The sequence below is a fragment of the Alosa alosa genome, chromosome 6 (genome assembly GCF_017589495.1).
Source record: "Alosa alosa isolate M-15738 ecotype Scorff River chromosome 6, AALO_Geno_1.1, whole genome shotgun sequence".
NCBI lineage: Eukaryota > Metazoa > Chordata > Actinopteri > Clupeiformes > Clupeidae > Alosa > Alosa alosa.
In genome coordinates, this window is record NC_063194.1 from 561,326 (window position 1) to 689,882 (window position 128,557).

At 41.3% G+C, this 128,557-nt stretch overlaps 1 protein-coding gene across 2 annotated transcripts; it reads left to right on the forward strand.

The window, feature by feature from the left end:
* Nucleotides 1–24,613: 24,613 nt before the first annotated feature.
* Nucleotides 24,614–72,634, forward strand: gpr146 (G protein-coupled receptor 146). Of its 2 annotated transcripts, none has more exons than XM_048245620.1 (3): nucleotides 24,614–24,718; nucleotides 69,465–69,571; nucleotides 70,751–72,634. In XM_048245620.1, exon 3 carries the CDS (start codon nucleotides 70,796–70,798, stop codon nucleotides 71,792–71,794), a length of 999 nt encoding a protein of 332 aa, XP_048101577.1. In that variant the 5' UTR covers nucleotides 24,614–24,718; nucleotides 69,465–69,571; nucleotides 70,751–70,795; the 3' UTR covers nucleotides 71,795–72,634. The 2 variants fall into 2 exon arrangements, with proteins under 2 accessions (XP_048101577.1, XP_048101576.1); XM_048245619.1 differs by lacking the exon at nucleotides 24,614–24,718 and adding an exon at nucleotides 32,087–32,287.
* Nucleotides 72,635–128,557: the final 55,923 nt, after the last annotated feature.

Below are 128,557 nucleotides of genomic sequence, written 5' to 3' on the forward strand. Positions count from 1 at the left end.
TAGCATGTTAGTTAGCATAACTGCTAAAAATAATTAGCTAAGTTAGCTAAGTCACATGGTTAGCATACTTAGCATTTTAATATTGTTAGCATGCTAGTTAGCATAGTAACTTGGTTAACATTATTATCTTTGTTAATATAGTTAGCATAACTGCTAGCAAACATTAGAGCCATTCCAAGTGTCAGTTATCGTCAACTATCTACCTAAATAATTTAACCATTTAAACTATCCACTTATTTAACCGTTCAATCATTCCAACTATATTAAACCTTATCTACCAAGTAAATTATTTACCTATATAAACTATCCACCTATTTAACTGTTGAGTCATTCCAACTATATTAAACCTCATCTACCTAGCAACCAATATAGTTTGTTTTTACTCTGTATGATATTTGACATCATATTTTTTGCATTTTCATGCACTGTATTTCCTTCAGGAAATGCTTTTCTAGTTCTTATTCTTCTTCTAACGCATTTAATGCAGCTTCAACCGTTTAACGTAGAAACTTCATTCACACTATGTTACGTAGGTCTTACTTAGGACATTTGGGCTATGTATTTTTCAACTTTGTAACTTTTATACTTTTTAAACTATTAATTAAAAACTATCAAAATTTTCCCATTGACTTAACATTATGATTATGACATCACAATACGGCCGTTAAGCAATTAGAATCCTATGGCAGGTGTTCGGGCCACCTGGATCAACTGCCAGTCTCAGGCTTTAAGCATACAAACTGGCCCTATTAAGACTACACATCCTGTTCAACTGCTTCCTCTGCCAAAAACTGTTTCAAAATAAAAGTCCTCACTACAATATTTCACTGTTAAACAATTTAACCCTTTAAACTACTGAACTTTTTAACTGTTCAGCCATTGTAACTGTTACTTGTCATCAACTATGACTCCTACCCACTGTAGCTAGTTAGCTAAGTTAGCTAAGTCACATGGTTAGCATACTTAACATTTTAACATTGTTAGTATGCTAGTTAGCATAGTAACTTGGTTAACATTATTATCTTTGTTAACATAGTTAGCATAACTGCTAGCAAACATTAGAGCCATTCCAAGTGTCAGTTATCGTCAACTATCTACCTAAATAATTTAACCATTTAAACTATCCACTTATTTAACCGTTCAATCATTCTAACTATATTAAACCTTATCTGCCAAGTAAATCATTTACCTATATAAACTATCCACCTATTTAACTGTTCAGTCATGCCAACTATATTAAACCTCATCTACCTAGCAACCAATATGGTTTGTTTTACTCTGTATGATATTTTGCATCATATTTTGCATTTTCATGCACTGTATTTCCTTCAGGAAATGCTTTTCTAGTTCTTTCTTCTTCTTCTTCTTCCTAGCATTTAATGCAGCTTCAACCGTTTAACGAAACTTCATTCAAACTATGTGACGTAGGTCTTACTTGGGACATGGGTGCTATGTATTTTTCAGCTTTGTAACTTTTTTATACTTTTAAACTATTAATTAAAACTAATCAAAATTTCCCCATTGACTTAACATTATGATTATGACATCACAATCACGGCGTTAAGCAATTAGAATCCTATGGCAGGTGTTCAGGCCACCTGTCCCAACTGCCATTCTCAGGCTTTAAGCATACAAACTGGCCCTATTAAGACTACACATCCTGTTCAACTTTCCTTCCTCTGCAAAAACTGTTTCAAAATAAAAGTCCTCACTACAATGTTTCACTGTTAAAACAATTTTAACCCTAAACTACTGAACTTTTTAACTGTTCAGCCATTGTAACTGTTACTTGTCATCAACTATGACTCCTACCCACTGTAGCATAGTTAGCATCTTAGCATTGCTAACATTGTTAACATGGCATTTTTAACAAAACTGCTAAAATGATTAGCTAAGTTAAAAGCTAAGTCACATGGTTAGCATAGTTAGCATGCTAGCATTTTCATGCTAGTTAGCATTTTAACAAAACTGCTAAAATGATTAGCTATGTTAGCTAAGTCACATGGTTAGCATAGTTAGCATGCTAGCATGTTAGCATGTGGTATTTTTAATAAAACTGTTAAAATGATTAGCTAAGTTAGCTAAGTCATGGTTAGCATAGTTAGCATGTTAACATGTTAGCATGCTAGTTAGCATAACTGTTAAAATGATTATCTTTGTTAACAGTTAAGATAACTGCTAGCAAACATTAGAGCCAATGCACTGTACTTCCTTCAGGAAATGTTTTTTAGTTATAGTGCATGAAAATGCACTGTACTTCTCTTTCAGGCTTTTTTACAGTGCATGAAAATGCACTGTACTGTTATTCTCTTCTTCTTCTTCTTCTTCTTCTTCTTCTTCTTCTTCTTTTCTTCTTCTTCAAACGTTAACCGCGGTAGAAACTTCATTCAAACTATGTTCGCGTAGGTCTTACTTGGACATGTGGGGCTTTGTATTTTTCAGCACTTTGTAACTTTTTTATACTTTTTTTAAACTATTAATTAAAAAAACTAGTCAAAATTTCCCCATAGACTTAACATGGGCTGATGACATCACAATAGAGCCGTTAAGCAATTAGAATCCCTATGGCAGGTGTTCAGGGCCACCTGGACCAACTGCCAGTCTCAGGCTTTAAGCATACAAACTGGCCCTATTAAGACTACACATCCTGTTCAACTGCTTCCTCTGCCAAAAACTGTTTCAAAATAAAAGTCCTCACTACAATATTTCACTGTTAAACAATTTAACCCTTTAAACTACTGAACTTTTTTAACTGTTCAGCCATTGTAACTGTTACTTGTCATCAACTATGACTCCTACCCACTTCTAGCTAGTTAGCTAAAATGATTAGCTAAGTCACATGGTTAGCATAGTTAGCATGCTAACATGCTAACATGTTAGCATGCTAGTTAGCATTTTTAGCAAAACTGCTTAAAATGATTAGTTAAGTCAGCTAAGTAACATGGTTAGCATAGTTAGCATGTTAGTTAGCATAACTGCTAAAAATAATTAGCTAAGTTAGCTAAGTCACATGGTTAGCATACTTAGCATTTTAATATTGTTAGCATGCTTTAGTTAGCATAGTAACTTGGTTAACATTATTATCTTTGTTAATATAGTTAGCATAACTGCTAGCAAACATTAGAGCCATTCCAAGTGTCAGTTATCGTCAACTATCTACCTAAATAATTTAACCATTTAAACTATCCACTTATTTAACCGTTCAATCATTCCAACTATATTAAACCTTATCTACCAAGTAAATTATTTACCTATATAAACTATCCACCTATTTAACTGTTGAGTCATTCCAACTATATTAAACCTCATCTACCTAGCAACCAATATAGTTTGTTTTTTTTGCTCTGTATGATATTTGACATCATATTTTTTTGCATTTTTTTTCATGCACTGTGAATTTCCTTCAGGAAATGCTTTTCTAGTTCTTATTCTTCTTCTAACGCATTTAATGCAGCTTCAACCGTTTAACGTGAAACTTCATTCACACTATGTTACGTAGGTCTTACTTAGGACATTTGGGCTATGTATTTTTCAACTTTGTAACTTTTATACTTTTTTAAACTATTAATTAAAACTATCAAAATTTTCCCATTGACTTAACATTATGATTATGACATCACAATACGGCCGTTAAGCAATTAGAATCCTATGGCAGGTGTTCGGGCCACCTGGATCAACTGCCAGTCTCGAGGCTTTAAGCATACAAACTGGCCCTATTAAGACTACACATCCTGTTCAACTGCTTCCTCTGCCAAAACTGTTTCAAAATAAAAGTCCTCACTACAATATTTCACTGTTAAACAATTTAACCCTTTAAACTACTGAACTTTTTAACTGTTCAGCCATTGTAACTGTTACTTGTCATCAACTATGACTCCTACCCACTGTAGCTAGTTAGCTAAGGATTAGCTAAGTCACATGGTTAGCATACTTAACATTTTAACATTGTTAGTATGCTGGTTAAGCTATAGTAACTTGGTTAACATTATTATCTTTGTTAACATAGTTAGCATAACTTGCTAGCAAACATTAGAGCCATTCAAGTGTCAGTTATCGTCAACTATCTACCTAAATAATTTAACCATTTAAACTATCCACTTATTTAACCGTTCAATCATTCTAACTATATTAAACCTTATCTGCCAAGTAAAATCATTTACCTATATAAACTATCCACCTATTTAACTGTTCAGTCATGCCAACTATATTAAACCTCATCTACCTAGCAACCAATATAGTTTGTTTTTACTCTGTATGATATTTTGCATCATATTTTTGCATTTTCATGCACTGTATTTCCTTCAGGAAATGCTTTTCTAGTTCTTTTCTTCTTCTTCTTCTAACCACAATGCAGCTTCAACCGTTTAGCGAGAAACTTCATTCAAACTATGTTACGTAGGTCTTACTTGGGACATGGGTGCTATGTATTTTTCAGCTTTGTAACTTTTATACTTTTTAAACTATTAACTAAAAACTAATCAAAATTTCCCCATTGACTTAACATTATGATTATGACATCCTGTCACTGACCCCGTTAAGCAGATTAGAATCCTATGGCAGGTGTTCAGGCCACCTGTCCCAACTGCCATTCTCAGGCTTTAAGCATACAAACTGGCCCTATTAAGACTACACATCCTGTTCAACTGCTTCCTCTGCAAAAAACTGTTTCAAAATAAAAGTCCTCACTACAATATTTCACTGTTAAACAATTTAACCCTAAACTACTGAACTTTTTAACTGTTCAGCCATTGTGACTGTTACTTGTCATCAACTATGACTCCTACCCACTGTAGCTAGTTAGCATAGTTAGCATCTTAGCATTGCTAACATTGTTAACATTGTTAGCATTTTTAACAAAACTGCTAAAAATGATTAGCTAAGTTAGCTAAGTCACATGGTTAGCATAGTTAGCATGCTAGCATTTTAACATGCTAGTTAGCATTTTTAGCAAAACTGCTAAAAATGATTAGCTAAGTTAGCTAAGTCACATGGTTAGCATAGTTAGCATGCTAGCATGTTAGCATGTGAGTTAGCATTTTTAGCAAAACTGTTAAAAATGATTAGCTAAGTTAGCTAAGTCACATGGTTAGCATAGTTAGCATGTTAACATGTTAGCATGCTAGTTAGCATAACTGTTAAAAATGATTAGCTAAGTTAGCTAAGTAACATGGTTAGCATAGTTAGCATGCTTATTAGCATAACTTTTAAAAATGATTAGCTAGGTTAGTTAAGTAACATGGTTAACATACTTAACATGTTAACATGCTAGTTAGCATAGTTAGCATACCTACTAAAAATGATTAGCTAGGTTAGCTAAGTCACATGGTTAACATAGTGCTAGTTAGCATAACTACTAAAAATGAAAACATTAGCTAAGTTAAGTAACTTGGTTAACATTATTATCTTTGATAACATAGTTAGCATAACTTATTTTTGTCAATTATCTACATAAATAATTTAACCATTTAAATTATCCACCTATTTCACCGTTCAATCATTCCAACTATATTAAACCACATCTACCTAGCAATCAATATAGTTTGTTTTTACTCTGTATGATATTTTACATCACATTTTTTGCATTTTCATGCACTGTATTTCCTTCAGGAAATGCTTTTCTAGTTAGGGCCCGAGCACCGAAGGGCGCAAGGCCCTATTGTTTTTGTAAGGATTATTATTATCGAGTATTATTATTGTTATTCTACTTTTTTGCTATCCTGTTTTTGAGGTAGTTAACATGGCCGAAAACTCTTGAAATTTGGCACACACGTCAGGTGTCACGCATCACAGTTAGGTGCAAGAGCTTGACCCTGGGCGTGGCCCAGAGACTCGCTAGCGCCCCCTTACGCCCCCTTAGATGAATGATCTTTCAGCTACACACACCAAATTTGGTAGGTGTCTGTATCTCTCCAAGATGAACGACTTTCGTATGTACAATGCATTAGCCACGCCCAACAGGAAGTGAGGTATTTGGGATTTTGTGCAGACTAATATGTGATGAAATATGTGATGAATCATGATACCAAAAGAGGTGCTTCCCATGGGTGAAAACGCATGAAATTTGGCACACACATCAAGTGATACAGTGAATAGACAGGGATAAAAGCTTGGCACCGGACGTTGCCCAGGAACTCCATAGCGCCCCCTTATGTCACTGTGACTTGTGGTTGGCATATAGGTTTTAGATACACACACCAAATTTGGTGGGTCTTGGTGGGTCCAGGTGGTCTGGGGCTGCAGGCAGTTGTGGATAGCCTCAATTTTGTCCTTCTGGGGTCTGATTACCCCACAACCTAGGATATGTCCCAGGTATCGCACCTCCTGCTGGGCCAAAGTGCATTTCTTGGGCTGTGCAGTCAGCCCTGCCTGTTGTATGTGCCCTAGCACCTCGGCAAGATGCCCAATGTGCTCGTTCCACGTGGCACTTTAGACGACAATGTCGTCCAGGTATGCACCTGCGAAGGCACTAGTCCCATCAAGCACACGGTCCATCAATCGCTGGAACATGGCTGGTGCTCCTTGCAGGCCAAATGGCAACCAAGATTAACCTAGCAACCACAACAATTAACCTAGCAACAGCCTAGTAACCACCTCAAGTACCCTAACAACAACCAATCAACCACTTCCACAATGACAACCTAGCAACCAACATAGCAACAAAAATGATAACCCTATCAACCACTTGAATTACTATTGCAACAACCACAACTACCCTAGCAACCATCTTAATTACCCTAGCAACCACATAGCAACCACCAAAATAATGTCAACATAGCAACCACAATAGCAACCAACATGATTACCCTAGCAACCGCTTCATTTTGCATAGGAACCACCATATGTACCCTAGCAACACTCTAGCAAACATATGATTTACCTTAGCAACAACCTAGCAACCACCATTACAGTCTCAACCTAGCAACCACCATAGCAACCAACATGATTACCCTAGCAACCAGCATAGCAACCACTTTTAATCGCATAATTATGGAAGTTTACATTTTAAACGAAAAGCTTTGACATTTCAAAAATCTCTTAAATTGCAATCTAATTAAACCTAAATCTAAATTCGATTCCCCATATTAATTCAAACATTCAGAACAATGGGGTTTCATTACTTGTATTAAATATTGAAAAGTTCTTGTGCAAGATCATGCCAGATTATTTTAGAAGGGATTTTGGAGAGAATTTTACATTTTTTTCAGCAAGTGTAATTATTTGCTTCATGTTTTTGTGGTTACACCGTGTTGACAACTTTACCCAAATTCAGTTAATACTCTTTCAAAATTAAATAAATCCAAAACTTTAAGATTAGGGTTTGATGAACATGATATTTGAAAATAATTTGTCAAATTATTTTCAAATTTTAACAATTTTAAATGTATGTAACCCATATGTACACAAAAAAATGAGCGTCACGTCATTGACCCTTTTACTCTTTATGATAATTTACATCATATGTTTTGCATTTTCATGCACTGGTTATTCCCTGGAATTACATTTTCTAGTTATAGTGCATGGAAATGCACTGTACTGTTCTTCCTACAGTGCATGAAAATGCACTGTACTGTTCTTCCAAAGTATTCTTATTACAGTGCATGCAAAAATTCTTTTGGCTTCTTCCGACTTATTATTACAGTGCATGATAAGGTGTCCTTATTTTTATTATTATTATTATTATTATTATTATGACCGCCGCTAGCGAAGCGGTCATAGGGATTGTCAAAGTTTTTTTTGCCACGGTTCAGGTAGTTATTTAGGAAAAACTGCATTTTTTTTTAGTCCCAGGGGCCCCCCTACAAGACTGTAGTTTACCGCAGAGAACGTCTAATAAGGGTAGGATGATTTATGCATGACATGTAATTCCCATTTCTTTTTGAAGCCGAAATAAATCTGAGTGTTTATCGGACATGCTTGGTTTTTACTGCAGGTAGGCTACGTTAATCTTAAGTTATATCAATAGCCTAGGACTTACAGTAGGTAAAATAATTTTACCGTTAGCATTGGTTGAGTGATGGAGGCCAATTTGATTATTGATGTATTTGTAGAAAACCATAAATGCGGTTAAAGGCTACCAAGCAAATTGATAACAGCACTAATTGTATCTTTCGACTGTCATCTCATTTGCTTATGACCATAACCTAGGCTACTAAGTATATAGTATAAGTATATATACTCTTTTGATCCCGTGAGGGAAATTTGGTCTCTGCATTTAACCCAATCCGTGAATTAGTGAAACACAGCACACAGTGAGGTGAAGCACACACTAATCCCGGCGCAGTGAGCTGCCTGCAACCACAGCGGCCCTTCGGGGAGCAGTGAGGGGTTGCCAAGGGGGCCTCAGCAAGTTGGAAGGAAAAATAAAAGGAACAAATAAATACATTTGAAATTGTTTAAATATACCTATTACTATGAGGGTTGTTATACAATGCCATTATAATAATGTCTCGCATATCTGAACATTATATTTTCCATGATATTGACTGAGAATAATAGTAGAGTGAGCTCTCATATAGCAGAGCTCTCATATAGCAGAAAGACCCAAATGCGTTTTTTTCACACTATGCTCCATTGCGAAGTGCTTGTGGCTAAAATAATTATTAGGATTAGCTAAATGTGTTTTTGCCATAGTGTTGTTGATGGGTTGATTTTATTTGGGTCGCCAGCATAGCCTAGTGACAATTTATGTTGTGTAATAGGCCTAGCATAGGGCCTACCCTATATAGCTTATAGTTTGTTAACAGTCATGGTTTTGTCATAACTCCCTCTATGCATTTTTGCATTTAGAATAGCTCTGAAACCAGGGGGCGAACACGTCGCGGGGGGGCGCCAGTGTGTGGATATCTCAATCGCAAAATTAAACAATATTTCTATTGGGCGCCTACCATGGACTAGGCTGGGTGAACTCAGCCTGATCTGCCGGCGATTCCTTTTCGATTTCTTAAAAGATTGAGCTTGGTCTGGCGAAACCATGGACCTCATAGTTGCAAAATGCAAGGGAACATGAATCAGCATATTATTTGCACAAACAATAACGGACAGTAGCTCTTCAACTTGGCCCGTTAAAATGTGTATGAACAGTCTAGCAACGCATTTCATGAAGGCCCTTTTGGACATGTCCGTTATTTGCACCACTGGGTAAAATGGCAATTTGTTTTAGACTACTGGTATTTAAATTGTGCATTGACAATAAAGCTGAATATCATATGAACTAGATGACTAATCTTATGCATATGTAGAAGAAAAAACATTCACAAAAATCCATGACATGACCTCTCTTCTTGATAGCTGTTGAAAACTGCATGGAACTGACAGGGATTGTTTTGTTTAATAATAAATAAATAAATAAATACATTATGCTGCTACCTTCTGCTTTTCCCAAATACAATGTAGCCTACAGGTGTACCTTTCATCTGTCCAGTTGCAATGGATGGACTGTGATGAACTGCCCTACTTGTGATTGTTTAAAGGTTTTATAGGTTTTATAACAATGCTACAAATTTTTTGGCAAGTGCTACAAATCTATTCACCTTTGCAGCGCCAGTAGGCTACTTTGTGTCCGGCCCGCAAACACACATTCCAAACAAGCATACACAAAAGTTTCAAGAGTGGGGGATGGAGTAGAAGATGGAGACAAATTCATTTATGTGATTTATTTTCGCGGAATGGATGTACAGGACTGAGCGGTGGTCATATTTTGTACCGCTATGCGGTACATCTAGTTAATATTACAGCGCATAAAAATGCACTGTACTGTTCTTCCTAGGCTTTTTCCTTTTACAGTACATGAAAATGCACTGTACTATTCTCCCTAGGCTTCTTCTTCTTCTTCTTCTTCTTCTTCTTCTTCTTCTTCTTCTTCTTCTTCTTCTTCCTCGTGTGAAGTATATACTACTTTGCATATAACATGTTGAGGGTCGGTCAGAAGGCAGCTTGCCGTAACTTAGCACGGTAACTTCATTCGAGTGTTCAGTAGCAGCGTGAAAGGAAGGCATAAAGTGGTATCTGACGTTACAGGCTTCTAACACAGTTTCCCCTTGGCTTTTTGAAGTTACGGCAAAAACATAATCTTATTTTCCCCAAAATCAACCGAATTTAAACTTGATGTTTGTCTACATGATATAACTTATGTTTATTATCCTAATAATGACAAAAAACTCATTTTCGCCTAAATCTAAGTTACGACCTTTTGCCTTAGTGCGGCAGTACTGCTCTCATGCGTCCTCTGCATGGTAGCCTGGCCCCTGCCTGCCTATGTACTTCCGCTCGATTTCTTTTCCCTACAGTACTCCGTCTGGAATAGGTTGATTCGCCCTCGTTTACTTCGGAGGTTTGGCAGCCGAACCAACCAGCGAACAGAGGGCGTCCCTGAGAGCGATTTCGTTACCCAGGCATGGTGTTTCAATTACTACGTCCCCACCCCCGAAGCAGACCGCTTGGAATACATCAACGTAGGGAGCGAAAAGGGCTTATACTGAAATCTTTGAGCAAATGTGAATAAAAGGCGCAAATAAGGTTGGTGTGTTATTTTAGCTCTTTCTAGTTTAGCCTATTAACAGGAGTGTCACCAACGAAGTCACAGTCGAGTAGGATGCTTTATATTGTCAGCTAAACTTTAGTCATAGATTTTGTAATAGGCTACGAACGTACCCGAGTCAAACTTTAGTTTAGTAGGCTACATGGTCGCGTCAAAATCGCTATTTTTAGAAGGCTCGCCATAACATGAAACTTTGATCGAAGCATCATCAGTGTCTCTACATATGAACTCGAGCATTGAGAACATTGTTCGTGTACACATAGTTTACTAAAAAGAAAGATTTTGGACAACTCACTCCTTGCAAGATGGCAGCGAGCAGAAAAAACAAGTGAGTTGTTCAAAACCTTTCTTTTAGTAAACTCTGTGTACACCAACAATGTTCTTCGATCAAAGTTTCATGTTGTGTCGAGCCTTCGTAGTGTTTGAAAAATAGCGATTTTGACGCGATTGTATCAAAAAAGTAGTGGCCCTATAGGATTCTCATTCAAAAGGTAATTTCAGCCCGAAAACGACAACGCATACAAGCCTAAAAGCGGCGCTTTGGACGTACTTATGCATTTATATGAAAGTTTGACTTGGGTACGTTCACAAAACACTATATGATGTATTTTGGCGAGAGTTACGCAGATGAAACGTGTGACTGCTGATAAGATGCATGCTTGCTTGTTATGGGCGTGATGCAGAGAAACTTCTCTGTATGATGAAAGTCCGATTGTTAGTGATTGGTTCAAAGCTGTTCAAAGGAACTCCAATGATTTTAAACCTCAAAACAAATTTCAAATTCATTCATAAACTCTACCTTACTCCTATGAAAATGTATTAAATCTCTAAAGAAAACTCACCAAACTGTCCAAGATGCAAAATCAAAGAAGGTACATTTTTGCACATGTTCTGGCACTGTGACAAATTGAACAATTTTTGGAAAATGATTCATTCATTCACAAAAGCTGTTTTGGAACTAGAATTTGAGATGTCCCCATGCGTCTATTTACTCAATGATATAAGCAGCCGCCATTTGGACCAAATGAAATGCAGATTGTTGATTTCCATCACACACTTTGCAAAGAAATGTATTCTTCTTTGGTGGAAAAACGAGCTCGCACCAACATTCAATATGTTTATAGAACAGATCTCTCAATTTCTACCCCTAGAAAAGATAACACTTGAAAGTCACAATAAGGGTGACCTATTTCACGACCTTTGGAATCCACTACTTTCCCACCTGGAAAAGCAGGTCATATGAGAAATATCTATTCCACTCACTCCAGTGTGATTTATAATGGGGTGAAGTTTTTTTTTTTGTGCCTGAATGGGTAACTAGCTGCCGGCCAAGGGCGTAGGTTTGGTCTCAGCTTTGGTGGGGACATCCAATCCCCAACCATCCCCCCCCCGGCTGAAAAGTTAACTTTTACTGACAAGAGTCAGACTGTCAATAGACAATAGCCTCTTTCATTATTTATAGTACTCTAAAGTTAAACTAGCATCTCCGACTGGAGAGAAATATGTGCAGACGAAAACAATTGTTTAAACGTAAATAAATGTTTGACCACTAGATGCCAATTTTGTTTCTCAGATAACAGAAGCTAAGCATATCTTAAATTTTAAATTTGCCCAGATTATATAGTCATAATATAATAGTGTGTGTGTGTATGTATGTATGTATATATATATATATATATATATATATATATATATATATATATATATATATATATATATATATATATATATATATATATATATAAATAAATATATAAATAAATAAATTTATTATATATATATATATATATATATATATATATATATATATATATATATATATATATATATATATATATATATGTTACTCAGTATGAACCATAGTTTAGGATTGAATAAGTCTATGAATTTATGCGACTCTAAATTATATTTGCTTAACTGTAATTGGAATTCTTTTGCTGTAAGATACCAGTGCCTTAATGGTGATTTCCTTTGTTATTTCAGACTGTTGGCAATACAGAATATCACAATACAGAAGTGAATCTACTCCATCTCATTATATTGTACAGCAATGCTGCTGACTCCAACTGAATTGACAATTTGACATAAGCTAATAATTAGAACCTCACCTGAAGCCCTGATGCTGTTTCCTCAACCTGCCATCCATCTGTAGTGGTTTGATGCTGTCTTTCCTGCATACAAAGTGGTTAATTCATTTTGTAGCCTATCCTTTGGCTAGCGAGTTTAACCCTCCTACCATATTGTATATGATGGTGTTATTTGGATATTATTTATCAAATAATGATTCATTATATTTGAATAACCAACAGTGTTAACTTATTCACATTGCCAACACGTTTTTACAGCATGTGTCATAACAATGCAATTAGTCCTTGAAACGAATTTGGGTCTCCCTTTTATTTCTCTGCATTGTGTAGGCTACACTCAGAAATACATAACATAAACAGAATAGAAACGAAAAATGTCCAGATCCAATGTTTATTGTGACTTCCAAGATTCTAACTTAAGGTAGGCTAATTAACATTCAGTGACTTGGTAATAACATCTATTGTGATAACGCGACTTCTATGATACCGTGCTGCACACCCCTAATCAATACTCCTGACCTTGGTTGAAAGATTACAGAAGCTAGATTTATCTTTAACAATATCCTGGGTAACATATGCTATCACCAGTTAATACTATTTTTCCACATAATAGAATCTGCATAATTTGAAAGCCTGGTCACTACCACTGCTAGCTTGTGTGGCTAGTTATTTTGCTTAGTTACACTCTGCTTTATGAAAAAGCTTTGTATGTCCCCTTTCTTCTTCTTGGGTGGCATAGATCTACACACCACAAAAAGGGGTTTGTATGTATGCTGAAGGGAAAAGGGAATATTAAAATGTTTCACTCTGGCCTTTTATGGGGTAGGCCTATGTATTGACAGACAGCCCTGGTAACTTACCGTTGTCGTTGACACACCCGCTCGCTTGACTACCAGTGCAAGAATAAAGCAATGTGTGTGCAGCATGCGTGTCAGATAACCCTTCCCCCTCCCCCTCGGGTTTTCAGCCAATCAAATGACGACGTTTCTTGTACTGTCGTGCTGGCTGTCGGAATGATCAGCAGCACAAATGAGTTCGCTAAAATATTGGTGGGGACAATTTTGTCATCTTAAAATATTGGTTAGGACTAGTCATGAGCGTCCCACCCTAAATCTACGCCCATGCTGCCGGCGTGCGGTTTCCAACCATCACTCCGCAGGGAAGAGCCCAGGAAGGAGCTGGACACGCAGCGACCGAGACCTCTGTCTGTTGGAATGGGTGCGCTTGGGGGACTAGATGGCTTAACTTGTCTATGATGTGTCGGTAATGTAAAATAAATTAGAACTAGCTTGTTACTGTGATTTGTCATGTACTGGTTATCTAAGTATTGGTAATGTTTTTTTTTTTTTTACATTATTATTTTTTTTCTCCTTTTTTTTTTTATTGCTGTTGTCCTTTTTTATTAATATTATTTCCCCTTCTTATGTATTAGTGAGAGTGGCATAGGTGTGTGTGTGTGTGTGTGTGTGTGTGTGTGTGTGTGTGTGTATAGAGATGACTCAATAAGGATGTGTGTGTGTGCGTGCGTGGAGAGGATGAGGGTGTGATATGGATGTAGAGCACTTGTTTATAAAAATTGTTCATGAGATCCATTGAAATTTTTAATGTACATTTGTAAATGAACTCTTCTGTGATCGATTGAAAATAAAAAGATGTAAAAGAAACCTCAAACTGTGCCCTCCCACCCAGAAATAAACGTACGCCTATGGATCTAGGCCAGACTCTCTGCGAAGTCAGGGATGCACGGGGCCTTGAAGAGGAAAGCACCAAACACCTGGTGGATTGGTCCTTGGAGAGATAGACACAGCGTTCACAGATGCTGAGATTGCTTTGGCCAACGCAACAATGCTTGCACACCCATCACCCGATGCGCCAATCGCCATTACCACAGACACTTCGGACTTTGCTGTTGCTGCTGTGCACAAGCAGTGGGTGGATGGTGCCTGACAACCGCTCACTTTCTTTAGCCGGCAGTTGTGCCCCAGTGAACACAAGTACAGTACTTTTGACCGTGAGTTGCTTGCACTTTACCTTGCCATTAGACACTTCCGTTCGCTGCTGGAGGGCCGACAGTTTACAGCCTTTGTTGATCACAAGCCCCTAACGTTCGCCATGGCTAAGGTGTGAGTCGTGGTCTGCCCACCAACAGCGACATCTCTCTTACATCTCAGAGTTCACCATGGACATACAACACGTTGCAGGTAAAATCTTGTCTTGCGCCATTGTGGGGGTGCCCACCTGGGGCTTGACTACACCCACATGGCAGCCGATCTGTCCACCAACCCGGAGGTACAGTCACTCACTACTGACACTGGACTGCAGTTAATGGAGATCGCTTTCGGTGATGGCACCATGCTGCTTTGTGATGTATCCACCGGACAGCCACGGCCCATCGTTCCCACTGCATGGAAATTATGTGTTTTGATGCTGTGCATGGCCTCTCTCGCCCGGGTAGAAAACCATCTCAAAGGTTGGTGGCAGCCAAGTTTGTCTGGCAATGGGCTCAAGAAAGATGTGAGGGACTGGGCAGACTCTTGTGTGGAGTGTCAATGTTCCAAAATGTAATGCCACACCAAAGTGCCCCTGGTGAATTTCCCTGTGCCAGAGTGGAGATTCGATCCAGAAACGTGGGTCTGGTGGGCCCTCTTCCCTCCTCCCTTGGTTTCACTTACATCCTCACCATGGTGGATAGGACAATTCCATGGCCGGAGGCCATACCACTGAGGTGGCTCGGGCGTTCATCGGGTCCTGGTTGCCCGATTTGGCACCCCATCTGACCTTTCTTCAGACCAGGGTTCGCAGTTTACTGTACCTCAGAGCTCTGGAATGCAATTGCGAACAGCCTGGGTGTTACCATTGGGTGGACAGGCTCCCTTGGGTCAAGCTGGGCCTTAGGACTGCCCCTAAGGAGGACCTCCAGTCCTCATCAACAGAGCTGATGTATGGCCAGTAGGGTGCATCAAATTTGAATGGGAAATTTGAATTTCAAAATATCAATTTGGCTGGCATTGCATTTTGTTCCAATTAACATAAAAATGACTTTTGCACAGTTTTGAATAATTCCATTGAGATTTAGGGGTGCCACCTAACACATGAACTTGGCGAAATTTCGAAAAATGTGCAATTTTTAGTCTAATTGCCAAAAGTTGACCTGGAAATGTTGAGTACAGTGAACTTTTATACAGTAACATGTTCTATAGGGTTATCAAAGTAAAAGTTGTTTGTTTGCCCTTTGGGCAACTTGGGCATTTCTCAGAATTCAACTTTCAAGATTCTCCATTCACTGTCCTATAGACAAAATGAATGGAGGTCAATGGGACATGTTCACGTGGCCTTACCCTGAATTCTTTGCAGCAGTGATGGATGTCGGACACACATATACAATTTAATTGACTTTATTGTTAAACACAAAGGGCGATACTGACAAACTTAAAAAAACAAACCCTCTCTAGTGGCTAACTCACTGACTAACAGGGCCTAATGGTAAGAGCTGACACTAACTAAACTCTGAACTTAACTGCTCAGTCTGTGCCAGAGTCTCTGTTCCACTGAGCAACATCACCAGGGAGAAAGAGAGAGGGAATGGAACCTGAACTCTGAACCTAGCCAGTGTGTCTCCCCCTAGATATGTCTCCCCCACCCGCCACCCAAGAGTAACTGTCCTATTCAGGGATTAGCTTGGGTTTGCAGCGGCAAAGGTTTGGCTGTTGGTTGCGGTCATGTTCAACTCACACACACACACACACACACAGACACACACAGAGAGAGACATACACACAGAGAGAGACATACACACAAAGACACAGACACACACACACACACACACAGACACACACAAAGACACAGACCCACACAAACACCTACAGACAGACACAGACAGACACACACAGAGAGGGAGACATACACACAAAGACACAGACACAAACACAGACACACACACAGACACACAAAGAGACAGACACACACAGAGACACACACACAGAGAGAGACATACTCACAAAGACACAGACACAGACACACACAAAGACACGCACACACACACAGAAACACCACACACAGACACACACACACACACACACACAGACATACACACACACACACATGTTCTTCACAGCCAAAGAGATAAATAGAGAGAGAGAGAGAGAGAGAGAGAGAGAGAGAGAGAGAGAATAAGGGATACAAAGGAGAGAAGAAAGACACCCAGAGAAAGTGGATGAAAAAAGAAGAGACAGGGCCAGATGTATGTTTTTGTGCCCACGTCAAGCATTTTTCTTTCGCAAAGTGCATGTAAAAGCATGGCGAGGTATGTACAAACAGGCCGCACTGAGGAAAAAGCGACAAGTGCTAATAGCATTGATTAGGTATTTCGCCATATGTATGAAAACGGCGCATGTCTGTTTTGCGGTGAAAAACTTGCGCCTGTTAAAAGCAGGTGTAATCAAAATCGCGGTTGAATGCGTCAATTAGAGAAACTTTTAGAGACAGATGAATAAGTATTCAGAGCATCAGTTTTCTTCATTGTGCAATAAATAGTTCTAGTATTTTTAAGTAGATTAGTAGAACTACTAGGCCTACTCTGTATGTCGCTGCTCGTTGACATCTTATCATGTATGATTGCTAAAGTTTGTTTCTTTTTAATGTCACAATTGGTTAACTATTCAACTGTGCTTGTGGTTCAGCTGTGGGCACGCAATTAGCTTTGCAGAGGGGCCGGGGAAACAACTACAGACAGATCAAGATCACCTCAAACAGAAAGATCACCACAGCAATATGAGAAACATACTATGATTTGAAGACATTAACATTAATATCACTATCCAGTTATTCTAAAATGCACAGAATCAGCATAGCATAACATCGCATAGCATAGAAGTCACACAATCATGGTAGAATTTCTGCTACCCTATGGTAAGTTAAGTTAGAATCTTGCAGTCGCATTACACAGTGAATCTGAGACATTTTCCTGTTTCTTTGTCCTGTGCATGTAAAGTTTTTGTGAGTGTAGCCTACACAGTACCAAGAAATAAACAAGAAATAAAAGGGAGACCACCGAATTCAGAGTAACATTAATGAAGCATTGCATTGCTAGACTCGTTGCTAAGCACACTGGAAGACCAGATGCACCCTCAAAATAACATTTGAAAAAATGTGAATAACCGAATAATTCTGTAGGTAATATTATACATTATTGATATGCACACCCCTCGTTCATACTTGGTAAAATCTGTACTAGTTAACCCACCTGTGCCTTACCTCCATACTGCTGGTCCATGTCATGTAGTGTCTTGGTGGTCTGTGGGAAGCGCCACTGGCTGGTTGGTTGGCTAGACAGTAAGCAGTGTGCTGATTGGCTCTTCAGGAAGGCCATAAAAATACTGTAGGGCCAAAAATCCGTACTCGTAACTTGAGTCTTGTAATTTTTTGACAAACTTGTAATTTTAGTTTTGCGCAGGAAAGAGTCATGCAGCATCCTGCAGGAGACTCAAACATGTGGGTCATTCTATGTCTATTTTCTGTATTATGTGAGATTAAAGTTTAAAAAATATATAATTTTTGTCCATCTCAAAGTTCTTGTCAACTCTATTAACTCTGACAGGAAACTTCGGAAAGGCAGTGAGATGTTAAGCTGCTTCTCTCATTAATTTGAACAAAATGTTGAGGACACACAACAGTAGATTAATTATTTCTCAACTATGTTATTGTGTTATTGGAGTGAAACTCTCGCTCAATTTTTAAAAAACAATAATATGATTAAAATCCATGAAATTCTGGTTTTATACATATCATGCGGTAACTAGTTTGAGGTTAGGGTGTGGAGCTAAGCCACAAAATTATGGGAAATGTCAACTCTTATCATCAATTCTGTTAATTCTGTGCTAATTCTGTGTTCATTTTGCATAGATTAATGATAACAGATGTGTTCAAATCAGCTCTGTTTGTTTAAGATTTTGCTCTTAAAATTAAATTCTTTATTTATCACAGACACTAGTACAATGTCCATAGCAGAGAATAAAAATCAGACAGAATAAATATATTTAAAAACAAGAAGACAAAAGACAAGAAAACAAGACAAAACAACCCATCAAGACAACAAAACAAAACATCAAGACTGTAGCTGCAGTAGAGGGCAGCTGAATAAATAAATAGGCTAAGAAATATAAATACAAATAAATTAGTTCATGAATACATACATCAATAAATAGTTAAGAAGTAAGACTAATTTAATGTTAAAATATATACATATTATTTGTGTGTTTATTTCATTGGAGTTTTAAGTCTAAGCCAAGAGTGCGTCCTGACTCATGCCGGAACCAAAGTTCTGAAGCTAGAGACGGTGTCAGGGCTTTTGTTTTTGAAGGGATTAGTACCGTTTGGACCACGCAGTTTGAGAGCGTCTACAGTATGTTGGTTTATTTCATACAGTACATGGACATTACTATTTGTGTTTAATGAAGATGTGAAGACCCGTTGGTTTATTTCTCTCAAGTAAAAGCGGACAATGAGGTACAGTTGCTTTCTTGCTGTTATTTTTGTGTTAATAGATGTTAATGCTAGCTTGACAAGGTTGTGTTTGTCTGTGTAATCGTAAGGTTATTTACACTATGTATGTGGTCTCTATGAGAATGTAATTTATGTTTTCATGTATTTCTGTTTCTGTATGTCTAGTTCTCACGGCACGCCTTTGCACATACGTGTGAATAAATGCCAGTAAATAGTAAAGAACGACTTGGTTTCGTGATTTCGACTTGAGAGGAGTAACAAAGACAACAACACAAAACCAACCATCAAACATATAGGCATTCTCTCCTATGCCTCCCAAGCTTAGAGGAGTACCTCAAGGAGCTCTTGGCTGGGTTCACTAGAGCTTCAATAATACTGTTGTGTGAGAGATCCAGGCGGCACATGAATTTGTACATTAAATTTCCAAGGACTGCCTCACAGGTTGGCACATTGGAGAAGACAAACAAGTAGCTGGCACTAAACCATCTAGGTAGCTGCATCAGCAATCTCATAGTGTCATTGTAGGCAACTTTAAGCTTCTGCAAGCTGCTTTTCTTATATCTACACCAAAGATGAGCAGTATACATACTGTAGGTGTACAAAAGGCTTTAAACAAAGCGCATTTGACATTAGAAGAGCACATACTGAACTTGCGTAGTAACATGTTAGCCTGGGCATATAATTTGGAAACTTGGAAACTTGCCAGTGGAATGTGTTGTTTTTTTTATTCCAGGTCAAAAAGTAGCAATCTTATCAAGTTGCTTCAGTGACTAGAGACAAAAGTTGTCTTAGGGAAGGTATAATTAAAAAATGTGTCTCGCTAAATATATATAATTTACCAAGTTTGTCTCTAACAGAGTTGACAGATTTTTCTGTTATTTTTTTAAATAAATACTTGAAGTCTTGCTGGTTTAAGCTCAGCAAATACTTGTCATGTTAACTTTGAAGTGTGTTCTATGACTATAAAAAAGTTTAATGATAAAAACACATTCATTTTTTTTTTGTTTCTCTCTACACTTGAAATGTACCCCTGAATTATAGAATGACAGGTGTGAAATGTCTTTGCACATGCACAAATGATTTTACAGTTACAATACATTGTTACACATGAACATTCACAGGCTAACAATATTAATGGCCCTATATTGACTCCATATTAGAGTCTGTCAGAGACGAGAGACGAACAGAGGCTGTTCCTCAAAGTCGAGGATCCTCAAGGAGGCCCTGCCGAGTCAAATCAAGATGAGGCAAGGCTTCTTCTTAGCATTTGGAAAACACACAATGTAACAGATTAGCGAGTGTGCAGGAAGCTGCTGGTGTGCGTTATTGAAAACCATGCCTCCTGCCATGCCCTATTCAAACAATTCTAGTTACACCTTTCATCTCCAAGGACCCAATAATGTTGAAAAAATGAACTAATCAATCAATCAAACGCTGCTGTAGATGTCACTGCCAAACTTTGACAAGCGCAACGGGGCAATACTGGGTTTAGGACCCTCAATGGTATATCATATTACACATAAGCCTAACATGTGAAGTAAGCTAAAACTTTTCTATGGTGATTGCTGGCAGTTTTATTTACTGACTGTTGTTACTGCTAGGCTGTATCGTATGGGACAGGGACTTGTTTAAGAGGGAGGGAGAAAGAAAGGCTTACTTTAGGTTACATTGCCAACATTTTTGCTAGCATTTCAAGATTAAACTTAGACATGAACATGTTTCATTTTGCCATTTCACACATTTAAACCTAATATCTTGTTAACTAAAAATCATAATCAATTCACAGCCAACTCTTAACATGCCTCAAATTTGACATTAGGTTGCTATGGCCACCTTACACCAAACAACTTTGACAAGATTTGGGAAAGATTCTTGAAAGATTGTAGTCTTTTAACTAATGCCTCCCATTCAAGCTTTATTCAAAAGACTCCAATCTTTTAATAATCTTTCCCAAATCTTGTCAAAGTTGTTTGGTGTAAGGAGGCCATAGCACAACCTACTTCTGATGGATGAAAATCAACGTGGTGGTTATGTTGCTAATTTGTGCACTGCAGACCTTGCAGACTGCTGTTCATTTCTACTTTGAGTTGTCAGATACGTCATCTGTGTAGCCATTACATTAATACACAGGATTAGATGTTAAAATCCCTTGTGCCAAAATCCAAGGTAAAAACACATTCAGAAGCCTCTGCTCAAGTTTATGAGCACCATGCTGCCACCATATTACCACATTGAAATATCCAATACCCAAAATACTCTTAACCAGCCCAGACATGGTCAAGGTTGGCTAGGTTGGTCCGTCCCGTTGATGTGGACTGAACGATAGCCATAAAAACCCTGGCCAACCAACCATCAACCTAGGCACAGCCCATCACAAACACGAAACAAATTAGCCAGTTAGCTTAGCCAGTTAGCTTAGGCCCCATCACAAACACAAAACAAATTAGCCAGTTAGCTTACGCACCATGCTGCCACCATATTACCACAACAAACATCCAAATACCCTTAACCAACCTAGGCATGGTCTAAGTTGGCTAGGTTGGTCCGTCCCGTTGATGCGGACTGAACCATAAACCATATAAAACCTTAGCCAAGTACCATGAACCTAGGCACAGTCCATCACAAACACAAAACAAATGAGCCAGTTAGCTTACCTTAGCTTGCGCCCCAGGAAGGGTAACTTCTCCTTACCCACAACCATTCACTTGCCCGTTCTGCTGCTAAAGATATGTTACTAACCATCTGCCTTAGACTTCGACCACAAATGCCCAATTCAGACAGCAAGCCAATAGCAGATCTGGCCACAAACCCACGTGCACCGATTTCAATAGGCCTTAATCGTGCACTCCAACCTCGCTTAGCTGCCTCCTCTGCTATTTCAGTGTATTTAGTAGTGATGTTACCTGTGAACCCCCTGCTTCGAAGCGTGTATCAAAGACATGAACCAATTTGGAGTGGAGCTTTGTATCGGAGCTTGATTCGTTTTGTGATAATCACGCGTGATCAGTGGCGTCCGGGCTTCGTTTCCCACACACCCCACTGCTTGAAATTTAATTCAAAGCATTAAAGTTGCGCGACACGGGGCGCCCCGTTGTGGGTTGTTGAAAAAGGAGAGCCAACAGAGTCAATAGTGCTGCTGACACGAAAGCTTATAGCGTGGGCTTTTAGCTCCATTGTTAGCATGCTCGACTCCCGTTCTAAGGTGCGTCTGTTTCGCGGGTTCGAGTCCAGGCGTGTGCAGTACTGAATCGCAGTTTTAACACAACCCAGATTACAATTGGTCTAGGCTACGTACTCAATATAATCACAGAAATGTGTGTGCAATGTGCATGCCCATTCTTTATTCATCTCCTTCCTAAATTGATGTATTTGTTTACAAATACAAGAAATGTTCACAGCCAAAATACTATCTTTATTGTTTTTGTAGAGAAGGCAATTACATTTGTATTTATACAGGGTACAAAATAGGCTTAGTTAGGCCTATTTATGACATTATTTATTTATTTATCCATTAATTCATGCTCAACATTTATTCATCTTCGACTCAAAGACATTCATGGCTAATGTCTGAAACACTTCGTGACACAATGCTATCCTTAACTTTCACCAGCAGAAGTCCTCATAGAGTTCTGAAGCTTCGAGTACTGAACCTTTTTTCGATACAATTGGATTAAAAGCTTCACTGGTTCAGAAAGCTTCAGTTCGCCATCACTAGTATTTAGCTCTCTTCAGCTCATTGGCCACTTCCACTCTGTCTTCCCAAGGAACAGTGAGTTCAATGAAGTAAACTATCTTCTCTGAATCCGACCATAGAATTATGTCGGGTCGTAGCTTAGTACTCACTATATGTGGAGGTACCGCCATCTGCTGGCCAAGATCAACCTTCATTTCCCAGCCCGCCCCATTTTTCAACTGGCCGGTTTTACACCTGGCCTTCGCGGAACAAGGTTTATCCCCCTGACGTACAAAGTTAATTTGCCTTACCCCTTTACTAGCTGCTAATGAATTGACTTCTCTCCTTTTATCCTCTATTGCCGCTGCCACACATTTCAATACCTGGTTATGACGCCATACATTATACCGCCCCTGGGTGAGACTTACCTTGCACCCTGATAGGATATGGTGGAGACTGCCCACACACGAGCAAAGTATGCATTTATCATCCTCACCAAACCATTGACTTCAATTCTTGGGAGATGGGAGCACATCATATGTAGCACCTAACATAAATCTGATCTTACCAGCTTCCATGCCCCATAGATCTTTCCATTTAATCCATCTTTTTTCCACCCCTTCCCAGTTCACCCACTACCCTTGTTTTGCCTGCGACACTGCCTTAGCACATCTTACAGCCTCCTCCTGTCTATGCATTTCCTCCACTACCATTTTCCTCTTTTCTCCTGCAGAAGCCTTACTCCACAAGGGTTTACTTACACCCACCCCTAGACCCCCGCCCATGGCCCATTATATCCCTATGCTTCAATGCTGATTGAGCTTGCTTAACTGCCTGCTCTGGGTTCCACTTCCTCCCTGCATTAACTGTGGGTGCAACTTTCCTCACTACTGGGTCCTTGGACTGAGTAAGAGTCATTTCCAATCTAGCCTTAGCACACTTAAATTCCTCTATCAGACTAGATATTGGCAACATTATTATGTTTTGGTATATAAGTAGAACCTTCCATATTTGCAAATTACCTCCGTCTGTCTCATTTGATCTGGCACTTGCTGCTAGTCTGTCATGTCACTTGGTAGCAATGGCCGGTTCGCTCGCGTGACACATGCAACAGCACCTAAGCAGATTTTCTAAAATCATAAAGTTAACTCTAAAGTTAATATCTATGAAAAAATGAATAAAAAGTTAAGTCATTTGACTCAAGTCTAAGTCTGACTCAAGTCCTAAAAATTGTGACTCGAGTCTGACTCGAGTCAAGTCATGTGACTCGAGTCCCCCATGTCTACAAAACAGACATCAAAGCAAGAAGGTGTTCAGCAGCAGAATTCCATTGGTTATTCCACTGTGAAACAGGATAAAAGAAATGTTCCCCGGGTCCTATGTTCCCCGCTTTGTATGTGACCGGGGAACATAGGACCCTATTTTAAAAAAAATGTTCCCCAGGTCTCCTCTGGTTTTTACATCCCTAGCTCTGCTAAATTAATTTCATTCTCGGGGGGACTACCCCGTCAATGATTAACCAATTGAAATAACAGGCAGGTTGTGACAGTTTTCTTACATGTAGGCCTATAGGCTACCCTGGAAATCCAGAGTTCTCGCAAGAGCACAATGGAATTGTCTCTGCGAGACACTCTGGCAATGACCAATGATGCACTGTCATGACTCGAAGCCGCAATGCACCTCCAGGCCAACAGGTAGAGTCGGCGAGCCCTGCTGGCTCGTGCTCTCACATCAGGTCAACGAGGCAATCAACACTTCCGGGTCAAGCTCGTCAGCACAATAAGAGGCCGAGGCGCAGTTGCAACAGCGCTCAGTCATGAATGCACATGCTCTCAAGGATCACTGTGACTTGGAGTTGAAACTCTGGACTTACTTTGCGAGAAGGACTGTCTTGACTTACCCTGGACTCTTGGATCTCTGGTTTGTGAACTTTGGCTTGCTTACTCTTGACTCTGTTAATGTATTTCCTTTGACACACCTGGCTTCCCCTCATGAACTTTTGCTTGCCTGACTATGAATAAGAATTGCCCTAAGAACTTGTTTGCCTTGTGACTTTTTGTAAAAGACTGCTGTGACCGCCTCTTTTGGATCTTCTGAGTGTTTAGTTTTCACTAAGTTATTTATTTCAACGAGATGTGACCTACTCCTGCATTTGCCCTTTTGTGTTTGGAGTCACCTTCTGTTCAATAAAACTTCCTGATTGTTTCTGGAAACTGCGTTTTACTAGTTCTCCCAGTCCTGATATGCACGTTACTTTTACCCCTTGCATCCTGTGGAACCAATCAAATCGTATGTGATCTAAGGGGGCCAGAGGCGAGCTAAACTGATGACGACAGCCCTGCAATGTTGGAAACATTGATCGTAGAGTTATCCAATTGCGTCGAAGTCCGGAATCATTCAGAGTAAACATTGGTCTAGTGTTGTCCAATTGCCTGCAGTGAGATTTTCAAATGCATGCTTGGTGCCGCCCCTCGAGTTGGGCCATTACATTGTTCATGGCCAGACCCTTAATCTTTCTAGATTACCAGGGTCTGGATTTTCCAGGCTACCTATAGGCTACATTGGCACAAACTTTCACCTGATCATAACTGTCGGCAATCTCCAAACGCACATGCACATACATTTCTGGCTGAGTAGGCTACAGTAGCCTAATGCAATTTGGGAGGGCAGCAGCCAACCCAAAATTCAGCAGTCAAAAAATTAGGCAGGCAAAATACTTTTCTTAGTTGACTGTCTTTGTGACTTTAAAACATCTGTTGAAAACATTTCTCGAACGCTGCTGCGCTCCTGGTCAAATTACCGATCTGTGCCTGCCGAGAGATCCATGCAAGCGAATGAGTTTAGCCTATTTCAGACGGTAGCCTAAAGCCAATAATTTGTGATTTGCAATAGGCCTATTTGTTCTAATGCAAATGGTTTTGCATTAGGCCTATAGCGGGTAATACGGCTACCAAATTAAAACTAGGCTACATGTGTTTCTTTCCTTCAATTGGAATTAATGAAATACTGTGCAGAGGGGAAGTGGAAAGGGGAAATAAGGGGGCAAATTGAACTATTGGGCTGCTTGAGCTAAGGAGGAAATAGGCCTAGCCTATAGCTTAGTGCAAAAGAAACATGCGACGGTAGGTCTGCTGGCCATGCTGAGAGCCTACTGTATTGATAGGTAAAATACAAGATACAATTCACAACCTAATCTCTCCTCATAATATTTGAATATGCGCGTCACATGGCCTGTAGTCTACCATAACAAAATGCTGAACCCTCTATGGTACGCATTATGATCTGAATGGGTAAAAAAATGTTTAATGTTTTTCCTGCTTAAAAATAGTCACTTAAACAAAATTAGTCAAAATTTAAAAATATATATTTTTTTTATTTTTATAAAACCGTTGCCTGGAGGCAAGATTGTAACATAATGGAAAACATTAAACTATGTATGTTTTCTTATACAAAATAATAAAGCATATTTGTTTAGAACATATTTTTATCTAACCAAAGACATTGAAAACAGAATTACATAGTTATTAGCCCATAATATTATTTATTTTTTGCAAAAAATCGTATCATATTCACCCCTTGCCCACAGGCAACATTGTACCATTGTGGAACACTATCATAACCAAATCATAATGTCTTCAAATCATCATGTAGATTATTTTAAATGACTGATTAAAATTAGTAGTAAAAAGCATAAGTAAAAAAACAATAAGTAAAAAAAACCCTCCATTCCCTCAATTATATGAAGTAATGCCTATTGTGATTCCATTACTGTACAGTGTTGCCTGTGGGCAACATGCAGATTTTTGCTATTTTTTAAAATATACATTATTTTATATACATAAAAATGATTGAAAATACATCTTTACTTATCAATGAAGGTTGTCAATTTTTGAAGAATGTAAACTTGAGGGAAATGAAATTCACACTTTTCTAGGGAGAAAATATGAAGGGTCAAAATAGCCACCTGTGGGGCATGTGACCACTATTTTGCATTTTCATTGGTTAGAGTTGTCCAGTTCCTGAAGAGGTATTTACTTAAGGGATGTCTCAGCCTATTTTGCCTTGTTGAAATAAAATATGTTGCCTACAGTAAAGGCAACACCGTACCATAGAGGGTGAATTAAATCTGCGAAGACATACTGTAGGCTTTTGTCAAGCAATTCGGCAATTATGGTGGAAAAAAAATAAGCCCTTTCTATATATTGTAGCGAGGCTATTTGCCCCCTTGTTGGACTGTCCCTGTGTTGTCCTGTGTCCCTGTGCCCGGTGTGTGTGTGTGTGTGAACATGGGGCCCTTTTTCTGAAAAAGGACGGAACATAGGACCTGGGGAACATGGGGATGACCCCTACTAGCCTACGTTTGTTGGCAGTTGTAGATGTCCAAGAACCAAAGAGAAAGGCTACCAGACTTTGGGATTTCTATCTCGGGACACAAGAAGAGTCTAGAGCAGCAGTTCCCAAACTTTTTTTCCCCGCGGACCATCTTCTACATCCTGACTCGGCTCGCGTACCCCCACCATTCGACACATAAAAACGTAAGACATTCTATTGACGCATTCCAGGCATCATGTTTAATTAGCCGCTCTAGATGATAACAAATAATGGCTTTGGGCAGTCTGTCTCCCAATCCACGTGAAGCCTAGGCATATGTCTCATCATACTTTCACTTTTTTCGCGCAGTCTTTTCTGTCACATCCTTTCTTTTATCCCCTGCGCTCCACCTCCGCCTTCATCATTCTGCCCCCCCATCTCATCGTTACCTGTCTCCTGCTCTGTTTCTCTCGCTTCTCCTCTTCGATCGCTTTAATTAGGCCTTTGCAGGCAGGACTTGTAGTATATGCACATGTACTGGGTGTTTCATGAAAATACCGCCGACAACAGACTAGCAACCAAAATGATGGCATTTAGTTTGCCTTTGTATCCATCTCTGGCTAATATGCATTGCCTTCATTTCGTCTGCCTGCAAATGTTGCCTAGGTTTAACAAGCTTCAAATTCACATTGGGTGCAGCAAAAATCCCAGCTATCCACAAGTTTCTTACGTCCCATGTCTACTTAATTATAGTAATTTTCGTTGGATAGCCTATTGCGCAATTAGTATACAGCCTGTCCAAATATACTGTAGCATTTAGGGATCATTATTTGTGTAGCCTAAAGTGACTCAATATTGATTCGCATTGTTTATTATATATGAACATCACATTAAATAACCTAGGACCTTCAGAGACAGGGCAAACTTCTACCACCATTCCCAAAATGTTATCTCAACCAATGAAACAAATTTGCGCCTATAATGAAGTGAAGCGCATTCCCAAACAACTTCTTTTCCTCTGAGGGAATGTCCAATCTTCATCAACGACATACCATTGTACCTTACATTGTTTCCGTCTGTAACGTGGAATCTCATAGGCTAATTCTAGCTGGTGCCGGAAACGAACACCCATGAAACGCCATTTTCATAAAGATGGGTGCGGTCAATTTCAAACTTTTTTGCCTGAAGTAGCTAGCCTAGCATGGGCCATAGACCTCCTAAAGTTGCCTACAAAAAAGAACCAAAACTGCCATCTTTGCCCATATAAGGAGATTTGGCTGTTAATTGAATTAAAATCTAAGTTTGCCATCTTAACGTACCGAAGATCACAGTACCCACTCGAAGGCAGAGGACAAAAGTGTGTTGACCAAAACGTCTGCATTTCAGACTTCTTCGTCACCGCGAGAGTTTAACAGGTGCGATTATTCAAAACCACCATGGTATTTTCCCATAGGAAAAATTGCAAGACACCGGGGGCCTCATTTATAAAGCGTTCTTACGCACAGATTTGATCTTAGACCGTGCGTACGCTCAAATCCAGGCCAACGCTCAGATTTATAAAAAACGTCTTTGACGTGGAAAAGTGCTTATCTCCACGTCAGGTTCAAACTTGACGTCTCGACCATTTCCTTGTGGTAATGCCGGGTACTGCAAGTAATCTGAGGTCTAAGTGCGATGCATTTTCAAAATTCCAAGACCAACGATCTCATGTCTGTCTTTGCCATATGCATGATCAATATCAGAAGATTTTTAAAGACGTTTTTGGACGCAGCTTAATGTTTCATGGTTTGGCATAAAACTGCTAATGAGAACTATAGCCCACTTAAGAAAGTGAAAAAACGTATAGCTTACTTATTTCATAATATCTAAAAAAAAAAACACCAAGACCTACGATAGAATGATTAAAAACATTCTTACAGGTGATCTAGTATATTTGGTGTTCTCACCAATCTTAATATTGACCATAACATGTCCAATTGCCCTCGTTTAGGAGAGGAAAAGTACATTTGTGCCAGGGATGTAGTGGTAAAATAAGAGGTGGGTGAACTATGAATTCTGCAATCTCGGTGAGGCGGACTGCGCCATGCGGTATTGGCTTTTTTAAAAAGGTATTCAGAACATGTTTGATAATGGTGGAGGTTTATATACAGTATTATAATATATATTATTGGATAATACAGTTTTGAATGTTAAAAGTGAATAAACTCTTTTGAGAGGTGGATAAACTCTAATAAGAGGTGGGTAGGCCTAAACTCTATTTCTGAAATTTCAGAGATAGATAAACTATGCTTTACTGCCTTAGCCTCCACTACATCCTAATTTAGCTCATAGGCCTTCCCAGCTTCGTAACAGAAAGGTAATATTTGAATGTAAGCTATACAATGTAGGCTATATATGATATAAAATATCTATAGCCTACTTTATAGCACAACAAAGAAACAGAAGTTATCCTCTGAAAGCAGGGCATCTTCATATTTAGTGTTGCGTCGGAGTTGGGTAAAGAGGTGCAGAGCGCGCACCTGTTTGCTTTTTTTGACTGGCAGTGCCCAAGATCAGATGACAATACGTGAGTTGGATAATGTAGGCTAAAATATAAAGGTAGGCTTAAAGCAAACAATAAAGGACAATGTTTAAGCCATTGGACATTATTGAAAGAAAACGATAGCAAAGATATGCAGAATGAATGAATAATGACCGGCGAACTAGGCTACTTTTACAGCAAAAACAGCCTATCCTAATAGAAACGTTAAGCCTACATGACATATCACGCTTAATTTAGTCCTCTGTTTTGTAGACTAAATCAGCATATTACCCTGGGTGATATTGGAAATGTACAGTAGCCTACTGTACCATAACGTACAGGATTATGCTGTAGGCCTAGGTCTTTCCTTCATAAGGTAGGCCTACCTATTTTTTTTTTTTTTTCAACAAAGTAGGCCTAAACATAGGGTACTAAATGTTGATTATTCACATTACTGCAAGCAAAAGGAATGAAATCGAGCAGAGGAAAATGGACATGGATGCATACGATCTCTTTCCAGAAATCTTTGCTGGAAAAAACATAATTAGTTAAGCTATTTGAACTGACGCATATAGGCTAGTTAACATCAGATGGCATAGGCTAGGCCTATACAATGTTTTCAATATATAATTTTACATAGGCTACAGCTTTTAGGCCATTGATTTCATTAAAACATATGCTAATGATATTGATGAGGGGGTGTTTACAAGGCGGAGACCTATAACCATCCGGCTGCGCACAAGTTGACGTTAATTTGTGATTTATAATGGGCACATCTGGAAGGGTGGCGTGCGACGTTTTTTAGTCGCACGCGTTAAATTCTCTGAATCACACGTACGATCATTTCAGAAATGATAAGATCAAATGAAGGATGGTTTCTACGCAACACTTTTATAAATGAGGTCCCGGATCTCAAAGATGGCAGCTTTTTTGTAGGCGAACTTCAGCGGTCTATTGAAATGAATGGGGGCGGGACTTAGTCACTCTCTCCAGTTATATATAAAACCTCCATGGGTTTGATAGACAAGGCTTTTGCCAAACCCCATTGGCAAGCAGACTAATACATCCGGTCCTTTGCTTAGGCCAGTGGTCCCCAAACTACGGCCCGCTACCTCATTTTTGGTGGCCCAGCAAAACATGTCCGTGATATAGCATCTGGCCCGCACTGGAGTACGACATCGTTTTTGCCAGCACTTAAAGGAACCATATGTAAGATTGTGGCCAAAACTGGTACTGCAATCACTTTCAAATTACTGTAGAGCGATGTATCCCCTCCCCCTCCCCCCTGACTCGAGGTTGCCAACCCAGATGCCGAAACACTACCGACTTTGTGATTAGTAGATAGGTGGAGGGTGGCGCATCAGGCCAAAACACAACATCAACATCAGTTGAGGGCTGCAACTTCACTTTTTAAATGACAATATCCTGGCCGGACTACTGTTGTCAGTGATATAAGTATTTGAAATGAACATGATTACTTAATGTCTAGTGACATATCAGGGCCATTTTATGATTAATTGAAATACATTTCTTACATACGGTTCCTTTAATAAAACTCTCATATTTTGAAAACTTTAAATTAGTTGTAGGATATTGCTTGTTCACAACTTGAGCTGTGTATGCAAAGACACAGAGTTCAGAGTTCACACATTTTGAATAAAATACTTTTGGGACTCCCTGCTAATACTTTTGGGAATGCTAAAGTCTTTTTTATTAGTAGCCTATTATTTCATTTGAGCTACATTTTACACTGATATGGCATGATGGCAACATAAACACAGCTAACAATGGTATTAAATTGCAGTAGCCTATGATTAAATGTAATGGAATATTCAACCAAGGTAGACTGCTGTTCACAGCACTAAGCTATTTATGGTTACTGATATACTCTCTATAGAGCCTGGCATAGTGAGCTGGCCCTCGGATGAAAAAGTTTGGGGACCACTGGCTTAGGCAAATGAGACATAACTTCTGCAGAGGTTTAAAGCAAAGTTACTAACTTCAACTAAAAATCGACTCTAAACATGGTTCAATTATGTTTGTATCCGCAGCTATTTTGCACTGGTTTCAGTAGGAACTTACGTTTCCCCATGAACACAGCGGTGGTGAGATCAGTGGGCGTCTCTGAAAGTAGGATTCCTATTATGAAGGTTTTGGCCCAGAAGTTCGTTCTGCATGCGAGCTTCTGGTACCCAGATTACAAGATTTACGCACAAGTCTACGAGCAGAGGGTCGGAGGGCGGGATTTCCGAGTTTCCAACGTATCATGAACGCAGCATATTACCGTTTCTCCCGTGCAGGGACCTGTGTGAGCAGGCTTGAGACTGGATGGCAGCCTTCCTGTCCATTTGTTTTTGTCCAATGCCTGCCCGGAGGTCTAGTCAAGGCCCACCTATCGCATGAAGGGGGAGGGTCACGTGACACTGTTGTTCTACACTAGTAAAACCAGACAATTCTCTAACGATAATGTTAGTTGTGTGAGAGGGCCAGAAGTTAAAACACAATTGGGACATAGGGTAATCAGTAATTTTCTTCCAAACGTGTTTCTCCTTTGGTCTATGCATAGGGATATTTACTTTCACCCGAAATAAAGAAGAAATGTTTGTAACTTTTCAACGACAGAAATGCCGTGATCTGTGCCAAGACATGCATACCTGGTGAGTACTTTGTGTCTCCATAGTCTGCCTTTAACGTTAGCTGTAAATGTCACTGGTAAACAATTGCTGAAAAAGGTCAGTTATAATTTAGCAGCGTCGGACGTGGGGTTTTGAGTGTTATCAGCACGCCAGTTGTTTTCTCTTACATTAGCTAACTTAACAAACTTGACAGCCATCATCAGGGAACGGACTTTGGTGATGGGGGCGTGTGAGGGTAAGTTAACGTAAACTTATGATACGGGATATCCTTGGACAGAGATAGACATTGCATCAGAGAAGGCTTTATAAGACTACAGGTTAACGTGCTTTACCAAAAAAAAAAACAATCTTACAACAATCACATTTTTTGTCGTTTGGAACAAAAATGCAGTCACTAACACCAGCTGTTGATTGAAATCAATTCTTTGAGTGTAAAACGGGGCCACCCTCACCCGCGATGAAACAGTTGAATCAGACTGCTTCACCAACTTGCTTCACTACCATAGAAATCTTTTTCCATTGACTTCCATGTAAATTGAGTGAAACCCTGGGCGACTTATGGATTTGTAGTGGATTTTTAATGGATGGATCTGTCAGTGCCCAATCCGTTCTGAGCATGTGCAGAAGCTTATGTGTTTTGCGACACTACTTGCACGACATATTGTTGGCACTTTGTTTGAATCTGTGCACACTACAAAAACTACACGACAGATGGCATTCATGGAGGAATTTTATTCAAGTCATAAAGAAAGGAGACCTTAATATTGATAATAAAACGGACTGCACAGGGCTCCAAACTAACTTTTTGCATTGCACTGGTGCGCCTAACTTTTTAAATGTAAATGCACCAGCACAAAATTTAGGTGCACCCAAATTTTTCATTGCGTCTCTTTTAACACCACAATTTCAAGGTCACCTTTTTATCGCTTTCCATGCTCTGAGCTGTTGTCAATATTGATTTGATTTGGGGCCCCCACCACCTTGACGCTATCAGTAATATTGAATAGTGTGGGACAATTCACATCAGTGGCAATCCTAGTCTCTGCTCGACCCTCCACACACACACTGAAAATTATGACTTATGTCATATGTTTTTATTTCATATTTTGGAATTAATTTGTAGTATTTTATGATCTGCATGATTATATACAGTGTTTCCGATACGTTGACTAATCTGTGGCGGGCCGCCACAAAATCAAAACAGGCCGCTACACAATAATGCTCTGTCATTGCATGAAAAAAACAGGCAGAGTTCAGAAGATGGGGGTAGGCCTAATTGGCTCATATTTTTAGGCTGCAGCCAGTTAAAATATACACATTAACCTACCGAAATCGAACTCTGCTCTGAAATCACCTATGTGGAAGTATTTCTTCGTTCATTCAGGTCAGTTAACACTAACTTAGCCTACTCAACTTAGCAAGTGAAAAGATGATAGTTACAGTCCAAAATTACTTAGGCTTAAAATGCACATTGATAAGTACATATTCCATGAACACCAACCTTGGGTCTCTTCGGAGTGTGCTGAAACAATCAAATTATCATTCTGTGTTTCATTTCACCATGTTCACGTCTCTGTTTAGCCTAATGTTTGTTCTGTTTACATTACAACCTCACGGTTGGAACGGTTTCAAAATAAAAATCTGTTTCAAAATAAAAGCCCCCCGAAACAGAAAAGGAAAAGGCCAAAACAATTACATAACATAAGGAATGCATTAATAGTAATATTTTAAAAAAGATCGAAAATCGAATTGTGACTTTGTATGTGTTATAGGTATGTGGAGCTATGAACAGCCATATGACTATAACCCTCCAGCTATTTTCCGTTACTTAGTTCTGGGCCCCCCATGGAGACCCTCGAAAATCAGGCGGTTCATTCCACGTCAATTCAACCAGGGCCCACGCACTTGGGTCTCAAAAAATTCTGAAAAAATTACCAGGTGTACCTATGTTACCCAGGAGACGCATTGTAAAATTACTCTTATGTAAGATCAATACTTTCCAAGATACAGCCAGTTTTACAGGGGGAGGGGGGCGTCGATTTTGTTCGGCCTCATTTTTTTGTCAAAGTTCACAAGCCCACAGCGCAAGAACTAAACCATGTAGAAGGCTGAAATTTTGCATGCTGGTACATAAATAGGAATAGTATGTAGCAAAATAGTCACATTTGGTCTGGATAATCCTGCATGGTCATAGCTGTCCCTCAAATTTGATACAAATTTTATTGGAGTTTTTGGCTGGGCTCTGTTTAAGCCTTCAGAAGACATATTTGTACTTAACATAGGCTCTTGGTTTATTTTCCTTACTGAGAGAAGTAGAAACACCCTCACAAAAAACAATGAACAGAAAATAAATTCCTTCAGGGTCTGAACAGCAGACTTTACAAGTCTAAAAAATAATTTTGGTTCTCATTTTCAGAGCACCCAAACACCTTGTGGGAATATACAAAGATTTTTAAAATATTTTTTTCTTTATTCTCTTATTCTATTATTCTTTATGACCTTTTCTTTTCAAAAACACCAATTTGAATATACAAAATCTTTGTATATTCCCACAAGGTGTTTGGGTGCTCTGAAAATGAGAACCAAAATGATTTCCCCTGTAAAACTGGCTGTATCTTGGAAAGTATTATCTTACATAATTTTACAGTGTGTCTCCTGGGTAACATAGGTACACCTGGTAATTTTTTCAGAATTTTTTGAGACCTAAGTGCGTGGGCCCTGGTTGAACTGACGTGGAATGACCCAGGCAATTTTAGGCTGAAAATGACTGAAATTGCAATGGCTACCCTGATAATTCTGATGAGGATATGAACATAACTTTTATATTTCCACCCCTCACCTGTTTCAGCTCCAGTCTCCGAGGGGGGTCCCAGATCTCCATAACGAAAAATATTCGATTTGGCTGACCCCCATCTTCTGACTTTTGCCTGGTTTTCTCGAGCAATGACTCTTAAATTGGATAAAATCCTTTCATTGAGCTGCGCTTTTTACACACGCAGCCTTTTCTTGCCCCGCTTTTGAACCCACCACCCCTCCTCTATATGTAGCCTACATTTAACAAAACATTAACAATTGTTGAAGGATTGCTGTTGGCACATAGCATTACATAGAAGACGACGGGCTAAATTGCTATTAAATCCGCTTAGCATCGTGTCCATGCTGCGCAAATTTGGGCTAAATTGCTATTAAATCTGCTTAGCATCGTGTCCATGCTGCGCAAATTTGTTGCAAAGTTAACTCTGCTAAGGTCTTATCACAAGATAGCTTAGTCTCCCCAGTCCCCAATGTTAACTTATGCAATCAAGCCGTATCTCTAAGCTAACGTTAGAATAATGTTTGAAGTACGACCCTTGATTTTATAAGTATAAGTAAGTGAGGTGAAGCACACACTAATCCCGGCGCAGTGAGCTGCCTGCTACAACAGCGGCACTCAGGGAGCAGCGAGGGGTTGGGTGCCTTGCTCAAGGGCACTTCAGCCGCTTCCTACTGGTCGGGGTTCGAACCGGCAACCCTCCGGTTACAAGTCCGAAGTGCTAACCAGTAGGCTACGGCTGCCCCTCAACTTAACTAACTAACTAACTACATAGAAAACATTATGAATGTTGCATCAATTAGACCTACAGAAGGTACTACATTAAATTTTCCGGCTTCACGCGTGATTCTCACGTGTCCTCACGCTTGAATCACACGTCTTTTTTTTTTTTTATATTTCCCCAGTGAAGCTGCAATGATCCAAACAACCACCAGGTGGCACTTGTGAGCAGGGTTAGGAACGTTAGCTTTTGCCGCTTTGAGTCTAAACGCGCCAGTATGCTACAGTATGGACATTAAATTTAGCCTACCCAACGTTTGTTTCCACAATATTACCCCCTGATGAGCTTTCATTTCGATGGCTGATAGGCCTACACTACGTCTCCTGCGACAGTCAGCACTATAATCAAACAATCCAAAAGTGAATGACCCGTAGGCCTATATCCCGAAGCAAACCGAAAATCTTCTGTTAATATAGGCCTACCGATACGCTTCTCCAAACGACATGCAGTCTCACGATAGAACTTGTTATTGTTTTCTCTTAAAGTTACAAAATAGAGTTTTTAGGCCATGGTCAGGCAAGCTTAGGTTACATGTCAAATGGTACGACCTCCTGAAAACATTGATAAATCATAATAATCATTGTCAAGTCAAACTACAGTTTAGTAAACTTTGGGTTTCACAGAAGTAAAAAATGCACACAAAAAACAATGCATAAAGAGGTGTTAAAAGTTCACTAGACAAACAGGATATCGGATAACTGAAGAAATGCAGCTGATTGCCGCCCTGTGTGTTTAAATCGCGTGACGTAATTCACGCAACACAACCCAGAAACTCGCAGGTGCCTAATCAAACTCCACACAGGGAAAGACGCTAAAAAGACCACGGTGAAAGTTTGCTGTGAGACTTACCACCGCGGACATCCGTGGAAATATCGTGCAGAGCTGATTACATCTACAAAGACTGGAGAGGCAGCCGGTAAGAAACTGAACCTGTTTCATTGGAGTATGCTGCTCCTGCTACCGGAATAGTTTAGGCATGTGTGTGAAATGCAAGTAGTGTAGAGTTCCGTGTCATGTGTATGGCTATGTAACTGTTGACAAATGTTATCTAGTGAAAACACAGGTTTAAATTGGTTATTGTTAATTTACATGCCGTGTTTAAAATGCATGGTGAGAATATGATGGGTGACTAGACTTGTAGGTATTGGGTTATCAGTTAACTTGCTACTGCTAATGGGCTTGTGCAATATGCGTTGGTGAACCATCAGGTGTATTTTAATTTCAGATGTATATTTTTCTATCGAATGTAATATTTTGCTACTGTGTAATTCATACTGGAAGGTAGATATTTAAATATTTGCACACGTGTGGTTTCTACTAGTGATGTGTGCTGTACTGCAAAAGCTTATATGGTTCTTTTCTTCTCTGTTTATGTTTGAAGGTTTTTTACCTAGTGAAAACCTAGTGACAAACTAGTAACAACCAATTCCTCATGGAAATTAATCCTTGCCATCAATTTACTGCTGTCCATTGAAAATAAGCTGCTGAAATCTGAATAAAAGGGAAAAAAAGAGGAAAAGGACACAACTGAGTAGAATCCAGTTTTTTCTTCATGTAGATGAGTCAAGCTCCTTTTCAAGTTGGGGAAAACTGCACAAACCCTGCACAACTTGACAATCATAAAATATTGAATTTAATGTAAAAACTGTGTTTGAATATTCACATTAAGGTCAAGTGTGTACCAGTGGCGACTGGTGGTTAAAAAAATAACGGAGGAAGGAAGGTGCACTTGATTGGTGATAGTGGCAAATGTGAGGTTGTGATGGTAGGCCCTTACACACTGCCAAAATCCCTGCAAAATGATGTACCAGATTTGCGGAACGCCTGTCCTTTTCACATAGACCGAGGCGGAATGGTGAGACGAAGTGTCTCGCCAAATTTACTACCAACAGGCTTGTGCAAAATTCCAGAATTGAATTGAAACTGGCTCTGAAATTCCAATTAAATTCTTGAATTTCACTTGCATTTCAATTGAGGTAGCAAACAGGAAGCAGAATTGCAATTCGAATTGTGCACAACCCTAACTACCAAGCACCCTAGACATTTTGCCGAATCGATAAGTTCCGGCACTAGTGTGAATACGTTAAGGCGGAAAGGGGGGACGTGGGCGGGCGTTTTGATGACTCTACATTATGTCCAACCCACCACAGGAGATTTAAAATCTGACCGATCAAAAGCAAAATGACTAAGTCCAACAGTGCAAGAATAAATAAATTCTAGAGACTAGCTTAAAATAAATATGGACATATCAGCGAGTAGTAAAGAAAATAAAAAAAACTGTATATATGGTATAAGTGTGGTTAAAATTCAGCTGTGGCATGGAGGGAGGGGTTATGCATATGTGCTAATATAGCACGCAAACAGTGAGGCAATTTTATTTTTTTTAGTTGTCAAAAGTTATGGGGGTAAAATTAGTGATAATCCCCAGTTCAGAAAATCGTACTTACAGTGGGCAGTGCTTCGACTTGGCCAGCTTCACTCGCGGTCCGCGCGTGGGATCACGTGGTATCACGCGACTTTAATTTGTATTTTTCCAGTGAGACGCTGCAACAACCAAAACAACCGGTAGATGGCTCAAGTGAGCAGGGTGTCTCGTAAAAAGAAATGGAGACTGGAAAACCCTACACAGACTTCACTACAGACTTTAGCAGACTGGTTTAGAAATAATGTAATAGCCAGAAATATGCCTGCCCTGCCCTAATAAAGAAATATTTGGTTAACTGCGAGTGAATCCCGTTTTAGCCGTGAGAGACGCAGGGACAAATTAAACATTCTGGTTTTCTCCGAAAAGCAACGATGATAGACAGACATCATTTGGACAAAATATAGAGCATTAACCTCCGTTGCTCAGCCAAATGCCTTCCTGTTACGTCCTGTTATCACGGAGTTACAGGCGATAAACGATTTTGATGGTCACAAGTTTACTTCATTAGGGGACTGACTGTTCGTTATTTATTTAAGGGGCTACCGAGGAGTTTTGGGAGCATTAGTCCAAAAGACGTGACCCTCCCTCGCCAGCAATACATTTTTCTATGACCCTCCAAAGTGATTATGAAAAAATCACTGTCAACAACTTTTCCGGTTTATAAGCCTACTGTATTTTAACGTTTTCACATATTTGGCCATAAGCCGCTTATCATAGGCTATCACGAAAACCAAACTACAAAGGCTAACACTTTAACAGGGGGGAATTAATTGGGCATGAATCATGCTGAACGCTATTTCGCTACCTTAGAATAATAAGGTTCTATCTGGCGCTTTTGAGTAGGTACAACCGGACGATTGAAACGGGATCGAATGAAACATTCGGTTTTCTCCGAAAGTGCAACGATGATAGACAGTCATCATTTGGACAAAACATGGAGCATTATAACCTCCGTTGCTCAGCCATGGTCACAAGTTTACTTCATTAGCGGTTTATTTTTTTGGATTATTAAAGAGTGTTTTTCATTTAAAGGTTTGACTTCGTGCTTATTCAGTAGAGCATTTAGTGCTCTCCCCAATCCCAGACGCTCACATTGCATGTTTGTTTTGTAATGGATGCAACCGCTGAGATAGGCTATGCGTTTGACAATGAGTTGTTAACAGAACCAAGACATATAGCCCAGCAGCAATCTAGGGACTGATCGTTATTTATTGAAGGGGCCACCGGAGGAATTTTGAGTGCTTCAGTTGGAAGTTGCATGACCCTCTCTTGCCTGCTAGAAATTGTTCAATGACCCTCCGACAGAATTGTTAAAAAAGACATGACCCTCCCCTGCCAATTGTCTTCCGCCCGCGCCACAGCCACACACTTTGTGATAACATTCTTAAATCAATCTTTCCCGTGAGCTTGCATGCTACCAGTCCTTGCTTTTCAAATGTGTTGATTAATAGTATGACAAATAATCCCTGTGCACGGGGACCGAAACAATGCATGCCAACTTTTTCCGTGTTTATCACGTATTTTAACTTTCCCCGTTGTCTTGCAGTTTTAATGTTTTCCCGTAGAATATCCCATATTTTAATACACTCATAACAGCCCTGCCATCGGGCCTGTCTCTGTGTTGCCCTGTTGCTACCCCTTGCCCTTCCAACGAAACAGATGTCTTCAAATCATCGTTTTCCTTGCTTGAAGGCGAACTTGGAGTGATGTTAACCTATTTAAGTTTAACGGCGCGATTGTCGTGAGAGCACGATTCATTGGCTTGCATGTTTGGCCTTATGTCTACGTGCGCACCTGAGGCTACTCAGCTGCAAGAGAAATAATTTCCCCTCTTTGTATGTTCACTGCAAGTTGGCCTACCATAACTTTACAACTCTGCACTGTAGACTGGCTATTTATATTTTTCTGTGAAATAAGCAAATGTATTTGTTCAACTTTATGAAGCAGAATTACGCATAGGGTACTTGGAACATAATACATTTGACAAAGGACAGATGAATGTTGCTAGTGACAAAATATTAACTTTCAGTGTTTTACGATGTCTTTGTCATGGGGAAGTGTTTTTCCCCATGCATTTATTCTAGGTTACTGTCAGTGACTGCCATGAGAGAAGCGGGTTCTGTGTTTCGCTCATGTCAGTGACTGACGCCAGAGAAGCGGGTCTGTGTTGTGTTGTGTTGCGTTAATTTATTTTCATTGGGCATACCGTGCCGTGCCGTCCACAGCTCTTCAGTTCTGACAAAGCCAAAATTACTCCTTTTGAAACAATGAGTGGGAAGCGCGTTTGTATGGATATATTGCTTGACTGGGGGGGGGAGGTGTCCCAAGCAGCTTTCAGCCATAAGGCTACTTTGAGAACATTTCAATTCACCCGACACTAATATTCAAAATGTTGAAAACTATTTCGGCATAGCCTATAAAGCAGTTTAATTAAATGGAATGTTAGTTGTAAACAAACGAAGCTACTTGGTGAGCTTGGCCTCACAGATCTTTCGTGCCTTAGATGGCAGGAAAAATCTTCACGATAGGCCTATTAACTAACCACCCGATTCACGTTGGCTGGGGAAGGGGCCATCAGACAATTATGCCCAGTTAATCCGGCCCTTCCCCAAAAAAAAATCACACCTTCCCACCTCTGACAGCTTAAAAGAAGTCAAGAGGACTCCTTACTCACAGACCTATTCACAAACCTGCGGTTTTGAAATGCTATGCAGCTACAGGAGCTTCCAATCGCGAGGAAGCAATTTTGCATTGTAGGCATAACTAACATGCAATAACGCCGCCAACAACAACCAAAACTAGGCTAATCATTGTCAACATGTAAATTAAATGTAACATTATTGTGAATCAAATTAAAATGTTCTCTTTTGCAAACGTAGGCATAGTAACAGAATAATTTAATAATGCTACAAGATACTACATCAATCCGTATGTTTCATTGGGCTACTAGGCTATTTGTTTTGCCTTGATTCATTTAGGCTAGGCCTTTTTATTCAGGGGCCATATTCACAAAGACTTTTAAGGCTACAAGTAGCTCCTAACTGGCGAATTTAGGAGCAACTCCTAAAAATAATGGGCGTGTCACTCCTAACTTTAGGACTCCTAGTTTTTTCACAAAAAGTAATTCACGAAGCATTTTAGACCTAAAAGTAGCACCTAAGTCTGGGACAGCTTAAGTCGAGAGGACTCCTAACTCACTAAGACCTATTCATAAACAGCTTTTTTGTGGCATTTTACGTTGCGATGTTTTGAAATAGCCTATGCGCAACAGGAGCTTCCAATCGCAAGGGAACAATTTTGCATTCATAAAAGGGATGCAATAATGCCACCAACAACAACACAAACTACTCATTGTTAACATGTAAATGAAATGTAACGTTTCATTGTGAATCAAATTAAAATGTTCTCCTCTTTGCAAACGTAGCCTAGGGATATGGTGACAGATTAATTTAATAATGTTGCAAAGGTAGGCTACTGCATCAATCCATAGGCCTATGTTTCATTAGGCTACTAAGCTATTTGTTTTGCCTTACTCTTTATTCATTTAGGCTAGGCCTTTTTATTCAGTTATTAATCATCTTCCGTCCTTCGCACGCATTCTCCGACCTGTCACCTGTCAGTCATCATCGGAAGAGAGGTGTTTGGAATTCCCGCGTTACAATCGTCAGCCAATCAAGGTGGTCACTTCAGTCAAGCTCGTGCATGAGTAATGACGTCATCCATAGCCACGAAGACTCTCAGTCTCAGTTGTCTGAAAGGCTTTGTGAATAACTTTTAAGAGAAAACTCCAATCTAAAATCTTTAAGTGCGATTTAGGAGTAGCCTACTCCTAGTAGTAAGATAAAAGCCTTTCTGAATAGCCTACGGCCCCAGTTATTCATCATCTTCAGTCCTTGTGTAGCGCACGCATTCTGAGACCTGTCACTCATCATCGTAAGGAAGGTGTTTGGAATCATGCCCGCGTTACAATCATCAGCCAATCAAGGTGGTCATGCTTGCCCATTTACCCAAATTAATGGTCGAATATTACTGATGATTATTGTTATTTAATAACATGCAGTGTGCATAGGGTACCAAAAACATCTTGCTCGTAAAAAAGCATCATAACGCACATTCTGGCGGGTCTGTTATTTACTGTAGGCTGCGCAAACCACATGCCTTTATTTTGGGCAAGCCTGCATTCATTCATTCATTCAACCTTTATTTATTCTCGGAGGGTCATTGAGGGAAGCCCTCATTTTCAATGAAGCCGAAATTACAGAAGCCGGGCAAAGCGCTCCACAAACAAGACAACATTCGAGGCCTTCTGTTGAAGAATTTTATATAAAGCCTGCGCTGACAGTAATCCTCCTGCCCCTGATAGGCCTACCACAGCTGTGGATAGTGTGGAATGTTCAAGTAATAACACAATCCAATGTGTGTCTCAATTGTCCCCCGCTGACCACCTCACACATTTCTCTAGATTTTGCAACGAACTTACATGACACAATGCCATAAAATATGCCAGTTTTAGGACACAGAATAATGTTTGTAATGATACCAGGTAGGCCAGGTATTGTTGAAGGTGCATGGTGAAGTGAAATTCTTACTTTGGAAAACAAACATTTGCCGATATCATCGCCGATCATCAGAATATTGCAACAGATTCTGTGTTCTGGACTGCAGGTAACTTGTTAAGCCAGTGGTTATCAAACTTTTATTTCATTCCCCACTTTGATCAAGGGGCATGACTGATGATAGTGGAGATAACGTGTTATCCCGAGGCTTTTGCAAGTCAGCATCTTCGACGGTAGTCTATTAAAAATATAAGTTTTCGATATCCCAAACGGAGAGCCATACTTTATTGTTTTTAACGATCTCTATGCTACTCACAAAAATGTAGGCATGGGGACATGATGAAGTAGGCTATCCAACTGTCGTGTGTTAAATTATTGTGATTACGAGCCAGTGGTTTTCAAACATTATGCGTGACTCGGACAACTAGCTATTTGTTTTAACTATTTTTTTATGATAGTAGCCTATACAAAAAGCACTTCAGTTCATACTATCTTAATCTTGGAATATGGGGAGGGAAGTGGCGCATCTGCAGTCAGCCAAATATGAATGTAATTCTGCGGCATAAAGCAGATGTAATTGCCAACAAGGAGCACCCAAGAGCAACAGAGGCAAGGAAAAACTTCACCAAGGAAGAAACCTTGGGCAGATCCACAGCTCAAGGGGCTAACCCAACTGCCAAGGGTCTTGGTGTGTGTGTTGGGTGGGATAGTGTGCTGTGTATGTGGGGAGAGGGCAGTGTGCAATATGTGTGTTGGAGAAGCTTCCTCATGAGACAATGTGCTGTGTATTGGGGGCAGTGTGCTGTAGGCATGTATGTGAAGTATGGTGAAGGGACTTACTATTGCAAGTGGAGTACTGTATGGTATGATGTATGTGAGTGATGACAGTGAAGATGTGTGTGTGTGTGTGTGTGTGTGGGCGGGCGGGAGGGGAGTGGAGCAGTGACTGTGTGTGTGTGTGTGTGGGTAGGTGGGGACAGTGTGCTGTAAGTATGTAGAGGATGTGTGTTGGAGAAGATCCTGAAGACAATGTGCTGTGTATGTAGGGAGGGGGGGCAGTGTGCAGCAAGTATGTAGAGGAGGCTTACTGTAGCAAGCAGTGTGCTGTATGTATGTGAGGTGATGACAGTGATGTAAGTGTGTGTGTGTTGGGGGTGGGGTGGGGGCAGAAAAGCTAGGCAATCAAGGACATGGGTAGATAGATGGAGGAGAAATCAAAAATAATAAATAAAAAGTTCTATGGAGCTGTGCAAAAGTTGGAGAAAGTCAGATGTGTGTGTGTGTGTTTTGACGTGTGATGAAATAGTAGCATAGGTAGGGGGATGTAAAAGTGTTAAGTCATGTATGTGTGTGTGTGTGTGTGGGGGGGGGTCATGAGTGCTGAGGAGTGCATGAGTGCAAATTCAGTATAGTGTGAATTCAGAGTTGGGAAATGTTTGAGAGTGCTGAGGAGTGAATGTGTGCAAAGTCAGTGTAGTGTGAGTTCAGTTATGGCTTTGTGACTACATAGGCGTCTTCTTGATTTCAGCGGTAGGAATAATCCATTGTTAGGATGAGAAGAGTCCTTCAGAATCTTTTGGGCTCTTAGGAGTACTCTTCTGGAATACATATCTTATAGAGCAGGGAGTTGAGTTCTTATAGTACGTTCAGCTGAGCGCACTACTCTCTGCTGAGTACTACAATCTCTAACTGTGGAGTTCCCATACCAGGTGATGATGCTACCAGTTAGAACACTCTCAACCGCTGAAGTGTAGAAGGCCTTCATGATGGATGTAGAAACTTTAAATTTCCTTAGCTGACAAAGGAAGTAGAGTCATTGTCTGGACTTCTTCAGAACATATTGAGTGTTAACAGTCCATGTTAAGTCTTCAGTAATGTGGACACCAAGGTATTTAAAACTTGTGACTCTCGCTACAGGTTGCCCGCTGATCATTAGTGGGGTGTAATTGTAGTTCTGCTGCTTCCTTCTGTAATCCACTACCATTTCCTTGGTTTTATTGATATTCAGTGTCAAGCTGTTAGATTGACACCACTGTGCCACCTCATCAACCTGATCCAAGTAGAGCTGTTCATTGTTGTCAATGGTCAATCTATTGCTTCAATTTGTGTTTTATGTGACGTGCCAATGCTGGGTTCATGCTGTTTTTTTCCGTAATTTGTTAGCTATGATGAAATTCCTTCAATAAGTTCCACTGTTCATGCATTGAACGAAACATGCCTATAATAAGGCTTTGCAGTTGTCCAATATGGTCAATCTATTGTCTCAATTGTGTTTAATGTGATCTGCTGAAGCTACATTCATGCATTGTTTGCTCCGGTTAAAATATTTCTGTGTAATTTGTCAGCTGTGATCAAATGCGTTCAATAAATTCCACTTTTATGCCATAAATATAACATGCCTATGATTCAAGTGTAGGGATGTAACGATAACCGGTATAATGGTAAACCGCGATAAAAATGTTCACGATAACAATTACCGTTTTCATTTCAAATATCATGATTATCACGGTTGATTACCACGGTCTGGCAACCGTGTGTTTAATCCTTCCAAGGTTCATCTGAGCCTGCTTTTGACATACAGTAGGCCTGGTACAATGAAACAAAACTGGTACCCTACTGATTCTGTTATCTACTTGATGGATTTACCTGTGATTCGGATTTGACTACACCTGCTTTTAAAAGGCGGAACATTTTCACAGCAAAACATGTACTGTATCATGTAGCCACTCTGTGTGTTTTTATGTGCGTGTCCACATTAAATCCATTCCACTCATGTTATCCGTAGCCTAAAGTTTTATTTTGAACACTTACTTTGGTCTCACTCAATGGATCCATATAACAGAAATAGCAAACTCCAAGTCATATATTTTGTAATATAGTAAATACTGTCACACCTTTTGAAACTATTTCAGCTTGTGTAGGCCTATTAGTGCTTTCTGAGCATATTAAACACATTTTTAAAAATACCACGATAATACCGAAAACCGTGATTAGTTTGGTCACTCTAACCGTGAGGTTAAATTTTCATACCGTTACATCCCTATTCAAGTGTATCTAATCTAGGCCTCTCTTATGTTCAATCAAATTCGCTTTGCCCACCTGTTTTTTTTTTTTTTCTTCTGTGCCCACCCATTTCAATATTTCTATATGCCACTGTTTTAGATCCCAATGCAAATTGACCAAGAAGAGCCAAACGTCTTTGTCTACTGCATTTAAGATCATTGAGTCTTTCATCTGAACTGCTTCCTGCTTCTCTTCAATTTCCCTTCCAAATTACTTTTTATTGTCCAAAGACGCAATCGCAGGAATCCGAAATTCTAAGCATCGACACATACTGCACTATAATGCAAAGCAACTTCACTTGCATTTATAGGGTACTAAAAATGTGCGCAGCAGCTAACCAAAGTGCAGTCGGTTCTCCCGCCATGGTTTTGAAAATCACACACCTTCTGCATCTGAAAATGCACGGCCTAAAAGGCCTACGACGTCACTCTACACGCCCCCCTTTTGCACGTCACGTTTTCATTTGCTTGCTGATCCTGCCTCCAAAATGCCGGATCATGTGAACAGATCAGCAGGCCGGCAAATTTTCACCTCGTTTTCAGACACACGATGCGGCAAAAAAAACGTCTCCTTCACGCAAATTTTGTGTGATCTCTGTGTGAAAAGGCCTGGTGTTGGTGGCATATGTGAACAATAGAGTATGTAGGCCGCCTACCCAGACACATTTATAGCAGCAGTATGTACCATGTAGCATTTTAACTGGCAATTCTGTGCAATAAATGCTGTTCTGACATTCTCAGGGGCGGAGGTGGAGGGGGGGGTCTGACCTAGGGATCGACCAATATGGATTTTTTTTAGTACCGATTTTTTTTTTTTTTCCCATCAGCCTTAGCCGATGACGATACAGACTGCCGATTTTCTTGAGCCGATATTTGGAGCCGATACTGCTTTTATTTTGCTCCCTCAATTTACATCATACAAATGACACATAATTACACAAATGATGATAACAAATGTTATAAGTCTCAATTTAAAAAAGGAACATTTATTGAACTTATGGATGGGTGTACTGGATATGGTTAACTGTGCAAAATGCTTTCATCAACGTCTTACAACACAGTCTTGATGATGCATTGCTTGCTGACATATTATAAGACATAATTCAGGTAATCACAAAATGTCCTTTGTCAACACATTTAGATAATTTGAGAAAACAATAAGCCTGAAAAGTAGCTATTGAAATAAAGTGCTTGATTTGTAATTTAAAACTGCATGGTTTCAATTTTTCCATGTCTATGTTTTTCTAAAAAAAGCTGCCAGATTTGTCAACCTCAGAACATAACTCAGCAGAGGAAAATAACGTGGTGTCAGATGTTTCTGTTCTAAACAGCATCAATGTCAAAAGGTATAAAAACATATCCCTCAAAGTTTTAAAATCTCTCCTTCAGGTAGCGCAGCACTCTCATATCGCTGTGATGCGTGTCCCACTGCGTGAGACAGACCAGACGCACACACAAACTTCTGTTTGGTAGCTGACGAACCACCATTGGACTGGATTGATAATGATAACGTTAGCAAACGGCTCTAAACAAGTAAGGCATACACGGTATGTCTGGTACATGATAAACGTTAACACAAATTAATATTCAACTACATATAATACGTCTCTCATTATTAAAGCTCTGATATCACTGCGATGACAACTCCGCTCGAAGGGAGAGGGGGAGGGAGACGCACACACCACATGCATCCAAAACTCAGCCAGGTGGTCGCTGAATAAAACTCATCTCAAATGTCTCGGAACAACGTCGGCATTACTTAATCATATGATTGACCAGTGTTCGTAACAGCTACCACTACTGCATGCATACGGATAGCCTACAACTTAGCTATTTGCAGCTCCCTAAATACAATGGCAAGCAGTTTTATAGAACAGGCATTCAGGGAGGGAGACACACACACACACACACCACACGCGTCCAACACTCAGCCAGGTGGTCGCTGAATAAAACTCCCACAAATACCATGGAACAACATTGGCATTACTTAATCATATGACCAGTGTTTGTAACAGCTACCGCATGCATATGGATAGCCTACAACTTAGCTATTTGCAGCTCCCTAAATACAATGGCAAGCAGTTTTATAAACGAGGCATCAAGCATTAAATAAAGTACCTATCTATCATTCGCGTTTTCCATTTGGGAAACGCATTCATCCGAAAGTTGGTTCCAGAGCTGAGCTGCATAGCAGCTAAAAGCTGCTTCACCATGTTTTGCACCAACAGTAGGTTTTACTAACAGGTTTTTCACCTGGGACCTGAGAGGACGAGAAGGTGTGTACTGCTGAAGCATGTCTGATGGGTATTTAGGTCCTGCTCCATTTACTGATTTATAAACAAGCAATAGTGGTTTCAAGTCAAGGCCATCCTTAAAAATATTTTTGTTTGCAGTAACAGCCAAAAAAAATTAAAAATGGGTCGGTAGGTAGGTCAATATTTCAAAGTAGATCAAAGTAAAAAAAAGTTCAATTTTGGTCATGGTGATTACGTAGGAATGAATTTACACAAATGTGCATATCGTGACGTAACTGACTGGGTCTTCAACCCGTGCCTTAAGGCGCACCATTGCAAACCTCATTCTGATGCAGGTTATATAGACCAGCCTTTCTCAAACTTCTTTGACCTGAGGCCCGGTCATGGCAGACTTTTGGGTCATAGGGCTCATCTACATGTACCCAGAAAGAAGGCTACAATAGCTCTTGGCCACGTTATATTGAAATTTGACTATACAATACTCAATGCTATACAGTGTATACAGTCTCTGCTCTGTTTCTAAGGAAGTTCCAACGTTATCGATTAGTTTCAGTTTCTCTCGCGCAGACGCGCATTGAATGAATGCTCATACCACCACTTAATTGTAGGGCTCCATGTTTAATGACATCAATAGCAGAAACGTTTGTTTTTTTTTTTTCGATCCGCGGGTTTCTTGATCAACTGCGCAGCAAATTATCAGATGAAGCACCGGGCCTAATTTCACTCCACGACTCCGCGGACCAGCAGTCTCCATGTTGCGGACCCATATTTTTAGAAATGCTGAATAGACCACAATCAATTTCAATACTCCGACACGGTCACCGCTAGACTAGGGGGAGAAGGGATGAGAAAAGATCTGCCCACAGTTCTTCCAGAACTTCGTGCCAAGTAAAAGCGTTATCAGTTTGTGTGAATGAAACGAAGCGTAGGCCATAGTGTGACATCGCGTAAAACCAATGGTGTAGAGATGACGCCACAGGTTTTTTTTTTAAGTGAGCCACGTTTGCATGTAGGCAATTTATATTCACAATACTTGGGCCTACTAAAAGAAATATTATTTTATTGCATTTTTATTGGTTGTAGTAAAAAAAAAACAATCGGTCTGTATTAACGCAAGTTTACAACCGGCAAGTCGGTCGGACTAAAAGGGGAAAAAAAATAAATATTTGGGTCGGTTCTAAATTGACAGGGTCGGTCAGGTTACGGCAAACGAAAATATTTTTAAGGATGGCCCAATTCTGTGACTTACTGGAAGCCAGTGCAAGGACTTAAGAATCGGAGTAATGTGGTCAGTTCTTTTAGTTTTTGTTAGAATCCTAGCTGCTGCATTTTGTATCACCTGAAGCTGTTTAATAGTCTTTTTAGGAAGGCCTGTGAACAGTCCATTGCAGTCATCAACCCTGCTGGAGATAAATGCATGAATGAGTTTTTCTAAGTCATGTTTTGACATCAGCCCTCTGAGTTTGACAATATTTTTGAGGTGGTAAAAAGCTGATTTAGTTATCGCTTTCATGTGGCTGTTGAAATTGAGATCACTGTTACACCAAGATTTTTAACAGTATCCTTTGCCTTCAACCCTTTTGTGTCAAGGAGAGTGGCAACCCTACGTCTTTCCTCCTTTTTACCAAATATAATTACTTCAGTTTTTTCTTTGTTCAGCTGAAGAAAATTGAGACATCCAGGTGTTGAATTGTTCTATACACTGACACATAGATTCAAGAGGATCATAGTCGTTTGGTGACAGAGCTAAGTAAATGTGTGTCACCTGCATAGCTATGATATGAAATCAAATTATTTTGGATGATTTGTCCAAGTGGGAGCATATAGAGGTTGAATAATAGTGGCCCCAAGATCGACCCCTGGGGAACACCACAGGTCAAGGACGTTGGTTTTGAGGTACAGTTTCCGATGGCAACAAAGAAGCTCCTTTCTTGTAGATATGATTTTAGCCAGCTGATAACTATGCCTGTAAATCCAACCCAGTGTTCTAGACTGTGTAGTAAAATCTTGTGATCAACAGTGTCATGTTGCACTAAGGTCCAGTAGCACTAGGACTGATGCTTTACCTGAATCTGTGTTGAGGCGTATGTCATTGGAAACTTTAATGAGAGCTGTTTCAGTGCTGTGATTTGCCCGAAAACCAGACTGAAAGTAATCAAAATACCCATTTGATGTTAGGAAGGTGGTTAATTGATTTAATACTACTTTTCAATAATTTTGCCAATAAAAGGTAGATTGGATATGGGCCTGTAATTGTTTAGCATGGAGGCATACAGGTAATTCTTCTTGAAGTTGCTTTACAACAGCTGATTTCAGTGACTTAGGAAAAGTGCCAGACAGCAGTGATACATTTACAATTTGAAGGACATCCGCCACTATGAGGTGAAAAACAGTTTTAAAGAAATTGGTAGGCAGAGTGTCTAAGACTCATGTGAAAGAGCTGAGATTCTGTACCGTTTTTTTCAAGTGTTTCGTAGTCTATCAAGCTGAACTCTGGCATCAAATGAATAATGTAAATGTAAATAAATGTAAATTTAGGTCTGGGAAGTCAGGGAAAATATGTAGGTCTAGTTATGACATACTGTTTTTCAGATGTGCAAAATTATGGAAAGTCTGGAGGTTTTGCTCAATGTAATACATTTGCAGAAAAGTCTATAATACTAAAAATAGACACTTGTTTTATAAAACCATGTAACTATTTACCATTAAAAATAGTGGTTATGTGTAACATGCTATTGTCTTTAAAGCCAAATTGATATAATTTAAAGACAGGTTGTAATAGCTAAGTAGGAATTTATAATCGAAAGGCAAATGTTATTGAAGACGTCATTAAAGGAATGCATCATGGTCTGAAACATTCATTAACAATGTTACCATCCAAAGATACAGTTAGAACGGTTAAAACAAGAACATATTAGGGCTGTCACTTTTGAGAAAAATCAAATTCGAACGGATATCAAATATCAAGCAATGTATTCGAATATCTACCCCCAAAAAAAAAAAACAGAATCGGAACAGCACGGCACAAACCATAACGTGATAACTTAGTGACAGGAGTGAGGCCGGTAGCCTATCCTAATTATGACCGCCGCGCAGCGAAGCGGCAGTCATAGGTTTAGTCAGATTTTTTATTTTTATTTTTTCTTTCTTTTTCGCATGCCCAAATTTCCGTCAATGATTCCCGGGACACTGAAAGACCGGGTACACGAAACTTGGTGGACATGTAACCCCACATGGATAGCATGGAACCATCGTTTTCGTTTCGATCTGTAGCCCCCCGCTGAATTGGACCCCCAAAGGAGGGTAGGGCAGACACAGTTTTCTGTGAATATCTCAAAACCGTAGGGTTTAGGAGGACCATTTTTTTTTTGGATGTTGATCTCAAGGGGCCATGTCAACCCATTCCATAACCACTCATTTCATGTATAGCGCCACCTAGTTAAACACAAAAAAGTAAAAATGAGGTGTTGTAATTGAAGGTATCTGTGACCTACAGCATTTCGTTTCAGACTACTGTTACTTAATTTGTGCATTTAACAATAACGTTTCAGACTACTGTTACTTAATTTGTGCATTGACAATAAAGTATTACATGAACTAAAGATGACTAAAATCTTATGTAGAAGAAGAAACATTCACAAAAAATCTATCCATCCAAAAATGACCTTTGTTTTTGATAGCTGTTGAAAACGGCATGGAACTGACAGAGATGTTTTTGTTTATAAATACATAAAAAAATAATAATAAATAAATAACATTATGCTGATACCTTTTGCTTTTCCCAAATACAATGTAGCCTACAGGTGTAAGTGACCTTTCATCAATCCAGTTGCAATGGATGAACTGTGATGAACTGCCCTACTTGTGATTGTTTAGAGATTTTAAAGGTTTTATAACAATGCTACATCTTCTTTGGCTATTCTACAATCTATTCACCTTTTCAGCACCAGTAGGCTACTTTCTGTGCAGCCGCACACACACACTCAGGCATGCCAAACAAGTATACACAAAAGTTTCAAGAGTGGGGGATGGAGTAAAATATGGAGACAAATTGAAGTGTGATTTATTTTCGCGGAATGGATGTACAGGACTGGGTGGCGGTCATATTTTGTACCGCTAAGCGGTACATCTAGTTTTAGTAGTTCGCTAGAAACCCCAATCTATCAACTTGATCAGGATCAAGTGCGGCTCTCTTTATTGACGCTGTTCCCCATGGGTCTCCAACTCCCATGGGTCTCCAACACGTCACTCTCAAGCCAGAGGCTGAAGCACCGGTACATTTAAATACAATTCTTGCCGCGAAGCATTCCAGCCTACGAATTTAATAAAACGTAAACCATGCATAATTAAACAAATAACTCAATTTAGGCTACTTGGCTACGCAATAAGGTTTAAAATTAAATCCAAATTCCGGTTAAATGCATCAATTAGGCTATATAAACTTTCAGAGACGGCTGATTCAGTATTCAGAGCATCAATTTTTTTCATTGTAGGCTACTATGTCAAAAGCAACTTTAACGTTTGTTTGCCGTTCTAATAGGCTATCGTTTGTTCACTTTCACAACATCCACTTTTCAATCTGCTAGACTAAGGTATTTTAAGTCATAGCCCTAGTCTACGTGCAGTAAATAGTTTGAGTATTTTTTTTTTTAAGTGGAGTAGAACTACTAGGGCTATTGTATGTCGCTGCTTGTTGACATCATTGTTGACTTATTATGTAGCCTATGATAGCTAAACTTTGATTATTTTTAATGTCGCAATCGGTTATCTCCGTTCAGCAGCGCTTGTGGTTCAGCTGTGGGCACGCAATTAGCAGCAGTGACGGGCGGTGATGAGCGATGTTTACGGAGCCTAATGAAGTGACGGCTTAGTAAATTCCACGCAGTAGGCCAATGGCAAAGTACAGCGTTTGCTGCATAGAAAAACTCCGTAGCCTATTAGCGCTTTCTTTGTAGCCCTACATCCAGCCCTGAGTGTTGGTTGCTAGCTTCTTCAAACTTTGCAAACTCAGCTGGGTGCGGCATAAAATCGGCATGTCTCAGACTGACCGGCCGGTCGCCGGTCATGGCCGATCAGGTGAAAATCGGCTGATTCCCGTCACCAGCCGATCTATCGGTGCATCTCTCAGGGTTCCTACGCGGTATGGAAAATCTGGAAAAGTATGGAATTTGATTTTAGTAATTTCCAGGTCTGGATAAGTATGGAAAAAAGAAAAAAGGGTATGGAGAAATATCTGTAATTCCAGACTATTGCAGCTACAGTACTAATCACTACTCGGGTCATAATGAACCATTCCTGTTGTGTAGCTTAACTGTCAGTCCACATTCTCTAGATACAATTTTATGAGGCTCCTCAGAAAAAAATCTGATTTCTGAGGCCTCAGCCAGCAGTGAACTAGACTCTGTCATATGTAGGCTAAGCTGTATCTACGGAAAACTAAAAATGTGAGTGCACCTTCCAACACAGCACTTCCTCAACGAAAATGATCCAACAATGGGCAAGTGTGTTTTCTGAGGGCTATCAAATTAATCATAAATAATAATGCCTGGTTAGCTATAGATCTAAAATGGCAGTGTGTGCAGTTCTAGGTCTTATGGTGCTCATGTCTTGTCACAGTTTTCTGCATATTAGAGTATTAGCACACAACATAGTAGCATATTATATTACATTAGAATAACTTTAAAATCATTTCTTTAAATTATAAACATTGACTTTGCACTTTCCCCATTGCTGAAATTAGGGCTCTCAGTCAATGAGCACCGTGTCTCATGCATTAACTAAAGCTGTTGTGTGGCATATGGGAGCGTTCGACTGATGATCGTACTTAGGAGGATCTTTGTCGTAGAATTAAATCAAAAAGATTTTGCCTCAATAAAGAAATAGCTTTAAGTAGACTTTTTCCATAATTTTAAATTTTGAGCCTTATTTTTTTTTGTATCTTTGAGGACAAATCCCAGACATTGCGGTAATGACATTTCCTTCTGACTTAAAGCACTGTCTATGACGGAGGTGCCAAACATAAGGCCCGCGGGCCAGATCAGGCCCGCCAGCAGGTTTCATATGGCCCCCCAGATGTTTTAGGTAGGAAGGGAAAATTAGAAAAAAAATATCACATCCAGTTGTCTTCAACAAAGTGTAATAAGCAATATCTCTATGATATGATAAATTGATAACCTAGCACTACAAACCATTTTCAGGAAGGAAGAAGCAGCAAAAACAGCAGTACATTATATTTACATGTACTTGTTTGCTCATTAGTGATATCATCAAATAATACTCTGATACCCATGCAGAAAACGATGGGCAAATGATGACAATGACGGCCCACCACGAGTTCTCATTCCAACAAATCCGACCCACTACCTAATATACTAATACCTAATAACCCCTGGTCTATGAGCTCCGCTCGGTGAAAACAAAACCTTGTGGTTGTATTTATTCATTGAAAACTGTGATGCGCCAGATATAATGGCAAGTCTTACAGTCTGAAGTTGATGACAACTGGATTGAGCGAGTACAAATTACCAGCTGGCTCATAGAAAAAATTGCCTGACTAAATGGACAAATATTAAGTGTATTTTTTTCAAATTTATTTCAGTTGTCCATACGTTTTTTTTTTTTTTTTTCACCGAGTTATCCCAAACCAGAAGTGGCCGCAATTTCAAGATTATGATCAGAAAAATCTGGAAATTTGAGTATGGAAAAAGTATGGAATTTTGAAATGGAAAATGTGTAGGAACCCTGATCTCTAGTCTCAACATTTAAGCAATAAAATAAATCACTCCAAAAGTAAATTAAATCCCAAACCAAACAGAAAATGTTCTGCTTTTGATAGCCTGGTATGCTGCTCCAAACGCATGTCTCACAATAAAACGCACAATGTAAGAAATAAAGGCCTGCATCGAATACAAGCCTGCCTGCCCCAAACAAATACCTGTGCTTTGCGCAGCCTAAGTAAATAGCAGACCCCGGACATAATTTGAGGATTTACATAAAGTATGCAACGATGTTGGACGCCTGGCGATGCTCTGGCTGTCTACTGTGCCTCTCACTCCGCTGCCTCATTTGGATAACTTGGATTAGATGTCCTGGATGCATAAGTAAACTGTTTTTTGCAGCAGAGTCTGCAAACTACACTATCTTTAACGCAGAGTTTCCGCTAGAAAAAAATGGTGCCGGTCAAAGTGATCGGCAGAGGTTTCGTTTTCCAGACATTTTGATGATATGCCGGTCAAATATCCTATTATCGCTTCTTAATTAGTCAAGTTGAGGAAAGCCTGTCTCCAGTTATGTAGCTTAAAGAATGACCTAATCAGGCTGAATAGAATACAACATGTTCATTAGCCTAACTTACGTAAACATGCCTAACAAGATCTAGCCAGTGTCTATGTTTTCATGGACAGCAAGAGTCCGATTCGTTCATTGTTTTAAAAAGGCTACGTTGTTTGTTGCTGCTACCCATGTTATCTCCAGTGGTTCCACTGTTTAACTTGCACAGATGCGCACACACATTGAATGAGCGCTCACACCACTACCCCCTAAGGCTATGACTCTTTATTTAATATAAATAAATTAAGGCGAGACACTACAGGTGAATAAGGTAAATTTTTTAAATAATAGACATCACCATGAAACTTCCTCAGTTGATTACTTACACAAGTATGAACAAAAAATGTATTACAAGTTTTTGAAATTTGAATGTCTAATTATGCAAATTAGGCATGATCTCATTAAATATGCGCACATTTGCATATATTTTCGGTAGATAGATCTGAACATATGATGAAGCCAGGTGCAAAATTATTTTTTCATTTTGTTTGCATACAAGATAAAAATAAAATTACAGAGGGATTTCAGGATATCTGCTTTCATTACCTAGGAAATCAGAATATACTGTCCATAGCCTTAAAAAATCGATTTTTGCCATATATTTTTGAATAAAATGTCACATAAATCAGGCCAGGAATGATTTATTAACAAATCCCTCTGTAAATATCTTCAGAGCACTGCTAATTGTATATCTGGAAAGTTTGGTGTACATAGGTGCTACATAGGCTGAGATGTATCTACTGGAAAATGAGAAACTCAATTTGAGAAAATAGCCTTGGAACACAGACAAGAGATTCCGTTCTCAGCCTAGACTCGCCTTTGAACTTTCGCGATTGGTTGCGGTTACAAAGGAAGTGTCCATATTTGGATAGCACAACGTCATGCAGGAAAAACAGAGCTTTCCAACGGTACTACACATGTCATGTTTTGTAGCACGGTCGCGGTAGAGCATGAAACGTTAGAAGACTAACTTTTGGTAAATTTAGGAGAAATATACAGGCGCGAGTAGACAAAATGTACTGAAATAAACACCTAAATGTGTAAATTGGGCTTTGTTGTTGTAGTAGTGTGAAAGAATACATGCTAAGGTAGCAAATTAGCCCAAAATCTCAATCTCGACCAGTGCATGAAAAAACGATGTTTTCACCTGCCGTGTCTCGCCTTAAGAAATATTTCCTATTCTGGGAAATGTTTAGTTTCTTTCAGTAATCCAGCAATCTCCTCGTCGAGGAGGCCCTAACCCTGCAGATCATAGAAAGAGAAAGCATAGGCCTACTGTATGCTTTGGGTACAGAACACAGTTGCATGTCCAGTGTACACGGAGAATGACAGTGTCTTGGAGCGGCCGCAACCTCGCAACTCCACTTAACATCATTCCGACAGATACGCCCGACACTTCTGCTTTTTATCTGGTGGTGGTGGAGTTGACCGGACATCTGAGGCTTCAGACGTTACCAATTTATCATCATCCATTGCGTCTGGCCTCTGAAAAAACTTTTAAGGCTAGTCTGCCTGGGCCTGGCCATGTTTGAACCGCCTCACTCATTTGTTCGTTGTTTAACATAGACGTTTTAAGCGTGCGCTTCCTATTTGAAATGCATGGCTAGGCATAGGCTATGCATGTTGTTTAATAGCTTTCAAACGGTAGAGCCTGTACATTTTAAAAACATAGCCAGAGGACGTATTGTTTTAATATAGGCTTTGGCTACGTTTTAAGGGTTATTCTCAAATTCAGATTGCGTTAGGGGGACGGGATTATTAGCCAATTTCAATCGGACAATTTGACCGGAGAGATTTAATTTTGTCGGACATTTAATTTTTTTTCCGGCCAATGCTTTAACGGTTACTTTACCATCTACAGTGTAGAACCCAAAGTATTTCCAGACAGCACTTTTTAGATGAGTTGGTGACATAATTGTTCGCTCAGGCTGGCCATTCTGTATTTTCCATTTTCGAAACAGGGTGGCTATTGAGAGGGCTCTGGCTCCAGTCATTATTGTGGTTACTGGCTATTGGCTTGATTTGGTCATGAGCCAACGCTACAATACTGTACGTTTAGAGCACACACTAATCATAGACTGTAAAAATGCGCTACACATAGCACTAAAAACCGAATAGTTTATTTATAGTTTGACTATGGATATTTCACGTCATGTTCGAATGCATATTCGAATATCGAATAAAAAGTGACCACCCTAGAACATATTAACAACAAGAACATTATTTAACAATTGTTTAGTTAAGGCTTAGATGATTATAACAACGCATAACTATCCAAAAATGTTTTATCATCAAATCCCTGAACTGTCTACGTTTGTGACAAGCCAGCAGTAGGCTATAGCTGATTGTTTTCTGTGCTAACATTACCAGTTAGCCATTAGTATTTGTCATACTATATAGCATTCAGTTGCCTACACTAGCCTTACCATCTTTTTTTGGAATATGAATTGTATGTACAGCTATGTGCAGTGTGGTAACAGTACCATTGTAGTGCAGAGACAGTAACATTATAATAGTATTAAGAATAAGTGTATGTGCAGGATGAAGAGCAGTAGAATAAAAAAGGTTAGAGTAGAAAAAAAAAAGGTTTGGTTCCTGTTGGTGGTCAGTTGAGGCCATGGGTCAGTAGGGAATTTTTTTTTTTTTTTTTTTTTTTTTTTTCGTCCCCCTCGTAAGGGATAGGTAGAAAATCAGTCCCTCCAGGATTTCACGAGGTTTTTTGAGACTGTTACGACCTAAAATGCCTGGATGGAAGTTGCGGTGTTTTTAGCTGTTTCTTGTGGAGAAATTGCGGGAGGAAGTGAAAATTGCAAAAATGGTTGGGTTTTTTTATTTTTTTTATTTTTTTATTTATTTACTTATTTAGGGCAATTAAGGTTAGTAAGACCAAAATCACACTGATAATCTTGATGCTTATTAAAAAAGGATAATCAAAGGTAAACAGTAAGGATTACAAAAAATCAAAGTAGGCCTACTTTATTTGTGAAAATGCTTTGACTGAGGTAATTCACAAAGCGGTATAACCTTTCGTAGAACTGTCCAAAAAAGACAGTCACCTAAAGAGATGGCATCATGTCATATGTTTCTATACATTCATATATTTTGTAATTCATATTAAGTTCATATCTTTTTAATAATTCATAGTCTGTGGCCTGCATAATTACTAATAGCCAAGTAAGTATCTAGTAATTTCATATTGATTTAAACCATTTGACTACACTTCTGTTTAATGTCATTACATTGGTGGTGTAATGCCTAATTGACTGCCTGCCCCTTTAAGGACGGGAGAGTAGCCTAATTACATTTCTGAGTGGATTGAAGGCTTGCATCTCACTGTGTTCGGCTACGAGTGTAAATCACTTTTTGCATAGTGCATTACGATATGTGGATGCAATTGGGAATGTATTCTATGTCATTAGTTAAAATAAATGTAAAAAAAACAACTCGAATGAAATCACTCTTGGATCATAGAAGAGGTAAATGTCTTGCAATTTTATTAATTTCTATGATTTTGGTAGCACTACTCAAACTAAGCCCACAAGCTAGCAAACATGACACAAGCTAAAAGGACATATCCAGGTAAACGTTTGCCAATGGGTTGCATAGCCTACTCAAATGTCAGTAAACCAAGTAGGCCTTAATTAACTTACTTTCACAGCCTAGGTAGGTTAGCAACACCAGGTTGAGAGATGCAAGTAAGCAGATTATTAACGTTAGCCTTCTATTTATTGTCATCAAAACTGTAGAGGAACGAACACGTTAGGGCAGTCTTTGGTGTCATATGCAGAAGGTGCAAGTAAGTGTGCCATCTGGCTCAATAGTCTGCGCCGAGGGACCTTTGTGGTAGGTGAAATTTCACGGTGAAACTAATGATGATTGGTCAAATTTATGTAAAAAGTTATGTGTTTGGACAAAATTGCGAAAGTGCCTTGGTAAGTGACGAAAAACAATCGTCTTCGCGAACAGCTGTGCATAGGCTACTTTGTAAAAGAGAGAATACGCCATCCCTATACATAACGCAAGGGGTAATTAATGTAATTATAGTTTTTATTTGTGGATTTATTTAATGTATTTAGTGTTATTTCTTTCCCAAGCTCATAAAATAAATTTGGGTCGCACATAAATTGACAGGGTCGGTCGGAAACCGGAACCCAAGATTTTTTTATTTTTCATGCCCTATGTATAAGTGTAATTGCAGTATGTACATTTGTAAATAAATGGACACTATGGATGGGAGAGGGTAGTGCAGTTGTGGGGGGGGGCTGCCATGGTCGTGGACACCTCAACAGACACAGGAGTCATCAGGCGGGGGCGGGGGGTGATGGGGGTGCTTATTTCGTTGGATGTCACCGGGATGCAGAGCTAGAGTTTAGTAGGGTGACAGACGCAGGAAAGAAGCTTCCTCTGAACCTGCTGGTTCAGGTGCGGAGAGACCAGTAACACCTCACAGAGGGGAGTGGGGTGAACAGTCTGGGGTTGGAGTGATGCTGCGCGCCTTACGCAAGCATCGCTTGCTCTGGATGGCCTTGATGGAGGGGAGTGAGGAACCGGTGATGCGTTGGGCAGTTTTCACCACCCTCTGCACATCTTATGTCGGTAATTGCCACACCCATGGGCGCATTGTTTAATAAAAGTGAAGTGTAAGATAGGAAAAGGCTTTGCGTCGGGATAATAATACGCTTTGCGCCAGGTTTTGCATCGCGAAAATAGGGCCCTTTATCTCACACTTTTTTTTTTAAAGAACTGAACTGAAATCAAATAACACATCCTGTTTCTTCATTAATGTGATGAAATGATGAATGATATGGAATATGATGAATGATATGAATATATATTAAAATATCCAATTCAGTTTACCTTGATCCCTATTTTCTGTGTCAATTTCTTGTCCTGTTGCTTTAGATGTTTTATGGTCAGTTGGTGTAACCAGTATTTTGTCTAAAATACTAATATTGTATAATGAATTAATATGGATAATGATTTAATACTCTACTACACTGTAATAATGGCTGTTTAAACCATTTTTACTCAAATGGTCAAAAAATAGATGTAAAACAAGATGTTTATAGCATATGGACTTGCTCTGTACAATGAAGAACCCATACAGTAGAATTTAAATTTAGAAATAAATATAATAAATATTACATATTCTCATAGGATATTACTAAATAAACTACTAATTTTATGAGAGCATGACCTCTAGGAGGTGTGAAATATTTGTCATTTTTTTGTGGTTACACCATTTGACAATTTAAGAGACTGTCAGTTCTATCTTTTTTGTAAAAAACTAGTATAAATGTCATATTAAATAATATGAATACAACAGAAATACAAAGTATACACTTCAACAAACCTCAGGCATGTTCTGTTTTAAACATATTTTTTAATTTCAGCCTTTATCTATAAGTATATATAAGTATATACTCTTTTGATCCCGTGAGGGAAATTCGGTCTCTGCATTTATCCCATTCCGTGAATTAGTGAAACACACAGTGAGGTGAAGCACACACTAATCCCGGCGCAGTGAGCTGCCTGCATCAACAGCGGCGCGCGGGGAGCAGTGAGGGGTTAGGTGCCTTGCTCAAGGGCACTTCAGCCTTGGCTACTGGGGTTCGAACCGGCAACCCTCCGGTTACAGGTCCGAAGTGCTAACCAGTAGGCCACGGCTGCCCCTATCTGTCACTGACCCAGATCGGTATCTATAAACGTATCTATTTCCTTAACAGCAGAATGAAAGCATATTCTTTAAATCTTACCCTTGCTCCGTAGTGTCTTGTTGTTAGTGCCTACAAGGCGTCTTGTTCGTAGCGCCTACAATTTGTCTCCAAGTGATTCCTGGTAGGTAGGCTACGACTGAAGGCTACCACGGCTCTGATTTCCCGACAGCTGATGTCCCTTTTCCCGGCCCGGCCTGAAGAAGTAACCGCTCGTCTGGTGCTAGATGATCCAATGCTCACCATTTCTCCAAGCAAAGGGAAGTGCTCGTTTCAAGGTCCCCTCTTCTAGAAGGAATGACTGTGCTAACCAAACTGTAGGCTAGCTTCTCTGTTTGAATTTGCCGGCAAGCCACACTCTGACTGTTTGTTTACCCTATCAGCTATTCTACTGGTGGAAGCGACAGGCGGGTCTTCCACTGCTCGCCAGAGAATTGTCTCCCCTGCTGGCGTGGGGGCGTAACGGTTGGGCTTATTGAAGTGACGTTCTCTCTGCTGTGGCGTATGGATTGAGACTGTTTTGGACTGTAAATAGCCTACTACCTGGGGAAAATATCTATTTTTATACATATTTATTGAACTGCCTATTTTTATTGAATGAAATTAGTGATAGACAATCATTTAAAAATTTGCCTCTGAAATTCTCATTGTGTTGGTGTGAAGGGGAAATCCGGATCTAAACTTGAGTCTATCGACTGTTTTAAGTTAGGTCACCTTATTGGAGCTTGCAGGGAACAGACATGTCGGCCTACCCAGCATCATTTCTGCCTGTTGAGCATATTGCTGGGAGTTGTGTGGTTAACACATCCACTGTCCACACCAAAGACCAAAGAATAGGTCACAGTCATGCCACTAGGCACAGTGGTTGAGCTCTAGGAGACTGTGATGCTTGCATGGAATGCACCTTTTACCTTTGTCCAAAGCCTGATTTAAAACTAATTGTTGAAATCAATAGTTTTGTGTATCTTTTTACATAACATTGGCCATTGCTAATGACAGTAATTAATCTAGCATACTTTTATCAAGTAAATCAATTCAAGCTAAAATTTAAGAGTCTGTAATTAGATAATACTGAGCCTGATCTATTTATAGAGCTTTATAGCTCACAGCATTTTTATTTACATGTTAAAGATGTTTTGAGTCTGGGAAAACACTTTCCCATTTACATCCGGATTTTGCAAACATTCAGTGTCCGAGTCAATAAAATGAATTTGACAAGCAGCTGTAACTAAGTATGCTGTAGCCTGGCCATTTGCCATCCCCTTGGTACGCTTCGCTTTTACAAGGGTCTAGGATCTCTGCTATTGACGAACGTTTGCAAGCTGGATGCATGGACTCTGTAGAAGTTTGAAACGATTGGATCTGATTTCACCCAATCGCTAATGTTTGGCTGTGACGTATGTTATGCGCCAGCTCGATCGTGAAGTAAGCTACACTACAACGCTCAGAAATTACGTGCGCTACAACAACCATTCCCCACCAGAGCGAACAAGATGGATGTAAATGACCGATGCCAGCTTTGCGATACAAATGTAAGAGTTAGTGGAAGAATAGCAAATATCAGGTTACTATTCAACAGTAAGGTTGAAGATAACATATTGTTACGCCGATGAGAAGTTACAGTGGGCATTACTTCAAATTGGCCAGCTTCCCTCGAGGTCCGCACGTGACATCACGCGGGATCACACGACTTTAATTTGTATTTCTCCAGTGACGCTGCAACAACCGGCAGATGGCTCTTGTGAGCAGGTTGTCTCGTAAAAAGAAATGGAGCCTGGAAAACCCTACACAGACTTCACTACAGACTTTAGCAGACTGGTTTAGAAATAATTTAATAGACAGAAATATGCCTGCCCTGCCCTAATAAAGAAATATTTGGTTAACTGCGAGTGAATCCCGTTTGCAGCCGTAGAAGAAACGCAGGACGAATGACGCATTCTGGTTTTCTCCGAGTGCAACGATGATCGACAGACATCATTTGGACAAAATATAGAGCATATTAACCTCCGTTGCTCAGCCAAATGCCTTCCTGTTACGTCCTGTTATCACAGAGTTACAGGCAATAAACGATTTTTGATGGTCACAAGTTTACTTCAATAGCGGTTTATTTTTTTGATTATTAAAGAGTGGTTTTCATTTAAAGGTTTGACTTCATGCTTATTAAGTAGAGCATTTAGTGTAGGGCTGGGACAATGCGTCGGCGTAATCGATGACATCGACGCAAAAAATACGTTGACGCAAAATATGAGCGTCGATTCGTCAAGCATAACGTGTGCTGCTAAATATTTTTAATCTTACACCTTCAGTGTTTTCCATACGTTGACTAATCTGTGGCTGGGCACCACGAAATCAAAACCGGCCACCACACGTTGATGTTCTATGTTGTAGGCCTACTATTTAAATTAAAGATAAGATAAAATAATTTCATTGAGCTGCACTTTTACTCACACAGCCTTTCCTCGCCCGCCAGCTCTCTCGAACGAGCCCGCTGCTCCTCCTAAATATTCACGATTGTTGAAGGATTGTTGTTGCCACATAGAAGCACTGCATAGAACACAGTGGGCTAAATTGCTATTAAATCCGCTTAGCATCGTGACCATGCTGCGCAAATTTGTTCAAAACTGCTGCATTAAAGTTAAAGTAAACTCTGCTAAGGTGTTATCACAACATAGTTTAGTCTCCTCAATGTACTAAGTTAAGTTACAGTATGCAATCTCAAGCAGTATCTCAAAGCTAACGTTAGAATACTGTTTGGATGTCAAGTTTAGCATGCTTACTTGCAGCTGCTTGTATTCGTTATTCATGCAGGGCTCATTTTATTGACTCTGAATGTTTGCAAAATCCCGATGTAAATGGAAAAGTGTTTTCCAAGACTCAAAAGTGCTTGTCCAAAGGAGAAGTATGAACCGTTATTTAAACTAACTACTTATGAATTGCATCCACACATCAGCAGCCTTTTAACTGTGTTAATGTTAATTGCAAGGTTTCCCACACGAACGTCTTAAAATGACAGGCACTCAATTAGACATACACTAACTTTATTGAATGCTACCTCTGACTAAGAATGCATTACTTTGCACTTGTATAGTCTTTTATTTTGTAATCTTAAAAGCAATAAACGTATATTGCAATGTTAAATGTCTTGAATTTCCCCTGGGTATCTATCTCTCTCTCTCTCTCTCTCTCTCTCTCTCTCATGAATCGTTAGATTAATCGATGCATCGAAAAAATAATCGCTAGATTAATCGTTTAAAAAAATAATCGTTTATCCCAGCCCTAATTTAGTGCTCTCCCCAATCCCAGACGTTCACATTGCATGTTTGTTTGTAATGGATGCAACTGCGAGATGGGCTACGCGCTTCACCATGACTGCAATGAATTGTTAACAGACATGAACCAAGACATATAGCCCAGCAGCAATCTATCTAAAATAACACATACTTGAAGTACCATTCATGATATGTTGTCAAATATTGAAGTTGTGGGAAGTTTACATAATTTAAGCTGTAGGATGTTTAATTCGTCCCCCATGCTGTTTCATTTGTCCCAGCCAGGAGGGACGAATGAAACAAAACACACGTTCGACTTCTCCTTAAATAACTCTTGAACGGTTTTGTTCAGAGCTATACATGCAACTGTATTTGACAAAGGACAGATGTATGTTGCTAGTGACAACATATTAACTTTCAGTATTTTACGATGTCTTTGTCAATTATGTTTAATTAAAAAGTGTTTCATTCGTTCTGGTTCTCCCCTATGCTCTGGCTCATAGACGCCGATACCGTGGGAAATATCGAGCACCCAAGTGTGCCAGCTTACAGTCCCGGCTAAATTTACATTAATTTAAAATCAAACATCGCAGTTGATGTTATATTCAGAATCTCCTATAATGTAAGTTGCTGTCAATCCCCTACTCCATATCCTAACCACCAATGAGAGCGTCTCTCGTATGAAAATTCCTGACACTTCCAACCTGAAGAATTAACGCAAGGCCTTGTCGGGTCTTCAGTCCCGAATGTTTAAAAATGTATATACCCCTGAATATCATTTTAAAAGTAGTCTGACAAAGCTTATTGTTTTGTGACACAGCTAAACACTGGTACCTCATAGAACGTCTATAACATGGCCTAGGTGGTCGCAACTCGCAAAAGTAAAGCAGATAGAAAGAACTCACGTAAATCTAGCCTACAACACGCAGACAGCTTAATGTGCAGGGGAGAGAGCGCGCGCAAAAGTGTCAATAAACAATGCAAAAGTACAAATGGCAATAAATGGCAATAATAAAGTGTCGACAATAATAAAATGTCCATAAGGCTAAAGGCTCTTAAATTTACAGCAGAGAGAATCCTTGGGATTGGGAAGTCTTGCGTGTTGTACGCATTAATTCGTTGATCTTGTCAACACAGTCTTTCATTTCCTTCCTGTCCACATCCTGTCCATTTTGGGTAGGCCTTGCGTGACCTTGCGTAGAGTTGCGTGACCAACGTGACCAACCAACATTTCTCGGGGGAGAAACCCCTGAATCCCCTCTTACATAGGACATTTCATGTCTGGGCTTAAGTCTCCAATGTGTTGAGCTCCTAGCAACGTGCCTGCATAGTCCTACCATGCGCAAAAGCTCAATTTAATTGTAAATTCTGTGCATACTTTTAAACATATGCATACTTTGCTATTGTTTCAACCAGCCTGTTGTCCATAGCCTGTCAAGAGAGTGGCGCCGGAACGATTTTAAGGTTATTTCACATAGGCTACTCTATGGTGCTATTTGACACACATTATAGCGACCCCCACCCCCCCCGGGGTTAGGTGGAAGGTGTTAATAGACGATTGGCGTAGCCTACAGTGGACTAGGGCTGTCAAAATTGCTCAAAAATGGCATTCGAATTATCCCTCTAAAATAAACACATGTATTCAAATATATTGGAATATCTAGGCTATATTATTTGCGCATTATGTCGGTGATGCGCATCATCTGTTTTTAACTTTATTGAAACTTTTCAATTAACTGAAAGGAGATAAATATTTTTCTTTGTTTTGGAAGTTTATTTTTACGTAGCCTACAATGGCCAGTTCCGACAAAGCCGAAATTACTCCTTTTGAAACAATGAGTGAGCAGGCTGCGCGTTTGTATTGCTTGACAGGGGGGATCCCAAGCAGTTTTCAGCCATAAGGCTACTTTGAGAACATTTCCTACTTCACCCGACGCTGATATTCAAAATGTTGAAAACTATTTCGGCATAGCCTATAAGCAGTTTAATTAAATGTAATGTTAGTTGTAAACAAACGGGCTACTTGGTGAGGCTTGGCCTCACAGATGCACTCGTGCCTTAGATAGCAAGAAAAATCTTCACGATATAGGCCTATTAACTGACCGCCCGATTCACGTTGGCTGGGGGGCCATCAGACATTTGTGCCCAGGGGTCTATGAATTGTTAATCCAGCCCTGCCCCCAACAAATAACAACTTTCCACCTCTGGGACAGCTTAAAAGAAGTCGAGAGGACTCCTAACTCACTAAGACCTATTCACAAACCTGTTATCAAAGCGATGCTTTGAAATCCTATGCAGCTACAGGAGCTTCCAATCGCGAGGAAGCAATTTTGCATTGTAGGCATAACGCCACCAACAACAACCAAAACTAGGCTACTCATTGTCAACATGTAAATTAATGTAACGTTTTAATTTAAATTAAAATGTTCTCCTCTTTGCAAGCATAGGCATAGTGACAGATTAATTTAATAATGTTACAAAGATACTGCATCAATCCATATGTTTCATTAGGCTACTAGGCTATTTGTTTTGCCTTACTCTTGATTAATTTAGGCTAGGCCTTTTTATTCAGTTATTCATCATCTTCCGTCCTTGTGTAGAGCATGACCTGTCACCTGTCACTCATCATCGTAAGGGAGGAGTTTGGAATCATTCCCGCGTTACAATCATCAGCCAATCAAGGTGGTCACTTCAGTCAAGCTCGTGCATGAGTCATGACGTCATCCATAGCGACGAAGACTCACTCTTAGGTAAAGGTAGCCTCCTGCTTTTTCAGAAGGGGCGGCAGGCAGGCTACTGACAGAGCGATGTATAGTGGCAGAGCGACGCACAGTGGCTGAAAGTGGTACTAAAGTTTCACGCAGCTTCACACCGCGTAATGCGCGACTGAAGTGGCCATTTCAAAGTAATGCCCATTGTAAGAGACTGATATATTGTTCCAAAAATCCGGTAGTTTATTTCCTATAGATGTACAGGCTAGTGCACGGGCAACAGGAGGTGTCCACTACAAAACAACAAACTGATCACTGATAAATCACGGTCTCAATCACTCGTCATTCACACTCATCGGCCAACAACACAACGCTAACTATCGCTAACCTATCTGAACCCCTAAATATTCCCTCCCGGACACCTCCCCCCAATCAAAACACATCAGAACTCATTGACACATTCTATGACACAGGAGGGAGAAGGAGACACAAACACTAGCACACACACACACACACCGGGAAAACAGAAGACACAGGGGAACGCCCAACACGGGGGCAAATAGCCTCGTCGCTACAATATCATCACAATTGTCAAAGCTAGATGTGATCATTGAAAACACGCCGCTTCGTTCATACCGGGTCTGCCGCACATGCTGTAATTTAATATCGAGGCTACTGCGCGATACAAATCAAACGTTTCCCAAATCCCTTAGGGAGTAGGGCCACGACATCTTTGCCCGAAATAAAATGTGTTAAACACTCCTTTTGTTCGGACTTCAATTCCTGAATATTTGGAAGCGTGGCCAGCACGGACTGAATTGCTTCATTAACTTATGCCATTGCCAACTCCTCAAGGACTACAATTCAAACACAGCGAATAATCTCGACGTCGTCTCTAACAACTCCTGCCTCCTGCTCGCTGATTGGCTCGGAGTCGAATTCTCCGTTGCGAACGAGGCCAATAGCCGGAATCCCAGACGGAGTCGTGGAGGGAGATGCAAATTGAGGGGAAGTACGTAGGAAGGCAAGGCCAGGCTAAGCATGCTGAGCTCGACATCCAAACTGTATTCTAACGTTAGCTTAAACATACAGCTTGATTGCATAACTTTAGTCTCCCCAATATACTATGTTCTGATTAGGGCTGGGATAAACGATTATTTTTTTAAACGATTAATCTAGCGATTTATTTTTTCGATGCATCGATTAATCTAACGATTCATTTTTTCAGTCTGATTCGATTTCGATTATCGATTATCTCCCCATTAATTGACTAATAGCAACTTATACATGTTGATTTACATATCTGAATGAAAAAACATGAATTCCTTAACATTGCTGGCTGCTGATGTGTGGACGCAATTCATAACGTAGTTAGTTCAAATAACGGTTTGTACTTCTCCTTGGGACAAGCACTTTTGAGTCTTGGAAAACACTTTTCCGTTTACATCGGGATTTTGCAAACATTCAGTGTCAGAGTCAATAAAATGAGCCCTGCATGAGTAATGAAATTGACAAGCAACTGTAAGTAAGCATGCTAAACTTGACATCCAAACAGTATTCTAACGTTAGCTTTGAGATACTGCTTGATTACATAACGTAACTTAGTTCAGTCTCCTCAATGTACTATGTTGTGATAAGACCTTAGCAGAGTTAACTTTAATGCAGCAGTTTTGAACAAATTTGCGCAGCATGGTCACGATGCTAAGCGGATTTAATAGCAATTTAGCCCGGCGTGTTCTATGCAATGCTTCTATGTGCCTACAACAATTCTTCAACAATTGTTAATGTTTTGTTAGAGGAGGGGCGGGGCAAGAAATGGCTGTGTGCGTAAAAAGCGCAGCTCAATGAAAAGATTTTATCTAATTTAAATAGTACAACATAGAACATTATTGTGTGACGGCCAGTTTTGATTAGGTGGCGGCCCGCCACAGATTAGTCAATATATGGAAACACTGTATTTCTTTACACATTTCCACATCAGTCCCTATCAACACAAGTGCTTTTCATAGTTCAGGGTTATTGGTCTCTAAAACAGATCTATCCAAAATGTATCTTGTGTGCATGGCCATGTCTGTTTTTGGCTGCATGCATAAAGACCGACGTAAGCATTTTTTTTCTCAAGGTGCTACTCAAAAAAATTCTTCAAGGTTGGCAGGTCTGTATATAGCTGAATGTTAATGAATGTGCATAAAATATACAAATTGACACCCAACGATAAATGAATAAAGATTTCTTATTGATCTCCAGACCAACCTGTTACTTTGTTTTGCCTTTTTGTATGCAGGTTAATGAATATAAACTTCAAAGATGTAAATTGTCAAGAGACTGAGGACTCCGTGTCCAGTTGGCTTCCTGTGGGCTGTAATGGAGGTGGCTATAGCAGACTCTCAGGTACTTCTAATGGCTCAGTTTGAATTGTAACACTTCACTGCACTATGTTGACATAATTAATGATAACTGTTCAAATTTAGGACTATATGAAAAACATATAATGAACATAGACATCGCTAGAGTTGTTTGACTCACACTGACAGTGGAGAAAATGTTTAGCCTACTTCATTTCTGACAGAATTATGTTTTAATTATATTTTCTGCGAACATGCATGTTGAAACAACCATAGGCTTCGTTTGGTAAACAGAGTTGTAAATCATCGGGGCTAACCCCCTTCACTTCAACTGCACATGAGCAACAAAGACACACAGGGGTTAAAGTGGGCCAGAACGGCATTTTATTTCAGTTAACCTAATAGCTGGTTTGATTTGCATTTAGAGATCTTATGGAAAGTGCCCCATGCCAATCGTGAGATATGGTGAAGGGTATGTGATGATGTGGGGCTATTTTAATTCCAAAGGCCAAGGGAACTTTATTAGAATGCATAGTATCCTGGATCCATGAAATAACTGGCCTTTAAAAAATAAAAATCTGCCTGCCTCTATGGGAATTTAACATAGGGGTATGTATACTTATAACTACATCTTTACTAACCCTTCCTCTCTGGGATGCTCTTTTTCCTACTCAATCATGTTGCCAGTTATCCTAATTAGTTGTGAAACATTCCTCATTTTGTTTTGTTTATTATTACACAACTATTCCAGCCTTTTGTTATCCCGGTCCCAACTTTTTTTGAAATATGTTGCTGGTATCAAATTCAAAATTAACATATATTTTCCATGAAATAGTCAAATGTGTAATTTTCAACATTTGATATGTTGTCTGTGTCCATTTTGCAACTAAATATGAGTTTACGAGTTTTGCAGATTATTACATTCTGTTTTTATTCACATTTTACACAATGTCCCAATTTTTTCTGTTTTGGGGTTGTACATTCTTAGTGAAAATAATTGTCAATCAACTCAATCAGATCATTTTGACCATTGAGTCTATCAGATTGCCATACCAAGGCACATATCTCTGTTGATTTATAATGTGTTAACTACTGCATGTACATGCACTTTAATATATAGTCATAGTATAAAGACTTTTTCATCATGTCCCATTTCTCAAGAGTCATTTATCAAAATGTAAAAAGACAATAGGTGCAGAATTAATGTTGTTCTTCATTCCCCCAGCTGACCCATCAAACTGAAGCTGGTCCTTGTGCCTGAGGCCCCACAATGTGGAGCTGCATGGTTTACAATGAAACACTAGACAGTGTGGACTATCACCTTTGTCAGGACTTTGGATTTATTATCTCTGTCCTCTCTCTTATCTACCTCATCATCTGCTTTCCTTTGGGGCTGTACTACAACACCTTACTGGTGGTGGTTAATCTGTCTAATAAGGTGACCATGACTATGCCAGACGTGTACTTTGTGAATATTGGCATAGCTGGTCTTATGCTAAACCTTATTGCTCCTGTGGAACTTTTGGGGCCTAGCTTTACACAGTGGCCCCTGTGGGAGTACAACAATGAGATCTATATTACTCTCCTCATCCTCTTCAACATTTCCGCCCTTGTTATCATGTACTCTACTACACTGCTGAGCTTGGACTACTACATAGAGAGGGCCCTACCACGGACGTACATGTCTAGTGTTTACAACACCAAGCATGTGTGTGGCTTCATCTGGGGTGGTGCTGTACTCACCAGCTTCTCCTCTCTGCTCTTCTATGTCTGCAACCATATTTCAACCAAAATTATTGAGTGTTCCAAAATGCAAAATAAGGAGGCAGCTGACACCATTATGTTGTTTATTGGTTATATTGTGCCAGTCATGGCTGTATTTTATGCTTTGATACTCATCCTCCGCATCAGAAAGGAGTCTACTCCACTGGACCTGGACACTGCCCGGTTGGATCCATCAATCCACAGTCTTTTACTGGCTTCTGTATGTATTCAGATTCTGCTGTGGACACCATACTATATAATACTGTTTGTTCACACTATGTTGATACCAGGGAGGGAGTCCAGCAGACAGAGCAGTACCACACACTATTTTCTAAGGTGTATGTCAGTGTTGTTGGCCTTCTCCAGCAGTTTTGCTGTTCCTCTTGTATATAAGCAGATGAACAAGAATTTCTCCCAAAAATTGAAGGAGTTACTGAAGCAGCTCATTTGTAGAGAGCAGGCCTGCCCACTTGAACAATCACTGGAACAGCAGGCCATCACATGATTCCCTAACATCACAGGTACAGAACTTGGATATGGAAAGCCATCACATCTTCATGACATTTTGACTTTTGTTAGATTATATCCAATCCAAATCAAAACTACTCAATTTTAGGAGATAACATCCAACTTTTAACATTTCAGAGGCACTTCATTTAATGGTGCCTTAAATTCAAATAATGATGTTAGTATCATTAACATTTTTTACCATGTCTACCTGTTGATCTTATAGACAATATAGATATACCTCATTCCTTATTCCTAAACCTGACGGGCATTATAGTTCAGCAATTGAAAGGGCCTAAAGTTGTCTGATCTGGCAAGAAAGAAACGTCTACAAAGATTGCAAAACACAACTTGGCTTGGTGCTGTTCAACTTTCTCTCCTTGACTGTGATACACTTAGGGATATTTTAGGATTTGTTGATTGCTGAAAACGCATGGAATTTGACGAATTAATCATTTCTGTACATTTTGAGTCAATCATAATTTACCAATTTAGAAATCTATGGATAATCCTGTTTAGCTTTTGTCTCACAATCACAGGCACTCTCCATTAGGAAACATCTTTACATTTTGCTACTTGACAGCTCCTGTTAAATGTATTGAATTCATAGCTTTTTATAGCTTATATTAATATGGATATGAGTTAGTCAGAATTACTATAACCTACTACCTACAATCAATTAGCCAAGTCTTTTTTTTCCTTGATAGAGAGGGTTGAAAGTGCCTAACATGATATCCAATGATATTGATATTCATTTTGCCAGTATATTGTATTTTATCTGTATATTGTATGTAAAGAGTGATAAATAAGCAGTTTCAGAATTATATTATTAATTTCACTTACACTTGCTTTGGTTTTAATGTGTCTGCTTTATTGTTTATTCTAGATCTTCTTGATGATAAACTAACACTGATATTCACCCTTGCATGAAAGAAAAAAGCTTTCACAGTTTCAGCCTACGTGCCTCTCACATTGATTTAGGTTTGATTTACATGAAGGCAGTTACATGTTTCGTGGGTTTAGCCCCACACCTGCCTTGGCTAAAACCAACGAACTCACAGCACCTTAAACACCAGGGATTTAAGTTTTCTACCACTTGATCATAATACATCCGAATGGAAAAATATGTCTCCTCAGGTTTTCAATGAGTCGTACATGTAAACGAACAATAGCTTTTATTTTCAAACGAGTTTAGGATTTGCCTCATTCACAAAAGGCAAAGCTCTTGGAAAGTTAAAGCAGATTTTTTTTTTTGTATTGGGGGAGACAGGAACCTTAGCGGTTTTCCCATTGGGATTATTACATATCAATTCAACACAAAAATATTAGATTACCCACCATAGTCTCAGATTTTTCTTCATTTTTGTTCAAACAGTCCCCCATGTCATCTATCATACTTCTGTCATCATAATCATCATCATCATCATTCTATCTATCAGACAGAAATTGCACCGAATGCCAGTATTTTATGTTTACCACTTTTTTTTTAAATATCCCTCTCCTCTCAATGAAACCATATTCTTGCAAAAATTTGCACACTGAGGTATTAACAGTGTATATCTCTAATTGGGGTCCAAGCAGCGAAAGCACCCATTGTGTTTGTTAGTTTTCTTATTATTAAGCTTTCTTCCGCCATGGGAGTTTATGCCAGCCCATAGAACCGTTAGTTGTGAAATTTGGCACACTGATTGGCGACAGTCCCATGATTAATTTCACCAAGTTTCATGTCGGCATCTTGAGTCCCCTAGCGCCACCAACATGTCTAAGTTGCACGCACGTTCACGCACATAACCGTTGACCTGTATTCCTGATCTTCAAGTTGAATCGTTGTAATCCTTGTACCAAGCTCGAGTTCAACACACCCTATGACATCAATTTCCGCCTAGATGAATTTTCCGCCATATTGGATTTTATCAAAAGTGAAACACATATTTTACAGGTCACAAATTTTTGTCCGATCAACCCCAAACTTTTCACATAATCTTCAGACCAAGCCTCACAAAAGGCTCACCAAAGCTTTTTTGGTTGGTTCTAGATCAGATCTGCCAGACGGACGGACAATGGGGCGGGTGTTCCATTGGATCAGATGTGCCTGTTGTGAGGCAATGGATGACGTCCAGGGCATTTGGAAAGGGTTGCATGAGACCTAAAACCTACAGTCTTCACCGTGCAAATATACCCGCCAAAACGGCTATTTTAAATAGTTTTTCGTGGGAAATTTGAACGATGTAGGCGTATGCATTTCCGGTCTGATCTCAACGAAAGTTTTTCCTCCTTAAGGTTAGATTTTCACCTAACTAATAGCGCATTATCCTTAATAACTGCTAGTTGTCATTGTATAATCCTTAATAACTGCTAGTTGTCATTTACTATCTGCAGCATTACTAATGGGTGTCAATGGTAGCCTACCTGATTATCTGCAGCATTAATAATGGGTGTTAATGGTACCCCATATGCTAAATGCAATAAACATGAGCTATTAATAATAATAAAAATAATAATAATAATCTTTATTTGTATAGCACCTTTCATACACAGAATGCAGCTCAATGTGCTTTACATTTGAAGCATGTAACACAATAATAGTCAGTCATTATCAATCACTATTAGTGGGATATATGAACTACTTATGGATATTATTGATGTATTTATTGATATGTTAGTGTACAAGCAAAGGAAATATCACGTGAATTATCACTACAGCCACCAACAGTAAGTCGATTAACGTTAGACATGAGAATTGTGCATTACAACTTATGGCTGCAATATGGACAGGTGTCTCTGGTATGGTTTATCTGGCATAGCTCTAAAAGATTATGTTTAAATCTTGTTTTGGTGATGTATAGCAGGGGTGTCAAACTCATATTAGGCAGTGGGCGGGATTTGTTGGAATGAGACCTCGTGGGGGCCGTCACTGTCATGGTCATTATTATTTCCCTGCACTGGTATCAATGTTGTTTGGTGATATACTCTTACTATACCCACTTGAGAACACACAAGTACAAATCATCAACTGCTGTCATATCCTGCTCTTTCTCTCTTGAAACACCCTACTTCCATGTCAGCTTTTTTGGCATCTTCCTCCTGACGATGGTTTGTAGTGCTAGTTTTAATCAATTTATCACAGAAATTGCTTATTACAAATTGTTGAAGACAACTGGATGTGAATATCTTATCTAACGTATGAAACCTGCTGGCGGGCCTGATCTGGTCCACAGGCCTTATGTTTGACACCCCTGATATACAGCATAGAGTTGGCTCTTTGAGTAATTAAACAGTATCCAAAATGTATCCAATTGTTGTCTGGATCTGTGTGAGTTTTGTATTAGGAAATGGCATGGGTTGAGTGGATTTGGAAGCAGGACCATCAGGTAGCAAACAGGTAGGATGCAGGTCCTCGAGGCAGTCTTGATTGTCAGTCATGTAAATTTTGTCCATGATTTGTTTTGTGAGGTGTATTGTATGCATGTCTTTCTCAGTCTTCCTTGCATGTCTGCGAGGGGGCAAAGGCAAACTGCATTCAGGTGTTTCAGAGGTGACCGGTGTCTCTGAAAAGAAAGAAAATGGTGTTATTATGTTATGGCTGGCTGACAACACTCAACTCAACACCAGTGGCAGACATGCACATCTCATCCAAGTTGAGGAGTGGACGTTCCCTGTCAATTTTACATAGCTGCTACCTGCACAAAAGTACTTACAAGGCAACTTGTGCCATCTCCAGTCATCACACTGGCATAATGGCAGACTGTCTTTGGTCCCAAATGACAGTTGGTAAGCCTTGCCTTTTTCTGTCTCACTTTGCACATGGAACACACCATCCCTTAGTTGCACCACATGTCCGAGTGGTCTCCTTGCGGCACATACTGTAATGTGCCGCACAAGGTCAGTGGATCTGTCCCAGAGAAAAGGAGGAACCATGGCTTTGTATCACCTGTATGTTGAGGACACCCTCACATTACCCTCAATGTATCAGAGTGTAAAGCAACACAATATATTAATTAGACTTACTTTCTGTGGAAGTCTGGGGGATATATGTGTTCACAACAATCTCCAGCATTTCAGATAGTGTGCTGTCTTTGTATCCCTTTAAGTATTTATGTTTGAACGTTTAGTTTTGCCATTCAGTGCCATTGTTGGTTGTAATAGCAATTTTGAGGGTCCCTGCCTTGAAGACAGCAACCCATCTCTTTGGATGAACAAAAACAAATAAAACAAAGGTCAATGACAAATACAATTTTCAGCAAATTAGTGCACTTAGGACCATGTGGGAGTTCTGATATGTTAGGAGTGTTTGTGTAACAGATGGCAGCTAGCATAGCTGTACGTGTGAAACGTTAGTAAACCTCCCCTACGCCTTAAGAGTAGTGCTGGCAGGAACGCTTGTGTGCTCGCTCATGAGTGTGTGTGTGTTAATGCATGTGTGTGGGAGGGGGGGTGGTGGTCTGTGTATATGTGTGTGTATGCTTACCCTTGCCTCTGACAGCCAGGTGTCAGTAAACCAATTTTGGAGAGCATGGTTTTCTCTCCAAGTACTGCTTTCCAACAGGGCCTTCACTGCCTCCTACTCTTCCACTGTATCAGCTTTGCCAATTGCACTCATTTTTGCCAGTGCATCCTATCTTTTGATATCTGATGGTCTTGCTTACGTATCCACTCACCCCATGCTTTTCCCCTGTAGAAGTCCCACAGCTGTGCTTTGGTCCCTGAAGAGATAAATAAAATTGAGAAAAACTCATCAAACATCTCTTCGTCTATAGACCCATAACTATGTCCCTTTTGATTTGTCCTTTTTTGGTCTGTTATTGAGTGGAATATGTGATGTTCAGGGTTGGGTCACATTACTTTGAAATGTAATTCATTACTGACTACAGATTACATGACAATTTCTGTAATCAGTAACATAATCAATAGGATTACCCAAAACATGTAACAGGCTAATCTGATTACTTTAGGATTACTTTTCACTCAACTTGCACACAACATACACATTCTTATTTTCCACTGTCTTTCATTTAAAGTTGTTGCTGATATTTTCTTGTTAGGATAGTACCAGAGACTTTCTAATGTGGAGACCCAGCACTCAAAAAATACTCCATAGAAATGCATGGGGCTAGTTTGTCACGCCAATATGGCCGTTGTCTACACCTATCCCACCCCTTCCTCGGCAAAACGTCGACATGTGAATACATTGAGCCAATCATGTGGTGTGATGTGAATACATTGAGCCAATCATATGGTGTGTTGTGAAGACATTGTGCCAATCATGTGATCTCGCCGCTGGAGCAAGGTTGGTGTCGTGGAAGCCTTAGCGCATCGCCAGAGTTCGACCCAAAGACTGTGCCCGATGAGTGCCCATAAAACGTTGGTATATGGCCGCCGAGTGGAGGGACTTGCCTAAAAGGACTTTGATAGTACTACCCTGCAAAGGCAAAAGACCTTAACTCGCCAGAGTGTGAAACTGAGAAAAATGACATTAAAGTTTATTTGTTGTCCAGCCAAATGTATTATAAGTAGGACACTGGAAATTACCTGTTTTAATGAAGATAAAAATCTTGGGCTTGTTTGAGCGCTGTGGTCTGATTCCACATTGTGACTCAGGGTATACTTCCGCTGCAATCTCCTGAAGATGTTTGAGCAGGATTCTGGCAAGTACTTTTCCTGTGGCACTTAGTAGGGAGATGCCACGGTAGTTATTACAGTCTCCTCGATTGCCCTTGCCTAGGTCAAACCGGGACATCAATCAGAAAGAGGCCATGGGAAATTATGAATTCACTCTAACACCAAGGGCACTGTTCGCTTCTGATGGAACAATTCTGTCATGCCATGACAAGTCCAAGTTAATCCATCTACTTGAGAAGCTGACAAAAGAAGACATGCCCCATGAAGACCATCAGCTGCCTCAAGTTGGAAGTTCTACTCAACAAGATGTAATGGATGCAGGACTCTCAGACCTCACATCTACTGATCAGCCAAGTTGGAAGATAGCACTGGTGGGTGGATGGTATGGTGCTTGTACAGAAGCTGAGCAAAAAAACAGCGACTGTATTGACAGTCAATGATCTGAGTTGCTGCTTCAATGACAGACTGATGCAACTAACACAAGCTTATGATGAAATCATCCTCGTGTTTGACACATATAGGGCAGATTCTCTGAAGAGTGCAACTAGAGATAAACAAAGACAAGGAAAAGCTTCTATTCAGTATCAAGTCAGAGATGACACCAACATCAAACACATCCCAATGAGCAGGTTCCTCTCCCATGACAAGACTAAAAGTGATCTGACTGAATATCTTGCTGCCAAAACTCTGGAGTACAACAAGGGATCCTCCAAGCTAATCATCACATCTGCTTCTGGGCTCACTAGAAGCAACAAAGATCTTGTCTTTGAAGAAAATAACCACGAAGAAGCAGACACACTGCTGATCCACCAGGCTGTGCTGGCTTCACAGCGAAACCCACATGATGCACAGTTGGTGTTTTTCTCACCAGATACAGATGTGTTAGTGCTAGTCACAGCAAACTATGTTGAAGAACACATCCATTTCTATGGCCTCTGGTGCAGATTGAACCACTGTTGCGAGCTCTAGGTAAAGAAAGAGCAAAGGCTCTGCCAGCCTTCCATGCATTCACTGGGGCTGACAACACAGGAAGGTTCTCCCGCATAGGCAAGGCAACCTGGCTGCAGGTCTACCTCAAAGCAGATGATGATATTGTCAAAGCTTTGCAGATGCTTTTGGATGAAGTAGAGGTGACGGAAGGAATGCTGTCAGCCCTGGGGCCTCATTTATAAAAGTGTTGCGTAGAAACCATCCTTCATTTGATCTTAGATCATTTTTGAAATGATTGTACGTGTGATTCAGAGAACACAAAAAAATGTAATTATAAATCACAAATGAAGGTCAACTTGTGGTCAACTTGTGCGCAGCCGGATGGTTTTAGGTCTCCGCCTTGTAAACACCCCCTCATCAATATCATTAGCATATGTTTTAATGAAATCAATAGCCTAAAAGCTGTAGCCTACGTAAAATTATATATTGAAAACATTGTATAGGCCTAGCCTATGCCATCTGATGTTAACTATATATGCGTCAGTTCGAATAGCTTAACTAATTATGTTTTTTCCAGCAAAGCTTTCTGGAAAGAGATCGTATGCATCCATGTCATTGTCCTCTGCTCGCTTTCATTCCTTTTGCTTGCAGTAATGTGAATAATCAACATTTAGTAGCCTATGTTTAGGCCTACTTTGTAGAAAAAACAATTGGGTAGGCCTACCTTATGAAGGAAAGACCTAGGCCTACAGCATAATTATGGTACAGTAGGCTACTGTACGTTTCCAATATGACCCAGAGTAATATGCTTATTTAGTCTACAAAACAGAGGACTAAATTAAGCGTGATATGTCAGGCTATGTTTTTGCTGAAAAAGTAGCCTAGTTCGCTCTATGAATAATGAATGAATAATAGTCATTATTCATTCATTCTGCATATCTTTGCTATCGTTTTCTTTCAATAATGTCCAATGGCTTAAACATTGTCCTTTATTGTTTGCTTTAGGCCTACCTTTATATTTTAGCCTACATTATTCAACTCAAGTACTGTCATCTGATCTGAGTAAAAAAAAAAGCAAACAGGTGCGCGCGCTGCACCTCTTTACGCAACTCCGACGCAACACTAAATATGAAGATGCCTTGCTTTCAGAAGATAACTTCCGTCCCTTGGTTGTGTAGGCTATATATGATATAGAATATCTATAGCCTACATTGTATAACTTACATTCAAATATTACCTTTCTGTTACGGAGCTGGGAATAGACCTACAGTATGAGCGCAAATTAGGATGTAGTGGAGGCTAAACGCGAGTAAACGCAGTTTATCCACCTCTGAAATTTCAGAAATAGAGTTTACCCACCTCTTATTAAAGTTTATCCACCTCTTAAAAGAGTTTATTCACTTTTAACATTAAAAACTGTCCAAATTATCCAATACTATCCTATTCCCAATATTGTACAATAACCTCTTAATTTACCACTACATCCCTGGGGCAAATGTACTTTTCCTCTCCTAAACGAGGGCAATTGGACATTTTATGGTCAATATTAGATTGGTGAGAACACTAAATATACTAGATCACCTGTAAGAATGTTTCAATCATTCTATCGGTCTTGGTGTTTTTTTAATATTACGAAATAAGTAAGCTATTCTTTTTTTTTTTACTTTCTTAAGTGGGCTATAGTTCTCATTATCAGTTTTATGCCAAACCATGAAACATTAAGCTGCGTCCAAAACGACTTTAAACATCTTCTGATATTGGTCATCCATATGGTAAAGAAAGACATGAGATCGTTGGTCTTGGAATTTTGAAAATGCATCGCACTTAGACCTCAGATTACTTGCAGTACCCCGGCATTACCACAAGGAAATGGTCGTACGTCAAGTTTGAACCTGACGTGGAGATAAGCACTTTTCCACGTCAAAGACAGTTTTTATAAATCTGAGCGTTGGCATGGATTTGAGCGTACGCACGGTCTAAGATCAAATCTGTGCGTAAGAACGCTTTATAAATGAGGCCCCTGGAATCCTTTATATGTGCAGCTTACTCACCCAAGGGGATCAATATCAAGGCAATTCCTCAACTGCGATGGCATCTCTTCTGCAAACATAGGGCAGAAAGTGACAAGCTCCCTCCAACACTTGGAGCTCTGAAGCAGCACATCTTGAGAGTCCATGTCCAAACAAGAGTATGGGCACAGGCAGCCATTGCTCTGCAGAATGCACAGCTGGATCCTCTGCAAAACGGATACTTCAAACACTCGGATGGCATGCTCAAACCAGTGACCACAGAGGTCCTCCCAGCCCCAAAGGCCATCCTTGAGTTGGTTCAGTGCAAGTGTAAATCTGACTGCTCTTCTGGAAGGTGCTCCTGCAGAGCTAAGGACTTAGCCTGTACTGACATGCGTCAGTGCAGCAGCCAGTGCCAGAACGATGACGATTCCCAAGTCATGATGTATGAAAGTGATGATGATTATGATAATGCACAGAAACTGTCTAATTAAAAAGGTTGCTTAATCATAATGTGCATGTCGATAATTCCAGAACATCCACGTTTTAATTTCAATAAAAGGAACTCTTGAGTTATCTGACCAACTGTTTGTGATGTGTAGTTTGTTTTTTTTTACCCATATTGTGGATATATTTCAATGGGATGATAAAAAACATGTTTTTTGAGGAACATGGAATATTAAACGTGAACAACTTTTCATTACAATGATATTGCAAGAAAACAACCACACCGGGTCCTTTTTGACCCACTTATGCATCTATGGGTTAATGGGGTAAAGTCTTGTAGCTTTGATCACCATTGGATTCCCTGACCCTAAAAATGTGGGTTTAGCAGTTAAAATCAACATTTTAGCTTATTCAGAAGCATAGATATTACAAATTAAAGTTTTACGGCAGACATTTTTTAAATATTCAATATGGCCGCCTCATAAACATCTGGGCAAATGCAAACATTGATTTTCTGACTCCTTATACAATAACCTTTCCAAAAATGTATAGTTTACGTAATCCCCAAAAACTTCCCACAGTAACACATAGTGCACCTGACTATATGGTGAAGTTATAATCAGACCTAAAGCAGTGCAAAGCAGATGCAGCAATTAATAGGTTGGAAATGACTGCATGCTTTTCAGCCACCTGATGCTCATTCTAGTGTAGGCTGCGACAAGATAAGCTACAGAAAGTAGCCTAAAGTGTATCAATGAATATACAAGTATATTAAATCAAATATATTTAAACTAGGCTCTTAAAGTTGCCTATGAAGAGAAAAGCAAACAGGAGTAAAGGGGAATTGAAGGGCCATCACCGTTTTTTTTTTTTTTTTTTTTATACATGCTGGCGTGAAATTAATAGGCAAATTAGTGTGTGATGTCATTTAGCGATTTTTGGAGCTGGCTTTAGCTACTTTCCATTTGAAAAAGTTGGTAACACTGCAAAAGAACTAGCAAGTGACTGAGCTTGAGAGCAATGTGTTGGAGACCCGTGGTGTGGACAACGACTTTTCATTGGCAACAGTATTAAACCAACCAACAATATAAAATGATTAAGAAGAGCTCTTATTTCATTGAGTTAAATTGAAACAATGTGTTCGTTGACTGATAGCCCTACTGGTAGGCAGTTATTAGCAGCTTGTATTTGAGGATTTATGGTATACAAGTCCAGGTTGTTTGCTGCTTCTCTATCCCCCTTTGAAACGGCTTTGCCCATACACCATTTTAAATCATTATTATTCTCAGCGAATTTTGGAAAGTTGGCAACTTGTTACTCGTTACCATTAACCTACTTCTGAGTAGCCTATGTTTCTAACCAGGGTGCAACATTTAAAGAGTTAGGCTACATTGTTAATATTTGCAATTTCAGATTCGGCACTGGTCAGCTAAAAGTAGGCTGACCTAGTAGGCCTAACAATAACCATATTAATTTTGTCACCTTTGCTAAATTTACCTTTTGTTTAGCTTTATTTTACCGTTATGTGTGTGTGCTTTAACATCAGTAAAGCTTTGGGCTTCATTCAACATTTTGTTCTTCCATCGATGCTGTCTGCATCCTTTCTGTTTTTGTTGTTTAGAAAACGTTTGAAGTCTTGAGTTAATGCATAAGGTAAACATTGTTTGTTAACCTGCCACAAATAACCTACAGATTCTTGTGTGTGTTCATTCTCTCATTCCCTCTCCAAAATGTTCCTGTTCTAGGCTGGCCAAGTGCATGGTTCTGTTGCATAAAGTGGAACGAACAAATTTGTTAAAATAAAATATAAATAACCTACTGTCAAGCAGTCAATTGGCTACAGTCAGGGATGTAGTGGAGGCTCCGCTCTAGAATCTTTGGTATGCACTGAGCCAGCACGGACGCCATTCCGATAAGCTCACCATAACATTTCAGACACAATTCCAATTCCATTAATATCCTTTGAACAGCTGTTTTACCATTGCTGTTTAACCGTTTACAGCTGATCACCAACAGTTATCTGGTTGTCATTGGTAATATACTACACTCACTAATAATGGCATCTTCAAGAGCATTTTGCGGTTCAATTAACTGCGGGAACCGGTGTTGTGTGCCTTCTGGTTTTTCCACCTACTAGTGTCAGAGCGGTTTCCGAGCCTGTCCAGATGTCATGTATACCTATCAACAGCAACTGACGGCTACCCACGTCGACAGTTTACATTTTACTGGCCTTTGTATGTCGCACCTCAATAAAAACTGTACTGAATACCTGAGCACTACATTACTATAACATTCTCCAGCGGGGAATTTTTTTTTATTTTTTTTAAAGTAGCCTAATTACGATGATCCGTGTCGCGCTGGATTCGAACCCTCCTCAGCAAAAGTGACACCATGCGAGACTGCTTCGCTCTCCACTACAATTATTATGCAAATTACATTTTTCTCAGATTTTCCTAAATAGTTGATGCAAAAGACAGTCAGCATCATTTTCAAGTCATCAACCGTTACCGTACGTACACACCACCGCCGACTTGAGCTTCCAAAGAGTCAGGAAGTCATTCATTTTCAATGGAAGCCGGCTTCTCTCAGCTGCAAGAAGCAGCAAATCCGTCAGCGTCGCGTTTTGGGCGTCTTGAGCGACTTGAGCGTCAAGCAGAAAGTTGAAAGTCAGTCAACTTTATGGTAATGAGCTATGACGTGGTTCAGTGGCCAACGACCAGCAACCAATCGAATAGACGGCCTTTAAATAAAGTATTAAGATAGAACATGATCAAACGTAAATTATGTCACGTCAGAGCGGCCAAAGCTTGACTTGAGCTTCCAAAGAAGCTCTGGTCGCTCTGTCAAGGATGCTTGTCAAAAAAGTACAGGGAAGCTTTGGACGCTCTGACGTGACAGCATTTTATTTTTTTAGCCTTCCAGAGCTGCTGCTTGGATGTGAACTGCCTCCCACCCTCATCGATCTTTTTCTTGATGATGCTCCTTTTATGCCCATATCAGCCAATGACCCAGAGGTATTCTTTGCAGCATGAGATGGTGCATTGTCATGCATAAAGATGATTTCGCTACAGAAAGCATGGTTCTTCTTTTTGTACCACAGAAGAAAATGGTCAGTCAGAAACTCTACATACTTTGCCGAGGTCATTTTCACACCGTCAGGGACCCTAAAGGGGCCTACCAGCTCTCCCCCCATGATTCCTGCCCAAAACATGACTCCGCCACCTCATTGCTGACGTCTCAGCCTTGTTGGGACATCGTGGCCATTCACCAACCATCCACTACTCCATCCATCTGTACAATCTAGGGTTACACGGCACTCATCTGTAAACAAAACGTTTTGAAAATTAGCCTTCATGTATTCCTGAGCCCACTGCAACCGTTTCTGTTTGTGAGCATTGTTTAGGGGTGGCTGAAAAGTAGGTCTATGCACACTTGAAAACTTCTTGAGGATCCTACACCTTGAGCTTCGCGGGCACCAGCGGCTTCAAATACCTGTTTGCTGCTTTGCAATGGCATTTTAGCAGCTGCTCTCTTAATTCTATGAATTTGTCTGGCAGAAACCTTCCTTATTATGCCTTTGTCTGCACGAACCCGCCTGTGCTCTGAATCAGCGACAAATTTATTTACAGTACAATGATCACGCATAAGTTTTCAAGAAATATCCAATGTTTTTATACCTTGTTTTTATACAATTTCACACTTTTCAGCAGCAGAGAGATCCTTTTTCTGTAACACTTTATTTTAATGTGTCGCTATTACAGTGTACCTACCTAATTAGGTACAGTGGTACAACCTGTGTAACAACATGTACTATCAGGTACTATCATTGTACTTGCATTATGTATTTGTGGGTACCTACATATAGTTGTTACATTGTAATACTGAGTGCTTTTACAAAACTTTGCCAATTTGCCTAAATGTTCATCAGAGGCAAAGAGCTGACCTGAGACCTGCTGGATGGGGTAAATCTGCCCATGATAGATTTGATATACAAACCATTCTTAGCTCCAGTCAAGGCCTCATTGTCTTCAGTGTACATGTAACAGCTGTGCTGCTACAACCTTGTTACTCTTTGATACAGTGGATTTGTCAAAAATTCTACCAGGCAGCACACAGATTCTGAAACAAGTCTGAAATGGGTCTAAAACAACTGGTTACCCATGCGGGCTCGTGCAGACAAAGGCAGTTTACATCCAAGCAGCAGCTCTGGGAGGCTATTCTGACATTCTGGCAGCTCTGGGAGGCTATTCTGCAAAGACATTAAAGCTGAAACTCTTCAAGAACTCACAAGTTCAATGGATGCAAGAATTGTGAAGGTGATCAATGAAGGGGTCCTACTGTATGTCAATATGTAACTTGGCCTTGTTTTTGATTGAAATAACTTTTGATTTAATTTCTACAGTTATGTGCAAAACAATAGCAGCCTAACATCACTAATATGTTTAAGTACTGATTTTGGCAGAAATTATGATACAACATGGGAACAAATTCATGACTAGGTGCAGCAGAGCAATGGCCAACCAACAGACTTAACAGACTTGATGCATACTGCTGATTGGGGGTAATTGACTCATTCAATGAAATGAGGGTGTGGGGGTGTGTTCAAATTAATAGCAGTGTGGAGTTCAATAGACCTCTGAAGTTCGCCTACAAAAAATAACCAAAACGGCCATCTTTGCCCATATAAGGAGATCCGGTTGTTAATTGAAGCTAACTACCTATGGTAAGTTGCCGCCTTCACTTACCGGAGATTACAGTATCCACTTGAAGGCAGAGGACAAAAGTGTGTTTTCATCCCCGCGAGAGTGGTGCGATAATTCAAAATCCCCATGTTATTTTCCCATAGGAAATTCGCCAGATACCGGATGTCAAAGATGGCTGCTTTTTTTGTAGGCAAACTTCAGAGTCTATTAGGGAGGTCATTCAGTCTGTGAAGAAATGGGTGTCAATAATGGCCCTTATTTAAGGAAGGAAGGCAGCAGATGTTGTACCTGCTGGTTTTAGCCCTTGCTGTGAGTAAAATGGGTCGTTCTACACATTGCACTGGGGCCGTATTCACAAAGAATTTTAAGGCTAAAAGTAGCTCCTAAGTGGAGCAACTCCTAAAAATAATGGGCGTGTCACTCCTAACTTTAGGACTCCTATTTTTTTTCACTAAAATTAATTCACGAAGCATTTTAGACCTAAAAGTAGCACCTAAGTCTGGGACAGCTTAAAAGAAGTCAAGAGGACTCCTAACTCACTAAGACCTATTCACAAACAGCTTTTTGTGGCATTTCACGCTATGATGTTTTGAAATGTCAGCCTATCGCGGCAACAGGACCTTATCGCGAGGGAACAATTTTGCATTCATAAAATGGAAGCAATTACGCCAGCAACAACAACCAAAACTACTCATTGTTAACATGTAAATGAAATGTAATATTTCATTGTGAATCAAATTAAAATGTTCTCCTCTTTGCAAACGTAGGTATGGTGACAGATTCATTTAATAATGTTGCAAAGATACTGCATCAATCCGTAGGCCTATGTTTCATTAGGCTACTAGGCTATTTGTTTTGCCTTACTCTTTATTCATTTAGGCTAGGCCTTTTTATTCAGTTATTCATCATCTTCCGTCCTTCGCACTACTTGTGTAGCGCACGCATTCTCAGACCTGTCACCTGTCACTCATCATCGTAAGGGAGGTGTTTGGAATCACCTAGCGTTCATGGGCTTCGGAAAAACCTTTCTCCGAGTGAAAACATCTTCATTCCGCGTCATTCACGTCACATAATGTGTGAGTCAGAGGTCGGAAACTGGGGCTAGATTTTGCTAACAGAGTTGCCCAGTTAGGGGCTCGTCATCACTTTTGTCGTCACGTTGTAGTTCGTTTGTAGTCCATGTGGCCTTTCATGTCCAACAGTTTTAATGTGAACTTGGGAATTTGCCCTTTTTATCACTTGAAAGCTGCATATCTATCTTTCACGAGCATCTTACACTATATTTTAAGCAAATACAGTTGTTTGTTTAGGATTAGTGAGTGTATGTTTTAACCTTTGTTGTGGCATCCGTGTTTGTCACACATTCCGATGGCAAAGCACATGAACACTTGCTGTCGGAAAAACAAAGTAGCCATGGGGGCGGTCCTTGTCATTCCGAGGTGCTCTGAATGCACCATCATTCCCGTGTTATAATCATCAGCCAATCAAGGTGGTCACTTCAGGCAAGCTTGTGCACGAGTAATGACGTCATCCATAGCAACGAAGACTCACTCTTAGTTTAGGAGTTGTCATTTTTCCTTACTAAGAGTAGGTCTGAAAGGCTTTGTGAATAACTTTTAAGAGAAAACTCCTAGCTAAAATATTTTAGTGCGATTTAGGAGTACTCCTAGTGGTAAGATAAAAGGCTTTGTGAAGGCCCCTGAAGAAGAAAGAACTTTGATCAAAAAGTTGATTGGAGAAGGGAAAACGTACAAAGAAGTGCAGAAAATAATTGGCTACTCATCTTAAATGATCTCCAATGCTTTGAAATGGCAAAGAAAACCCGAAAGACGTGGTAGAAAAAGGAACACTACCATCCGCCTAGATCATAAAATAACAAGAATGGCAAAGAAGCATCCAATGATCAGCTCCAAAGAGATCAAAGAAGATTTTGATTTACCTGTGAGTACTTCAACAATCAGAAGATACCTATGTAAAGCCAAACTATTTGCAAGAAACCCTCTTAAAGTACCACTGCTGAAAAAAGACATGTATTGAAAAGGTTACAGTTTGCCAAAGAGCACATTGACTGGCCGAAAGAGAAGTGGCACAATGTTCTATGGACGGATGAGTGCAAGATTGTTCTTATTGGGTCTAAAGGCCACAGACAATTTGTGAGACGACCCCCAAACACTGAATACAAGCCACAGTACACTGTGAAGACTGTAAAACATGGAGGTGCGAGCATTATGGTTTGGGGATGTTTCTCATACTTTGGAGTGGGGCCCATTTATAACAGGCAACATGGACCAATTTCAGTACCTTAAAATACTGGAAGAGGTCATGTTGCCTTATGCTGAGGAAGAAATGCCCTTAAAATGGCATGAGTGCCCTTAAAATGGCAAAAGGACAACAGCCCCAAACACACCAGCAAGCGGGCAACATCCTGGTGACCTCAAAATTTCTGTTTTTGATGCAAAACCCAAAAATGCAGAAGATCTGTGGAGATCTGTCAGCTTGGGCTTAGTGCTGGGCGGTATACCGGTTCACACCGTATAACGGTCTATATTTTCGTTATTATATGAATTTTTAATATACCGCCGTATTTGATTACACAACGCTTGGAACGCTGCGCAGCGCGACAGTGTTTCAGACGGGACTTTTTTCACATGCACGCATGGTGCAACTGCGAGGCGTAGTGAGGGTAAACACAAAACACCTCAAGTTTTTCCCCTGAAGTATAACCTTTCAGGCTTAATTTCTCCTTAGGTAAGGGGTTTATTTAAGGGTGTTGTACAGAATACCTTAAATTGTTCTCTTTAGTTAAGGAAAAACATTAAGGTATACTGCATTGAAAGGGATTTAACGTCACGAAAATTCTATTGAGATTGTTCAACAGCTGTAACTAGCTGGCTAGTAGACCATGTCGTTAATTTCACCGAACACAGTGAAATTTAATGATCTTAGCCTATCATTCATCCCACCTTAAGAATATTCGCTGAAATTATCCAGGTAGCAAGTAAAGCATGTTATAGACTGAACAATAGCCGGCTATAGCTGGCTAGTTAGAGATGATCCTGACTGTCATCAGTGCACCAAAACAAACTTTTTTGTTAATGTTTTGCCAAGTGAACCGAACCGAAGCTCATGATAAGACATCCACATGAAGTTAACGTTAGCCTACTACTAACGTCATGTAAACCATACAATAACAATAAGGCATGTTTCTGATAGGCCTACAGTATTTGACAGAGTAAGCATATTAGCAGAGAGGTTTTATTTTCAATTGTATAATTTTCAAAAAAGTATAAATATTGCAAGTTGCACTACTTTTTGTATTGGTTTTATACAAGATGTTTGTGAAATTTGCACAGTAAAAGTTCTGTATTTTGACTGCAATTGTCTTTGCATTCTGATTCCTCACTGCATTAGAATCATGAGTGGCTCTTTAGCATCATTTTCTGGGGCCATGCAAACCTGTGTCACCGAGTGACGGACAGTAAGTGGAACTAATCATTAAGCCACTGCCTCCCACCCAGACGAGTTAAGGGGCGGTATGTCATAGTTCGCAGTAAAGCCTGAAGTAATTAAGCAATAATAGCGTACAGGTGTTGACAAGTAAAGGATAGCCGTGGATTGGAGAATGGGGCAGCGAGTGCACGCTTTTAATTATAAGTCGCATGTTGGAATGATAAAATGCACCACTTCTTTCCCCCCAAAATGTCCCTCACCTTCTGTATGCTATATTGCACAATACTGAATGCTCAGGTAAATACTAAGTAGTAAACAAACTATGTAAATAATTACTAATAAATGGCAGAAACAAACCAAATGCATGTAGCGGTAGGTGCCTTTTGCTGTAGAGATTTTCCATTTACTACATACAGTAGGCACTCTGATTCCATTTATGGATGACACACAAACACAAGTAGACAAGACCTGTTTAGTTCAAAAGCTCACTTGCCACGGCAAGGCACAGATCAGGAGTGAGATGACGAGACAAGACAAGAGACAATGTTAGTATTTGTTTTCTTTTTGTTGTTTTTGTTGATGTTTTTTTGTTGTTGTTTTTTTCTTAGCTGACAAAGACACACACATCATAAGGACATGAACACACAAAAAAGAACACATATATGTCCTAAATGGTCAGGGAAATAGATAATCAACAGTGTAAATCACTAATAAATGGCTGACAATTTTTTTTTTTTATGTAGCAGGCCTTTTGCTGTAGAGATAATGACTATCCATATCCATATCCTATCCATACAGGGCCAGCATTCCCATCATCTTGTGATAGACTATGCATGGCCTAATGGCTCTCCTGCCCGTGTCACCACCTCTGCTCCTGTTGCGAGCAGCATGGCCAGATCTGCCTGCCTCCGCGGTCGTGTCGAAGTGGGAGAGAATTTTCTTGCAGCTCGGACTAGGGCCTACTGTCATTCTCATTGCGACTCCCCACACTGCCTCTAATGTTCCCCTAACTGTCCTATGAGCACTTCGACCTCGTATAATATACCCAGTGGCATTAGACAAAGGCTCCACCACGCACTGTCGCCGCGATTGAGAGGCACACGTTCAGAAGACAGAAGCTAGCGCTATGGACATTAGGCTACCTCCAGCCTCGTTAAGCCACACCACTAACACCCTGCTAACTTCCCCGATGAACACTCCGAACCCGTGAAACATTATTCCCAGCAGTGACATTGGGCAAACGATTCAACGTTTGTGCTTGGTGTAAGCTAAACTATGGAGTAAACTCTCACTTTGTCCAGCTGCATCATTGCAAGGCAGGGACGCATCTGAAGCCTCACTAAACGAATCACCGTCATTTTCTGAAGGCAGATATTCCCCTTCAGAATCAGGGTCCGCGAATAGAAGACCCAACACTTCATTTTAGGTAAACTTTTTTGATGCGAATTGTACGTGTGACACCCGCCTGCTTAGTTGAACTATCCCTCTGGATTTAAGCCAACGCAGTCCCCTCGGAGGCGCTGGCCTGTCCATCTGCACTGGTGCGTGTTCTAGCTAACTAGCTGTCGTATGGCTAATGTTTGTTTACCTGACTAAGTTTCCCCTACCTGGATTTAAGCTAACACTATCTCCCTGGAAGCGCCGGCCTGTCCATCCCTATTAGTGCGTGCTCTAGCCAGCTAGCTTGTATAGCTAATATCTGCTTACCCCATTGAATTGCCTTACCTGGGTTTAAGCTAACGCTATCTCCCTGGAAGCGCTGGCCTGTCCATTCCCATTGGTGCGGGCTCTAGCCAGCTAGCTTGTATAGCTAATATCTGCCTACCCCATTGAATTGCCCCTACCTGAATTTAAGCTATCGCTGTCCCCCTGGAAGCGTCGGCCTGTCCATCCTCATTGGTGTCCATCCTCATTGGTGTCTGCTCTAGTCAGCTAGCTGTTCTATGACTAATATCTGTCTGCCCCATTGAATCGCCCTACCGGATTTAAGCTAACGCTGTCTCCTTGGAGTGCTGGCATGTCCATCCCTATTGGGGTTTGCCCTAACTTGCCAATTGACTTTTGAAGAGTATCTGCTTGCTTTATTGAACTGTCTCTACCAGGATTTAAGCCAACACTGTCCCCTTGGAGTGCTGGCCTGTCCTCCCTCATCACCACCGAACCCCAGGGTGCTGTTAGTCCCAGGGCCGCCACCTGGGAGACCGAAGTCCACAGCCTGCCGTAAACCAGACACGATTGAGAACCACAGTGTGCTGTGACGGAACACAGAGTGACCCCCCTTCCCCCTTCACATTTGCCGAGTGTGACCAGAGTGTGTGTGTGCAGTGACGTCCCACAACAGGGTGAATCCCTCCTACGGTTGCAGTGAGTGACCTCTAACCCGCAGGCTGTGATCAAGGCCCCCTTTGGTGAAGTGGCAGCAAGATGACAACCCCCGCTGCAACTAGAGGTAAGCTGGCCTGGAATATTGAAAGACCGGCTGCCAAGTGGTTGACCCTGCCTGATTTGTCCCTTTGCCTTCTCTTCTAGTCTGGGGCGGTGTGGTCGCTGAGTTGGGGAGTGTGGCCAGAGACTCCCAGGACCGAGACAGTGCTTTTGGCCCTCACAAGGATTCCCGCACCAGCGGGTGTGGTTGCTCCTTGGGGTAGATTATAACTGGGGCAAACAGCGCCCCCTAGCGGTCACAAGTGGCGCAGTCGGCAGGATTACTGCCCCAGGTTGAGCAACCACTCTACCAATATGAACAGTGAGGGAGAAGGGACAAGGCTCCAAGCAGCAATGCCTGTTTTCATGGGGGCCCATTGGGCACCACGGTACGGGGGTACGCATTCCCCACCCTAACCTTTGATGCAGTACGGACGGAAACCCTGGCTCTGGAAAGGGACATGCGGGAAGTGGGGGAGCCAACGGATTGTATGGTAGCGAGTTCCATGGGGCCAGCCCCAAACCCAATCCCAACGGCAGACTGGAAGAAGGAGCTGAGGGAGGAAATCATGAAGGAGGTCAAGGAGCATCTGTCCAAGAGCCTTCTGTCTGAGCTGCGGGCCAACCGACCCCTCGGATCCTCACCACACAGAGAGAGGTCATTCTCGGATGGAGCAGGGAAGGGACGACCGTCGGCAACGCAGACCAACTCGAGGTTGCAGTGGGACTCCCAAGGCCAGCCCATCTGCCATCGTTGTGGACACATTGGCCGTCATTGCACAGGCCGCCGTTCCTCCCAGTCGGATTTTGAGCTCCCCCGGCCACTGTGGGGCAAGTGACCGGGACAACACCTGCCAATTCTACTCCCCACCCAAGAAACGCCGGACAGTGCCCCCTAGTCGAAGTAGGAGTGAATGGCCACTCCGTACAATGCTTACAGTGGGTCCCAGTAAAAAATTGACACTTCATTCACGATCAAGGTGATTCACGCAGCTGGGTGAAATGTAAGTACAACTGCAGCCACTTTGGGGCAGCATGGTCTGCTGTGGCGCCCACGGTCGAACCGGGCCGATCATGATTCGACAGCAAGGGCTGTGATTGGACGAGTTTTCAGTCAAGGCCTCTCTGTGTTTTTAGCAGCCCCTGCAACATGCTAGTCCACTGTAGCCTAAGCTTTGTACATAATGTTAAACATAGTTTTGGATTCAGTGGCAAGATTTCTTGATTGTACAGTGCCTGTCTCTCAGTAATGTTTTAAAATGAGAGCTTCGTCAGCTGACAGTAGGCTACTTTGTCGGTAGTCATAAGAAGTTTGCTTGCTAACAGAACATAAATATGCCGCCCAGAAACCTTGTGAATAGTTCTGATTTTTTTTTTACTACACTAACAAGGTTGAAATATAGCCTTTGCCTACAGCATCTCCTTAACAGTAATGTTAACAAAATGACAGCATTCATATGACAAAGGAAAACGAATTCGGTCACTCAAGACTGTGCCACAGCAACCAGTGTAGGCTACATTCCTACCCAATAGGCTACTCGAAGCAGATAGCGTTGTCTGACGGTCGAGTGGGTTAATGCACGTATTTCCAGAACAGGTCTGCAACTTTCAGGTAGTTCTGAGTTCGAATCTAGGCAGGAGCAGAGCCATATAAAGGCCTAGGCCTATTGTTATCATTTTTTGCAAGGTGTTGCTCCTGGCAATACTTGTTTATAAGACGCTTTGCGATTAATTGATAGCTGTTTTGGGACACGCAAACGCTCTTTATAATGAGCGCATCCGGGGAGTAAAACGACTGTTACGCGCTGTTACAACTGTAGGCTACAATGATTGCAATACAAAAATATGCGCGTGTTAGTTTAGTTAGTTTTGTGATTTTTGTGACCCTTGGTAGACTCTGCATATGTTATTTCTCCGTATGGAAAATAAAGTCAATTTTCGACACACGTCTGTTATTAGTTCAATAAGAAGTGTTGCTTGTTAAAACATGTGACTAGTGAAACTCAAATGATTTTAGAAATATTTAGCCAAAGCCAAAAAGTGTTAGAGAGAAGGAGAGACGCCGGTGCAGCTCAGATGTCTTCTTAATTTTCTTTATTCTTTAGTAAAAGGTGCAGAACATTATTAAACTTTAAAGACAGAATACGCACGCAGGCACATAACTAGGCTACTTGTTTTCTTTTACTCGGCTATCTATATATGGTTATCAGCACACAATGTTGGGCTAATTCACTAGTTATGGATATCACAAGTTTAAACAACGAAAACAGAAAGGATGGAGACAGCAAAGCTAGAGGAGTTATTCCAGATGGGCAAGAACAAGGTAGGCAATTGGTGTGCTTGTCAGAACGTTAGATTACAGCTGTTTAAAGTCAGACGCCACGGTAAGCGCTAGAACAAAACTAAAGGTAACTTTAGCTATAGGGCTGTATCAATTTGTCCAAATTAATAGGTCATCAGAGGCGCTTGTTGTTGTATTATTGCATGTGGATATTGTTATGCTATGTAGGCTACTTTTTTGCAATGCACGGACCTAAAACCGGAAACGGACAAATGTTGTACACGCGTGGAATTTGTTTTTTCTGGTGGGGGTGGGTGTGGGTGTATCGCATAGCTAGCTCTCTCTCTCTCTCTCTCACACACACACACACACACACACACACACACACACACACAGTACCTTTCTTAGCCACAGTTAATTTTAGTGGTGATATGTGTTATGGACATTGTTATGCACATTATTGACTGCAGTTTATTCTCATCAATGTCAGTCCATGAATGCATATTGATCAGTTGTTAACTAATACTGTAGGCCTAGAAGTTGCATTTGAAAATGTTACTGTTGTAGGCTGTTTGTTTTTTATTTCAGCCACACTGTTTTAAAGTGGTTAGGACCATTACACACCAATTTTGAATAAGCCATACTGCAATACCGATTTCATGGTTGCACCATGCACATGTTCGCCGATTATGTGGCCCTCAGTTACCTATAAATTCAATGATGTGGCCCTCTATGAAAATGAGTTTGACACCCCTGCCCTGCTCTAAAATATCTGTCCTGGCCTGGTTGCAACCGGATTGTGGCCAAACAACAGAAGCGCGGAGAACCCTCCTTTGTCTACCAAAAGTGTTTTTAGGTGCCCCTGTGCTCCCCCACTGCTTGTGAAAGAAGGGGGGGGGGGGGGCTTAACGAAAAGCTTAATGTCCCAAAACGGCAAAGTCATAATGGTAGGCTACAGGAAGTGGGGAGGGTATGGGATGACCAGAGCCGCCTTTCGCTGTGCTATTCAGAAAGCATCTTATTGTCTTTCCAGGCGCACACAGCCCGTTATAGCCTATCGAGTGCCTTAGCAGATAGGCTCTGCTCTTGGGTTTGGCCTCACAGCCAACTCAACCCTCTTGTTGCTTTCAGTTTGTTAAATAAAGCCGGCGCAGATTACATTATTTATTTCTGATTAATTGCGCTCTTTTGCAACATCTGCTTGTTAGGCTGGGCTACTGTCAATGTCCTGTACAGGTATATGTTCAACAATACCTGTACAGTACAGGTGCTGTACAGTACAGTGCTGGTGTAGGCCTACAGGCTATAATCAATTAGGGACTGTTCGTTATTTATTTAAGGGGCTACCGGAGGAGTTTTGGGAGCGTTAGTCAAAAAAGCGGACCCTCCCAGCAGCAAGAAAGACATTTTTCTATGACCTCCAAAGTGATTGAGAAAAAACGCATGACCCTCTCCAGTCCAAACAATGTAGGCTATTGATGCCTTCTGTCTACTGGGTCAATTTGGGAGCTTGCATGCTACGACTCATTCCTTGAAATGCCTTGAAAAGGCTGTCGTTTGCACAATTTCACAAATAATCACTGGGACCGAAACAAACCTGTCAACTTTGCCCGGGTTTATCGCATATTTTAACTTTTTCCTCGCTGTCTTAGGAGGAGCTGCAGGGCCGCCGCAAGGGTGCGAGGCCCTGTACCTAACTTGACAGATGCATGAACTTTATGCATGAAATCATGCGATAGCTTACTTTACACATAGCCAAGGCTACCGTCGGTGCATTTTAATAGTAGCCTAGTCTAATAAGCTACACCAGCTTGTCTTTAAGAGGGGAAATTGTATAGCCTATAACATTAGCTGAGTCACATATTTGGCCATATGGTGTTTATCATAGCTACATCATGAAACCAAATAGTGTAACAAAGGCGAACACTTTAACAGGGGAAATTAATTGGGCATGAATCATTGTGCTGAACGGTATTTGTCAATGCAGAAACACACCCACATTCAAACTGTTGATAAGATGTGCACTATGGAAATTGGTCTGTAGGCTAACAATGTACTTGTACAGGTAAATGTTCAACAATTGCTGTACAGGCTATAATCAATTAGCTAAATCATTTGTCAAACTGTTTAAATTTGTGCTACATTCAAACACAAAAGGTGCTTTTGATATCTTTTTTTTTGAACGTCGGCAAGCAGCAGTCATGCTGCGTTGCAATGAATGAGGATAATTGGTTTTATCTATGGATTTATTTTTTGCATTATTTTGAATATGACTCGGCTCCAGTCTCAACAGCACTTTCCACCTACGATCTAAGTTCTAACACATATCCCCTCTCGCTTTCTCCATCCCCCACACGGTGCTTTCTTAAAAGGAGCTGCACCATCTTACAACAATTGCATCTACATTTTCATATTATAATGTTTTGTCAAGTGTAAGCTTTAAACTACCGTGGATCAATTTAAGTTCCCGTGCCCGCTGAAAGTCTCATGCGCTTATCGTTACACTATCAAATCTATAAGTAACCGTGACAAATAGGGTATAAGATATATAAACTCACGCTTATTGTATTATCATATATGTTTGGTAATGGCTCAGCTTTCTGATTGTTCTACTGACTTGGAAAATGCATCATGGAAGCAGTAAGTCAAGTCAGACAAAATAGTAGTGGCAGAACTCCAAAGTGACACCTTGTGGTTGTTTGTGTCAACTGCAGTTTGTGCCATTTCTGCTGAGAAAATGGGGTGCGTGATTCCTGAAGGAACCCGTCCAAATTAACTGGGACCCACTGTAGTTGACACCGGCTCTCAGGTCACCCTGTTTGCAGAGAGCCTATGCAAAGAACTATTCGGCCAGTCATTAGAGCAAGGTGAGGATATCCCCTGGTTAACACTCCGGGGGGCAAATGGGCTCAACATCACTTATGTTGGCTACTTTGTTACGGATCTACAGGTTCGAGGTGTGCAGGTACCAAATAGAGGCATTGTTGTTGTGCAAGATTACTGCTTAGGGGCCCACCGTGCTTTGCTTGGGATGAATGTGTTAACGGAGTGCTGGCAGAATTTGTTTCAGGATGGAGGCTCCACCAGAACCAACAATCCCAGGACCCGGGAGGAGGAGGAGTGGGAACCCGTGATTGCGGACTGTCGCCGGGTCCAGATCGCACTGACTCAACAGGGAAGGTTGATACTGCCCGCGCTGCATGTCGTTATGCAGTGACCATCCCGGACTGTAGCGAAGCATTGTTCTGGGCCAGGTTGCCAGCCCGTGCGTATGGACCAGAGGGCTGGGTGGTCATAGAACCGCACAGTGAGAACTCAACCCTCCAAGTGGCCCGCTCTCTTGCAACAGTACGCCGGGGCCGCGTTCCCGTGCGACTGCGGAACGTACAACCCTACCCTGTGGCCATCCACTGGCACCAAGGCCTTGCACGAGTTACGCCCGTGTGCCCCCAACAGGTGAGAGAAGGAAAGGACATCTGCTGTACCCAAGTGCGTCTGGGAGTTGTGGAGGTTGGGGTGGTTGAGGTTGGCCAGGGAGGGGATGCACCTGCGGTAGACTTACCTGAATATCTGTCCTGTGAATCGCTGCAGGGGGAGGGCTTAGATGCAGAGCAACAGCAACAACTGCGGGTGTTTTTGAGCCGGTGGCAACATGTCTTTTCTGCTCACGAGGAGGACTACGGGTGTACGGACGTAGTCACCAGATCCCGACCGGTGACGCAGCCCCTCTTAGGGAACGTTACCGGCCCGTGCCCCCCACACTTTATAAGGAGATCCGCACTCTACTCCAGGGCATGCTAGAGGGTGGCATTATCCGTAAAAGCAGCAGCCCATGGGCCGCCCCTGTTGTGCTTGTCCAGAAGAAATCAGGAGCCTGGAGATTCTGTGTGGACTATAGGAAACTGAACAGCATTACCAGGAAGGATGCTTTCCCACTGCCAAGAATCGAGGACTCTTTGACAAGCTTAACACAGGCCGCTTGGTACTCCACCTTAGACTTAGCCAGCGGCTATTGGCAGGTGCAAGTGGAAGAGAGTGACAGAGAGAGACTGCGTTTACCACCCCTTTCGGTCTCTATGAGTGGGACCGAATGCCTTTTGGCTTGTGCAACGCGCCAGCTACCTTCCAGAGGCTGATGCAGCGGTGTCTGGGAGGTCAGCTGGCGGAGTCTACACTGGTTTACCTTGATGATGTCATCTCTCTCTCAACAGACTTCCCTACCCATTTGAGCCACCTAGAAGAGATTTTCTGGGCCATGGAGAGGTATGGCCTCAAACTACGCCCCAAAAAGTGCCAGCTCTTCCGGAGGGAGGTGCAGTTCCTGGGCCATAGAGTCAGCCATCGTGGGGTAGCCCCGGACTCCGAGAAAGTCGCCGCTGTCCAAGACTGGCAGCTGCCCACCACGGTCAGGCAAGTGCGGTCTTTCTTGGGTTCGTGGGATACTACAGGCGCTTCATTAAAGACTTTTCGAAGATTGCCAAACCACTGAATGAGCTATTGGTAGGCACTGGGCGTTCTAGAGGCCGGCGTTCACCCCCAATAGCGTGGAACGCAGAGTGTGCAGCCGCTTTTCAACGTCTGAAGCATGAACTAGTACAGGCACCCATTCTGGCATATGCAGATTTTAACAAACTTTTTATTGTGTATACTGATGCTAGCAACTGTGGGCTAGGAGCAGTGTTAGCGCAGCAACAGGGTGGGGTAGAACGAGTGATAGCATATGCCAGCGGAGTCTCCACCCGGCTGAGCGGAATGATGCAAACTACAGCTCCTTCAAATTAGAGTTCTTGGCAATGAAGTGGGCGCTGGCTGAAAAGTTTAAAGACTTCCTATGGGGTGCAAAAGTGACAGTCATAACCGATAACAACCCCCTGGTCCACCTCTGTACCGCAAAGCTTGGGGCGGTTGAACAACGATGGGCGGCACAGCTAGCCAACTTTGACTACCAAATCCAATATCGACCAGGCAAAGAACATACCAATGCCGACGTACTCTCCAGGCTTCCCACTACAGACGCAGTACCTTCTAGTGAGGGACCACCGACACCGCCAGAAGACGGCCTCCTTGTTGGGGTTGTGGAGGCCCCAGAAGCACCCGAAGACTCGATCCCTGCCAGTTGGGGCTGGAACCCGAGCTACTGGCAGGAGAGGCAAAGGGAAGACCTAGACCTGGTGGCCACCTCCCGGTACCTAGACCAGGGGGCGATGCCCGCAGCCCCAGAAACGCTCGATCCCAGAGGGTGAGACAGTTGTTGAGCCAGTGGAAGAGGTTGAGTCTAAAAGATGGTGTGCTGTGCCGGGCAGTCCTTACCCATGCTGTCTTAACCCAAATTGTGGTGCCGCAGACACAAATCCAGGCGCTATTGGAGGCCTATCATAACCAGATGGGTCACCAAGGCTGAGAGAGGACCCTCTCCCTCCTGCAACGTCATTTTTACTGGCCACAAATAGAAGCTACAGTTGCGGCGTTTATCCAACGCTGCCCCCACTGTATCCTGCTGAAGACGAGGCCAGACAGCCGGGCCCCCCTAGTGCCTATTGTGCCAAAAGCCCACCTTCACATATTGGCTATTGACTTCCTGACTCTGGTAAACTCTACCGAGCGACATCACAATGTGCTAGTCATTACGGACTTGTTTACAGCTGGGCAGTCCCTACAGCTGATCAGACAGCTTTGACCATGGCGCGAGTACTCTGGCGCCATGTGTTCCAGTCATTCGGGTGCCCAGAAGTGCTGCATTCCGATCAAGGACCCAACTTCGAGTCTGCCGTGATCAAAGAATTGTACCAGATGTATGGATGCAAAAAGACCCACACCGCCCCCTACCACCCCCAGGGGAATGGGGGGTGTGAGCGCTTCAATCAAACCCTGCTTGGTCTCCTGGGGACGTTGGAAGCTGAACAACAAGAAATGTGGGTTGAGTATCTCCCCTCTGTACTGCAGGCATACAATAACAGTGTACATAGTTCCACAGGGTACGCACCCACCTATCTGATGTTCGGGCGTCATGTGCGCCTTCCTGTTGACCTGGTCCTTGGCACCACCAAGTCGGAAGGAGTCCAGAGCACTGCAGACTGGGTGAGTGAACATCACGCACGGTTGGAGTATGCCTATAATAAAGTTTCTGACCATCTAGGAGCAGCGGCCGAGCGCTATAAGCGGCAGTACGACCTGACGTCCCGTGATGCACCTCTCTTGCGAGCGGGTGTTGGTCCTGGACAACCGTCGGAAAAGCAAGCTCAGCAGCCGCTGGGAAACCACACCATATGTGGTGGTGCAACGCTCTGGGCCAGACATGCCAGTTTACCGAGTACGACCAGAGGGAAGATCAGGGCCAGACCGCACATTGCACCGCAACCAGCTACACCCCTGCCCAAACTACCCAAGACCATCCCAAGAGGCACAGCAGCAGGAGCCCCTTCCACCGAGGCCACTGATGGCATGGGCCTGGGCCCCTGGACGAGTGGAGCAGACAGAGGTGGAACAAGACAATGAGCCAGGACCTAGCCGGCCACAGAGAGCCAACCAAGGGAAGCCCCCGGAGAGGTATGGCACCTGGGCCTCTTGACTATGTCCTCGGGACGAGTACATATAAGTGGGGGAGGATGTCACCGAGTGACGGACAGTAAGTGGAACTAATCATTAAGCCACTGCCTCCCACCCGGACGAGTTAAGGGGCGGTCTGTCATAGTTCGCAGTAAAGCCTGAAGTAATTAAGCAACAATAGCGTACAGGTGCACGCTTTTAATGATGTTAACTTTGAGTCTCAGCAGAGAAAGCAGGAGGACGAGTCGCTGGCAAGCACCGGGAGAAACAAAGGCAGAGCCGCGCCAAGGATATCCACTGAGCCGCACCGAAGGCATTTACACTGGCCGCCGGACTGTAACGAAGCAAGAAAGGAAACCATACACGGGTTCTGGCGTGTTAGGCGAAACAGACGAGGGACTGAAGACGCCACGGACTCTCCCGGCTGGGAAGCTAAGTAGCCATTCTTTCCCTGCATGATCGATTGGTTTAACTGGATGAACTAGCCGTCTTAATTGGAAACGAGAAGCTAGCCACAACAATGTGCTATTACTCAGCTTGAGTGAATTGTACGTGTGACACCCACCTGCTTAGCTGAACTATCCCTCTGGATTTAAGCCAACGCAATCCCCTCGGAGGCGCTGGCCTGTCCATCTGCACTGGTGCGTGTTCTAGCTAACTAGCTGTCGTATGGCTAATGTTTGTTTACCTCACTAAGTTTCCCCTACCTGGATTTAAGCTAACACTATCTCCCTGGAAGCGCCGGCCTGTCCATCCCTATTAGTGCGTGCTCTAGCCAGCTAGCTTGTATAGCTAATATCTGCTTACCCCATTGAATTGCCTTACCTGGGTTTAAGCTAACGCTATCTCCCTGGAAGCGCTGGCCTGTCCATTCCCATTGGTGCGGGCTCTAGCCAGCTAGCTTGTATAGCTAATATCTGCCTACCCCATTGAATTGCCCCTACCTGAATTTAAGCTATCGCTGTCCCCCTGGAAGCGTCGGCCTGTCCATCCTCATTGGTGTCCATCCTCATTGGTGTCTGCTCTAGTCAGCTAGCTGTTCTATGACTAATATCTGTCTGCCCCATTGAATCGCCCTACCGGATTTAAGCTAACGCTGTCCCCTTGGAGTGCTGGCCTGTCCATCCCTATTGGGGTTTGCCCTAACCTGCCAATTGACTTTTGAAGAGTATCTGCTTGCTTTATTGAACTGTCTCTACCAGGATTTAAGCCAACACTGTCCCCTTGGAGTGCTGGCCTGTCCTCCCTCATCACCACCGAACCCCAGGGTGCTGTTAGTCCCAGGGCCGCCACCTGGGAGACCGAAGTCCACAGCCTGCCATAAACCAGACACGATTGAGAACCACAGTGTGCTGTGACGGAACACAGAGTGACCCCCCCTTCCCCCTTCACATTTGCCGAGTGTGACCAGAGTGTGTGTGTGCAGTGACGTCCCACAACAGGGTGAATCCCTCCTACGGTTGCAGTGAGTGACCTCTAACCCGCAGGCTGTGATCAAGGCCCCCTTTGGTGAAGTGGCAGCAAGACGACAACCCCCGCTGCAACTAGAGGTAAGCTGGCCTGGAATATTGAAGGACCGGCTGCCAAGTGGTTGACCCAGCCTGATTTGTCCCTTTGCCTTCTCTTCTAGTCGGGGGCGGTGTGGTCGCTGAGTTGGGGAGTGTGGCCAGAGACTCCCAGGACCGAGACAGTGCTTTTGGCCCTCACAAGGGTTCCCGCACCAGCGAGTTTACTTTTAAAAATAAAATTGAATACTTACCTACTAAACGCTGGCCTCTGCGCGGGTTTTATTGGCGGGTGTGGTTGCTCCTTGGGGTAGATTATAACTGGGGCAAACAGCGCCCCCTAGCGGTCACACTTGTCTACATTATACATTACTCTCTTATTTGTCCATATTATTTATGCTGGTCTCTAGACCTTATTCTTGCACTGTTTAGACTACTGTTGGACTGCTTTTTGCACCTTCACCATGACACTCTCTTGAGCACCTTACCATGCACACAGAACTACAGGCCAGTCCCAGCCCTGTCACTGGAAGCGTCTCATGCTTGATCATCCTCAAGCACACTGGATTTTTTAAAATTTAATTTATGTAGTATATTTGGGGCCCGTCCCATTTCTCCCCCCTTAAAACTTCCACTTGGTTTTGATTGCCCTCAACATTAAAGCCCCCTCGACAAGGGAAGTGGAGGTGAAGATCTTTCCCTATGAATTGGGACACCACTATATGCAAATTAGCATAGCAACGTGCTCACCTCGTCCACGCACAAGCGCCCGACATGTCTACCGGTAGTAGCCTGCTACTATTTTCATTCAGGAACATGCCCGTTCCAGCGGTCATTGTTGTGTGGGCTGTGCTGGTTTATCTACGTCTGGTTAATCAACAAAGATATACGTGTTCATGTGAATGCCAGAACACACACCTTAAATATTGACAAAACTACCCAGATCAGATATATAACGTTATTTGATGGGCAGACTCTCAAAGCACTCAGCAGATATCATGAACATCATCAGATAGCTTTGTGAGATATTTTCTAACATTAGTGTTCAAAACTCAACAGTCCATCAGATGTGCATCAAACTAACATATTCCAACATATTTCGAAATTTTAATATGCTTGTTTGCGAAAATATATGACAAATGTGGTATCCTGGGTAATTTCATCTCCCACTTCGTTTTAAGCCTGCATCGGTCCTGGCTATATTTTGAGGGTTGATTTTAAGTCTATGACTTAAATGGCACTTCCCCTTGCCCTTTATGGCACTTCCCCTTGCTCCCTAAAGTAATGGGACACCCTAGCCCTACACGTGCACGCGCCAAAACGAGGGTTAGGGCAAAAATTTAGGGGTAGGGGAGGTATTGGGACGGGCCCTTAGTATTTAGTTTTGTTAGTTTTTCTTATCTTCTGCTCTATTGTACAGTGGAGTTTTGTTATGTGTATATACTTATACTATATTTACCCTTTCTGCTGTAAGTGCATGTTGTGTGTGATGTCTGTTTGCTACTGAGAACTTTAATTTCCCCTTGGGAATCAATAAAGTATCTATCTATCTATCTAACAAAAAGATTTGTGCTGGATCAGATCTGCCGAACGGACGGACAATGGGTTGGCGTTCTGGAGTTCGCGGACAAATGAGTCAAGTAGAGATTTTGAAAAATGATTGACAAGTGGTGTTTATTGTTATACAGACTGGTCACCTATATCCGTAAACCGGGTGTACTGGCAATGGTCTGGCTGCTCTGATAGGCCAATCATCCCGTACACAGGGACACCATTCATGTTTGTGGGGTCTAAAAGACTTCATCATCATCGACTCTGGCTCCATCTCTGACCGGCCATCCACCGGGCCGCCCACCTGATTGCTGTCCCTGTCCGGCCGTCCGCCAGCCTGACCCTCCTGCCTTGGCCCCCTCCACCCACCCTATTTGGACTTTTCCTGTTTTTGTTTTGGGTCGTCTGGAATCCTGAATGAAAAAAACATGAATTCTTTAACAATGCAATATGTTTATTGCTCTTAACTCATTGAGTGCCAAAAACGTAATATTAAGTTATTCCTTCCCATGCGTTGAGTGCCAAAAACGTAATATTATTACGTTTTAGCTTTTTAAATTACGAAACTAGACACTCTAACACACCTTATATGTGATTTTGGGAACTCTGTGATGAATGGAAATGAAATATATGACGATCCAAAACTCATGAAAACGCACAATCTGGACATTTTATCTGGACATTTTATCATAACTCGGTTGCCGCTTTGGGTCGAATTAGTGACGCATGCACGTCAGGTCAAAACCAGGCCATTTTCATGGGTCTATCACTAGGTGGCAGTCTCGCCAGGTCTCGCTGATCACTTCCCGGAAAGTTTACACAAGCAAGTAACAGGCAACACTTCATATTTCATGAAAGACATTTCTAGAAAAAAACAGCGATTTTGATGAGAACTATCCACTGTTTAGCTTGGAATTTCTCAGGAACAGAGGCATGTAGAAATACACGGTTTGCACCCACCGAGAGCTTAAAGGAAGGCTAAAGTCCTACATTGGCTATGTTTTAGCCTATCCCCAGAATATCAGCAGCAAACTCAGTCTCTGTCTCGCAAAACAGTCTCCAAATAAAACGCACATCGGCCTGTTGCCTAGCCTATTCTGTGTGTCAATATAGCCTATCGTCCATAGGTGTTAATTAATATTACTACTAGGGCTGGGCGATATGGCCCTAAAAAAAATCGATTTTTTTTTTCACAAAAAAATCGATTCTGATTTAAATCGATTTTCTCAACAGCCCCAAATTCAGATGCAAAAGAAATAGTTCCAAAATACTTGTTTTTATTTTTGATTTCTCCCTTAGGTTAAAGTGCAATCAACAACAATTAGCCAAAAAGGCAATATGGCAGACCCTGCCATTGTAAACTGTGAAAACATGACATGTACATGACACAAAACATGACATGTAACCTTATGTAACATAACATTCAACAGCATCAGTTATCTGTACATGACAGCATAGGGTGCTTTTTTTCTAAAAATTTCTAAACATTCTTAGCAAGCCTATCTACCACCTCTGGCTTTAGACATGCCCCGTGGCATGTAACAATGCCCCCCCCCCCCCAAAAAAAAAAAAAAAAAACTTGTTTATTTTGATTTCTCCCTTAAGGTTAAAAGTGCAATCAACAACAACTAGCCAAAAAGGCAATATGGCAGGCCCTGCCATTGTAAACTGTGAAAATGTAATATGACATGTAACCTTATGTAACATAACATTCAACAGCATCAGTTATCTGTACATGACAGCATAGGGTGCTTTTTTCTAAACATTTCTAAACATTCTTAGCCAGGAAGACAAGCCTATCTACCACCTCTGGCTTTAGACATGCTCGATGGCATGTAACAATGCCCCCCCCCCACACTGAAAACCCTCTCTGAGGGTGCACTTGTTGCTGGGATTGAGAGGTATCTTTTTGCCAGGACACTTAGCCTAGGAAAATTTGGTTGGTGGCGCTTCCACCACTCAAGAGGATTGGTGTCTGGGTCTACTTCAGGGGTCAATAAGTAAGATTTCAGCTCAGTCTCTATCTTTTCTGCCTCTGACTGGTTGGGAGATGACACTACATTCTGTTTGAAGAAGGCCGCTAAAGTCATCTTTTTCTTGGGTGGAGGCTGTGCATCTTCTTGGCGCACCTGCACAGCTGTGCCAGGCTGCTGTGGTGTACTGTTGTTGGAGGGAGCAGGTAGAGCCATCAGCTCAGCAACAACTCTTTTTTTGACTTCTTCCACCTTGTCTGGGTCAATGTAGGTTGTATGCGGAACCTTGGGTCAACCAGTGAGGCCATGTCCAAGAGCTCATCTTTTACAGGGTCACTGTATTTGTCGTCAAGGTACGCATTACATTCCCTTTTATTATTTTGGTGAGCTCTGTGTCTTCCTCCCTGGCTCTAGGAGACTGGTTTTGAACAGATGGAGCACTGGTTTAATGTATGAAACACTGACATAGGATTCCCCCAGAGAGTGCATCAGTGAACTCTTGGAGTGGTTTTCACAGCTTTATTTACCGACTCCAACACATCCAAATCTTGCCAAGTGGGCACAAGATGGCGACTTTTCTTGTCGAACCCAGGACCACGGACTAGAGCCTTCTCCTGTTAGAAATCTCTCAATCATTCTTTGGCGTGAACCCCATCTAGTCGGGGACTCTTTTATCAGCTGATGAGTGGGTAGACCAAGCTCTGCCTGTACTTCGCTCATGTCTCTTCTTTTTTTCCAGCTGTAAGAAAAGGCAGACACAGCCTTTTTACAAACCCCAACAGCATTGATCCGTGGGTCCTTCACACCATTCTCTGTAGTAAATAAAAAATACATAGGCCTAATCAAAACACATTTTAGGGGAACATACCACTACATTCACAAACTTGTCTTGCTTCAATTTCTGTACAATATGAATGCACATGCACAAAGGGCACACACTCATTCACACACACTTCATGTATACCATTATGATTAGATAGATAGATAGATAGATACAGTAGATAGATAGATAGATAGATAGATAGATAGATAGATAGATTGATTGATTCCGGGGGAATTTCAAAATGTATTAATTCATACAATTTGTCATAATATTGGCTTGATGCATTAATTACATGATTCATTACTTAGATTGTCTTGCTAAAGTAAAAAATGTCACTTGATGGATAGCCATTAGACTTACCGACAGCATTGTGCAATCTGTGTCCAAAGCACTGCAGGTTAGGCCACGCATTGTCCTTCAGAGCTTTAATCATGTTGCTGCCACTGTCAGTAGTCATACAAATGAGTCGGTCTTCGGCAAGGTTCCATGAGTTGAGGGCATCTCTTAGCCCCTGGGCTACAATTTCACCCGTGTGGTCCTCTGGAAAGTATGCCGTTTGAAGGCAGACGCTCCGCAGAATCCAGTCATTGTTAATGAAGTGCACAGTGAGACTCGTATGCGGTTGCATCGTCCGACTTGACCATAAATCTGTGGTGGCAGAGTAAGGCGACACATCGTCCAATTCTTTTTGACCCGTTGTCTTGTGCTATTATATAGATTGGGCAAGGCAACGTCGAGAAGTACTTTCGGCTAGGTAGCACATACCTGGGGTCCAAAACTTTAATCATGTTAATGAACCCGGCTTTTCCACCGTATATATTGGCACCATATCCTTTGCTATATACATAGCAATCATCTGTTATGGCTTTCCAGCGGGCGAATTCTTGTCATATGGGATGCAGTTTGAAAACGTTTGTGGTACGGTGGACTGTATTTTAGCGGCTGTGCGTGTGGTGCTTTGGGGTGCTGCTGTCTTTTTTCATTCGCGCGTAACATTTCTCCCATTCGACAGGATGCTTTTGTTTGAGGTGCTGCAGTAAATTTGTCGTACTGCTGCCTTTGCTAGCAACAGACTTCATACAGACTTTGCAGCGGGGTGTTGTCTGGTCTAAATCTGACCCTCGCTGACGCCAATTCCAAATGACGGATGACACAGTGCCTTTCTTCGGAACGAGTTCTTCCCTGCTTGCTGCCATGTTGTCACTCACTACTATCACTCACTATTTGGTAAATGCGCGCTCTATGCGGGGGGAGGGAGGGCCGAGCTCATTCTACGGGAGGCCAGAGGGAAGCGTTAGCGGATGTTAAAGAGAAAACCGATTTTCATTCAAACAAGTCGACGTGAACTACACACTCGAGTTAATCGATAAAATCGGTTTATCGCCCAGCCCTAATTACTACCTAGGTCGAAGTACTCCCAAGTGCTATTGCGCCAGACATTGTAGTTCTCCTGTTTATTCGCTTGGAAAATCGTCACGTTTCATGTTGTGTGACCTTACACATTTTTAATCAACTACTTGTGCAACTGTATTTAAGTAGGGAAAACGTGGATGTGTTTGATTAATGCCATCTTACTCCCTCTACGGCTACGGCAGAGCCCGCTAGCATAGCAACATGCTGACACATCCACGCCGCGCGCCAGAGCGTTTGAGTGCACATACCGACGCGGGAGAGGTATGACTCAACTCGTGAAAGTTAAGGTAATAACATATATTACTACTGATTTTGGGTGGCGTGTTCCTTTAAAGTCTCACCTTTTAATCGAGCCATTGTATGTGTTCATAGCTATAACACAGAATATGCTGTGGCTGTACAAAAATCATCAACAATGGTCTAGATTGCTGGCACTCTAGGACAAAGTTCCCGAAAACAGCTTGGCATTCAATGAGTTAAGATTCCAAAATAAAAGACTATACAAGTGCAAAGTAATGCATTCTTAGTCAGAGGTAGCATTCAATAAAGTTCAGTAGTGTATGTCTAATTGAGTGCCTGTCATTTTAAGACGTTCGTGTGGGAATCCTTGCAATTAACATTAACAGATGTGTGGATGCAATTGATAACATAGTTCAAATAACAGTTCATACTTTTCCTTTGGACAAGCACTTTTGAGTCTTGAAAACACTTTTCCATTTACATCGGGATTTTGCAAACATTCAGAGTCAATAAAATGAGCTCTGCATGAGTAACGAATACAAGCAGCTGCAAGTAAGCATGCTAAACTTGACATCCACACAGTATTCTAACGTTAGCTTTGAGATACTGCTTGATTGCATACTGTAACTTAACTTAGTTTAGTCTCCTCAATGTACTATGTTGTGATAAGACCTTAGCAGAGTTTACGTTAACTTTAATGCAGCAGTTTTTAACAAATTTGCGCAGCATGGTCATGATGCTAAGCGGATTTAATAACAATTTAGCCCACGGTGTTCTATGCAGTGCTTCTATGTGGCAACAACAATCCTTCAACAATCGTGAATATTTTGTTAAATGCACAGGCAGAGAAGGAGCAGCTGGCTGGTTCTGAGAGAGCCGGCGGGCGAGGAAAGGCTGTGTGAGTAAAAAGTGCAGCTCAATGAAATTATTTTCTCTTATCTTTAATTTAAATAGTAGGCCTACAACATAGAACATCAATGTGTGGTGGCCGGTTTTGATTTCGTGGTGCCCAGCCACAGATTAGTCAATGTATGGAAAACACTGAAGGTGTAAAATTAAAAATATTTAGCAGCACACGTTATGCTTGACGAATCGACGCTCATATTTTGCGTCAACTTATTTTTTGCGTCGACGTCATCGATTACGTCGACGCGTTGTCCCCGCCCTAGCCATGTGTCTCTGTTCCATGTGCCTGTGTCTCTCTGCCCCTCACCTGATCCTTGTTTAAATGCCCCCCGTGTAAGAAATTCTCCCATCTAGTGGTTAGGAGTTATATTGCAACCAACCTCTCAAGCGCTGCCTCGTTTACAACTACGGGAGCCGTCCCACATCAAAACTGACACTAGTTCTGGACTCCTAGCAGGTCGAAGCATAAACTTCTCTCTGAAAGCTAAACTCTCGCCAAAATGCATCCTAGGGTGTTTTTGTGAATGTACACGAGTCAAACTTTCGTTTAAAAGTATAATTACGTCTGAAAAGCGCCAGTTTTAAGCTTGTCCGTGTTGTCGTTTTTGGGTCAAATGGAGTTTTGAATGGCAACTATTTTTTGATACATGATGGCGTCAAAATGTATCATGATGGTGCAAAAGTGGCAAGCACATTTAACTGTAGATTTTGCATGCGCGCACTAAAGTCATAAATGTGTAACAGTAAAGTTGAAGTTGTACATATTTTTTTTATATCTTGTTAACACAAAATAGGGGCTACGGGTTCACAAATCCTTGTTACAGGTACACAAATCCTATCCTGTGAGTCACAACTTTCAAGAGTCATGCACTTTTCAACAAAATCAACAACAAAAATAGTTTTAAACAATTAGGCTACTTAAACAACGTAACTGACTCACTCATCAAGAGTGTGATAGACGCAACCGTCGTTTTGTATGCGTTCATTTTTGCATGTTTCTGTTCGTAAGAAAAATCCCTATGCACGATTGAATGGGGTTTCAGGAATCATAAAAAATGATGCCCTAACTGCTCGCGAGTCGCGTGTAGGTTGTCTCCCTGAGGACTAGATCTGCTACTGTATATCGCTAAACGCAAGCATTCATCGGTGTATTTAAATTAGCTAGGCTATGTACCAAAAATGACATTTTACCGTGAGTCGAAGAGCTGTAAACAGTGTTGTAACTTAAATCTGCGTGTACAAAACCGCTTGGAGCTCCAGTGGAATTTTGATTTCACAACGAATTATCGGTCCTGCCGCTGATGTGCCGACGGAATAGGCATCAGCACCAACCTCTGATCAAGGTAAACAAAATCTGACTCAGTGTCCATCATGTTTGAAAGTTTGTAGTGCTGCGAGGGAGAACGCACCGCAAGGGGCGAAGTTGAGCAGAGCTGCGGCTATCTGAATGGTCTGAACACAGAAGAGCAAGTGGCTTTGATAAAATGGCCCATTATTTGACATAATACCGGTATTACGATATTGTCTCAACTACATATAGTTTTCAAAAATATATCGGTCGTAGTCGTAATACCGATATATCGCCCAGCCCTACCCAATAGGCCTACTCGAAGCAGATAGCGTTGTCTGACGGTCGAGTGGGTTAATGCACGTATTTCCAGAACAGGTCTGCAACTTTCAGGTAGTTCTGAGTTCGAATCTAGGCAGGAGCAGAGCCATATAAGGCCTAGGCCTATTGTTATCATTTTTTGCAAGGTGTTGCTCCTGGCAATACTTGTTTCTAAGACGTTTGGTGATTAATTGATAGCTGTTTTGGGACACGTTAAACGTTCTTTATAATGAGCGATCCGGGGAGTAAAAGCGACTGTTACGCTGCTGTTACAACTGTAGGCTACAATGATTGCAATACAAAAATATGGGCGTGTTAGTTTAGTTAGTTTTGTGATGTTTTGCACTTTTGCCTCATGTGTTTTCGGGTTTGAGGGCTTTTTTGGCAAGATTGACCTTGGTTAGACTCTGCATACTGTATGTTATTTCTCCGTATGGAAAATAAAGTCAATTTTCGACACACGCCTGTAATTAGTTCAATAACAAGTGTTGCTTGTTAAAACATGTGACTAGTGAAACTCAAATGATTTTAGAAATATTTAGCCAAAGCCAAAAGTGTTAGAGAAGGAGAGATGCTGTGCAGCTCAGATGTCTTCTTAATTTTTTTCTTTATTCTTTAGTAAAAAGGTGCAGAACATTATTAAACTTTGACTAACGTTTCGATGTTCGTTAGTCAAAAACATCGACACATCGAAATGTTAGTCAAAGTTTAATAATGTTCTGCACCTTTTACTGAAGAATAAAGAAAATTAAGAAGACATCTGAGCTGCACCGGCGTCTCTCTAAAATATCTGTCCTGGCCTGGTTGCAACGGATTGTGGCCAAACGACAGAAGCGCGAGAACCCTCCTTTGTCTACCAAAAGTGTTACTTTGTGCCTGCGCTCCCCACTGCTTGTGAAAGAAGGGGATGGGGGAGGGGGGCTTAACGTGAAAAAGCTTAATGTCACAAAACGGCAACGAGTCGTTTTAGGCTACAGGCCTTCATAATGGTAGGCTACAGGAAGTGGGGGGAGGGTATGGGATGACCAGAGCCATCATCTATCGTCTTTCCAGGCACACAGCTCGTTATATAGCCTATCGACTGCCTTAACAGATAGGCTTTGCTCTTGGGTTTGGCCTTACAGCGAACTCAATGCTCTTGTTGCTTGCAGTTTGTTAAATAAAGCGTGCAGATTACATTATTTATTTCTGATTAATTCGCGCCTTTTGATGTATTTTGCAACATTTGCTTGTTAGGCTGGGCTACTGTCAATGTCCTGTACAGGTCAATGTTCAACAATTGCTGGTGTAGGCCTAGGATATTAATCAATTAGGGACTGTTCGTTATTTATTTAATTAAGGGGCTACCGGAGGAGTTTTGGGAGCGTTAGTCAAAAAAGACGTGACCCTCCCTCGCCAGCAAGAATTTTTTCTATGATCCTCCAAAGTGATTGAGAAAAAACGCATGACCCTCCCCAGTCCCAACAATTTATTGATGCCTTAGGCTACTGGGTCAATTTGGGAGCTTGCATGCTACGACTCTTTCCTTGAAATGCCTTGAAAAGGCTGTCGTTTGCACAATTTCACAAATAATCACCGGGACGAAACAAACCTGTCAACTTTTCCCGGGTTTATTGCGTATTTTAACTTTTTCCTCGCTGTCTTAGGAGGAGCTGCAGGGCCCTGTGCGAACTTGACAGATGCAAGGCCCTTTTCACTTACGTGCATGAAATCATGCGATAGTTTGCAGGTAGCCTAACGTCTTTTTCATAGAAGGGAGAGCCCAGTCTCTCCTGTGACATGGAGGTGCGCCAAATAGTTTTAATCGCCCTGTTCAACTTCAAAAGCTTCGCTCAATTCGATGCCAGTCACTGATCGCAATTTCAAAGTTCGAAAGCTTCATCTTTTTTAAGTTTTAAGTGCAGTGGCCCCTATCTGCCCCTTTGGAATTATATCTCGAGCCTATTATAAGGTCCAGTGCGTTATGTCCTGGGATTCGATGTGCTCAAAAAGAAAAGAAAAACACTTTTTATAGATGGTTATGAGGAGCAATGTGGCGAGAAATTTGATGATCATTGATCGTTGTTTTGGGACGTTAAGCCTTTAGGCGTCAGTGAAGGAGATTGAAGAATGACCATTTTTTTATACGAAAATATTTCTTAACTAGACACTCAGTGTCTAAAAACTCAGTGTCATTCAGACTCAACCCTCTTGTTGTTTTATTATCTTTTTCGTTGTCGTTTGAACGTTTGCAAGCAGGCATGTTGCGGTTGCAATTTAAGTGAAATTTCTACAGTAGGCCTACAACATGCTGTTAGGCTAGGCTACTGTAAATGTACTTGTACAGGTAAATGTTCAACAATTGCTGGTGTACAGGTTATATAATCAATTAGCTAAATCATTTGTCCAGCTGTTTAAACATTTTTTCGTGCTACATTCAAACGCAAAAGGTGCTTTGATATATTTTTCGTTTGAACGTCGGCAAGCAGGCATGCTTTGGTTGCAATGAATGAGGATAATTGCTTTTTTTTGCATTATTTTGAATATGACTAGCTCCAGTCTCAACAGCACGCATTTTTTTCCACACGCTAAGTTCTAACACACATAGGCCTATCCCCTCTCGCTTTCTCTCTCTCCATCCCTGCACACGGTGCTTTCTTAAAGGAGCTGCACCATTTTACAACAATTGCATCTACATTTTCATATTAGAATGTTTTGTCAAGTGTAAGCTTAAACTACCGTGATCAATTTAAGTTCCCGTGCCCCTGCTGCGTCATGGAAGCAGTAAGTCAGTCGCATCAACAATAGTAGTGGCACCCAAGTGACACCTTGTGGTTGTTTGTGTCAACTGCAGTTTGTGCCATTTCTGCTGAGAAAATGGGGTGCGTGATTCATGAAGGAACCCGTCCAAACTTAACGGGGACCCACTGTAAATGTGCTCGCCACTTTTGCACCAAATATACCTTCATAGTAGTAGGGCCTACTGCAGCTAATGACTTTGGTTAAACTTATATACGTAACATATATTGTTGCAAACTAACCTGAAATAACACGTTCAGCAACTGTGGTAGTCTACTAGTCCTAGCAAAACTATGTTAGGTTAGGTTGTCAACTGTCTCTGGGTCTAGAAACTAGAGATCAAGTGAGCCGGTGACAGATCACGAACAACATTATTTATTTCGTTGGAAAATACAATTTCTATGTCGGATTGTTAGGAAGACATATGACTTGTAGAAATTGGGCTCGTAACTTACATTGCTGAATGTTGGGAAATTCCGCAGATGAATCCAAGCTAATGTTTTTCTATGCATGCAGACGCCAAAGACTGGCCACCGGTATTTTAACATGGCGCACATACACGGCGAGTCGACACAGCGCTATGTAAATGAGGATTTCTAAGCCAATAGGTATGCTTCGAGTTGTGGGTGGTGGTAATTAAACATGAATGGGGCCACATTTATGTATGGGAAATGTTGATTTTGTTAACAAACAACTGAAAACATTACACAGGGGACCTTTAAGTTTAATAAAGCATCACAGTCCCGCCCACAGCCACTTTAAAGCCACTTTAAATCGGGTCACATTATTGACTGTTTGTGTCCGAGAGTCAGCTTGTGGGTTTTGTAAGGGCCAGCATGATGGACAAGACCTACAAAGTTCTGGTGAGTTAAGCAGGGAGGTTGGTAACGTTAATGCTGCTAGTTAACATTAGCTAGGCTACTGTAGCCTTCATACTGTATGATTCATATCAATCATTAACCTAGGAATACTTCTTTGCATTTAATGAACATTTTGTGTAATAATTCACGGCAAATTAATAAACTGAATATGGTGGTCCAAGAGCAGACCATGCACCGGTCCATGCATCAGCCCGACTGAGCAGTGATGACAGCATAGGATGACAGTCAGGTACGAAGCACTGCACCATGTTGCTAACGTTAACGTTAACCACTTTCACACACACACGATATAAAATACACGATGATAAATATAAAATTCAATATCAAAACACTATTATTTACACGATTACTCCTGAAATAACTGCTATTAAGTGCACATTCACTATATAAAAATCACTGTTTGGAAGGGTTCGCGTGCTGTCGCCGGTTGGAAATGGTTTAAATGGCAAAATAAATCGCGCCGATTTTGCCTATATTATTCAGTGAGGCGCGGTGGTTTATGGGATGAGTAGTTCCTTCGCTCGGAAATGAAATTATTAGTGCCGTCAAACGTTTAAAATTTTTAATCACGATTAATCGCTGAATTCCTATAGTTAATCACGATTAATCACATATTTTATCATATGATTAAAATTCTATTATTTTGCATTTCTGAACTTTCCAGGAGTCCATATTAACAATGAAGCAATTGTGTATCTTGATTGGGATTCAAATGAAAGCAAAGCAAGTTACTTTATTAACTTAACTTTAAGACGTAGTAGGTCTATTTGATTATTTCAAATCCAATTTCAAAAGATGTGCAGCAGACCTGAGGCAACACAATATATTCTTCAGAAATATAGCTGATATACACTGAAATAAATGCTACCGCAGAAGTGCATGCACAAAATGTAGGCCTACACACATTATAAAGGCATAACAAACAGAAAATATTATATTCATACTATATTCATTATCTTTGAGTTCAGTTGAAAATAAGGAACTTTTCAACATGAGTGCATTGCCATTTTATAGGCCTACAGTCTATGGTGCACTGTCACTTGCCACACACATCAACGCCGAAGTTTTTACAGGCAAACACTGGATGAACAATGGATTTTATGGAGCAGCGTCGACCAAATATAACCAGATTTACACGGCGGCAAAGTGCGATGCTGGTGTACGGAGTTGTATTGAAAAGAATGGAATCTAATATAAATGAATGTCGAAAGCAGAGTGCATCGCAAATAGTAGCAGCCAAAGAGGAATGTTGATAACAGAACAAGTGACGGTGATAAAATGTTTGGCGGCACACAACTAATGCGTCAGCCTAGGCTACTACTCTTTGGCCGGCTCGTAAGCCCAACCAAGTGTGTGCAGCATGCCTTTACGTAGCCTACTAACAGCGCATCATCATAAAGATACATTTAATCTGCATCACGCCCCATTTTAGCGGAAAACATGTTAACATTATATCATTGATCCAATGGGAAAGATAGCTAGTAATCACACGTTGACGTTACATCTAGTTATAAATTCACAGGACATTCAATCATTTTACTAACACGGCAGTTATGAAGAATTATGGTTATGTAACTTGCTCATGTCGAAACGATGTACATTACCAACCTAATTCATTTGCAATACCCCATGCATGTATTTAGCATACACATTTAGCATGTAGCCACACTTACCATAACCAGAGAATGTCTAATAAGGGGAGAACTGCCACTCTCGGAAAACTTCCGGTTTCTGAACTGGTTGCAGTTCCTTCTGTGGTTTCACATGAGGGCGCTCGTCCACGAGTGCAGAATGCATGGGGGTCTATGGAGCTGTACCCCTCGAAATCCACTTTTCTCGGGATATATATTTTTTTCAAGTCATTTGAATATTGTATTCGAAAGGGGAGGCAAAGAAAATATTAGTATTATATTTTTTAAAGTCACTTAAGCCTTTCAAACGTGTCAATGACGTCACTCATTAGCACAATGCTAGCGTGTTATGGGCAACAATGACCCAACCTGTAAGAAAACAAAAGGACATAAGTACTCGTTCATTCAACTTTTGACCTATAACCCATGTTGAAGTTATACAAACTACAATCAAATCTGAGATTTGTCAACGACAATCAGGTGAAAGAGACAAATTTAGCCGTCTAGCTCCATTGACTCCCATTCATTCTGCACTCATGGCGATCGCCCCCAGTGGAAATCTGGTGGAACTGCAACCAAAAATCGGTACAATGGGACTTAAAGGAGAATTCCGGTGTGATATTGACCTAAAGTGTATTGAAACATGATACCGAGTGTGAACGTATGTCTCATAGCCCATCTCGGCTTGTCCCCTGCACTCCAAAATCTGGCGCTAGTTAGTCGATGCTACCAACAGCTTTTTCAATAGTGGTGCTTCAGCATCGGGCTAGCCATGCCAATAAATCACTGTTTTACACCCATTTATGAGGCTCTGAGGGCCCTGACATTTAAAACGAGACATTGAGAACTTTGAAAAAGCACTGGTAGTTTACTTACAAGACGATTTATACAGACAGTATCTTCACTAAGTTTAGCGTTTGCAGCCATCTTGAATTTAGTCACGATAAGTCGAGCAACGAGTAAGAATGAACAGGTATGATAAGGGATCAGATTCCAAAAATAATTCAGTGCAAATGCATGGATTCCAGTTTCTTCCAGTAGCAGCAACTGGAATCCATGCATTTCCACCGAAAGAACAGCGACTTTGCTAACATTACACCAAGCAACACATCAGCTAACATTTTGATAAAATCCCTTCCCTAGTTTGTAACGTTAAACATTAACGTTAAACTCAAAATGTGTGCGCTACATGTAATTATGTAGGACATACATTTTGAGTTTAACGTTAACCCTTTTCCCAGTTTATGAAGTGCGTCTATGAGCAAAGTAGACATATGGTTCTACTTTGCTCATAGACGCACAACTTCATAAACTGATATGTTGCCTTAGACTACGGTAGGCTAATGCAGCTACTGCTAGAGACTAGATAGAAAGATACTTTAGTCATCCCCAGACGTGTAACGTGAAGTCGTGCATGGATGTGATGTCTCTGTCCTGCAGGCGGTAGCCAGAGCGATCTCAACTCCGCTGCCATGTGTGAATAAACAAACGTCCCCCCCCATGTCCCCGGTATAACGTTATTGTTGGGTCCTTAGGAGGTATTTGAAATGACCAAATGCAAATGTCATCCGAGGGACCTGACGGTGACGTCCCCAGAAAGTCCTGCACCGGACGTCGCGCAACAACCAAACGATAACTTGCTCCGGACGTCAATAAGGTCACCGGAACGTCCGCTAGAGAACATGACGTTCAGGACCAATCGGGGACGTCGTAATTGTCGGCATGAGGTCCGGGGGACGTCCCGTGTTTGTCGGGGCCTACCCTATGATAAACGGCTTATGGCCAAATATGTGACTCAGCTAATGTTATAGGCTATACAATTTCCCCTCTTAAAAACAAGCTGGTGTAGCCTAGCCTACTATTAAAATGCACCGACAGTAGGCAACGTGTAAAGTAGGTTATCACATGATTTTATGCACGTATTGTGAAAAGGGCCTCGCACCTGTTAAGTTCGCACAGGGCCTCGCACCCCCTTACGACGGCCCTGCAGCTCCTCCTAACACAGCGGGAAAAAAGTTAAAATACGTGATAAACCTGGAAAAAGTTGACAGGTATGTTTCGGTCCCGGTGATTATTTGTGAAATTGTGCAAACGACAGCCTTTTCAAGGCATTTCAAGGAATGAGTGGTAGCATGCAAACTCCAAAATTTACCCAGTACAGAAGGCATCAATAAATTGTTGGGGAGGGTCGTTTTTTCTCAATCACTTTGGACATAGAAAAATGTCTTGCTGGCGAAGGGAAGGTCACGTCTTTTTTGACTAATGCTCCCAAAACTCCTCCGGTAGCCCCATAAATAAATAACGAACAGTCCCTAAGTTGGTATAAATAGCTAGCTAGACATTTTCTGTTTGCAATTAAAAGTGATATATGAGCCTGGTAGCCACCTATCTGAGTGGAATGTAAAGGCTTAGTTTAAGGGAAACGAATTATTGAAGACTTCAAGACTCACCAGTCCCATTACACAAAGGCAAAGACCATTATATTTTTGTCCATTTTCCAAATCATAGTGAGTGCAGCCAAAATGTCAAAATGCCCTGGCTCTCACAGTTGCGGGCCAGTAGGCTAGAGAGAACCGGATAACTGTGCAATCTCCTCCAGCCTTGTCTTTGTTGCTTCATGATTTCCTTTTAAAAGTTTCTTATATTAAAAAGTAGCTATCAATTATCAAAAATGACAAGCCAGCCAGAACCTGCCACTCTCTCATGTGTGCTCAGACGCGTTCCCAATTAATGAAGTATAACGTTCAAGTTAGATCTTAATGGAGATTGAGAGAGAACCCAAAAGGTATAATTGTTATGTAGCATGCTGTTGGTGTATATTGCCATTGTACCCTATTCTCTAAACAGATTAAAAATCAGTTCACAATAAAGCTATTTGCTACATTTTGGTGCCCCCTCTGTCCCTTGGTGCCCTACACACTGTGCGTGATGCGTGTGGTGGTAGCGGCGGCACTGACAAGCAGCGTCAATATTTTGGTCATTAATGACTAGCATAAGCCTCTTTCATTAACCCACGACCAACCTGCAATGAATATTTTAGTCATTTTTCTTTACCCGACCTGCCTAATCCACGGTTTATCCTCAGCTAGTTACAAGTCATCCATGCAATAGTCAAATAGCCCAGTGTAGGAAATTATTTGTCCAGGGGGATTATGAGTTATCATAGGGCAAGTAGCGGGTCGCTAGCTGGCAGGTATGGTCAGTGACCACCATCGCACGCATGACTGGGGTGCCTTTTTGACACTAAATAGGATTCATGCATTATCATACTGGATATGTGGTTCCATGTAGTAGTATAATTTATTATTTAGTATAATTTGTATGTTAGTATATTCTTTATCTTCTACTGTCCTTATTGCTTAGTTGTGTTTACTATATTATATACTTTTATTACTTTTTCTGCTGTTAGTGAATGTTGTGTGTGATGTCTGTATGCTACTGAGACCTTGAATTTCCCCTTGGGGATCAATAAAGTATCTATCTATCTATCTATCTCCTATCTATCTATCTAGTTATCTTGTTAGTCACAGGAGGACACAGCAGGGTGGTCCATTCCAAAAAATCCTGAGGTGGTTGAAGTTCCACACTGCACCATACCTAACTATGGGAAGCACTAAAGAGGTATGTTTTAAGTCTAGACTTACAGTAAAAATAGGGAGGGTGTCTGCTAATCGAAGTGAGGGAGGGAGATTGTTCCAGAGGAGGGGTGCACGGTAGCAGAAAGCTCTGCCTCCTACTGTCCAGTATTCTGTGATCGTAGTGTTCTAGGTGGGTTATATGGGACTAGGAGGATCTTTAATATATTCAGGTGCCCAGCCATTTATGGCTTTTTATGTTAGAAGTAATATTTTGAAGTCAACGCGACTTTTAACAGGTAGCCAGTGTAAAGATGCTAGGATGGGGGAAATATGCTCATATTTTTTGGTCCTAGTGAATGTGCGAGCAGCTGCATTTTGCTTAAAGGGACACCAGGCAACGTTTTTGTGTTAATTAATCATCTTCGTAAGTCGGTATATGGTTAAATGACTCATTACAGGGCAAATGAAGACTCTCTCGCCCGCCCCTACTGCCTGTAGGAAGAATATCCCGCTTGCAAGTTCGGTGTATCCGACCCGCCGACCTTCAGTCTCACAAAGTCTCAGACATCGCGAGAAGCAGGATCAGTTTCCATCCTGCATCCCCAGCACAGAGGCAGGCTAACGAAACGCTAGAGATTGTTGCAAACGTGTGTATAATGGCAGAGCCAGCGAAGAAGCAGCGAAAACCCTTGACGGAAGATGCAAAGAAAAAGGAAAAAGAGCTTCAGACCCGGCGAGGGCTCGCATTACACGCATCGACATGCATACAGACGCTTAGGGGAGCCGTGAGAGAAAAAAGCATCAGGCTCGCCTCGTGTCCCTTTAAGCTGTATGCTCTTTAGACAGGTATTATTGCAGCCAGCGTATAGAGTATTGGAATAGACAGAAGCATGGATTCATTTCTCAGCGTCTGGTAAGGATAAGGACTTCCTTATCTTTGAAATATTCCTTAAATGGTAAAATTAAGTTTTGGTGATCTGTTTTATGTTATTATTTAGTGATAGGCCTAGGTCCTGGTCAATCATACAGTAACTAGGTTATCTACCTTATCTACCTTACCTTATTTACCGTATCCTTACCAGACGAATACAACTTACCTGATGTGTTTAATCCTCTGATTCATGGTATTTTCATCTGCAAGGAAAGCCCAATTAAGACCTGTTGCTGGTATGCTTGTACAATCTAGTGTGGCTGTGAATGAGCTAACGTCACTAGCGCGACTGATTGGTTTGAAACAAACTGCAAATGTCTTTACATGAAAAATTGTCTTTAAAATTGACAAACATCAATTCAAGGCACAAGTCAAACGGGACCAGAAAATAATTTCTTTTTCGCCATAGACTGGCGTTCAAAATTTTTTGAAAGAAAGGTCCCATGGAGGCAAACGGAAGTGGCGTCACTGGGACACTCTATAGACCGGTTTCCCTAACAACCGTAGTCAAGAACGAACTCTGAGGACAAGCACTACATTGTTTACACGGACAGCGCATAGAAAGCAAGCTGGCTGAACTTGATATAAGATGAAGAATAAAAGCATATTGCCTAAATATTTCGATATAGCCAAGTCTGGATTGTTTTCATCTTGAGGTGTAGCGGGTTTACCTATGAAAAAGAAACGGATGTTTTAGGGAAGGTAGGCTAAGCATTTGGCCAGTCACTGTGAAAGTTGATTAGGCTTAGGCTAGGGCTTCGACTGCACAAACATTAGTTTAGATTTAGATTCAATTGAGAACATTACCTACTCAAAGGCTACATAATAACAGGGGTGGGCAATCATTTCCCCCAGAGGTCAGAGAATAATTAATTTGATAAAGTAGCCTATGCCGCTGGTCACGCATTGAACAATTGACTGAAATACACTGTATGTAAAATGCATTGTGCTGGAAATTAACTGACAGGAAAGTAGCATATGGATACATGATTAGCTAAGCAAGTCTGCAACCTTATTGCTATAGTATGCAATAATGTTACTTGCAAGCCCATGTCTACTTTCCTAAAACAGTTTACTCAAATGGAGTGTCAACTTTAACTTTAGTCTACCCTGCATCTTGTCATTTGTGTGAAATGTAGGCTAAAGTTAGCCTCCTGGATCAAGTCTCTTATATATTATATAAATGATATGCTGAGAAATATGATTAACGTTACTACCCTATTTTACTTAGCCTACATATAATTTCAGTTTTTCCTCTTGAGCATGAAGATAACATTTGTGGCATAACTTCGTAACTTCATAATGCATGCTTCATATCCAAATGTCTAGCCTATTAATACTTAGTGCTAGGCCTATTTCAAGACAGAGCAATAGCCTACTTTATTGGCGTTTTAAATATTTTTAGCTTTGAACTGACACATCACAAAAACAATTAGATGTCTCATGTACTGCACACAGGAAATTGTCTGCTTTTCTCTGCCAAAAGTTAACCATTTTCAAGCACCTTCTGTCTTCTCTGAAGGAGAACACAAGGCGTTAACCAATGGGAATACATTCCACGATCACGTGATTGCACTGAAGTCCTCTTAAAGGTCCTGCTAAGGTTCTGTTGGCGCGAAACGGCTCGGCTATAATAAGCCGCCGCGGCCAACAACAATCACTCTAGCCATTCTGAAGCGACGTAAACACAAGTCACACGCTCCAAGACTAAACGGATAGAAGGGTTAACGCCCAGGACGGGACGCCGCCACCCCTCTGGTGGAGTGTGCCCTTAGGTCGCCCGGCTGCCCGGCTCTTGCCACCTCATAAGCCGCTGCTATAGCCTGCACGATCCAATGGGAGAGCCTCTGTTCAGAGAGGGGTTTCCCTAGCGGTTGTGCACAAAACAGACAAACAGCTGCTCAGTCTCACTCCGTGTAGACTCTCAGAGCACCGGACACAGGCTACAAAGCTACGGCTTCTTCTGCTGGGCCTCTTGGCAAAAAACAGGCAGCTCGATAACCCTCAAGCTCGCCAAGGAGAACAGAATCTTGGGCTGATAAAAGAGGTTAGGGTGAAGAACGACTTTCGAGTCATCCACTGCAAATTGCATGTAGGCTGGGTTAACCGATAATGCGGTGAGATCACCCACCCGCTTCAACGAGGTCAGCGCGAGCAATAGCGGCGTCTTGTAGGACAGCCATTTCAGCTCAGTCCACACCAATGGCTCAAACGGCGCACCTGCCAGAGCCTTCAGCAGGCCAGGTCCCAAGGTGAAACTGTGACCGAGCGCGGAGGTCTGATGCGCTGTGCACCTCTGAGAAATCGAGACGCAAGGGGGTGAGCCCCAGGCGACATCCCTGCCTAACCCACATGACAAGCCGATATGGCTGCCAAGTAAACTTTTAGCATGGACGGAGCTCGCCCCAGGTCAAAAAGATGCTGCAGAAACACTAGAATCTCCTCGATCGGGCATGTAAAAGCATGGAGCGCTCTCTCTCGACACCAGTCCGCAAACGCTTTACATTTTAGGGAGTATAACGAGCGGGTTGACAAGGCTCTGGCACAGTATGTTTTCCACCACCGAGAGTGGCAACCCCATGCTGAGTAGCCTCAGCCTCTCAGGGTCCAAGCTGCCAGCTGCCTAATTGCCATGTCCGCCTGGGACAACAGATCTTTGCGGGCTGGGAGCTTTCACGGTTCGCTGTGCATTAGGGCCATTAGCTCTGGAAACCGTATCTGATCTGGCCAATGAGGGGCTGTCAGGATAGTCTCGTGCCTGCCTCTCCTCACCCTCTCTAAGACCGCTGGTATCAAGGCCTTCGGGGGAAACGCATATAACAGACTTCTCGGCCATTCGTGGGCCAGAGTGTCTACCCCCAGCGGAGCACCGCTATCCGTCAGCGCAAACCACTTCGGGCAGTGCGTTGTCTCGCGTGAAGCAAAAAGATTGACCTGCGCTCTCCCGAAGCGCTGCCACATTGCAGTGTCTGCGGTCCTCGGGCTGATGCTCCCTGGGTGCAAAGGTACGCTGTCAGCGTCTCCTCCACCTCAGGGAGGTGAGCCAGCTCCTGGTCCTCCAGGGCCGAAGCCCTGCACCGGGCCGAATATGGCTTTCCCCAAGACTTCTGAACCTCCACCAGGGAAGGCTGGGAGGGGGTGGGACCTCTTTTCTGGCCGATGCTCATAGAAAGAGCTGTCCATTAAGGAGCCCTGGTGCTCCAGCCACTGAATGCCAGACAACTTTGTGGCATGCTCAAGAACGGCGGACAGCTCCCGGGAGAAAGGGGGCAGACTCTGGTGGAGCACCATCCCCTGTGTTCTCGACCGGGCCCTGCTGCTCAAGCAAACAGCTCTCTGAGGCGACGAGGGACACTCTGTCATCGTCGTCAGACTCAAGAGAGCTGCCTGCGGAGGTCTCAGCAAAAATGCTGGCGGGGGACCCTGCAGCCGTCCCGGGAAAAGTTGCCTCTCCCTGCTCAATCAGCAGCTCCGGGAGCGCAAGCCCATCACCAGGGGCAAGCTGGGAGCTAGGCCGTTGGCTGCCATTTTTTCGGGCACACGCGCCCGGTATATGACCGCTTTCGGCCCCAACCTCTCGCAGTGCGGGCAGGATTTGGGGACCACCAACGCTGCCCGGGTCAATGCCCAGGCAGTTTATGCAGACCGGGTGTGGGTCCAGAGCGGGGATCCACATCCCGCAGCTCTGACTACACCTCCGCATCTTGGCGGCCACTGACTTTTTAAAAAATATTTTTAAGAACCTTTATTGAAAAAACAAGACAGAAAAGCGAGAAAATAGAGAGAGGTATAGAAAAAAAAGAGGAGAGTTGGCGGCAGTCGTCTTCCTCCCCGGCAAAGGCTGAAGCCAATGACACCTGTCTCCCCTGTTCCGTCTACTCCTCTCCGATATCTGCGCCTTTCTTCTTGCTCGCAAGACCGATTTTCTTGTGGGAAACTTCTAGCGACGTCGCTGAAGAATGAAAGAGTGATTGTTGTTTGCCGCGGCGGCTTATAATAGCCGAGCCATTTCGCGCCAACAGAACCTTAGCAGGACCTGTAAGAGGACTTCAGTGTGATCACGTGATCGTGGAATGTATTATCATTGATTAACGGCGAGTAGTTTGACTGAAAGAGAACCGGTCTATACATGTGTCAAGTTTGGCTAACGGGGTTAACCCTCTAGGCACCACAGTCGAGTTTTCTCAACAAGATGCAGCACTGAATAAAACGGCCGATTTTGTCAAATAAGGTGTCATATTTCGTATGACCTCCACTCCACTAGATGGCAGACATGTCATACGTCATCCCCGACTCAGAAAACGCCATGCTTCTAAACAAAATCTTTGAGCTAGAGCGCGTTGAATCAGTGTGAGCAATAGCGGAGCTAGTGTACGTGTGAGCCATTATCAGGCCTTATCAAAGCGATATTATCAACGTCAGCGAGTATTTGCATTAGATTATCGTCTAATGGCATCAAAATCTGCCTTCAGAAAATGACGGTGATTCGTTTAGTGACCAGGCTTCAGATGCGTCCCTGCCTTGCAATGGTGCAGCTGGACAAAGTGAGAGTTTAGCCCTACACCAAGCACAAACGTTGAATCTTTTGCCCAATGTCAGTGGTGGAAACAATGTTTCACATGGTCGGAGTGTTCATCGTGAAGTTAAGAGTTTTTATTTCTTTTAGACCTGTTCTACAAGATCATGCCCCGTGTAGATGTGCTCTATGCACAGCTGCAAAAAAGAGCAATGCAGTGGAGGCACACAGTGTTACAGACGTTACTGTAACACACTCTATGCTGGTCTAACAAAACAGATGTTAAACAAACTTCAACTTATCCAAAATGCAGCTGCTAGAATACTCACTAGAACATCTAAATTTAATCATATCACCCCTATTCTTAAATCACTTAACTGACTCCCAGTAAAACAAAGAATTGAGTTGAAAATACTTCTCGTCTTTAAATGTTTAAACGGCCTCGCCCCACCCTATATTTCCGATATGATCTCTTTTTATGATCCAACCTGTTACTTAAGGTCCTCCAGTAAATGTCTCCTCACGACCCCCAGAATAAATACTAATGCACCACATGGTGCCTTTAGTTACTGTTCCTCAATCCTCTGGAATAGCATACCTCTGGAATTAAGGTCATCGCAATCAATGTTCTCTTTTAAAAAGGGACTTAAAACTAAATTATTTTCTTTAGCTTTTAATTCATGACTACAGGTATTTGCTTTTAAAACACTCAATTTAATTTTTTTTTATTTATTTATTTTCTTTTTGTTTCCTGTTTTCTTTTGCTAAGTGTGTTTGTTTATTTTAGATAATGTAATGACATCTCTCCACTCAAAGCACATTGTGTTTATGTATACCATATGAAATGTGCTATATAAATAAGCCTGACTTGACTTTAAATAATGGTGGCCACACAATAGATTGACTCTTTGGGCACAATTTGGACATTTTCACTTAGGGGGTGTACTCACTTTTGTTGCCAGCAGTTTAGACATTAATGGCTGTGTGTTGATTTATTTTGAGGGGACAACAAATTTACACTGTTATGCAAGCTGTACACTCACTACTTTACATTGTAGCAAAGTGTTATTTCTTCAGTGCTGTCCCATGAAAATATATAATAAAATATTTACAAAAATGTGAGGGGTGTACTCAGTTTTGTGAGATACTGTATGTTGTCCTCATGAGTTTTACATTTTGTTGCTCACCATCCACCCTCCATGCTGGACTTGCTCTCTCTTTTTCAAACATACACACACACACACACACACACACAAAGAAAGGCAGAAAAGAATAGATCTCAGCTTGTCAAGTTTTGCTTGCGTGTAACACACTGGTGCTATAATCACATACCTGACATCATACCTGCTAACCGTTTTTCCCGGGTTTCTCCCGTATTTCAAGGTCATCTGCTGTTTTGTTATTTCTCTCGGAAAATTCCTGTAATTTGCATGACCATCAAACTTAATTTTAAAATCACTGATTCATTATTTTTTTCTGTTAGTCTGACATTTCCTAGGTTGCCAGATTGTGTATGAAATACACCCTACACATACACAATCACTTACTTTCAATTTAAACCTTTTTGTCATAAAACCTGGCAACCCAAAACTCAAATAAGGAAGCAGGTGTGCACTGCGCAGCCACTGAGACTTGTACGCAAGTGGGCTGTTGTAAAATTGTTAGGTAAAGTGTGTATGTAACATGTTAAATATGCAAACACTGATCCAGTGCTCAGTGGTTGTGAATGTGTTTGTGAGAGAGTCAATGTGCATAGATGAATGTGTGTGTGTGTGTGTGTGTGTTGACGGTGAGCAACAAAATGTAAAACTCATGAGGACCACATAACTACTATCAAGCCTGAGAAACTGCTGCCGCACAGCACTCTCTACGGGCATATCTCCAGACCAGAGATTGGCTACTGCTACAAAGTCAATCACTGGATGTCCCTGAGTATGGATAGAAACAAGAAGAACAAGATTATGCACCAGTCCCTCCAACAGATCCCATTGCACCAGACTACCTTCTGAAGTCTGTCAGCTACTGTGCAGGGTACTGTGACACTCTCAAAGCAAATAGTCAAGTGTATTTCTACTTGTGGGAACTGTCATGGTAACTCTTGCCAAAACATCAACCAGCCAGATGATAACAGAGAGATGCAGGGGAGTTGGATGAGGTTTGTTCAATTTTAAACTGATTAATAAATTGGAGTCATTTTTACTCAAAACTATTGGCTGGGATAGATTCAGCACCCCTAAAAAAACATAGTTAGACATCCCAAAAGCTAATATTGGTTAAAAAATGATTTTCTCCCAGACCCTCTGGGCACCCCAAACTTGATTGGTTCTCCAGGTGTTTCCCAGAGGATTTGGCCATGGATAAAATGGAGGTGGTACTAGACACCTATAGAAACACGTAGTAAAAAAGTTATTGATAAGATTTTTTTTGCAAAACTTTCCCTAACTAACAGTACTTCCTTTTTGAAAATAGCAGTAAATAGCAGTTTGACTCGGTATTAGCATTTCATGTGTTAAACATACTTCCATAACTTATTCCTTATGACTCATGTATATTAATCTTACATCAGTTAAAGCATTAATGAGTGATTATTCATGCACCAGTTTTGTACAGTAAAGTGTTACCCAACGTTCTTTGGACACACACCAAATGTCTTCAAATTCTGCCCATAGGTACAGCTGCCATGTGTCAATATCTCATGAACCATTAAAATCACCCATAAACACATGAAATTTGGTACACCTGCATGATTTCATCACATTTCCTCATTTGTCTTTTGATTCAATCTTCAAAATGGCCGCCAACGGCCAATCAAATATCAGTTGTCATTATATGCCATTGTAAATAGCCACTACTCCAAACCATAAATCTTATGGTTTCTTCATAATAACACAGAGAAGCAGTTCATCAAATATGACACAAATTTGCCACAAAAGGGCGCAATAACATGCACACTTACATTTTAGCTCATATTTAAGGAACTGCAGGATATAGCACAAAAATAGTTTCCTGCTTCATTTCCTATTCTTAACTTCTAAATCTAACACATTTTTTTCCATTGGCATTGCAATTTTGCACATACTGTAGGGGTGGAAAAACTGCCACATGTCAATATCTCATGACCCAATTCACGTAGACATACAGATTGGTGTGCTTATACCTTTTCCCATTTCCTCAGTGACCTTCAGCCTGCTTAAGGGCACTTCTTTCCGTTTTAAGTCGCTTTGGACAAAAGCATCTGCTTAATCCAATAACCATAAAATGTGTTGCATCGCACTGCTTCGTGTCGCATGCAGTTAGAGGACATTCTAATTGAAAACAATATAAAGCTCATAGGGTATTAGAAGATAAGACACTTTGAGGTGTACCCCCGCTTCGCGTTGTAGCCGTATTACCACCTAAAGCATGCATCAACTTCTAATATCCAAAAGCCATGTCTTCCATTATCTTTTACATAAATTACCATTTATTAAATTCTTAGTAATTAAGAGAATGTCAGAGGAAGGGTTAACCAATTGTTTTTCATTCTTACTAATAGTGTAAAATAGGTCATTTTGTCTTTGTGGAGCTCGGTGCTCTCGATTGGCCTCCTAGTTAGCATTTTGAAATGTAATTGAGGGAGAAGAGATGGTAGAGTGTATGGCATGTGTGCTTCATTTTACATTAACTGGGAAGTATAAATAAAAGCTGTGTGAAATGCTGTCTGCACACAGTTTAATGTGTTTGTTCACTACTTATCATGTTTGTATGTACGCAAGGTTTTCATATGAATTCCACGCAAGTATTTGTATGTGAAACCAGAAAGGTGGTGGATGGGTAAATGTTTAGTCACTCTACCACAGTCACATGTCAAATGGTTGCTACTTTCTATTCATTTTGTGGATTTGGTGCATAAAAATATGGTTTTCCTTGAAAAAAATGTCTGATCTTATCCACATTTTTAGGTTGTTATCTCCAGTCTTGTCTTTTAGGGTAGTCCTAACAATATTTTTAAATGTGAAGTCATGTTTAGGATTTTAA

Excerpts from the sequence above, each read along its gene's own strand:
- gpr146 (XM_048245620.1), top strand. The coding sequence starts at position 70,796 with ATGTGGAGCTGCATGGTTTACAATGAAACACTAGACAGTGTGGACTAT.